Source organism: Arvicola amphibius, chromosome 9 (genome assembly GCF_903992535.2).
Source record: "Arvicola amphibius chromosome 9, mArvAmp1.2, whole genome shotgun sequence".
In the NCBI taxonomy this organism is placed as follows: domain Eukaryota; kingdom Metazoa; phylum Chordata; class Mammalia; order Rodentia; family Cricetidae; genus Arvicola; species Arvicola amphibius.
In genome coordinates this window covers 17,208,884-17,311,158 of record NC_052055.2, presented here as the reverse complement: position 1 = coordinate 17,311,158, position 102,275 = coordinate 17,208,884, and the positions used below count along the sequence as shown (strand labels likewise).

The 102,275-nt window shown below is 39.9% G+C and overlaps 2 protein-coding genes across 2 annotated transcripts; one reads left to right on the top strand and one right to left on the bottom strand.

The window, feature by feature from the left end:
* Positions 1-5,228: 5,228 nt before the first annotated feature.
* LOC119823405 (MDM2 binding protein) lies at positions 5,229-71,683 on the bottom strand. The gene is made up of 22 exons (XM_038343394.1): positions 71,390-71,683; positions 70,550-70,630; positions 66,288-66,361; positions 65,881-66,032; positions 64,213-64,271; positions 62,547-62,691; positions 61,490-61,607; positions 59,688-59,822; positions 57,950-58,044; positions 56,418-56,490; positions 52,068-52,185; positions 41,838-42,011; positions 39,329-39,436; positions 32,642-32,803; positions 27,265-27,382; positions 23,465-23,620; positions 19,290-19,385; positions 12,836-13,102; positions 10,930-11,164; positions 10,168-10,281; positions 6,044-6,109; positions 5,229-5,359 (listed from the first exon to the last, which is right to left on the bottom strand). The coding sequence occupies exons 1-22, from the start codon at positions 71,505-71,507 to the stop codon at positions 5,324-5,326; spliced, it is 2,700 nt and encodes an 899-aa protein (XP_038199322.1). The 5' UTR covers positions 71,508-71,683; the 3' UTR covers positions 5,229-5,323.
* Positions 71,684-71,766: 83 nt separating this feature from the next.
* Mrpl13 (mitochondrial ribosomal protein L13) lies at positions 71,767-97,858 on the top strand. The gene is made up of 7 exons (XM_038343393.2): positions 71,767-71,871; positions 73,736-73,859; positions 83,369-83,462; positions 86,389-86,449; positions 89,104-89,190; positions 90,130-90,251; positions 97,617-97,858. Exons 1-7 carry the CDS (start codon positions 71,845-71,847, stop codon positions 97,636-97,638), a joined length of 537 nt encoding a protein of 178 aa, XP_038199321.1. The 5' UTR covers positions 71,767-71,844; the 3' UTR covers positions 97,639-97,858.
* The last annotated feature ends 4,417 nt before the right edge of the window (positions 97,859-102,275 follow it).

Below are 102,275 nucleotides of genomic sequence, written 5' to 3'. Positions count from 1 at the left end.
AAACCACCAATGAAGAGAGCAAGAATCTTACTGGCTGGATCCTTACTGGCAGCTTGATATGGCCCAACCTAACTCAATAGAAAACACAAACTGCATTGAAACAAGGGTTTCTGGGAATACAAGATAGAAATTTTCTAAAGGCAATGGTGCTAAGAATGGAAATCAAGGCAGACTGACTGACTTTCCTGAGCTAAATCCTTAGACAATACTTAAAGCCCACACAGCATCTATAAGAAAATGCTATGCTGCTTAACAGCAAGAGATAGGTTCCGCTGGGTGACTTAATCATTACTCAAACACTGTGTATTTACACAATTATTACAATGCCACTCAAGGACAGAATCTTACGGGACCATTACCGCACATGTCCACCATTATAGGGCATATGACTAATAGCTTGCTGAGCTCCATTTGGTCAATGTATAGACCAGTGTCACCATCGCAGCCAGGACCTAGAACACTTACATCATTGTTCCCAGTCAATCACTCCAACATCTGGGACCAGAAAACTACTTTGTTTTCTGTGATCCATTTTGGCCATTTTCATAATTTCATGTTTTTGGCATTTTCTTTTCAGATTATTCCTTTTGGAATAATTCATTTTGCAGGAGTTCATTCCTTTACATTATGGAGTGGTATTTCACTGTAGAAACTTTTCGCAAAGTTGACTTACCAATACTTCCCATTCGGGATTACTGAGAACCAAATGGGTCTGAGTATCCTAACTCAGTTCCTTGTATTCACATCTTAATTTTTCTTGGGTTTAAAGGATTGCTGGTTTCTATGATTACCATAAACTTAGCTTCACAGGAAGTCGTCAATGATTTTCCATTCCTACCAACAGCATGAAGATGCCCAACTGTGACACACAGTCACAAGGTTGAATGGTTGGTGTGAAATTTTCTCTCTTAGTGGGTATTTACAACTTTAATTTGTATCTGATTAATGGTGCTAAACATCTTTACATGGCTGATCTCCATTCTGATGTCTTGTAAAATGTTTGTCTCAAAATTTTTGCACATTTAAAAAACTGGGTTATATCTTATTATTAAGCCCTAAGAGTTTCTTGTGCATTGTATACAAATTCTCCCTGATCGTATTCTCAAGACAAGAGCTGAAATATGTTTTATTCTAATTTATTAAAGTGTACACATTTTGTGTCTTTTCTACGGAAGCCTTGTTTTATCCAAAGGTGAAGGGTTTTATTTTCTTCTGTGTATTTTGTGGTTTTAAATAAGGACTATGATCCAGATTGCTAATATTTGCATAAGGTGTGAGGTCATTCACACAGTTTATCATTTATATTCCCATATGGACAGATATACAGATCAAGAGAATATTTGCATATGGTGTGAGGTCACTCATGTTTCTGTAAGGACAGGAATACATTTGTTCAAGGTCTGTGTTTCTGAAGAAGTCTTTTTCAAAGAAAAGTTTGGTGTGTGGTGTGCCTTTAAGCAAGATGTCTTTAATCACCATGGCAAGACTTGAGATACTAAATCCATCTTTGTGGTTGTTGATAAAAAAAATATTTGCCTATAACAAGCACTTTTAATAAGTAATTAATTCAACTCACTATTGTTTATGCATTTGTCTTTTACTGGTCAGATTGACATAATTTATACTTGCCAAATTTCAAATAGCACTACAAAAGTTATTCAAAATCCTGAAACTCTACATATATCCACTTAAAAGAAATATTAAGTCATATCAACTTACAGCTTTTACTCAAATTTGAATGTATATTTAAAATATTTATATTACCATTAATACATAAGCTTATTTTTAATTTTAATTTAATTTTAAATTTACTTATTGGCATATATTCATTATATATGTTGGCCTCATATAATCTTATTAAGAATGATAGAAAACCAGGAGCCAAAAAAGAAAACAAAATGCTGTGTATGTCAACTTGAGAGATTGGATAAATTGTGATTCAAAGAATTGAAGTTGCCTTTGGCTTTGTAACTTCTGAGCTATGAGACACTGTACTTCAGCTTAATGTCCTTCAATTTCTAATCCTTAAGAGCGAATATCCATCTCATATGTCAGCAGTGGGACACATGAGAACATTTAGAAGCATATTTGGTACATAATTAGTCCACAATAAATGTTGATTAGCATCACCCTCCATGATGTCCAGGAAGTTGGCACTATTTTCTGCTTTCAGATTAGGAAACAGACCATAAAAGTTTTCATTTCTATAGCTATTATTGTTTCTAGATAAATCTTTCCAGATTGCCTCTGTTAATCTACTGTTCAGTGAAGCTATCTAGTCCCTTTTACATTATAAGTGTCTATTAGTCTGATTAATACATGTACACTAGAAAAGCCTATTGCTATAAAGTATTTCAAAAGACAAATTTGCTGATCAAAGAGAATCTTTAAAATATTCCCTCATTCCTTGTAATATTCTATGATGTAAAAGCTTATATAAAAGGGAAGAATTTCCAATCAGTAGCTTCAAGGACACCTTTTGAAAGCCTTAGTTTCACATGAGCAAACAGAGCACACACACATTAGGCAAACTTCAAGAAGTGGAAGAGACTACAAAGGGAAAAATGGCAACTTACTCTATAAGAGCTAAAGATTTCTGAGCACCAAGCACGAGTAAAACAGGCCAACACCCTCAATACGTAAAATTTCCTCTCAACCAGCAAGCAAAAAAGTCAGTGTTCAAAATGAAAATGGGCAAAAGGCAGGAATGAACAATATAAATTTTGCTAACGTGTTTCCAAAATGTCACTTGCAGCTATTTCAACTTCACAGAAAGCAAAGGGGGATTCTACCGGGAGGAGTGCAGACACTTCCATAAGCCGTCTGCAGATGTATGGAAAAGCTTAAAGCCCAGAAAGTTTACTTCCTAGAAAATGTGATTCAGTAATAACCATCAGTGACATACTGGGAAGAGCTCCAAAAACTTTAATTATAGAAAAACTTTAATAATGAAGGATTAAACTCTGGCTCACCTGGATTACATCACTGTTAAAGTAATATCCTATAGTATTATATTCATAGCAAATGTAGTGAATATGAAAAATACGCCGAACACATTTTTCCAAGAGGCCAGTGGATAGCATCAATCCTTACGTATGCTGTGGTCTTTTCCTGTGCAAACGTAACAACTTTTCCAACTTCGCTAAGCACGCAATTACTTCGATCCTAACTTTTACAAAATGCAACAACAAAACCTGCATTTCTTTCTTTTTTACATATAGGTTTGTTCTCAGCGCAAAATCTGCATCTCTCCCTTTTTCTTTACATACAAGAGGTTTGTTTCCAGCACAGATCTTGGCAACCTTAGAGCCTTTTGTCTTTTCTGCCCCATTAAGATGCCTTTTACCTTTCCACTGAAAGAAAGCGTACCCCGACTTCTCTGACGTAGCCAGACTACTAGCATCACACTGCTTTGGGGCTCTGTAGCCTCTGCAAGCAAACCACAGCTGACCAGACACAGCACTGGTACCCAGCAGCCAGTCTGAGAAACAAGAGCTACTAAATGAGAGATGGATGGGTAGAATGGACAGTGTAGGACTGCTGCCCAAAAGTGACTGGTGTCTTGGGAAGGATGAAGGCAAGATGACACACGACGTCAGCACATAGAACAACACACTATGTACAATTCAAGTACTGTCTTTCATTTTCAACTTTGACTACAGTAGATCAAAGTCAACTGAGACCCCAGAAAACAAAACTACAGACAAGAGGCTGCCTGTACTGCTGGGTGAAAAGCAGGCTACAAACTGACACATGAATACACACAATCATATGCTTTCTGATTGAAACTTCAAAGTATTTTAAAACAATAACACATGCATACTGGAAAATATTAGTATTTAGAAAATGGTGTGGGAAATCCTTCTGTATATGTGTTGCTTTTATTGGTTAATGACTAAAGAAGCTGCTTCTGGCCAATGGCTTAACAGAATATAACCAGGCTGGAAAAGATATATAGGGAGTAGGTGGAGTCAGGGAGAAGCCATGTAGCTGCTGCCAGAGGCAAACACACTGGGATCTTGCCAGTAAGCCACAATCACTTGGAGATACACAGATTAATAGAAATGGGTTAGCCAAAGATATAAGAGCTAGCTAGCAATATGTTTAAGTGATTGGCCAAGCAGTGATTTAAATAATATAGTTTCTGAGTGATTCTTTCATGGTCTGAGAAGCTGGGAACAAACAAGTGGCCTCCACCTACAAGAAAATGGGATGTTGGTACTTTAAAAATCATTTCTATATTCCCTGCATTTTCCAGACTTTCTAAAAAAAAACATTTAGGTTTATTTCATATGCATGTGTTTAGTCTGCATGTATATCAGGGCACCACAATGTACGGTGCCTGTGGAAGCCAGGAGACATCAGATCCCTTGGAACTGGAGTTACAGATGGCTATAACCTACCATATGGGTGCTGTAAACTGAACCTGGATGCTCTAGAAGAACACACAGTGCTCTTAAGTACAAAGCCATCTCTCTGTGTCTCTCCCAAACTTTCTACCATGGAAATATACATTAAAGAATAAGCCTTATTTTTTTACTATTACTGTCATTTTTTTCCCACTTTTGATCCCAAATAAACAATACTTCTGAAAATAGTGGCCTTAGTAGAACTAGCATTTCTAAGTTGGGAGCAGACTGAGCTTTGCTGTTTGAAATACATAGGAAGGGTAGTGTCTTAGTTAATTTCTTCTTGCTATGATAAAACAGAAGGACCAAGACAACTTATAGAAGAAAGAATTTGTTTGGGCTTATGGATCCAGAGGGTTAGAGTCCATGATGGTGGAGCAGAGGAGGCAGGCAGCAGGTTTGGCAAGCAGAACAGAAGCCGAGAGCTCACAGTTTGAATTGCAATCAGAAAGCAGAGGATACAGTAGGAATAGTGTAAAGCTCTGAAGTATCAAAGCCCATCTACAGTGACACACTTCTTCCAGCAAGGCTGCACCTCCTGGCTCTCCCCAAACAGTACAACCATCCAGGGACTAAGCATTCCAATGCCAGAGCCTGAAAGGAACATTCTCATTCAAACTACCACAGGCAGAAACTTAATAGACCTAATAATAAGGATACACAACCCAGTAAGTAAAGAATTATTACTGTTTATTGAACAATTAAATAACCAAGAGTTAAAACATTTAAAATATATAAAAATAACAGATTAAAATACTGTGAAGCTGCAAAAGAAGTGCATTAATTACAAATACGTTAACAGAGCGTCACTAAAACCACATAAATACAGGACACTAGGGTCCTCTTTACACGTGTACCATCTATTCTCTAAGTTCACACGTGCGCAGTCTCCATAGGAACAGAAGAACAACAGTTTATCTCTTGCTCTTTTCCAACACCCATTCGATCACCTGGGGAAGAAAACAGAGACGTGACTGTGGAACCACCCTCTGCAAAATACCCACAGTCAAGCAATTCCACACAGCGTCTAAATGCTCTCTGGGTGTGTCTTTCCTTCCTGACCACCTCTTTCTCTTGCCCTCCTGTGTAAGTCAACAGTAAAATATCTTTATTAATCTGCAACTCTGTTTTTTTTTTAAAAAAGAAAAACTCTGTGTTCAAAAAAAAAAAACTGTAAAGCAAAAAGGCAACATTCAACATTTATATTTAAAGATATTTTATTTTCCAAATAAATGGCATGTTGATGTCCACGTCCAGAGCTGAGCCCAGTGACTGTCCTCAGTGGACCAGGTGATGACTCAACCTACTTTCTTATCTTTATGTCAAAATACGTCTAGAAAGGGCATTCAAAAGAGTTAAACCAAACCTTGAAAACAGCTAATCAAAATGTATTTTTTCCCTAGCTCTTTTGATTATTTTTTCATTTTTCTCTTTTAATATCTTCTAGAGAAAATCTTTTTTGATGAAGCTATTACATACTCTGCCCGAGTCACTGCTAGGTATCAAGGACATTTCAGAAGGATGCTGTTGAAAAGACCATCTCTGTTTTTACTGTAAATGTAACAGCAGTACAGCAACCCTGAGACAAAATACCGATTAAACTGAACGTGGCTTCTTGAAAATCACTTATTTACCTGCATCACATTGCTGTTGGCCGTTTTCTTCATTTCTTCAAAGAGACCCCTTGATGTTTTAAGATCCTAGACATTAATAAAGCACAGCATTTGGAGCCTTGTTCAATTACATTACTTCAGATCACCCTAAATAATTCTAGAAGAGCCACTGCAATTAGTGAAGTATTCCCAGAATGAATGTAACAAGGTAGCCTCAACCTACATAGAGTATAGAAACACTCTAAGAAAACACACACAAACATACACATACACACACACACACACACACACACACACACACACACACACACCCTGTATCCTGTGTTTCTAACAGTGCCGTCCCATGCTCACCCTAACCATTCTGCTGTTGATGCTTTAGAATCTGGAAAGTGAACATGTAGTTTCTACGAACTGTTCAGATAAGCACGCACTTTTCCTTCTTTAGCTATTTCACTCCACTGCGAAGAGGAACACAACTGTAGTCTTACTTTCTAAAATATCATGATAAGGCTGGAGACTTGACTCAATGTGTGTACCATGTACAAAGTCTTGGGTTCAATTCCCAGCAAGGGGGGGAGAGAGGGGAAGAACATATCAAATTAAAACATAAAATAATAAAGAAAACCCTAACTGTACAAAAAAAAAAAAAAAAAAAACGAAGAAAAAAATAGAGTCCTCTAGCAAGCACATTCCATCTCACCGAGGCAGCCACTTTGAATTCTTGTAGCAATTCCTCCTGCCTGTCCCTTCATGTTTCCACCTGTCATGCTTTGCTGGTCCTTGATGATTTAGCAATTTCAGAATGACTACAAATAGCATGGAAGGCTAATGGGCAGATCTAGGCCAATGCACAACACCTTCAATTCCTCCCCTGCACAGCTGCATCACAGTGGGGTCCATAACTGGCTCGTGTTTGCATTATTACACCAAAGCAAAGGCTGTGACGTCACCAGGCGATTCATGTGCTGTGGCTATGTCTCTTGCACTTCCTGGAGTGAGACTTCCTGGTTACTGGGGATTTTCCCCCACTGACAGCGTTCCACGTACATAATTCTGCTATTTTCCCCTCCCTCACAATGGATTGACTAAACGTATAACAAAGCTTCCTAAAACAGTGTCTCACTGTGGACAATCTCTTCCTGGTTTTCTGTGGAGTTTGACTTCCGACATTATTATTCTCTCTTTACCACTGGTCTCCCCACAGCCTGCCCCAGCTGTCCAGCTTCTCCCGAGGCCAGTCCATTTGGGACTTGTTTTCCTCATTCTAGGTCAATTGTTGTTTTACTTAATTTAGCCTTTTATGAGCTCAACTTCATTTTCTAGCAGATTCCATAAAAGATATATTTTAAACCTCTTCCAAGTTTGGAAGTGCCTTTATTGAGTTTTCACATCTGAATGGACTAGACCAGATAGGTCACTCTGGATCAATACCAGATAGGTCACTCTGGATCAATACCAGATAGGCTGCTCTGGATTATAGACCAAATAGGTCACTCTGGATTAATATCAGATAAATTACTCTAGATTATAGACTAGATAGGTCACTCTGGATCAATACCAGATAGGCCACTCTGGATTATAGACCAGATAGGTCACTCTGGATTAATACTGGATAGGTGACCTTCCCTCAAAATCTTTCTTCCAATGCCTGCCATGGAATCCTTCCTTCCCCTACTCTCTTGTAAATTTAGGGTGCTTTTTACTGGTTCTAGTGTACTAAGATACCATGGAGAACTGTAATACCATTTAATTCTCGATCCTTTCAATATGCAACTGCCCTTTCTCTTGGGAAAACCAAGAAAATGTTCTGGATGCTTAGAAGTTGTGATACTCCAATGGCTTGCTGACACTTTCACTCATTGACTTCGGTAAGCAGTGTCTTTTCCAGCAAGAAGCCCAAGTTCCTTGGTTCTGGGAACATTATTATTATTATTATTTGTTGCGATTATAGTATAATTACATCATTTCCCCCTTCCATGTAACCCCTACCCAGCTCTCTTCTAAATTTATGGCTTCCTTTTTTTTTTCTTTAATTGTTATGTGTGTGAGTGAGAGAGCTCCCCCCCGCCTGTGTGTGTGTGTGTGTACAGCATGTATAGGCAGCCATGCTGCTGAGATTCATCATCAAAATTAAACTAAGAAGAGAACAACCTAAACAGACTTACGACAATTGAGAAGATTAAAATAGTAATAAAAATATTCCTACCAAAAAAAAAAAAACCCCAAAAAACAAAGCCCTGGGGCAGATGGGCAGCAGGACAGCAAAATTATACCAGGTGAGAACACAACAAAGAAAACTACAGGTAATATCCCTGATGAATATAGATTCAAAATTATCCAGCAAAATACCTGCAACCCAAATACAGACACAGATCAAAAATATTATCCACCAGGGATAAAGCTGGTTTTATCCCTGAGATGTAGGGATGGTTAAACATAAATGGACTTAAAGACAAAAGATGCAGAAAAACCTTTGACAAAATCCAACATGCTTTCATGATAAAAGTTCTAGGGAGTAGGGTAGAGGGAGCATTACCCCATATGATAAAAGCTACATAAGAGAAACCTACAGCTCTCTCGACCAAGCATCCAGTTTTCCCTTCTTTCTAGAGTTCTTCTCATTTGGCTCTTACTTTTGATAAAATCCCCAGCCCAGCTGTCAGCCGGTCTATTAGAAGGCCCTTCTACTGACTTCTCACCCCTCTAACCAAAAGGAGTCTTTGTAGTCTGTGCATGGTTTTGGTAATAGCATGTAGTTCTGGCTTTATGGTTTCTTCTGGGTAATTAGAGATTCTCTAACTTTCCCCACTTTCTACTTCTTAAGAGTTCTTTTTAGTTTACATTTTAGCCTCACTTGAGTCAGAAGCTATCCACAGAAGTTGGCTAGTCCTTGGCCGTCCTCCTCGATTTAAAAGAGAGACACTGAAAATATGGGAGCCCTGAGCTTCACATGACAGGGAAGAGATGTCCAGCTGGCTGCTCACTGCACCCCAATATTTTCTTTGCACTGGAGACTTTACTGCCACAGAGGTGTGGGCACAGAACCATTTAAAGACCCATAATCACCACTGTGGCAGAAGGTCATTCACTCAGTGGTTTTATTTAGTTCCTCCACCTTCCTCTTTCCAGCATCTGCCAAGACCGAGAATCTCAGAATCTGCTGGTTGAAGCATCGTGAGTCTCATTGGTATTTCTAGCAGAAATGAGGTAGGCTTCTTAGAGCTACATTTATTCGGCATATGCTTTCATGTGCTTTTGAAAATATCCAACAAGGTATTTTTCTACAGTTTTTTTTCTTACCTCTTTCTTCACTTGATTTTTCTAGGAATACTGCATTTCTTGAGAAGATTTAAATGGAAGAATTGAGTACATGTGTCACTCTGTAATCTTAGCCAAATACCTACCTATCCTTGCTGGTTACATCTAAGGCAGAGAAGATAAACCGACACCCAACTGTCACCCAGTGGCTGGAAGACAGCTCAGTGGAAAAGGATGCTTATGTGTAAGGACGGGACCTGAGGTCAAATCCTCAGCACCGAAGTAAAAGCCAAACATGGATGGGTATTTCTCTAACTCCAGAATTAGAAGGTGGAGACAGGAGGATCCTGGGAGCTCACTGTCTAGCCATGAAAGCCAAAATGACATGACTCCAGTTCAGTAAGAGACCTTGCCTCTCTGTCCTTCTTTGGCCTCTAAATGCACATACAATAAAAACACAAAACCACATGATTTAACAGAAAAATAAATAAAAACTATCACCCGAGGAAGCTCCCTTCCCCCAAACTCTTTACATCTGGCCAGTAAGGGTCACTTCTTATTACTTTCTGTAATAAAGTAATATACTTGCCTTTCGGCTTCATAAAGCTTTATCATAAAATAAATACCAATTAATGCTTAGGCTCCAACTTAGTAAAAGGCCTGTAGGAACACCACTAAGGCCTCTGGCTGAAGCAGCTTTCCATACACAAAGGCCATCGCCAAACAAATCAAATGTGGAGCAGTTTCACTCCAGTAGGTTGTGCCCATTTAAAAGCAGCCTGGCAGCAAGCACACAGTCACAGTACAAGAGCTACCTGCACACTCACGTCTGACAGAAACACCACAACGCAGACGAAAGCCCCCCACGAGCAGAGGAGACACCGCACCTTTAGGTAGAACTTGGAGATGTCGAACAGCCTCTGGCTGCAGGCGGCGAAGCACTCGTGGGCCTCGGAGATGCGCTGCTGCTTAAGCGTGTCCTTCACCACCTCCTTCAGCATCTGCAATGGAAAGAAACACGCGGCCGACATGACTCAAAACGGCTGTCACTGTTTCAACAGGGTCTGATCATAAATGAACCGTGAATCATAGCGCCATGTGCCTGCACTTAAGAGAAATGCGGCTGTTTTGACAAAACGGTTGAGAAAGATGCTGTGACATCTACACGGTCATCCCTGTCACAGGACTCACGTTCAGCGGGAAATGCCTAGAGTCACTGGTGAGAAGGACTGACATCACGACCCATGACCTGAAACCCGAATGTCAGTTATACACAGCTGAGAAATGTATACATGGCAGGGAAATTTTCTTTGTAAGAAAAATTTCAAACATGAAAAAATAGAGAGGAAGCTTTTATAATGTTCCCGTTTGGATGCGCTGGCATGCCAGCTTTTATAACAGATAATCAATTTCTGCCTAATGTGTGTCACTGACACCCCGCCCCGCTTTCTCATCATCTACCGTTCTTCCTGGCCGCACAGGAAACTGGACTTAGGGCTTCACACAGGCAAGGCAAGTGCTCCAGGGCTGAGCTCCAGCCTTCTTCATCTTTCTTGCATTGGATTATTATAAACTCTGGATGTTGTTTTATTCTTCAGCTAGGCGTATGTTTTTAAAGATTCACATAATGGAAAGCGGGAAGTCTTTACCCGTGTGTGTTTCTGTGAGCGCGATTCCTTAACTTGCTTTGGTGGTTTTGATGCGCACGCGCTCTTCTGTCCTGCACTGGTCTTTGCCGTAACTTTGGAAGCCTCGCGACGAGGAGCTGGAAGCACTGACACAGAGGCTGCGTGAGGCTTTCGCGATGTTCCCACGTGACGGTAATGATTACTACTGCAACTTGTCTGAGAAAGCAGACAATCAGAACTTTCTGATTTCGTAAGTCTGTAAGGGGGGGCAAAGTAAAAATGAAAGGAATCAACAATGGAGTCTACTTTTTGCTTGAAATGTTACAAATATTTTCATGCAAGGACAAAGTTGAGAAAATCTCTTGCTAGTTTGCACTAAATAACTGACACCAAACAATGAAGCTGTTCCTTCAGTTCTGCAAATTAGTCACTGTGATAGTGTCGTCAACTTGATAGACTCTCGACTTGCCTGAGAGATGGCCTGCGGGTGGTTATCACGACTGCCCTGACTTCTGTGGACAGACTCATCTTAATGTGGGGTAGAGGGGCACTCCCTTCCCAGGGGATGCTGGACTGCATCAGGAAGCTGAGCAGCACAGTGCGTTCATTGCTCTCTGCTTCCGGTTGTGGATGTGATACATGCAATCGCTTCAAGCTTACCACTGTGACTTCCCCTGCCAGGAAGGACTGTAGACCTCAGCAATGAGCTGGGATAAGCTTTCCCTCCCTTACTTTGCTTTCTCGGGGTACTTTACCAAAGTAACAGAGAAATAACTACAGCAGTAATTAAAACAAAAGGCAAGTGAGAACTAGCTCTGTAGCCAACATGGGAAGCAACCGGAGGACACCCTTCCATTTACTCACTTTACACCCCATTATGCACTCATATTTTCATTAAGGAATTTTAAAAAACTACAAAGCTCTGTGTTATAATATCTCAGCAACTATCTGTGCAAAATAGGTAATGAAAACAAATACAAGTAGAATAAAAAAAATGGTTCTTATTTCAGTTTTTCTAAAACACTTCTATTTGCTTTTGCGATGACTGAGAAATGTTTTCCTTTTCCAAAACAGGCAGCGGAGCCATTCCTTCTCTTCTCTCGGCCACGGTATACTTTTCTCTCTGAGGATAAATCTCTTAAAAGTTTTGCTTTGCAACTTAATCGGACATAAAAAATGCCACGAGCTAACAAAGTTCTCATAAAAATCATTTAGCTATTTCATACCAGGAGATAGTATTCTCATATTTCTGCCTGTTCAAAAAGACTTGAAAGCTATATTTCTACATATTTTATAGTTAGTTTTAAATGTTTAAATATAGCTAGAACTTACAGCATATTTTATTTCAAGGGTCTAAATCTGACACATGGTCTAAAGACCTATAAATTCAGTATTTATTTTTAATCAACATCAAATTCTAATATATTTAAACTATTTAGCTAGCAAAAAAAAAGTATCTTGAAAAGTTCCATAAAATATACTATGTGGGCTTTAAAGCCTTACTTACATGTAACAAGTGGTTTTTGAAATGGGGACCCGTGGAGCCCCTTGCTTGAGGGCCAATGCAAGCAGGAGGCAGTGAGGGCACAGAGAGAGAGTCAAGAAATTCTACCTTCAAATACCACCTTCAACAGTGCCGCTGAGCCCTCTTTCCCCTTCTGGTCTTGATTTAACCATTGTGCTCATGGACTGTGCATTGGCATAGAAAGTAACAGAGTTCTCTTTTTCCAAGTCATTTCTTTTTATACCTTACAAGCAAAACCAGCTAACCACTCAAATAAACAAACTTCCTAGTATAAAGGAAGGAATCTAAAAACCTATGCAGAGGGAAGCATTAAAAAAAAAAAAAATGAGGCCAATGCGAAAAGCGATCCTCCAGAGAATACACTTCTCCGGAGACGCCGCTTCTGCAGACTTGACACGTCACCTTTTCTGGGGGTAGTGGCAACTCGGATCTTTAGATCTCCTTTTCAAACCAGAAACTTCAGTTCGGAGCTCGCTTTGTAGTGCTTCTCCGTCGGGGACACTCCGTGGCTCTGACAGAACTGCGGGGGACGGAAGGGGGCTCAGCACAGTGGGGACGGGAAAACTGTCTCTGGTGCAGGTGGTCTGAGTCTCATAACGAATAAGACGAGACTGCAGTTCGGAAAATCCCCCATCTCTTTCTAAAGCTTTCTGGTCATCCAAGCAGTATCTAAAATGAGGAGAGAGCATTCAAGTCAAACATCCAGGAGAACAATAGAACTTTTTTCCCCCCTTTCTAACAGAAAACAGCAAGACAGTGACTTAAAAGTCCTTAGTTTCCTAAGAATTTTTGGAAGTTTGGCTGAATGGCCCACGTGCTCTGCAGCTCATCTTTTTCCGAGTCTGCTACACGACAGAAAGGTCCACAAATGTGAAGCCATCTGAGTCCTCTGGACTGGGCTTCTGTGGCAACAGATTAAGTTCATCCTTTGGATGATTTCCAAACTAGCACGGCTGCGGTTTTAATGCCTCTCAAAATTCCAGCCACCCCCTAACTTCTCCGCATGACTCCAGTGTAGCAGTGGGAAACGGACTCCTGCTGGAAAGGGCAAGTTTATTTTCAACACAAAGATTTATAGGCATGAAAAAATTCAACACGGCCTCGCCTCACAGCTCAGAACACTTCAAGGTTTTTTTTTTTTTTTTTTGTTTTTGTTTTTCTGCAATTCACTCCTCACCTGATGGGCACACTTTCTTTCAAGCACGTTGGTTGCCTGTATATCTGGTTTCTGGTTAAACCTAATCCGGTGAATCAATGACGAATTAGCTGTGCAAAAGCTTCTGAACTCAATCTCCCGCGCTGAGCACAACAGATAAACACACAGGGAGAGCATCGATGACCTTGCAAAGCTCTCCACTTCCTCCCCTCTCCTAACTGCATCATGGAGCACAAATGGCCTCACCCAGGAGACTGACGAAGTAGAAACCATTTCTCTGCCGCCTGCCCTCTCCACCTGAAGAGTTCTAACGTGGTGCCTAACGCCAGAATTTGCCTCTCACAGAACTCATCACTCCTCAGACGCCTGACAGCCCAATGAGGATTTCAGAACGTCAATTTTCAATCAGGACACATATTTGATTTCAAAGACTATAGATCATAGATTTATATGGATTTAAAACCTGGTTCCTTTACCCATTAGCTATATCATTGGCTAAATTATTTTAAGCTGCTGTTCCCTGGTCTGCAGCAAAATGTGATTTGTAGTACTTACCGAAGGAGGCGCTATCAGGATTATTTGAGAGGTGTAACTGGGTCAGATTCTGAAGCATGCCAAATGTACAAGGCCCCCCATCATCATCAAATTTATTTTCTAGCACAGAGAGTCTTACAACACACCAGTCACGTGTAGCCTAAGTAGCAGAATCAGAACTTACACTCACTTGGTGACTGCGGAGCCTAACTGTAACCACTCGGTATAGTATCTCTAGTCAATGCATGGTTGCATCTGACAATCACACCCAGACTAGCATGGTCACTGACTCTTTGACAAAGGGTTTAAAGGCGACTCTAAAAGAAAGAATACACAGACAGCGGAACAGAGGTCATGGTTAGGAGATGGGGCAGTGCTGTCAGTCCAAGGGTCCAAAATGGCAGAGTTCTGTGGGATGATCTAATGTAGAGAATGAGGACGACAATATGTGTTCTGTTCTGAACATTTGCTAACATTAGACTTTAAATGCTTCTTACACCTGAAAAAAGAGCTAACTGTGTGGGATGCTGGCTACGTTAACGTGACTGTAGTAACCATTGCACTCTGTACATAACATGTGTGTGTAGCAACACTGTATTACATATCCTATATATAGTTGAAATACAAAGCTGCTTAAGTGATCCTAAAGTGTGGTGCAGACTGGAGGAACTCTGGGTTAAACTACCTAAAAACAGTTCTGAACCCAGAGGACTGACTGGTGGGAGAGCTAGGCTAGATCACAGATCTCCAGGCTTGATTGTTTCTCTAGTCTGTGCCTAACTTATTTTTGAGTGATCAGCGGGAACCCTGAAGTTACTGACACTATCCTGGGATGGAAATAAAACGTACAGGAAAGTTAAGAACTGTGAGTTTGTGCGAAGGCTCTGGAGAAGAAGCACCATGTTAGCAGATTAGCTTGTGTATAGAACTGCATGGAGAGAAACAGATCCTTTGACTCTAAGGATATTTTTGTACTACAGTGTTCTAGTTCTAAGATGTGGACTTTTAACTGTCTCAAAATCCCAGGTGCTCCCAATGCCCTTCAACTGAATTATGAACGTTGCATATGCTCCCTGCACTGCCATTAAAATGCCCTTTAAGACACTATGACTTAGCGACTTGGTAAAAGGAGAGACACAGAATACAATATCTGACATTAGGGAAATATTTATGGTTGGAAAAATGATTAATAGTTTCATATTTTCTATAAAAGAACAGCTAAATGTTTTATGGGTCCTGTGCTGGCTAGTTTTATGTCCACTTGAAATAAGCTAAATCCCTCCACAAGATGGAGCTGTAGGTAAACCTGATGCAGGAGGGACCAGACCATTGTGTGTAGGGCCACCCCTTGGTTGACTGCCCTCTCTAAGAAACCAGGGTGAACAAGCCATGAGAAGCAAGCCTGCTAAGTCCTAGCATCAGCTTCTGTCTCCAGGTGCCTGCCCTGTTTTAGTTCCCGACGTCCTTCAGTGATGGAGTATGGATGTGGAAGCATAAGTCAAATAAACTACTTCGTCCCCAGCTTGCTTTTGGTCATGGTGTTTCATCAGAGCAATAGTAACCCAAACTAAGCCAGGTCTTAACAGAAAAAAAAAATACCCATAAGCTTTTTTGTTTTGTGATTTACACAAAAATACATCTAGACAATGGAGAAAAGTTTCTCTGTAGTTTTAAACCACTCTGAAGCTTATTGCTGTGCCATTATCTCTACTGAGTACCAGTATGTGTCCTTCCCCTATAAACTCAAGTGTAAGGTTGTTAATGAAAATCCCAGAGTCAGGTATAGGGTACTTCCCTATGAACCACTGGTTATGGAAGCGTCATAATGGGGAAGTGAAAAGTAAATAGTATAAAGATACATTGTACGCATAAATATACACTGTAGGCACGCATGAAATTATCAAAGAGTAAATAAAAAAAGAAAGAATTAAAGAAAGAAAAAGATACAACAACATAACAAACCCATGTTTCTGACTAAGGGAGGCCCTCTTTCACAGAATGGTTCCTTCTGTCTCAATGTTCCCATCTTAATAAGCACAAATTTATAGTAGAGAAAAAGAACATAGCTCGATTTGTCAATAGACTAGGGAGATTACAGAGGGAAACTACTCTGTAATGAATGTGCTTCATGATACTGTAAATAAAAGGCCAAGAGGGTTTGGGCATTAATGCACAAATAGTCATTTAATAGTCTAATAAATGAACAGGAATAATAACATTGTTTACAAATTCAGATGCACCATTAATCTTTTTCCTATATTAAATTAAAACAACAGGGACAAGAGAGAGCTGAAGCACAAGATAAACAAAACTGTATTACGGCACTTGTGGGGCAATGATCTACAACGCTCTCATACGAGAGATACTCCAGCCAGCTACTCGGGTGAAACTATGATTGTGTACTCAAAGCAGTGCTTCCGTGAGCTCATGAGGCCAAGGAAGCCAAAACCACCTGTGTCCTGGGATATTCTGTCGGTGTAGCAAGGAAGATGTTACTAGCACAGCTTTTCCTCAGCAGGGATACTTTGTGAGAATACAAAGAGAGCTTACTGCTTTCAACTCTCAGATGTGAATTGCATGCAAAATATCTAGAACTCTTATTTCTCTTTAATAGATTAGGATTATTGCATATGCATGAATGAATATTAAATAAAATGTTAAAATAGAGTAGAAGGCTCTAAACCTATCAATCTGTATGAGAGAGAGAAAGAGAAAGAGAGACAGAGAGAGAGAGAGAGAGAGAGAGAGAGAGAGAGAGAGAGAGAGAGAGAGAGAGAGAAAGAGAGAGAATTCAATGGGCATAGTGTAAGGAACAGGATTAAATACAGATTTGAATACCTGGGGTCAGATGTGGTGGCACACACTTTTAAACCCAGAACAAAAGAGGCAGAGGCAGGTGGATCTCTAAGTTCAGGATCAGCCTTGTCTACTTAGCAAACAAGACCAGTCAGCCCTATATAGTGAGACCTTGTCTCAAAACAAACAATAGCAGTTGGGGAGATAATTCAGTGGGCAAAAGTACCTGCTATGCATTCGTAAGGACCTGAGTTCAGATTCCCAGCACACAATGTAAGAAGCTAAGTATGGCATTGTTTTAATTAGGGTTTCAATTGCTGTGACAAGACACTATGACCAAGGCAACTGTTACAAAGCCTGCCCTAACAGTGACACACTTCCTCTAACAAGGCAACACCCACTCCAAAAAAGCCACAGCTCCAAATAGTGCCACTCCCTATGAGAATATGAAAGCTAGTCACATTCAAACTACCACAGGCAGTGTATGCCTGTAACCCCAACTCCAGATGGGATGAAAACAAAAAACAAACAAACAAACAAACAAACAAAAAAAAACCAGGATTGCTTGGGCATGGGAATGGCCATCAGCTTACGTGAAAATCACTGACTCTTGGTTCAGTTAAAGACCCTGAAGGTAATAAGGCAGAGAGCAATAGAGGAAGAGATTTTATATCCTCAGACATTTTATATCTTCTACATATGCATCCACAGTTACACAACTGCACGCACACACGTGCATAAACACACACACACACACACTGAATAAATAAATGAAATGTAAATTAAATAAATAGCCACAAAACCAATGAGAAAAGGAGAGCTAAATCCTCATTTTTCATAGCAGAGAGTCAGTTTTGTATGGAGACATTAAAAACAATATTGCCAGAAGGTATTCTCTAGGAGTAAAGAAGGAAACACTAAGAAAAACTGAAGTCAAATAAAACCAAGACTGTGTTTCTGAAAGAGCAGGACTGGAAGTAGCACCCACACAGAAAAGACCGTGACGTGAAAGCTGGGGCAGTGATCTCGGGCGTGGCAAGGTGTAAGTCAGGATGGGGGAGAAGGCACAGAGAAGCAAAGAGGTAGGGCTGCTGCTAACCAAACTCGGGATGGCTGAAAAAACCATATAAAAACCCATGGCTTTGTAATTTAAAAAGACTTTGAATGGGAAGTACCTTGCATGGGTGGATGCTGCTGCTTCCAGAAGACAAGGTTATTAATGAAAATCCCAGAGCCAGATATAAGGCACCTCCCTATGAACCCTGGTTAGGGAGCTTCAGAAAGGGGAAGTAAAATGTAGATGTTTATGAATATATATTGTATGTATGCATGAAATTATCAAAGAATAAATTAAAAGAAAAATACCATAGATACCAGAAGGAAGCCACTACTGTGGTTTTGCCAAATATCTGTGCTGTCGAACTGCCTTCTAAAGGCTTATGTTTATACCCACAGATTAGTGCTGCTGCCAGCCCTGCTCAGAGAGGCCTCTGTCTGCTGTGGGCAGTGTTTAATACAGATTCTAACTGGTCAAGTGCTGAGAGAAACCAACTGATGAGTTCTCAGCCCCGAACTGCACCTTGATTGCATACCCAGAACATCATGAAAATGGAGGCAGGAAGAATACAAAAGCTGGAGCTTGGGAGAAGAGCTGTGAACTGGGTCTTCTAGAGACAACATGGCCATTTGGGATTTACCAAGCCACAAAGCTGTGGGCCCTGGCACGAGAGTTGCATAAGATCAGACCTAGCAACATCCCACCATGGTCCCACCCTCCCTGAGGAGCCACTGGCAAATAATGGTTCCTGGGGGTGTGAGGTCATTTTCTTCAGTGGTGTAGCCATTGGTAAGGTCTCAAATAGCTGTTACAAATGCTTCTGTAAGCAACACTAATTAAACTTAGTGGTAAGAAAACACACAGAAAGGGAAGAGAGGGGCAGGGGCCGTGGGAAGGGAGTTTGCTGAGGAGAAGGGATTAGAGGGAGCAAGAAAGAGATAAGAAGTGGGGAAAGGGAGGTGAATGCAATCAAACTACATTACACACAAGCATTAAATAGTCAAGTAATAAGCAAAAAGCCAACTGAAATGTTATAATGATGTACACATAATTAATATGTTTAGATTCAGAGTTCATCTCACTTACTAGTTTCTAAGCAATCACAGTACAATTAGTGACCAGGGAACATTAATGTGACCCACAGAGAAAATACATATTAATAATGTATGGAACACAGAAATCTTGATAAAAATACCAAGTAACTAAAAAGACGTTGGTCTCTATCGATTTATGCCATTTTAGTTCACCTACACTGCACACTCAAGTCAAAAAGGCTGTAACAACAAAACACCAAAGTGTAAACAAACACTTACTCAATCCCGTGGTAATGGCATTCGGAAGCTTTTTCAAAAGGCAAGACCTGAAGTTTCCGAGGACTAAGTTCTGGTGTCAAAACGAAAGTTTTTTCCCTGAAATACAAAGGGTTTCATTTGTAGTTAAGGTTTCCTACATGAGAGAGAAAGGTAAAATTCCTAAGGAGGCAAACATGACTACCTCCCCCAAATATGAGTGTTTTTATGGTGTCCTGAGCAGTTTCCGTCAACTTGTCATGAGCTAGAGTCATCTGGGAAAAGGATGACTTTACTCAAGTGGTAAAGTATCTCCATCAGATGGGGCATTTTCCTGGGTAAGGACTGATGCGGGAGGGTCCAGCTTACTGTCGGCAGTACCACCTGCATTGGGTCCCATGTTAAGAATGCAGGCTGAGCAATCCATGGGGAACACGCCAGCTGGGAGCACTCCATGGTTTCTGCTTCAAGAGCCCGCCCTGAGTTCCTTCACGATGTACTGTGATACAGAAGGGCAAGCCAAATAAACCCTTTCCTCCCAAAGTTGCTTTCAGGCAGTAATTTATCCCAGCAACAGAAACCCTAACGAAGACATAAAGCATTAACGTTTAGGTAGCTGGAGGCAGTGGTATGAGGACCTCCACGAGTTTGAGCCCAGCCTAGGCACAAATTCTGTAGTGAGTTCAAGGCCAGTCTCGATAAAGAATGAGATCCTGCTAGGTGGGAGGGGTTAAGGTATACCAGAAAGCCTAAGAAGGAAATGAAACAGGCTGGGGCTGTGTCCTTTGCCCATCTGTTTTCTGGGCCTCCATTTTAAAAATTACAATGGTACTCACTGAACAAATTTTTATGAGAATGAGCAAATCAAAAAAGGAAAATGTTTTGTCATGTAAATTCAGGAAGCAACATTATCCCTAAAATGTATCACCCGGCCCTTGGTGAAGGGATTTGTATTCAGTTAAAACACTGTGAGAGAGGAATAAGGTTAGTGTGAATCTTTGCTAACAAGTGCTTACTTCTTACTGTAACTCAGAGTGTAGTCAGCCTGCCACTGATGTTGAGAATCAGCGACTTTACAAGGATCAGAAGATCTAGAGACTTAAGTGACGAATTCGGTTCTTCTGAAGTATGCTTCAACCAGCATACTATCATAAAATATTAATGCTCGAGTCCTTCCACACGCAAACCTGTAGGACCACAGTGACTGTGGAGAAGAAGAGGCTGCTGCAATCAGAGTAAGATCTCTGCTTATCCTGACCCGGGCCTCCCTTCCCTGATAAGTTAGGTCTAGTGGCCTCAGTCACAGTCCTGAAACTCGAATCAAGCTCAGATCTAGCTACATGGAAACGGGGAAAGTCGGAAGCAGCAGCGCTGGGTCTTCACATAGTGAAGCGCACAGTGAAACCGAGGCTTGGATACAGAGGTGGAAACAGGTGCACTAATGGAAAGGCAGGCAAATCCAGAGAACCAGACAATACACCTGCCCGCCCCACCCCACTCCTGACCTTGTAAGAAGAGCTGCCCTTCTGCCACCAAAGATTACATTCAGAACTACATTATTACATTTAAATGTCAAACACGTGCCAATTAATGAATAAAAAAAAACCCTCATATGCGAATACCTCTAAGGTGCTCCACAAAAAGTATCATTAGTAAATTGCAGTGGCCTCATTATTTTGATGAGGGACCCTTCGAATGAACAGTCTGTAAAACAGGACTCGAGTACTTAGCGCTTTACTCTTCTGTTCATCATTTCTTATTTCAGTCCTTCCCAGTGCACTATTTATATTTAATTATCACTCATCTCAGTGTTTCAAAAAGAAACGTGATGAATATGTTTTTGTTAATGTTCTTATTTCCTTGGTTTATGTGAGGAGCAGGGCTTTCCTTTGGGTAATGGAAACAGTAACTGGGTGGTGCCTTGACAGGCAAGCCAGGTCAGCTCAGCTCTCCACGTTCATATTAAGTCAGCGGTTCTCAACCTTCTTAACGCCTTGACCCTTTAATACAGTTCCTCATGCTGTGCTGACCCCAACTATAAAATTATTTGTGTTGCTACCTCATAACTGTACTTTAGCTCCTGTTCTGGGTTTTCTGATGGTCTCAGGTGACCCCTGTGAAAGGCTTCAGAGGGGTCGTGACCCACAGGTTGAGAACCACTATGTTAAGTGAAGCCGCAGTAAAAACGATGCCCTTCTTTCCTAATGTCAAAGAACCATTCAATTTTCTAAGAGCTAGGCTAAGTGGCATGTGCCTCTAACCTCAGTATTTGGGGGGCAGAGGCAGGAGGATTGCAAAACCAAGGTCAAGTTTGACCATATTGTGAGTTTGTGGTCAGCCTAAGTTACAGAATGAGGTAATGTCAAAATGAAAACATGTAAATTTCACAGAGAATTTTAAGTTAGCAACATCTCTCCTACTCTGTAATTGAAAGCCACTTTTGCAGTCGAAGGGCATGGCTGAGGTAGGTCACCAGGGCCGGATCAGTACATTGATCTCTGTCATTGGGACTAATTATCTGAAAGGACTGCTGATTCCACCAATGAGAGTAAAGACCATTGCCCAAATTCTCTGGTCAAATTACACACGCTTTATTTTCTGTCAGACAGGGCCATCCCCCTGAAGCAGGGTGAGAAAACATCTCTGAACATAGGAGACAGTAAGACTTACATAGCCCCCAAAACTGCAAGGCCAGGGAGTTTCCAAGGGGTTTTGGTGATGTAGGAACTTGGCAGAACATTTCCAAATTATTTGACAAAATATCTTATCAGGAACATGTCAAATTCCAGAAAATGGGTCAAGACCTGTTCAAATCCAAGTTTTACAATAAACAGGAATGAACTTCTTCTGACCCTGTAATAAGATGGCTTCTAATCTTAAAATGGAGTCTGGCTGGTCCATCAAGGACCACAGTGCGATGACCAGAGAGGAGATGGGCAGCTGTGTGGGGCTCTGCTTCCGGAGTTCACACTAAAGGGGTTCTCAACCTCTCAAAGCCACGAGAAAGTAAAGGACCCAAAGTTACGCCATTTTATGTCACTGGGAGCATTAGGTCGCATGACCCCACTCATGCAGCCCTCCGCTGTCAGCAATGCCCTGCCCTTTCTCTCCAGTAACATGCACAGACGACAACAATTCTCTGACTATTTCTGAAATAACAGAAACCCGTTCCAAAATTTACCTTTAAGATAAATATTTATCACAGTGCATTCAAAACTAGCTTGGCAGAAGGGATTGGAGTAAGATAACGGGCCTTTATGGTCCTTTGAAGGTTTTTAAATGATGGGTTAACAATGAAAAAGAAATCTGGAGCGTAAGCAAATTATGAAAGCATCACAAGAAATTGATGCTACAATTTTATTTACCTGTAGCCAATGCCAGCAGCAGCCAGCATTTGCTAATTAGCAACTGAGTGAGCACTGTCTCAGAAGTCAATTGAGTATAAATTATTTCTGCAGATGCTGAGTTCGTACTTGGTAATGTCATAGCTTCCTCACCTCCTTCAGTAGGAAGGATATGACTTTGGCCATTAGTAGTCATAACTGACAAGCATCATGCCAAGTGGTGGCAAAATCAAAACTAAACAGCAATGCAGAAGAGAGAAATTTAAATAAAAAAAAAAAAAAGAAACATTTGCAAATCACAGCCTAACTTCTTACAATGAATTTCCAGGCCTGCAAGACAGGTTGGCAGGTAAAGGCACTAGCAAAGCAACCCGACATCACCTGAGCTCAGCACCCGGGACTCACGCAAAGGTGGCAGGAGGGAACTGACTCCAAAAAGTTGTCTTCTGAGCTGCACGTGCCCTCTGTGGCACACCTGTGATCCCCCTACACACACACACACACACACACACACACACACACACATTACACACACTCAGAATAAGGATAAATGAAACAAAGACCAGAAAAAAACTAAATGTATTTCCCCACACGGAGTAGAAGCCCCTGCCCCTGACTTCTACGGGAGCTGTACTGAGCAGCCTTCATCATCTTTGTTTTCGTCAAATTCAAGGTCACACAAAGGACATTTGGTGACTGAAGAAGTGCGGCTGTTAAGGCGCGTGACAAACAGTGCGGGCAAACCTGGGGATTCTGCCTCAGCTCAGAGCATCGATTAACTACATGCAGAAAAACACAATGTTATTTTTAAATGACTTTTAGAAATTAGATGCAAATTATAGGTCTATAACTCACCCCTTTTGAATCTGTAATGGCTGTAGATCTCCAACTGGTAATCCATCCGAGGTGAAATATTTCAGCAGTTCCTTAGCATCCAATAATGTGATTGAGTCCCGGGGACCCTCTTTATGGCCCAGCAACTGTTCAGATGAACGAGGTAATGAACCAGTTCTGGGAAAATAATTTGTATAGTTTTATTAAAGGTACATTCAAATCCACCATAGGCAGGAAACGATGAGAGCAAAATCCATTATAAATACAAAAAGAAAAGTCAGGAACTACACATCTACAGAAAACTAATTACAGACTCTTTAATTGTGAACTAGATTTTAAATAATCTGCAGGTCACACGGAAACTTGCAGCTTCAGTTTTAATCATCCTACTACAGAAACTATCAGGATTATATTCTTTATTAAAAATAGCACATTAACTATTCAGTAGTACACAGTTTCCAATTCTATAAAATTTAAATTTAAACTGAAAACCCATAATATAAATTTTGGAGGCCAAGAATTGAATGTTCCAATTTTCTCTAAATTTAAAAGATTACTTAAAGCGTGGCCATGAAATGAGACTGTAATGGAAATTCTCTCCAAGGTCTCCTCGAGTCATGCTTACAACATCATGAGTACACACTGAATTATTATTCCATCTGAAAGACATGCAGGACTTTGCATTTTAGAAACGATTTTTTTTTTTTTTACCTACAATATGTTCTTAATCTTCACAAATTTCCTTGGGAAAAAAATGGAATAGGTCTTATAGCAAAACAAAGTAACGCCTAACAAGTACTTTATAAAATGCAGCCAGCAACCATGCCTAAAAAGAGCCATTGTTCCTGTTCTTTCAGGTAGCGACTGCGACACACCATCAGTTACACCGCAGTTACACAGAGGACAAAATAGCTCAAAACTGAGACTGACCCCAGTAAGGGCCACCTCTGTCTTTGTCACTCCGTAAACCAGAAAACCACACAGCAAGTCATTAAATAAATAAGTAAATAAATAGATAAATAAGTAAATGGATGAACATGCTCTCATCTCAGGAACTAGGAACCGCTTCATTAGGTTCTGAACCGCTCACTGCTCTACCGCCATAGCATAAATAAAAATCACTATGTCACCATGAATTTAATCACTCAACTCCAAAGCAATTTAAAATGTTAACTTTTTTATATTCATTGATTGTGTGTGCGCGCGTGTGTGTGTGTGTGTGTGTATGTATGTATGTGTGTGTGTGTGTATGTATGTGTGTGTGTGTGCGTGTGTGTGTGTGTGTGCGTGTGTGTGTGTGTGTGCGTGTGTGTGTGTGTGTGCGTGTGTGTGTGCGTGTGTGCGTGTGTGTGTGCGTGTGTGTGTGTATGTGTGTGTGTGTGTATGTAAGTCCAAGGATAACCTGTGGAAGTCAGTGCTCTCCTCCCACGTGGGCTGTGGAAATTGAATTCAATCCCTCAGGCTATACAACAAATACCTTTCTTTGTCCCCTGAGCCACTGTGCCAGCCCAAGTTGATTATATTTTACATATTACACAAATTACATCAACATTTTTATGAATAACTCTATGATTAAAATACTGGCATTAAGTTTTAGACCTGTGTCTCTTACACTAAGGACCACCACACGCAGGCAGATCCATTTCCCATGTCTAGTCCTATTATTGTTAAATGGGATAGAAGTCTAATAAAAATAGTCTAGCAAGAGAACACGTGAACATTTTCTCAGAATTTCATACTCTGGGTGGGCAGGAACTGCACTGTGGGTTTAATTTAATTTCTATGGAGCTTCTTTAATAGTATCTTACAATGTTCCTTAATCAGTACTAATCACAACTGCATTACAGCCTGGATGCAATGGGAAATGTATGATTTGCATTTATATAGAATCCAAACACAAGCATTTCAAAGCAGCTTTTAAAAGCCCAATTTGTGATGAATTGCTCTACCAAGATCCGTCTCAGCTTAGAAAATAACACTGGCAACTAAGCTTTAAACTTCTGCATGCATTCTGTCATAACATTTCCACAACTTTAAAATAAAACTAGGATCTCATTCCCACTCTGATGTGGTGGCGAATGCCATGGCACAGGTTGCTGAGTGATTCTAAGACTGAATTGTTGTGCCCTCTGACTTTAACCATAAGATGACTCCCTACTTAAAGCCACTTTAACACTAACAAAATTCTGAAAACATACAATGTAGCTTTTGCTCTGACACAGAAATCTGATGTGGTTTCCTACTGAAGCACCTGCAGTCCTTACTGACGACTGTAATATAGTGAACAGGGCTCACTCTGACTTGCGAACCCACAATCACGGCTCACAGTTTACTACACAGGTCTGACTCCCAGCAGAAGCCAGGACGTAAGGGTGGAAGGAGATACAGAAAACACATTTTACAGAAGCCATAACATGGCCCTTAGTGATTAGAAAAGGAACATAACACCGAGCTGTAGCATTTATAAAGGACTCAAGAAAGAAAGGCAATGCTTGACTCAAACTTTGAGTGTTTAACACACTTCTGGTTCAGGGCAAACCAAGCACACACATTAAACTCTCTGCTCAAACTCAAATCACAGAGCTGAAGTTCCTGAGAGTAAACCCACAGTAGGGTTAAGAACAAGAAGAATAGAATAGGGGCGCAGAGGTCAGGGAATTTCAAGAGAAGGTAAGCTACAGCAAGCACTTCAATGTCAACGAGGGAGAAACCTCACCGAGAGACTATGTCTGTTTCCCTTTCCTGGAAGCCACAGGTTTGGGGTCAGAGTGGCCATGCGCACAAATCGAGAGTGATAAAGAGCACCAATACAAATACTACCTGCTTACAGCCCACCTTCCCTGTGCTACCTGCTTACAGCCCACCTTCCCTGTGCTAGTCACCCATCCTGAAGATTCGGGAGCCGGGCCACTGTTTACAAGTCTGGGTACTTGTTTTCTTTTGATTATCTCTCCAAAAAAATCAAAGAGAGACGACAGGGAGCTTGTACTCCACTACCCTGCAGTTACACATTGAGTGACCACTATGCACCAAAGCCAAAGACCAAAGGGTACCCACTTCTGTCTCTGAGAGTACCTACTTCCTATGTGGACAAACATGGCTAAAAACAAGTGACTCCACTTCATTTTACACGCCCCTGTATGGTTCACCTTAGATATTCACATGTGTGTGCTGGTGAACTTTTTGTTAACTTTGCACAAGCTAGGCTCCTGTGGGAAGAGGAGGCCTCACCTGAAAAACTCGCTCCATCAGACTGGCCTGCAGGTAAACCTGTGGGCCATTTTCTTGATTAACGATTGCCGCGAGACGGCCCCACCCACTCTGGGCAGGTGGTTCTGGGCTATGTAAGAAAGCAAGCTGAGCAAGCAAGGGAAACACGCCACAGAAGGAGCATCCTCCATGGCCCCTTTCCACTCTTGACTCCAGGTTCCTGCGCTGCTTGAGTTTCTGTTTTGACTTCCCTCAGTGATGAATTGTGTTTGGGATATGTAAGTCAAATAAACACTTTGTTCCCCAAGTTGTTTTTAGCCAGTGTTTTATCACAGCAATAAAAAAGGAAAGTAAGCATGTATGTTGATGGAAGATGTCTATAAAGCTAGACAGACGTTACTCACGAGTTAGGCACACTTGGAAGCTACCAAGATAATGAAAAGGAAGACATCTTTCCCTCTTAATCAATACACTACTGATTACCTACTTATTAAAAAAAGCACCTGTTTTTTATTTGCAATGAAATTACAAGCTACTGAAATATTAATTAAAATATTAAGTGTATTCATTTGAAAATACTGAACATGCATTTTTAAAAACTCCAATATTACCTCATTTTTTGTTTAGCTTTTTCAAAAGTTTCTAAGTTCTGAAGAACATGTCTTTCTGGCCATTCCAGAGGATTGGTTTCCATTAGACTTGAAGAATAAGGTTCCGCTGTTCTGGCATCTAAAGAAAGCAAAATGTACATCAGCAATGAAAAACACTAACACAATGAATACTCTATGTAACATAACAGTAAAGCTTACTTAGGGTGTCCTTGGTGATACCCATCTGGAATTCTAGCATTAGGGAGGCTGGGGCAGGAAGATCAGAATTGGTGGCTAGCATAGGCTATAGTTTGAGTTCAAGGCCTAGCTGGGCTATGTAGTCAGACTGGCTAAGGATGGATGGATGGATGGATGGATGGATGGATGGATGGATGGATGGATAGACGGACGGGTGGATGGATGGGTGGGTGGATTGATAAATGAATGAATGAACAGATAAATAAATGGTGATAGATGGATAGATGTATACAATCTGTGCGTGTGTGTGTGTGTGTGTGTGTGTGTGTGTGTGTAAAGGCTAAGGACTCAACTGAGACATTTATTAAAGACTAATGAACTGTATAAAATATCACTGAGAAGATTATTGGAAATGAAAATAAAACATCTTCTTCAAATAAACTGTATGAGTTACCACTAATAAAATACAATGAATCTATCTATTAAGGCTCACATGGATGAAAGAACAAGTTAGCTATTCTTAACAAAAGTAGTCCAAATGAAAAGGAAGCCGCTCTATAATGAACACACAAGTATGCTGTGACTTCCATACTAGAAACAGAATTATAGGTAAAATGAAAAGCCTTATTCTTAAAAAAAGGATTACCTCAGTCTCAAAAGTATAATAACTGACTAATACATGCTCATAATGTTCTCAAGGTTGCTTCCGAAGTAATCCTTCCTTATCTGTTAATCGGAGATGCCCTCAACTCACTAAAACTCAGGATCACTGACTCTAGCCATAGCAGAGGTGAGGGCCGTCTCGCTGTTACTATGCTGTACTGAGTTACCCCAAGTCTGTCCGGAACCCTCGAACCTAAAGAGACCTAAAGGCACAGCTTCCATTCTCATTAGCAAGTATGGTTTAAACAAACAATGGTAAAATTACTAACTGCACTTTTTTTTTAATTTTAAACTTACCTTGTCTTAAGAATGACTTTAAACAATTTATACAGCATTCTAATAAATGAACCAAAATTGCTGGACTTTCACTACTTGGAAGTCACTGCTGACAGAATCTGTTCTGTTTCTAAACTATAATAAAAATTGGAGCGACCTTCTCTTATTTTCTCTCTACTTAGTAAACTATTCAACCTTGATTACTCTGAAGTATCTTCTAATACCTACACTTGGATGTCCTCAACGAACACCCTCAAAACACACCATTTCCCATTTCTTATTAACAGTGGTGAAACCCATTTGATAGGGTAATGAGCTTTACAGCAAAGCAGTGTGCTTCTTAATGGAGACATGGCTTGGTAATAAAAATATACAGAAAATAATCAATACCAGTTCTGCACTGCTGCACACTCCTGAGTTCATAAGATGATTCAAGTTATCATTTAAAAAGCAAACAATAAATTTCCCTGAATATTACAATAAAATTTAATTATTAACTGAGTATATAACATATATAGATGAGATGACATAGTCTAATATTTAAGAAAAGCAAACAAATATTAACAAATGTCAGGTCTTTGGGGTAATAACTAAACATAATTCTTACAGTAAAATAAAATAGAATTTTTATTTTCTTCTCTAGATACTATACCATGCCCCAAACAAAATGGAACAAAAGGCTCCCTGAGAGACCAAGAAAATTATTTTTTGTAATATCTTATTTTACAAGAAAAAGAAATAGAACAAATACAACTAGAAAAACAGGGAAAGTGACCTTCACATCACAAATTCCAGCAAACAGGAAGGTAGTATTATTAGTTCATGAGGCTAATGAGAATAAGCCATTAAGATCTTACAAACCAAAATAAGAATAAATCACAATGAAAAAGTGACATTGTCGTTGGTTTAATCTATTTCACAAAGCAACATAATAGTAAATATTTGAAATAATAAAAGGGATTACAGCCTGCCTAACAAACTCATTTACACAACCTCGCTATGTGCCCAGAAGTGCCAAGCAGACACTCCGCGTGCCTTACACAACAGGCACCACATCCCCGAGGAGTCTTCAGAGACTTCGGCAGTGAGTCGATAAAATGGCTACATTTCGGCATCTCATACATTGTGACCTGTTACTTGTTATACTTGCTGGTGTTTCCACACAGGTAGAACCAGTACACATCATCCTAGATTGCTAATAAGTACAACTGTGCCAGGGTATGAAATTGATTGGCCTTACTAGTTTTACATGCAGTTCAATTTACATGTAGATGTATTTATTCAAATCAGTGCTACAAGAATGTTAACAGTCAAAACCATATTCATAGGAGTCACACTCAAATGTACAGCCTGACAATTTTCAGGTCAGGTTCTAAAAGTCTTCATTTGTTTAGTGAGTATTTTGGGGAGATCATCCTCCTATAACCTATATCCTCCAGGCTCCATGCCAGGCCCTACAGATGTGAAGATACCAGGTTAAGTGTGTCTGTACCTTCAAACAGCATAGTGTGCAGAGAAGACAAATCTCAGTAACAACCAGATAGGTCATGCGTCACATAAAATGAGAAAACTGGTGAGTACTAGTATGGGCAAAACAGTTTAAACTGGCCAAGGCCTGGGAAAGCTTTGGAAAAAACATCTGAACATCCAGAAAGCAGCTCTAGACAGTCAGGTAAGAGCTGAGAGAAAAGGACTCTAGACCAACGACATGCGTATGGAAAGCCATGGAGAAGAGTGGACTCGCCCTAGGACTATGCTGACTATTGTTACAACGAAACTGAAATGTGACATTTGGAAAACCAGACTGAGCACAAGGCCAGGTGCCTGTTTGGAATATTCCTTTACACGGTGTGAAAATGTGTCACTGTGGTTGGTTTAATAAAGAACTTAATGGCCAATACCTAGGCAGGAAGAGGTAAGGTGGAACTACTGGGGACAGAGAGGACTCTGGGAATAAGAAAGGTGGAGTTGTCAGCCAGACACAAAAAAGAAACAGAGGACACAAGATGGAAGAGGGATAATACCACATGAAAGAATGTAGATGAATATAAACGGGTTAATTTAAGTTATGAGAGCTAGTGGGACTAGTCTAAGCTAACGGCTTTTATAAACAATAAGAAATCTCCATGTCATTATTTGTGAGCTAGCAGCCAACAAAAAAGCATGTTACAGGTGTCAGCTAAGGTTTGTATAAACCGCAGTGAGGATGACACAGTCTGTGCAAATGGAAGCAATCCACACTGCTTGAGCAGAAAGAATAACAAAATCGCCCCAGAGGCAAAGCAGACATCTACAGGTCAAGGCTAAGAGCTGGGCTTGCTTGCCCAGGTCATTGTCCTCTTTACTGGGTTTGAAAACACCTAAAAAGCACAAGATTGTATATGCTGTGGGTTTAACTAGGGAGGGAGGATTCACCTTGAACGTGGAAAGGCTCTAAGCCATGGGTTGCGATCCTGGACTAGGCAGAAAGAATAAATTGAGCAAGCTGCACAACAGTATCCATCTCTTTCTATTTTCTGAGTAAGAACACAGTGGACTAGCCACCACCTCATGTCTCTACTGTCCTTCCCACCACAATGGACTGCTCTCCCAGCGGGAGTAGAGAGAGTTCTTCTTTAAATACCTTCTGCCAGCATTGTATCAAAGAGATGAGAAAAGTAACTAACCAAGACCCCAGTTAACAAGGGCCCCAAGTGGGACTTGAACAGGTGTTTGTGCTCAAGCAGGACATAGCCCATTGTTTCCACACACTGCTTCACAAGCAATGTAATCTGGCTGAAAGTCAAGGACCATGATCTAATGCAACCTAAATCAGTCTTGTTAAATAAAAACCAGAGTCAGATATTAGGGGGTGGGCTGGAGAGATGGCTCAGAGGTTAAGAGCATTGCCTCCTCTTCCAAAGGTCCTGAGTTCAATTCCCAGCAACCACATGGTGGCTCACAACCATCTGTAATGGGGTCTGCTGCCCTCTTCTGGCCTGCAGGCATACACATCGACAGAATATTGTATACATAATAAATAAATAAATAAATAAATAAATAAATAAATAAATAAATATTTTTTAAAAAAAAACAGATATTAGGGGGTGAAAGGTGAGAGATCAGAGAAGCAGAGCAGCAGTCACTAGAGTTCTTACCTCTCCAAATGCTCAGACCAGATAGGCACGATCCTATCTTTAGGAATCAGACAGAATCCCTGAGCTCCTTTCTCCTCCCTCTTTATATTTCTCCCTTTCTGCCCAGCCATATCCCTTCCTGTCTCTACCTCCCTAGTGCTGGGATTAAAGGCGTGTGACTCCCAAGTACTGGAATTAAAGGTGTGAACCATCACCACTTGGCTCTGTTTCTCTTTTAGACTGGATCAATCTCCTGTAGCCCAGGTTGGCCTTGAACTCACAGAGATCCACCTGCTTCTGCCTCCAGAGTGCTGGGGTTAAAGGTGTGCGCCACCACTGTCTGGCTTCTAGGGCTAATCAGCGGTTTAGCACTGCACTCTGATCTTCAGGCAAGCTTTATCTGTTAGATCACAAACAAAATATCACCACACTATGATGTTCAATTTTTATGAATAGCCACAGTATCACAGAAAGACATATAAATAAACACCCTCGCTAAGCTGATTCTGTGATTAGTTTTCTTTAGCCTATAAAATAAAAATGCTTCCTGTAAAATAAAAACAAAAATTTGCACTGTTTCAAGAGAGCCCCAAACACATTCTTGCTAGACCCCTGCAACTCCCCTTTATTCAAATTCACTACCTCAGACTCCAGAGAGGAGCAGAGGCTCAGTGAATGAAGCAGTGATTCCATGATCCTTCTGAGAAGTATGGCGACCTCGGGCCCCCAGCAAGTGGCAGCTGGGAAGGGTCGTGGCACATGGTTCTGCCTGTATCCAACTCACTGCATACATGTCACTTTCTTCACTTTTTGAGATCTAGCCATTCTAGCAGCTTAGCAAGATGAATAAGACCACAGAGTGCTCCCTCCTGTGCTAAAGAACAGTTAAACTAAACATGCTTGATAAAAGGTGTTAGCAAAAAAGTCTGTCATACTTAAGTCAGTCAAGTTCAGATATACACGTGTTAAAAAATACATATCATTCTTTAAATGTGTGACACATATTTGACTTGGCCAATATAGCTTATAAAATTTAATAAAAATGCTACACACACACACACACACACACACACACACACACACACACCCCACCACCACCACCACCACTACCACCACCAAAATTTAAAGGAATAAAAAAAACTTACCATTTACCATACCAGCAGATTTCATTTTGTCTGTTTGTGTTAAAACTGCTTTAGGGGCGAGGGCATCAAATTGACCTAGGAAGCGTTCCCTTGTCAACACCAACAGACTTTTGAGTTCATCAGCAGAAACTGCTTCAGGCTGACTGGCAGCCTTTCTTCTTTCTGCACAACAGACACAATTAACCACTTTAACATTTCTGAGCACCTGCAGTGGTAGCTCCTCTGTCTACAACTTTTGTCAAATATATTTTGAAAGTTAAACAAATATCTACATTCCTGTGTAGCCACATTTCCATCTTGATCTTATTTATAGGTAATGGCATAATTCTGAGATACTGTGTGAGATGAGGGAAAAGGGAGTACTTGGTTAACAGAGCGGACGGACAGGAAAGGCCAGCTACAAGTCTTCAGAGATATAGCAGAGCATTAAAAGTGGTCTTTCATATATATGTATGATATGATGGCTCTTCTTGGTTGACAACTTGACTCCATCTGGAATTAGCTAAAATCCAAAAATGGAGGGCACACCAGTGAGGGATTTTTGCTTAATTGGAAGTAGAAAGATCCACTTCTAATCCTGATCTTGAAGCGGGAAGACACATGCCTTTAATCTGGGCCACACCTTCTGCTGGAAGCCTATAGAGGGAAGCGCTTGCTCTTTGCCTGTTTGTTGTTGTCTTGCTAGAACATCCATTCCTTCATTGGCATGGAAATCTGCTTCTTCGGGATTCCACCATATACCGAAGACAAGCTAAGACACCAGCCTCGGGGACTGAGCAACTACTGGATTCTTGGCCTTTTCACTGAGTCAGCCAACGTTGTATTAGCTGGACGGAGGCTTTAAGTTAGTCAATAAATTCTGTTACTCTGGAGAACCCTGACTAATAGAGTATATAACATTAAAACCCATAAAACTTTCTTTAAATATAATAGCATAGACATTCCTGTTTCTTCCTTCTCTAATTTGAAAGTCAGAAGTGAAAAATTAAACAATGGTAACAAGAAAAAACTAACACAGCAACCCTTCTGAACAAGCTGTGGAAGACAGAAATAAGTGGTAAACTTGAGCCAGCAGAAGAGAGGAGGGATCACTTTTGGTGCCTGCAGACAGCACTACCGGGCAGTGTGGGGAAATGTAGTGAAGTTCTGGCCTCAAACCAGACCGGACATGACCGCTTAGGCAGAGCTTGAGATCGGCCTCAGAGAGAGGCAGGCACAGCTGCTTCCAATTGGGTTTTATTTTGATAGTTCCAAACTATGGAACTTCAGGCATGTAGAAAGGTCATGCTAAAGATGGGGTTAAACTTAAGTCCAACAAAAGCCCTATGGTTCTAGACATCAGATCCCAAGTCCTACCACCAAAATACCAGTGGCTACAATGCCTCACTGAAAGGATTCGAGTCCCAGAGATGTATTCAACTTTGTGACACTGTGACGCATGACTGTCACCTATGAAATTTATGAGTCTATATTGGGCCACAGTCACAGCTATCCTTGGCCATACGTGGCCACTGGGCCACAAAGGATTCTAAGAACAAAACATAAAACTGAACACCCAGAGAGAGAAGAGCCCCAGGTGCTGGTACTAAGATCAGGGTAGAGGCAGGCTTAAGTAAGAATACGAAATCCTTCCCCTTCCACACTCCAGTGACTTTTGCCAGGTATTATATACTAGAGGCTGGAAGTAAAAGCTGCAGTAGAAAACAGATGGATGGAAACCAACCACAAGTCTTGGAAAGGGCTGAGGAGAAAGGGCTCTGCATTTCTTTTGCTACTATTACCCAGGAAGACTTGCAGCTCCTTTTTGCTCCACCCACTTACTGGGCTGGACATGACCAAGCAGGCTTTGACTAACCCTTCCTCTTTTTGCTAACACAGCCAGAAGTCTTTGGGTAGCCTCTCTGCAGGATGTCCTGGAACCTTCTCTATATGGTTGGTCTGTAGTTGCCCAGTTCTGGCAGATTCCCAATAGCTAAATTCAAGACTTAGTATGTGGATGAGAAAGCCAGCTGAGTCATAATCTAAAATATCATACCATTTCACCTATAATTTATCTGTACATTTCTTCCTAATTAGCTTGTTCCTAAATTGGCTGCAACTTTGGGAGAAGAGGTATTATTGGTTTCTTAAAGCAAAAAGAAAAAAAGGAAGGAAGGAAAGAAGGAAGGAAGGAAGCAAAGAAGGAAGGAAGGAAGGAAGGAAGGAAGGAAGGAAGAGAGGGAGGGAGGAAGCCAAATCAGGGTAAAAAAGAGAAGAAAAAGCAATGAAAAAGGATTCAAAAGAAAAAAAAAACATTGTAGAAACAAGAGAAAATGTGACAGAATTAATATTTTCCTAAAGTAAAGAAGATACTAGAATAAGTATAGGCTGGTTTGATAAAAGAACAATCGAGGAACAACAACGACAACAACAAAAGGACCCCTCACCAGGTGTGGATGAGTCAGGTTGTAATCTTAGCATATTGGAAGTGGTGCTAGAAAGGAAAGATGCAAGAGTCAAAGGAGCTCAGCTCCATATCTACTTCAAGACCCTCATGAGACCCTCAAAAACCAATCAGAGAAGTTTTCTGTCCTGAAACATGAATATCTAACTCTATAAGAGGTATAGGAAGAAGAGAAGTGGGGAAGGATTACTAAAGGTCTAAGAAAAATTGACGATATTCTATTAAAATGGCCTATCATATATACGGCTCAGAAAATGGGGTATGGATTGGAGGTGAGGGGCATACTCTCATTCAGAGTCAGGCTTCCGGAGACAACACCTTCAGGAGCTGGTCAAACCAGTAAAACACAAGAGCACTGCAGTGGACAGAAGTGGGGCTAGAGTACTAAGCGTAGAGCAAGCAGACAGCACTGTTTTATAACACGGCCCACAGCTCGACAGAAAACTTGTCTCTGCTGTGACAATGTTAGCCAACCCACGCCTTCACTGTTCAGGGTCACTAAGAAGGGAAGATGACTTAGAGACATTCTTTATTCGCCACAGTTAGATGCTAAGAAAATAAACTGGATACATATAATTTCACAGTATCTAAAAACAAGAAGAAAGGCCTGAACTAACTAGAGGGCTGAGGAGAGCCGCTGCAGACACAGGCAGAAAGATGGGGACAGCTGCTTGCGGACACAGAGACAAAGTTGAGCTAGGCGCCTGTGGTCACAGGCAGAGATGAAGACTGGTCTGAGAGGCAGAAAGATAGGGGGCAGTGTGGGGGAGTCTGAGAGTCATTGCTGTTCTGCATTCGAAGTTTCTGAGTATCATCTGAATTTTCACACTGTATCTGTGTATTACTTCAATACAAAACATTTCTTTTAAAAACCCTTCTAGACCAATCACATTTTTCTTCTACAATAAACCCACTATCCCAGAAACTGACAGGAATTCCACAGACATTGAGAACTTACTGCCTGCAAAGCACCATCCCAGGCCCCAGACTCAGGATTCAGGTGTATGACATTACACTCAGGGCAGCCTGGTGTACACGAATGCTGCCAGGCAGCTAGGGGAAGGCAGCGACCACTCCGCCTTTAGAACATCAGCTTTGTGACACTGGCCCCGGAACACCCTACCTCACTGACATGGGTATTTTTGGGGTCCTTGCAGATTTAGCCCAAGGTAGGAAACAAAAGCTTCCTGTGACCGAAAATATTAACAGCACACTCACAGAGCTGTGATCATCTGTTTCTGTAAGGAAATCAGTAGCCTTGGTGTATTTCCTTTCTGTACAGTCAGCTGGGAGTCCTTCTAACTCAATGGCTTGCTTTCCCATGGAAGATACACAATAAGCAACGTGCTTCAGGAATCAGTCCCTCATTTTATTAACTAAAACTCCACTGGAGCTGGCCTCGACTTATGGAGACGGCCAATTACACCACAGTTTGGAAAGCAGAGTAAGAAAGCACCCTGACCTTAATAGCTGAGAACAAGGGAGGAGATGAGGCTTAACACAGTGGTGGACTGCATATTTACCAGAAGTTTAAAACACAACTCTACAAATAAGCTTGCACAGAAGTGAGATATATAAGCACTCAGGAGAAAACTTAAAACTCTGAAATGGGTCAGTGAAGGAATGCTATATTCTTTATTAAATAGCTGTAATGAGAAATCATTACTGAGAAATCTGAAATACATAAAAGCCATCAGCTGAATATGAATCAGGACTTTAGTGGGTTCGATGAATTTTTAGAAGGTGTGAAGATACTGCTGTAGAGTGCAATGCTGGAAACAACACTGGTTTATTACATTTATTACATCACACTCAAGTCTTTAAAAACTTGCCAGTGTTCAAAAACTTTTCCTTGAAGAAACTACTCAGGTAAGGAATTTTTAACAGTCTTTCCAAGTATAAAAGATATAAATTACAAAACTAAAGAATATTAAGTTACAGTCACATTTTATATTTCATTACTCTAATATAAGAGATCAGATAATTTTTTAAAATAAACTGAACATAAACTTATTTGGAAAGTTAAACTCCAACAAGCTTTATTTGATAGTCATGTCATTTTAAAAGATAGTATATCTCAATAGTATCTAATTAGTATATTTCTTTATTAGTTAGTACAGTTCTTTATTACTTGAAACTGGTCAGGGAAACCTTGGAAGAACTGGACAGTTTATCCCATTTCATTGGTGAGGACATCTTTGTGAAGAAGTGTCTTATGCAAAGAGGCTTTTTATCAATGTCAGAGCTTTTAGAAGATCTTTTTGTTTAAATTCTTTTGCTTTTACATCATACAATTGTGCGTAAAAACACTTCACACCTGGCTATGGAAAATCACTGAAGAACATACTCAGACATGCATGCACTGGACACTCTTTGACCCCACTTTCCTCTGCCTCTTGAAATACAAAACTGTACGGATGCATTTTAGCTACCAAAGTTTTAATTCAGTCTGGGAATGGGTGTGATCTGTTCAGCGAGGATTATCATCATAAATGGATCCACTGGATCATTAGGAGCCAAGATTTAATGCTTCAGACTGCCAACTGTACACTTGTATATACATGTTTATGTGATGTATGCACATGAGTGTTAAGTACACATGTATATATATATATATATATGAAGGTCAAGGTATCGTTCACCACATTCTTGTAACATTTAATTATTTTGTGTCTTGGCGGATAGAGTACAAGTACAGGCCAGAGGACAATTTGGAGATGTGAGTTCATTCCTTCTAATATGAGGTCCCAGGATAGAACTAAAGTCATCATGCAGCAAGTCATGCAGCAAGTGCCTTGATACACTAAGACATTTCACCAGCCTATTCTCTGACTTGGTTCTTGAGGTAGGGTCTCTTCTGAATCTGCAGCTCATCTATTGGCTGGGCTGGCTGGCCAATGAATGCCAGAGTCAACGCCCCTCAAATGCTCCAGGTGCACACCACCACCCTCAACTTCTGCCCGTATGCGGAGGATCTGAAATCAGGTCTCCAATGCTTGTATGGTGGGCACTTTACCAACTGAGTCATTGTGTCCACAGCCACACACATACTACCATTTAAAACTTTTTTTCTTGCTCATCCTTATTGGTGCGTGTATGTTTGTGTGTGTGTGTGTGTGTGTGTGTGTGTGTGTGTGTGTATACAAGCCTTGCACAAGCCACAGTGCTAATGAGAAGGTTGGAGTCATTTCTCTCCTTCTACTATGTGAGTTGTGGAGACAGGTCCCTAGGCCTGTTGGTAGCACGGCTACCCAGTGAAACATCGCAATTCCATTGAAACTTACTTTCCTTTCTAACAAAACTTTCCTCGAACAAACACCACAAATTAACACACAATTACCTTGGTTTTATACACATGAAAAAACTTTGCAGGGCTTACATGAGTAATTGACTAATGAATGTTTTTCTAAATATTCTAAATTAATTCTAAAATTATTTCCTACTGAGTAAACAGACCACTGAATTCAATATAGTTTGAAAGGCTTTTGAATAAAAGAGTATAGTTTTTCTTTTTAATAAATATTTCAAAATATTTCCTTCTTCATGTAACTAAGGTAGTATCATAAATTTAAGGAGTTTCTTAGCAATTATATATCATTGATTTAAAACATATTGATAGTAGGCAACAATGCATGTTTAATATTTATAAAAATTCAGACTGATAACCAATTTAATATTAATGATGGAAGAAAAACATCTGATCCCTTTTATGAAAGTGGTAAGCCTCCCAGCTAAGGAAAGCCATGATGCTAACTTCAGTATGTGAACGACGCTCGGTTACCATCAGTTATTAGTGATGGCTCGGTTACCATCAGTTATTAGTGACGGTTAAACTGAAGAATCAATGCACTAGTTACCATACTAATTTCTCTAGACTTGCACTTTCTTCCGTTTTCAGTCTCTACCTTCCTTGTAACAAAACTACATTGTATGCAGTAAGTAGAGTAACAAACTTCTATGTCTTTTCTAGATATGGTTCAGAGTATACAAATTTGAAACACAAAATTTCCCTGGCAAAATATGTTTTTAAAGTATTTCCAATGATATGCTGACAATCGGGATGGTCCGAATCCATCAAAAGTAACATTGCAGACTTCATCTACCCAGCTCCCTATGCACACGCAGCTCTACGCACCATCCTAAAAGACAACACGGATGGGAACAAGATGTAAACACAGGAGGCTCATATGAAACACACCAACGTTGTTATAGTAAAATCAAATGCCCGAACTGGTAGTACTTACTCAGGCATTCTTTCAAAGCCAGAAGCTGAACGCTGGCTAACTGTTTCTCTCTTTGCAAAACCTGCTCCTCAGAAAAACTCGGGAGTGATGAGAAATCAAAAGGAAAACCTGAGAAGAAAGAAAAAGTCAACATTAATGATATTCTACAGGAACAATTAAAACTCAGTTGCCAGGAAATGTGTTAGGACATGACTGGAGACATAACCGCCAACCACTCATCTCTCTTGATCTTACGTACTTCAAAGTAACAATTAAACACGGGGAAACGAGCATACTAAATTGTTCTGTATTTTAATCTTTGATCTGATTCCTTTGTTTTTTTTAAATTAATTTTACATACCAACCACAGTTCCTCCTCCCTCCCCACTCCATTCACTCCTCAGAGTAAGGCTTCCCATGGGGAGTCAACAAAGTCTGGCATATCAAGTTGAGGCAGGACCAAGCCCCACCCTCCTGCACCAAGGTCGTGAGCATGGTATCCCACCAGTTTCCCTATGGGCTCCAAAAAGTCAGCTCCTGGACCTCAGATAAATCCTGTTCCCACTGCCAGAGGGCTCACAAAAAGACCAAGTCTCACAACTATCACCCAAATTCAGAGGGGCTAGTTTGGTCCCATGCAGGTTTCCCAGCTGTCAGTCCAGAGTCTATGAGCTTCCACTAGCTCAGGTCAGCTGTCTCTGTGGGTGTCCCCATCATAATCTTCTCACACACACACACACACACACACACACACACACACACACACACCCCACTCATATAATCCCTCCTCCTGCTCTTAGACTGGACTCCAGGAGCTTGGCCCAGTGCTTTGCTGTGGATCTCTGCATTTGCTCTGATTCTTAATTCCTTGCAGGGAATATGGACACCAGAGTAGACTTCACTACATGATATTGTCTTCTACCTACTTAGAAAACAAAGACAGAATGTTTCTCATTTCTAAGTATAGGTTCCCATAACCCACATACCAAAACACAGGCCCACCTGACCTCCTGTTTACTTCTTCGCATAATGAATCTAGTCTAAAACTATGCAACAGTCCCAGGACTGACTTGGCTAACCCAGGCTCATCCTCTTTTCTTCTTGCATGTAGGTCTCAGATAATCAGAACTAAAGGCAGAAATGCATACCTTTAATCCCAGAAGAGGCAGGTGGATCTCTGAGTTTGAGGCCAGCCTGGTCTACAGAGCAAGATTCAGGGCAGGCTCCAAAGCTACACAGAGAACCCTCTCTCAGAAAAACCAAACCAAAACAAAACAACAACAACAAAAAAAAAAAAAAAAAGAAAAGAAAAAATGTACAGGAAATACACTGTCAGAAGACACAAAGGGAAGCTTGGGGTTTGCTCCTCTCTCACCTTCAAGGGAAGGCTACTCATGTTTAGGGAGTCATGTGACATCTGAAGCATGCAACCCAGAGAAGGATGCCCTCAAGTGTCCTCAACTTGCTATAAGTAGGACACAAGGAGTCAAGACTCCATGTGCACCATATAGTTAAGTCTTGGGAGGCTGGCTTGTGATGGATCCTGGGCTGTCCCTGTCCCTCTGCTCTCTGTGAGTAATACACCTACTGGCATAGCTAATACATACACAAATACACACACACACACACACACACACACACACACACACATCTACACACATATACACACACATATATAACCTAATGTAGAACTTAATATAGAATCAAATTTAACCAAAATATAGAACTTGAGAGAAAAAAGGAAAACAAAATAGATGAAGTAAAAGAGGCTTGAGAGAAAATAAGTGGGAATTTTAAAAATTGTTTTTAGTGTTGAAAGCAAATTTGGTATTTGAAATTGAAAGCTAAGAGCTAATCTTTACTTTGTATATTATAAAGGAACTAATTCTCTTCATTTATATAAATTATAAATTATATAAAAAGGTCATATTAGAATTCCAGCATGGAGACAGGGAAGTGGACACAAAGTGCCACCCCTAAACAAAGAAGTTATTGGCAATCGACACCTGCCTGGAAGAGGAAAAACAGTTTTTCTCTGGTGGAGCGTCAACTGGGTATATCAACCATACTGCAGGGCGGGCCCATGTCAGGAGTAGATTGCCGAAACAAAATGGACTCCATGTTTCTTTGTGTGTTTTTTGTTTTTGCTTGGCTTTTTTTTTTTTTTTGCCTTACTGATTTTTGTTAGTTTTGATTTTCTATTTTGGGAGGGGGGCTATTTTCCTTTGTTTTGTTTTTTTAGAGCCTGGGAGGGAAAGAACATGAACTTGGAGTGGGTAGGGAGGTACAGAATACCTGAGAGAAGTTGGAGGAGGGGACAGCATAGAACCAAAATATTTTATATATATATATATATATATATATATATATATATATATATATATATATATATAAATGTTGCGCTAAAAAATAGGTCAACTAATGGCAAACATGGAGTTTCATTATTATTCCTTCCACCTGAAACCATGTAAATTAACTGCAATACAAATAAGCGTGGGAGTGGGTCTCTTCTAGCTAAGTTAATACGTACTCAACGAGGCTTCTTCCGTCTTTGTTTTCATCTTCCCATGGATGAAACTGAGCGCAAAGGAGCCATTGATCTGGCTGGCCGAGTGGAGCAATGTGGCTGTGCACCGTCTCTTGCCGCTGCCTTGCACCAGGAGACAGTAGCTGGACTGCTCTCCTTTCACAGCAACAGCTGGAGCTGAAGAAGAATGACCTGGGTAAGACGGGGAACGCTGTTCATCACCTGACAACTGTCTGATCCCTGGGAGACAATGCCTGGACATTCCCAAGGTATTTTATGATACAAATAGCTGTCACTGGATACATTTGGGACTATTTGGTTGACCATTTAGTTGAAACCTGTTGAAGCAGAAAGTCAAAAAAGCAATAAAACGTATGAACTTTTTGTTCTAATAATCCAATAAAAAATGGGGTACAGACCTAAACAGAGAACCTTCAACAGAGGAATCTGTAAAAGTGGCTGAAAGACACTTAAGGAAATGCTCAACATCCTTAGCCATCAGAGAAATGCAAATCAAAACAACTCTGAGATTCCATCTTACACCTGTAAGAATGGCCAAAATCAAAAACACTGATGACAACTTATGCTGGAGAGGTGGTGGGGAAAAGGGAACACTTCTGCATTGCTGGTGGGAATGCAAGCTGGTACAACCCCTTTGGATGTCAGTGTGGCGATTCCTCAGAAAATTAGGAAACAACCTTCCTCAAAACCCAACAATATATGTGTGTGTGTGTGTGTGTGTGTGTGTGTGTGTGTGTGTATGCATGTATGTGGGGTATGTGTATTCATGTGGTGTGTACATCTATGTACAATGGGTGTATATATGTACACATGTGTAGCATATGTGTGGCAGCAAAGTCACTCCCCACATGATTTTGAGGCAGTCTCTCTCACTGAACCTGGAGCTCACCAATCAGCTAAGCTGGCTGGTCAGCTAGCTCCAGGGTCTGCCTGTCTCAACATACCCTCCATTTTGTCGAAGCGGAATAAACTGCCACTTACAAGCACACACAACTCATCTGGTGAAAGGAGAAGAGAACAGAAAAACGACCTTCCCCTGGCTCTGCTTCTCTGAATTCAACTACAGAGAGAAAATATTGGAGGGAAAACACATGTTCATTTAAATGTGCAAAAACTTCTTTCTTATTTACACAGCAGCTGCATTAAACAAGACATCAGCGGTAACCCAGCAATGCCTTACAGTGTTCAAGACAGAAAGTTCATTCTCTAAAAGGAGAATCCGTGCCTGGGCAATACAAGGCAGCAGAAGTGGAGAAGATCACTGACTCTCAAAGAGTGCTTAGATGCTGGGGAACAATCTTTGTACATTGTAAACATGTATTACCCTTATGGGTTAACAAAGAGCTGACTAATCTATAGCTGGGCAGGAAGAGATTGGGTGAGAAAGCCAGACTAAGACCATGCTGGGAAGAGGGGCGGAGTCTCGGAAGTCACCATCAAACACAGAGGAAGCAGAAGGATGTATAGGAAATGAGGTAGCAAGCTGTGAGTCATCCCGGGGTAACCATGTATATTTCTTCCCCTGCACAATTTCCAGAATTTTGGAAGTGAGATACCATAACTGAACTTTTCTTTGTTTAAATGTATACGGGCGTTTGGCATGAATGCACGTTTGTACACTGCGTGAGTGCCTCGTGCCTATGGAGGTCAGAGACGTGGGATCCCCTGGCCCTAGAGTTACAGATGTTTATGTTGGTGTTGGGAATAGAACCCAGGTCCTGTGGAAGAGCAGTCAGGGCTCTTTTCTCCAGTCCCTAGCTGACTGTTTACAGCAGAAAACCACACACCTCAAGAGAGGGTCTTGAACATAGTATATATATTATACTGATGTACATCCACATATGCAAAAAATACACTGACATAAAATCACTACAATAATTTTATCAAAAAAATCAAATCCCACACATATGATCTGTAAGTGCTTACTCCTAAACAAGATATGTATCAAATAATTTTTGCAATTAGATTACAACAAAGACACCATTTCTATCCATAAACAGTTCTTCTAGAAATGAACTTACATTAAGGTAATTAGAAAAGAAACACAAGATTGTACCAAAAGACAGAGTGACATTAAAATTCATGGTTCATGCTAGAACTAACGGTTCAAGCTGCATGTGTCTCTCGCCTACATTCTGTGTTTGTATGGAACTTTGCTAGCCCGGTAAACACTGAATTCTGCAATGACAGCAACTTAACTTTCCTCCAAAGAAAAATATTGACTTTAACAACTCCAAGCACAACAACTACAGTCACTAAAAACATGCTGTCTCAGACTGTTGGCAGGTGCTAATTGGAGACTTATTTAATAACTCTCACGTAAACTCCACAGGAAGCACCAGACTTACAATTAGCAGTTATTTAGTTCTGATCACTCTTCCTAAAGAAGAGAGGGGAATGTGCTATAAAAAAAAATCTCTATTTCTGAAGGCTGTATTTGCACAATCAATGAAACAATGTTTGGTTTGCACACTCCTTCACCAAGACATAAAAGTATTTTCGATATGTGATACAGATAAAATGGAAAAAGAAGAAACTACCAACTGTCAATTGTATCAAATTTTAAAAATTAATATAAACCATAGTGAAGGTATATTCTATGATTAGAAATTCATTAGCAAAAAAAATTACCATTTTCCCGGTGCTAGAGTTCAAACCCAGGCCTAGTAGTGCTAGGAAATCGCTCTACCACTGAGCTCCATTCTCAGATTTCTACTGCAATGAAATGAAGCCACCATCTTATATGAACAAGTTTCTTGGTGGGTCTTAAAACCTCCAAACACTCACATTTTGTTCAAAGTTCAACAACTCAAAAATAAAATTAATCCAATGTAAAGGAAAAACAATATTTCTTATGAATATAAGCAAAAATAAAAACATCTCAGACAACTGGGTAGGACATACTGACAAACTAACATATCCTGACATACTAACATATGTATGTTAGTATAACATGTTAGTAACATATAATATAACTAAAGATAATATATAGTTACCTTATATATTATCTTTAAGAAAGGAAAAATAATAAAAACAGTTCCTTTAATAATCATGCCAAGTTCAAGACCAGCCTGATCTACAAAGTGTATTCCAGGATGACCAGGGCCACACAGAGAAACTGTGTCAAAAAATAAAATAAAATAAAATAATCATCATGCTAAGTAAATATCAACATACAATCTAGACTTCATTGTATGCATCTTAGGACGTTATACTCTTTATAACAATGATATCATTGCTTTGTTATAAAATCAAATTTGAAATAGTTCATAGGACCAAGTAGAGGGCCACAAATACATGCCTGAGATCACTTATACACACACACACACAAAAGGAAAAAAAGAAAACTACTAACTTTACATTCTTAAAGCACCTTCCAATCCCATACAGCCAAGACTGATCCCTCACTGTACCCCACCCCACACTAAGCTTTGAACAAGTTAGCAAACACTTTAGCTGTTAATAAGACTGTTCAAGAAAATACCAGTGGCTCAGTTATAGAAAGAATCTTACCTGATAGCTGTATTTACAACTGTATGCAGCCTCCTACTGTGGAGATTACAAAACAATGATTTACAAATTCTATCAGCCATTTCAAATAAGTAACATCAGGTTCATAACCTAAATACTTTTTCTTTCCACTACAACATACGATTTGAAAGGAACAATAAATAGAAAATGTATTCAGAGGTATCCCAGGGCCTCCAATTACGAACAATGACTTCCTTATTGTTGATTAGGCACAGGAAACATGTTAGCTACAGCAAAACAGCAAAAGGATATTGCAGAGCTTACAAAGTGTTTATCCTCAATCCCTGTGAGACTTAAGTTTGAGACCTATTTACTACTCTGGAGTTGTTATCTTTCTCCAGGTAAAGGCTGAAGTCCTGAAACTCAACTTCTCCATTCTCTCTCTGTCTGAACACTTGAGTGATTCTCTTCAGTAACTGACTCTCCAGCTAGGGCTGAAGTGTGCAACATGGGGAAGACATATGTAACATGGGGAGACGTATGCAACATGGGAGAGACGTATGTAACATGGGGAGATGTGTGCAACATGGTGGAGACATATGTAACATAGGGAGATGTGTGCAACATGGGGAAGACGTATGTAACATGGGGAGATGTATGCAACATGGGTGAGACGTATGTAACATGGGGAGATGTATGCAACATGGGTGAGACGTATGTAACATGGGGAGATGTGTGCAACATGGGGAAGACGTATGTAACATGGGGAGATGTGTGCAACATGGGGAAGACGTATGTAATATGGGGAGATGTATGCAACATGGGGAAGACGTATTTAACATGGGGAGATATGTGCAACATGGGGAGATGTGTGCAAAATGGGGGTGATGTATGTAACATGGGGAGATGTATGCAACATGGAGAAACATGTAACATACGGGAGACGTATGCCACATGGGGGAGGTGTATGTGAATCAGCCCAGGTGCTTCCACTAGCACACCTGTCCACTGGATTGTTCTGGGGTGTAGCTGGTGCTAAGAATCACTGAACTACAGAGAAGAACAAAGCCCTACGTTTACTTCTAAGGGGACTCAGTGAGCCTTACAAATAAGCAAACAACAAAAGCCTTCTAAGCGTGGTGATAGCAGGTGCTGGTAATCTGGATCTCCTCCTCTCCCATCCACCACCTCTTCCCTACTAATCTCTTCTCCATATTTGATGGATTTTTTTGTTTTGTTTTTTTGTCTCTCTGGGTTTGGCCAGAGTCACCTGTAAGACCTAGAAATTAGAACAATTCACTGGAACCTGATGAGTTTACACAGCTGCAGGCAGTGGCTCCCCATCTCCCAGAGTCCATCAGCAGCCAAAGTTCGTCAGCGAGGGTAGGGTGCAATCATCCTGCCTCCCCACACACGACTGAATGTTTAGGGCTTGTCTTGTGCAAGCCAAGCACACTCACAAACTGCTGTGAGTTTGTGGCCACACAAGTTGCGCTGGGTCTACAGGCTTCCTCTGCCTTTCTATCTTCCAGCTCTAAATTCTCTTTTTTTCCATGATTTTCCCTACCACGGCAAGGGCAGTAAGTGGATCAATTAGGGCTAAGTCCTTACCCATTACTGGTTCTTTTAGGCAGCCAGGTGTTCTGCATTAAGCCCTGATCACTGAAAACAGATGCTTCTCTAAGGCTGAGAGTAGTCTTTGTCTACGTCTCTTTTTATATATATATCATTTCCTCACAAATCTTACGTGAAAATATATACCCATTTCTCCTTGGTAGATAGCTAGGAACGGAATGATTGGATTGTATGATTAAGTATAAGTTTAATCTCAAAATGTTCTATTTAGCATCTCCCTCCCCAGCAAAAATATGTGAGATTTGCTTCATCCTTAACACGGGATACTCGCGGGTTTCAGTAACAGGCATCCTAATGAGTGTCCTCTAACATCCCATTCTGTTGTCATTTGCACGTCTCAGAAGAGTAAGGATGCCGAGCAGCCTTTCATGGGCTTTCGCAGCCATCCACACATCTTCCGCACTGGTACATTATCTGAGACTTAGCCGCTTGCTCACTGGGCCGTCTTTCTGAGTAGCAAGGATCTGTCCTGGCTCAGACATGGTTGGAGTTACTTTCTCTTCGTGCACGCTTATTTTTTAAAATTCTTAAATGTTTTTCAAAACATACAGACTTTGAATTTTGGTACATTCTAACTGAGAGATTTATTTTTCTATTTTAGGCAATCCGTTTTTAGGCAAAGTGTGTATAAATATTACAGTTTAAATTCTTAAATTTGGATGTTATCCATTTTAAGATAATTTTTACTTAAAGTAAATGTCTATGAACTCAGGTCGTATAAGATTTTTACTTATTTATTTATTGAGTGTGTGTTGGGGGTGTGTGTGTGCATGTGTGTACAGGTGTGTGAAGGCAAAAGGTTGACATCAGGTCTTTCTTGATTGATCTCCACTTTATATATTATATTGAGACATGGTCTCTTACCAAGCCTGCAGCTTGCCACGTACATATACTGACGTAGACATAGATACATAATTACAAACACAGGTTTAAAAAAAAAAACTATTTTCTAATTTCCTTAACCCTTAAGGTCCTTAGGAACACGTTTACTTCCAAATGCTTCAGGGAGTCCTCAGATTGTTGTTGCTGGTTTCTAACTTAATTCCACTGACTCAAGAGCACACCAGATACTAATTCAACCTTCAAATTTACCACTCACTTCATTATGCAGCATATATCATGACCCATCCCGAAGAAGGCTCCTGACTGAGAGAATATCTTGTCTCTTCCACTACAATTTATTTAAAATTTACTGTTTCTCATGATGGAAAAGATTTATTATAAGTCAGTTATGTGCTGTCATTTTGACCTTATCCCTTTGAGTCCACTACCTTGAAGCATGTTTATCATGTGACATAAGTGTGAGGAAGGCACATGTGTCCCCACTTGAAGGCGTGTCACCGGTCTCTATTAGTCTACCACCTTTAAAAGGCTACTAGGCTTTTCAGTAATAAAAAGACTTTTTTATGCAAAGTATTTATTGTCTTTTCCCTTTCAAAAGAATTCCAGCTTTGCATAAATGAAGCAACACAAATTTATAATTATTGAAATTATCAGACATCTCAAATTCTAAAATAATCAGACACTATTTTATTTTGCTAGCTAAGAATGAATGATTTCCATAAATGTCAAGTAAGAAATACAAAAGGCCACATTGTAAAAGTTCCTTTCAGCAGAATCTCTGGCAAAGGAGACTGTGGAGGCTTTTAGACAAGCTTCATGATTTCTAGATTTCTAAGTTCTGTCATTGCAACAAAGATAGATGTTCTCTTAAAAAATAATCACTTTCCAATATTCCAAAAATCAAAGATAATAAATGCAATGTACATAACACAGAGTAGGTCTCTAACACTGACAGATAACAAATTTTTATCTCATCTCTATGACAAGATGGTGATCACTGGATTTTTTTAAACAATTTTATAACATGCCTCCCTGAAAATCTGAGTACTTTTCATTACCCAGCTGCCCTTTCATGTGACTTGTAGACAAAGAAACTTCTTCCCAGACACACAGGGTTGACAAGTCTCCTTAGTTTGTAGAAGTCCTTCCCAGTTTTCTCCATGGCATGGTTTTCGAGCTCTTTGCTTACTATCTTTTAGAAGCATTTTTGCTACTAGACTTTAAAGCGCATTCCAAACTGAGTTTGAAATCCTGGTTCCCACCACAGGGATCTGCCGCGACTTAAGTGAGAACTTTTCATCTATAGAAGCAACTGCATCTGTAGTTCAAATAAAAACACGCACGTGCTTTACAAGGAAAGAAACCTGAGGAACTGGTAGCAACTGAGACACGGACGTTGACTCATGGTTCATGGGTGAGTCCGGGTTCATTTTGTCACTGTTGAGACAGCAGTTATTACTATCTGGAAATACATAACCCACTTACAATCTAACAAATATCCCTAAGTACCGTGTGTATCAACCAGAGACAAGTTTACAGTATTCAACAGCGGGAAGCAGCAAGCAGAACCCACACCGCTGCAAAGACCAGTAGTTCAAGAGTCTGCCGGCAGTGTCGGTGCGATGGCAGAACTGGTCCTGACTGGGAAAACAGCTTAGGAGGAAAGGCCTGAAAACAGTAAGACACTTAGCTATGGGACAATCTGGGGTTAAGAAGTAGGGGTCTTGTCTCCTCTACAACATGAACTTCAAGACTTTGTCTAATGGGGGTCAAGCATGTAAACAGTCCTAGATTAAGATGTCTGTTGAAAACTTGAACAATGCATACACAAATGTGTATAAATGATGAACGCACACATTGAGGGGTTCTTTTTAGCATGAATAATGTCTAATCAATGCACACCCTGCTTTTTTCACGCAGTGTCCTCAGGATTGTCCCAGGCAACTCTTACTAAATACAAAGCTATACTAGGACTTAGAGTTACTGCTCAACACTTCTTTCCTCGCAGCAGCATGAAAACAGTGAGTGGAAGATAAAGTGTATCTCCTTCAGCAGCCCCCAAATACTGTACTGTGTCTGGTGGACACTATCCATTCCTTGTCTAAGTAAATGAACCAAAGAACGTTTAACTGACTGGATGGATGGATGGATGGATGAATTAATTAATTAAAACGACTGACAAAGTCACAAAGAAATATAACCAGGAAGTTGTTTTGGGAAACAGGATAAGCTTTAATCTAGAGCCTTCTAGAACAATGATGAAGAAACACAGTTATGGTTTGGGGATGGCCTGAAGTGTTAACGTGGGCCGTTGAGAGAAGCCACTGTTAGTGATGTAAGTGCAGGGATAAAGTTCCTGGATCCAGGAGTTACTGAAATAATCAAAAGTTGCTTCCCCCTCCCCCCACAAAACTTGGCTTCTCTGCTTTGTCAGTATCATAAGTAACAAGTGTCCCCTTCAGAAAGGGTCATACTAGGAAAGACTTTAATTAGCTATCCTCTTAGATTTTGTTCTGTTTCTTAGATTGAAAGAAAAACTCCTGCAAGGAGCAAGTTTAATCAGTGCTAATGACCTGGACTAATCAGTAATCACCAACTTGCAAAACAGTATCCTGGGCTCTATGTCATATGATTATTCAGAAGCTTCCACTGTTCATCCCTAATCTCAAGAGGCAGTGATTCTAAAACCTGAAATCAAACTACAAGGTATTTCCTTAGTTATAATAAAAATCACGTGGAAAACAAACAAACAAACACGTGTCAATTCTCAGGCACCAACCGACCTTAGAATTAGGACTTTCAACTTAGGGGCTTCTTAAAGTTGTACAAAGTTATTTAACAAGGCAAAGACAAGCGGTGATGAGCTGCCCAGGACACACTCAGTTTATTTAAGGGCTGCAAATGCTATATGTATTACTAGTTACAGACACCACGGTGCTGAGAAATGCAGTGTGCAGCATGAGGGAAACTTGACTCTCCGCTGCTCTGTAAACCTGCTCTGTAAATGCACAGCTGTATCCATTCCCCATGAGCAGTTGAGACGGTTAAACCCACACTTACTCATGCCCTAGCACTGTGCAATAGGCTCTACTAATAACGTGAACCATGGAGGTCTCCAGAAACACCACGGCCAGCAGAATAACAGGCCAGCAGACTAAGGAGCCGTGAAGACAAGAAGGAAGTCCGGTTCTGCATGACTCAGTAGTTGGAGTTGGTTCAGACTTCTACGGTTTGACACTTGGCCATTTCTTTTAGGTATATTTATGTATAGCACAATTTGGAAAATAGTTTCCTGCTGATAATTAACTCAGTCCCATGAACACAATAAAGCTTAAAGCATGATTACAGAAACTCCTTGTAAAGTGTATTGTGACCACTTCCAGAAAGATGGGTTCTGTAGATTGACTATATGTGACCTCTTAAGGGTCTGGGGGAAGATCTGGTGTGGTCTCAGTCATACAGATAGCACAGAGGTCACCAGACTATTAACCACCTCTGCTCCCAGCCCTCTGGGTGGGAAACAGATATACATCTCCTTCTATAAAGAGACAACCCTGTAACATTCCTGGTTTTCCTAGTGCTTATCTGTGAGCACAGGGACCTCTGTGCCCCCTACATTGAACATCCTAGATTACTAGAGGTGAAAGTGCTTTGGGGGAAGCCCCAGAACAAGTGATAGGCAGAGACAGAACTCACAACAAGGCTCTCTAAGTTTTCTAAGTCCCGACATCCTTATCTGTAACATGAAACATGTACATAACCAATGTACAGAATTATTATAAAAGTCATATTACTTGGGCTGAAGAGTTGGCTCAGATATACAGCACTGGCTATTCTCCCAGAGGTCAAGAGTTCAATGCCCAGCAACTACATGGCAGCTTACTACTGAATATGAGATCTGATGCCCTCTTCTGGCATGTAGGCATGAGTGCAGACAGAACACTATATACATAATAAATCTTTTCTTTAAAAAGTCATATTGCTAAAACATCTAGGATGCTGTGTGGTCTAAGTAACCTGTTAAATAATTAAGTTCTAGTGTCTTCAGAAAATTATAATACAGGCTCATAAAATAAATGAACCATTTTATTTTCACCTATTGTGTCTAAGAATCCAATATTCAATGTAAGTAGCTACCCAATTAACCCGAGTTCTCCTTTAGAATACTGACCTTCTTAATGGGACATGGTTCGAGGTATTAAACACTAACTTCCAATAAAGATATTATGTACCAATAAAACATCTGAAAGATGTAGTACTTACCACTGATTGTTTTGGGCTTCTTAGCTATGTACTCCTTCCACTTTCTTGAAGTCAGTTGGTTGGGAGGTGGGATCAGTCCGTTACTAACCGTACATGGCAACACAAAAAGAGCACCGACCTGAAGAAAGAGCACAGTACCTATTGATTGACTGCAGACTAAAATCCACCATTAACAAATGCCACGGGAAAGTAACATTTCACACATTTAACAATTACTGAGTATGGCTCTTTCGAGGACGTCGCTGCAAAATCTAAGACCCCCCAGGTCCTTCTCCCACAAAAGAGTGAAGCAAATAAGCAAAATAGAAAGACAGACTCAAAATTATATTATCTTCTCTTTTCTACTAAGGTCATAATTTCTGAAAACTCTGATGGGCAGGGTTGACTGACAACTTGACAAGATTTAGACATGCAGAAGAAGCAAGCCTCCCTTGGGGCACACCTGTAGGAAGCTATTTGGATTAGGCTAGCAGCATGCCTGTGAGGGACTATCTTAATTAGGTTAAAGAAGTGGAAAAACCTTCCCTAAAAGTGGGTGGCATCCCTTGGGTCCAGGACTGCATGCAGTGGGCAAGCACTCTGAGCACGAGCAATCAATTCTTCTCTAGTGTCTTACTCTAGATGTAGCATGACCTGGTGCCTCAAGCTTCCCATCATGATAGACTGTCTCCTTAAATTGTGAGCTGAACCCTTCCTCAAGGTGTGTTTGCAAGGGTATTTACCATAGCAACAGGAAATGTAACTAAGACATTTTGTTATTCCTATTTTCGGAACGTTTAGGTTGTTGGTATGATGTCTTTGTTCATCTACAAAACCATGAGGAACTAACTGTGAAACCTAGTACCAAAACTGTGGTGCCATAAATTTAGAAACGTTAACTGTATTGATTATTTTTGTGGCTTAAAAATCACAATACATCCAAGGGCAAAAAAGAAGCTTTCATTCCCAGAAATAAGAGATTTAATGCTAGCAGGTAAGATGCAGTGGTAACAAATTAGACCCTCTCCCAAAACACACAGCAGCTTCCAACTGATTTATAAGCAAATTCAACTTCATATTTGTATTCTCAAGGCTAAGCATCCAGATGTTTATTAAATATTTGCTCAAAAGAATTAACTATAATGTATTTATCTAAATTCTCAGTTTGATTAAGGACTAAATAAAACAAATTACAACTTGGAAGTTATATCGCCCATTTTAGAAATGTAGTTACATCAACCAGCACATTCCAATAAAGGACATTAATTTTAAAAAAACTCCAGAGAAATTTAGGCAACGCATTAGTCAAATATCTTAAACCTAATGAAAATCTGTTTTTAATTGCCCGATGTAAATGGATTAGTTTCATGAATACGTCACAAGGAATTAGCATCTTACAATGTTAGTTCTGTTGCTATTTATTATTTTTACTTATGCATTCTTAATTACAGATAAAAAAATTAAGGAAAAATGTTTTCACTATTATAGAAAAAGTTTTTCTAAAAGTTGGGTCTATTATGCAAATATTAGCAATTAGAAGTACAGCTATTTAGCAACAGAAAATAATCATAAATATAAAAGACAAATCTAATTCTCTAAATATTAGAACTTAATTCTTCCATAAATAAGACATCATTGTGCAAAATGCAGACTACAGGAGAAGAGTCACCACAGCTGGAAGGTGGGAAAGGTGAACATGCCAGGGAAGTTCTCCCTCACAGCTAGCTGCCTACCGATGCTTCTGGATATAACATATATACTGCATCATGACCTGCTGCTGTGGCCCCATTTTTGAGGCAGTCTAATTGTGATTAAACATTTGCTACAAATATTTAAAACAAAGATGAAAACATATATCTCTGAATCTCCCAAGTTTTAATTTTCTATAATAAACATGTCAGTTGCTTACACTGGATCCTAACAGACCTGGATCTGATCATTTATTCTCACCCACACGCTAACCCTCAGACGACTTCCTGAGACTTGAGCTGGGCTCCCTTGTGACTCACAAAGGCTAGAAGCACATTTCAAACTTCACTTTCAAATCTTGATCCGATCTTTGCACCAGGTCCTCTTCAACGAGCGATCACTACTGAAATCAGACTTCAAACTTTGTAAACTCTCTTAAAAACAGGATTTCCTAACCATGGAGTTACATTAGATTTCCTAATAGCCTTGTGTACTCCACGAAGAAAGGCTTCCCTGCAAGGTCTGCTAATCAGGGAGAGAGACAGACAGATGAGAGACTAAACCAAGATCTTTTCTGATGTTCACACAGATTACTAGAACACACCGAGGAAGGGTCTTGTCTACCTGCTGTCTTCAATATCTGAACAAGCATCTGACTCACTGTAGGACAAAGATTTTTTTGATAAACAACAACAAAACAAACAAGAGTCCAATAACAACAAAGTATAACCACACACAATATGAAAATGTCATAATAAAATCCATTTCTTATACACTAAACAAAAGCGTTTTAGTAAAATTAATTTTTAAAAAAGTGTTACATATATAGCAGTCAACTTCAAGGAAGAAGTACCTCTTCATTACTTTTTTTTTTTTTTTTTTGGTTTTTCGAGACAGGGTTTCTCTGCAGCTTTTTTAGAGCCTATCCTGGAGCTAGCTCTTGTAGACCAGGCTGGCCTCGAACTCACAGAGATCCGCCTGCCTCTGCCTCCCGAGTGCTGGGATTAAAGGCGTGCGCCACCGCCACCCGGCTCTTCATTACTTTTTTTTAAAAAAAAAAAAAAAAGTAAAGAAAATTCATAACCCAATAAATAGCTTCAAATTCAGAGCTTTGTTGTGTAAGTCACAGGACACCTGTGCTAGCTAGTTTTATGTCAACTCGACACAAATTGGAGTCATCAGAGAGGAGGGAGTCTTAATTGAGAAAATGCCTCCATGAGATCCGGCTATAAGACCTTTTCTTAGCGACCAGTGGAGAAGGGTCCAGCCCATGGTGAGTGGTGCCATCCCTGGGCTGGTAGTCCTGGGTTCTACGTGAAAGCAGGCTGGAGCAGGAGGCCATGGGGAAGCAAGCCCATAAGCATCACCCCTCCATGGCCTCTGCAGCAGCTCCTGCCTCCTTTCCTGCCCTGTCTGTGTTCCCGTCCTGACTTCTTTCAGTGATGGATGAAAGCCTGACGCAGATAAACCCCTTCCCTCCCCAACTTGACTTTGGTCACGGTGTTTGATGACATTGACAGCACCCCTAATGAGGACAGCACCCACTGCTGCATACAGAGGAAAGCCTCGAAGGCCTCACACACGCCTCACCTGTGCACCACATGCTGACGTTTTACAGTCATGCAGTCATGGCTGCACATGAGATACTAGATTAATTCATTCCCTCTGGCTTAAGCGTGACCTTCGATAACTAGATAGACTCGGGATTATTTCATATCTGCACTAAACAAATCACAGTCACATGTGTAACTGTAGCTTGACATCATGAAAGGCTGGGTCATCAAAAACACTCTGTCACACGATCCAAACACTATTAAATGTACAGGGAAATGGGACTGAAATCTCAAAATCCTCAGGGATCATATAGGAAGGCATCTTACAACCCAAATCTCATTTACTTTACAGTATGTGTCAGTTTTCTAAGGGAATTCCAACCAAGGTCTGACTATAACACCATGTGGGGAAAACTGCTAAAATTATATTAATCACCATTTCCTCTTAGGAGCATCTGCTAACAGGCTGGTCCTACAGGAGTAAGAAATGTGCCGTAAAGACAGTCAGTATTTTATGCTTTAAAACTCGTTCCTATACAAATGCAACAGTTGACAAAATTTCTAGAAGGAAATAAAAACTTTTGTGTTTTTCTTCTTTAAAATGATACAGGACTTTAGATATAGGGTTCTACTTAAGATTCTGTATTTTTACAGTCTTTAAAAAATGTTCAAAAGGCATCAAATGTATCATATGATATACACATGTAACTATTAAAATAGATACAAATCTCTTCGGCAGAACTGGAATATGGAGGTAATTTTTAACAATATAACCACCCAATGATGTTTTAAGTCGTTTCACCTCAACCTCTGCTATGAAAGGACCACACGGGCGTACAAATACCGTCCCAAAGCTGGAATGAGATATCACCAAAGAGGAAATTAATGATGCATTCTAATATTTGAAATAACTCTTGAAATCATTGCTCATAAGGTTTATTTCTGAAAGTCTCCTATAAAATCAAATGTCACTTTGTCTACAAAACACTTGAGCAATATCTTAACAGGACTTACTGCCAAAGGCATGTTATGCTATGTTAAAGAAACCTTTGAGCAAGAGTTAGAGTTACTTTTTTCTTTATCATGTCCTTAAGGATTAAGAAACAAATTCAAAAAAAATCTTGTATACCTTGCCACACAGAGAAGAGAGCTGTTCCAATAGCAGCGTGGAATTCTGCTTCCCGCAGTTTCCGGTCACCTCTCTGTACTAGGGAGTTAAAGAACAAGAGAACAGTAGCCGGGAAATAACTCAAGGAAAAACAAGCTTGATCATTTCACTCTCCCGTAATTCACTGGAAACCATTCATTAAGCTTAAATATAAGAATTACCAATTAGTCTTTCCCTTGCACATTATTTTCTTGATTATTAGCCCTGATTATCATTACTATAAACTATAAAAACAAGAAATAAGTAAAAATCATGCATTAAAAAAATTCAAGAATGCTATGTCAGTGCTCTGCTTCAAACCAGCAATTATATAATATAAAATTATATAATATAAAACGTCTACCCTGGGCTGGTCAAGTGGCTCTAAGGGGTACAGGAGCCCGTGCCTTTCACAACTCTGACCGACACACAAGTGCTCCACTCCCAAAACATATTTTGAATATTCCAGATACATATGATGGCATTTCTATTTACTCATGTACAAAAAGATGTTATCATCCAACTGGTGTTCATACATCAATCATACAGATGCCAAGAGAGTCGTCTGAGCAAGTCAGAAGGTGTAGAAATTACTCTGGATTTCCCACATAGCCTAACATTCTCCTCTGACACTCATAAGCAACAAGGATCCAAACTGGGGGAAGCCTTGTGCCTATTCTAGAAGCATTAACATAGTACTTGAGGCATGGGGAACGGGTAGGGAGATAAATTATCAAACTTTTCTTAAAAACCATGACCAGGAAAAACATACTGAACTATCTTAGGGCATGATCCTACATCTAAATGCAGATCATAGAAATGGCTTAATGTGTGCTTTTCTGTCTTTTTTTTTTTTTTTTTTTTTGACAAGTAGATTCTTGCAAGTGAGATCTTGTAGAAACCCAACTTTGGAATTGGGAGAAAAGTGTGGCTCTCACTGAAGCAGGAGAAGCCAAAAGTCATGGCTACACACCATAATCCTTCTTTAGTTCTGCTCTGTTCTGCATCAAGAAAATAACACAAGTCACTGAGAGACATCCTGGACTCCAGAAAAAGTAAAGTTATTTATAAAAGACATTTAAAACAAAATAAAAGAACAATAAAGAAAACAAGACAGAAGACCAATAAAATATACATGTGGGTGTATCAAGAAAGTGATGGGAAAGACAGATTCAACTAAAGCCATACTGTGTGTGGCCTGTGCTCAAGCACAAGAAGCCTGTTAGGTCACCTCTGTGTTACTTCCTCAATCCTGCCCACAACAAGCAATGAAAGAAAAGCCAATTGCCTAAGGAGAAAGATTTCTGAGAGAAGGAAGAGAGAGTAGGAACTCCCTCCCCCAGGAAACCCATGGGGAGGAATTTCCACTTGGGCGTGAGAATTAACACATGAATACAAGGGGATGAAAACAAATGCAAAACCTCCGTGTTTACCTGCTGGTACCAAGGCATTATACTGGACCCTACTGGACCCAGCAAAAGTAAAATAAAACGAATGCGGCAGCAAAAGGATACAACTCGAATTCGATGTCAGACATGTAACAGGAGGGAAGGTCTGATAATTTTATCATCTGCACAAACTCTAAAGCAGGACCATAATAATGAAAAACCTGGAAAAGGAATTCAAATTGTATAATACGTTAAACCCAGTAAATGAAATGAAAGCAAATAAATTAGCGATTTTTAATTTAAAAGCCTCACAGGAAGCATAAAGAAAGCACATCCAAAGGAAAAACAATTTTAGTTTTCCCACCCCATCTCTTTCTCCCCACCCCCTATGCATGCATGTAATGATTTGAATAAGATGTCCCCTAAAGTCTGGGCATTTGAAGACTTGGTCCCCAGTTGCTGGCGCTGTTTGGGGAGGCTTAAGAGGTGGAGCTTGTTGGATGAGGTGTTTCACTAGAGAAGGGCTTTTTCTTTGCTCTCTTTGCTTCATGCTTGCAGTTGAAGATGAGAAAGCCCTTGACTTCCTGCTCCCACTGCCATGCCTTTGCTTCCTAGCCCTCTGGAACCGTAAGCCCAAATAAACTGTTTCTTCAATAAGATGCCTTGGTCATGTGTTTTATCACAACAATAGGAAAGTAGCTAATACAGCATAGGAATATTTATCCTAATTAATTTTACTTAAATTCATTGAAAAGGCTGGACCTGAACATTATTCTCTATAGACGTGAAGAAAAAGAATGTTTAAAGATAGATTATTATATTTGAACATTACAATGCCAAAGAAGAGACTCTGAAGTCACTAAGTCTTCTAAGTATAAGGTTTAGAAAAGAAATGAAAACGCCACGAAAGACAGACGTGGTAAGTTGCTTACAGTAATTGCAAACAATAATGGGAAATGAATTCACAGCAGAAATGACATCCTTTGTTCTATTGCTCTTTCATCAGAAAATATTAAGCATCATCTGACATCCTATCATTCCTTTATATTTTACACACTTAAGTTGGGTATTTTCAAATGGATTTCGCAAGTGCTCGTAAAGGACCTCCTTGTATGCTTGTTTTACAATATTAAAAAAACAACTAGCTGCATTCTTCTAATTATTATGTCTTATAATTGCTTGCATTTAAAGCATAAATCTATAAAGATATGAGAAGAGAACACGTTAAGCCTATGCCAGGTCGGCATCAGATGCTAATCTTGGTATCACCGCATTTCATTTCCATAGTAACTTTGCAAGGTGGCATCGCTCTCATCCCACAGACGAGCTGTCAATCTAGCCAAGGGCGTATCTAATCTCCAGCAGGTGACAGAGTCCAGTTCCAAACCCAGGCCTCTCTAACTTCAACCTTCATCTAACTTTCAGCATTTAGCCATCTGGCTTTTTGTTGATCTTAAAGGGGTCAGAGAACAAACTCCAATTCCAGTACAATTCAAGCTTATACTGACTTAAATTACCCCATTTAAAAAAAGAAGAGCCGGGCAGTGGTGGCGCACGCCTTTAATCCCAGCACTCGGGAGGCAGAGGCAGGCGGATCTCTGAGTTCGAGACCAGCCTGGTCTACAAGAGCTAGTTCCAGGACAGGCTCTAGAAACTACAGGGAAACCCTGTCTCGAAAAACCAAAAAAAAAAAAAAAAAAAAAAGAACGCAGTACTCATCACACAAAGCACTCAATTGTATGAGCCATACCAGTGAAAACACATGCGTATTATTCAAATAGATCATAAGATTCAAATGTGTTTTATAAAACAGAACTGCACAAAAGGATGATAGCAGGTAAAAATTAAATGTATATACACATACCTTAGGCAGAATATTCTTATCTTTTGATGGCGCTATCTTTTTGGCAAGAAAGCAGGTATTTAAATTATGCATACTAACACTCGTAGGTGTAACTCCCTTTAAACAAAATTCGGGAAAACCAATTTCAAATCCAAACTGAAAAGAAAGCAAGAGAACTCAGTTACAGGTGTTATCTGTAAAGACTGATATATTGTATTAGAAGAAACTGACCTTACTCTAAATATAAACTATACGAATAGGAACTTTTTTTGATACATAGGCTTCAAGGGTAGTTCTTCCTATTGGTACATATCATTCTATTAACTTGATATCAACTTTTCATAAAAAACCTTGCGGTGATCCTCGCTTAGTCAGCAGCAGGATGCTAGCTGTTTCATCAGCCCGCAGGACCAAGCACCCTCCCTGGTAACATTCACAGCCTGGCGGCCCACTAGTCTGTCGATTACAGCCAGACAGAAGCTGCCCGTGTCGTTAGTGCAGTGCCTCACAGCGTTTACCTCCTCTGTATGTGGGGGATGAGAAATGCTGTTACCACACAAGTCGTGACAGTAAAGACGGGACAACACGGACTTCCTGTGTCAGTCTTGCACCCTAAATAATATAACTCAAATAAACCCTATGAATTATTACTATCACCCTGTCTTTGAGAAAAACACAACTATGGCACCGAGGTGTCACTCAAAACTGGAACCAAGGCAGGATTTAAATGCAGGTACTGTCACTCTAGAGTCCCCGGGAATGACTGCTGGCGGAGAGCTATGGAGCGACACCAGGTTTTGTGGGTTAATGAGTGCTTAATTTCATACTAAAGGAATGAGTCAGTGAGAACTCCGGCATGGTCTGCTACACGCAAGCACATGACTTCAGAAAACGAAAACGAAAGCAACGCTCCTGCTCGCATGGCCAACGCTTCCACTCTGGCTGAATGCTGCTTTATTTATTTATTTACTCCTAATAACACCATTTGCAAGATGATTTCCCTAAAAACTGAATCTTCCCAAAACAAGGAGGGCCACTATGTTAATCTAGACAGGCTAGGCACATTATTCCTATTGTTTAATTGGATGTTTCTTTAAGTCAATACAAAAGATAAATGGGGAGAAAAAGTACAAAAAAATAAAACAAAAGACCAATGGGAATGCAAGAGCCCATTCATGATGGCACACTAAATTAAGAAACTGTCTTAACTTTCCTATCTAAAAAACTGACATATATTAATATGAACACATTAGTATAAACAAAATAAAAATAACCTAGAAAAACCACCAACACTCACCTCAGAAATTTAGAACTAAAGAAATCTAAGCGGCAATTTCATCACAGAGTTGATATATCCAGAGTCTAGTAAAACTTTTACAATAGCCGGTTTGTACATGGCAGGGACCACCTAAGAATACTACTATAGGTGACTGCTCCCAATACTTTTTCTGGTGGATAACATCGGCAAAAAAATTAAAGGACTTGGTTTAACAATATGAACTTAGCTAGTGCCCAATACTGTTTTCAAAAAGCCACACTATAGAACAGTAATGCCTAAAACATAATCACAGTGACAGCTGATACTATAATTAAAATCAAATAAAATTGAAGATTCAGTTAAGGGTAGAACAAGTCACAGATAATATGCAGCTTATGGGCCACCGCCAGGAGCAGATGCGCCATTTCGATCATTGTAGAAAACTCCACTTGGCGTCAATCTAGAACACCTTCCCGAGGGACACTGGTGATGACGTCAGTTGTACTGGAAACAAAGTCAAAAGGCCTACTTTGCTGTATGCAGTGAAAGCCAGAAGCCTGTTTACCTTTCTTTCCCGTATCTGAATCTCTCCCCTCCACAGTTCCCTTGAGTCAATGGCATTTCTGAACTCCTCGAAAGGTACAACCTTAGCTGAAAGGTAGTCTGCAATTTTCTGACAATTACTGTTAAAAAACAAATAAAAAACCAATTTGACAATTAAACAATGGTAATTCCACTTTTCTTATTTTTAATGGTTACATTTTCGCTACAGTCTTAAGAGGGGTAAATGCAATTTTATACTAATATGAATTACCCAATAAGTCAGTCTCTGAGGAAGGGCTGCCATATTCCCACAAATTTAGAGCCATCATCCCTACTATATAAACAGAAACCTTCCTGCTACTGCCGGCTTAACTGTGTAACACACAGACTTGATGTCAGTCTCTCGGATTCAAATGCAGAACTGCAGAATGCTCCTCCATGGGCTTTATGAACTCCAGGGCAGCACTTGATCACAGGCGATGTTGACTGTTAGCAGTGATACTCTGCCTGTACTTCCACGCGGAAGCTAGTGTGTTCTCACTTTCTTAACTCAGCAGCCATCAACCGCTCTGCCTAGCTTAGTCAGAATTCTATTAAGTGCTTGATTTGTGAAATTAAAAAAAAATCATGAGGTCCATAAATTCAGTCTGAGTACTAACTTTGGAATCAAAACCGGAATGCATAATTGACCTCTACTAATGTGTCATACATACAACTGTGTGTACTTATTTCTACCTTGGCATATACCACAGAAAGCAGACAGAACAGGGAAAATCCAGCGTAACAGTCACCCTGGTGCTCACTGGGTATCGAAAACCCGCTTGAAGGTACACAGTGAATTTGGAGAACCAATGCTCAGTACTGACTATATATCAGCACTGATAGGATTTATCAAATATGTAAACATTAGGAGATACGAAAGGAGGAAAATCTAGGTTCCAGAAAAGGTACAATTCTCTAATCACGGTGCCACAGAAAACATTACCTCATCACATTAAAGTAGTTTTCAAAGACTCAATCTATTGAAAACCTGGCAGCAGATCTGAGCAGAACAATGACATATGACCACAGGCGCTTACGTCTCATAGTGATCTCCTGCTACGGTAACCTTCGCTGCATGCCATTCCTTCAGATGCTTCAGTGCCCCTACAGCAGGCAAGCACTCTCTTAATTTAGGAGGCTCTTTGTCAGAAGGCAATAATATTATGTCTATCATTGCTCTGCCTAGAGAAAAGAAAATCAGAATTTTTCAAAGATGTTAGATCTAAAGTGGCTTAGACGATGCTCTGAACAACTGAATTTTAAGCTTATTCAGAAGCTAAAGGAGTATTTCAAAACAATACACATCTTCAGGAGCTCCAAATTTCTAAGCACGCATCATCTGAGTTCATGCCATATTATCTGGAAATAGCTAGCACATGGTAGAAAACAATAAACGATATCGTGATTGCTTGCCGATTCTCCAGCAGTAGTTAATTATATGCATTGCTCTGAAGATCATCAATGCTATTGTACTCAACAGGGGAAAAAAACCTGTGCAATTTCATTATATTTTCCTACATTTAATTTTGTTATCCAAAAGGGAATGAATGAGTATAGAATTGCAATGCTCGAATAAATCATTTCTCTTAGAGGACAATAAAACATTGCGTATAACCAATTATACTAGCATCATTAGATTCTAAGGTTTACTTCATACCAGTTTAAATGACACAAAGTTACAGATTTATTGAAGGATCAGAAAAATTAAAATGAAAGGGAAACCAAATGAAAATTTGATCATCAAAAGCGCTTGACAAAAACAGCAACTATATAATCTTTTAGTACATATTTTAAATCTGACAAAAAAATCTGATAGGTTGGGGAGTAGTTTAGCATGCACAAGGCTCTGGGTTTAATCCCTGAGTGAAAAAGTTACAAAAATGTTTATTTGTGAATATATTCTGTTGTTTTCTTTCTAAAGTATGTGTATGTTTGCCTGTATGAATGTGGATGACGGGCGCATGTAGAAGGGGGCGCTGGATTTCCTGGAACCAGAGTTATGGATGGCTATGAGTTTCCACGAGGGTGCTGGGAACTGAACCCAGGTCTTCTACAAAGCAGCCTGTGCCCTTAACCACTGAGCCATCTCAACAAACCCTAAGTTATTTTCCATCTAGGACTCTGCAGTAAAAAATTGGCTTTCAATACCAGCTCCTTGAAGATAAATAAGACTTTTCCTGTGTGTAAGCTCTGAGATCCTTTATAATTATCTACTTTTTACACCACTGTATCGTCAGTCCCTAGGACAAAGTATGACATACTTCACAGACATCAAACATATGGTCAATAAATGATATTCAACAATAAAAACATTCATAAAATAACTGCAAAAGTATTCGTGAATACCAACTGTGCTAAATTTTACCAATGACTATTTGAGTAATACAAAGAAAACTATATTAGGACAAAAAAGAGTTTTAAGGATAATTATCATGTAGTATTAAATAAAATATGCTTTCCATTTTAGGAATAAAAATTGGTTCCTATAAAAAAAATGCTGATCAAGAAGCTTTGTTCTACTGCACAACATTCCATTTGGTGATGTGTATGCTAACTGCACCATAAAGAATGTTATCCAAACTACCCAGGTTAAAGAGCTATTTTCCCGGAATTTACAGGATTAATGTTCCATAGAATACACTAAATTCATCACTCATCCCCATAAAGCAGAAAACACAAGTGATCAAACAGTTATTTCATTACCAGGAGCTGGAAGCTTGTCTGATAACTGATGTAAACTTTCTGCCGATTCTTCATATAGGCTACAATAAAAGGAGAAATTTAGAGACAAATACCCTACACAGATATGTATATATGTATGTATATATATATATATATATATATATATATATATATGTATAAACACACACACACACACACACACACAAACCACATTATCAAAACAGGCAATAACGACCTGTGTCCCACACGGTCACATACAGTGGCCACATCACCTTCTTTTAGTCTGCTAACAAACCCATGTACCATTAAGATTAGTATTTTTCCTTTAACCAAGTGTCCTAAAGTCATGTAACTGTGTGTGCGAAAGCTAGAATTCAGCCTGCAAGTACAGTTCTTACCCATACCCAAAAACCAAACAGAACCAATGATAACAATAACGGGAACAAAGTCCTAATTTGTATTTTATATACTCAACATAAATAATAGACCAAGCACTTTTCTAATCTCCTAAGTAAGCCAGCATTAGGTTTTAATAAAGGACACTGCTTTTCTCTAAGTTACTTCTAAGCCTTCACCAAGAATAGGAAATTTTGGTCACATTCCAGAAGCATATAAATTATATGCATATGGTGAAATTTTGTTTTCAGAATAACTTATTATACCAGATTAGAGTATTTAAAACCTTTTTTATGAGGTGATATTGTCTAAAACAAAAACCTTAAAGCATCCTGTGCTAAACTATAGTTTTCAGGCTCCCTCTTGTGGAAATAAGGCCACATGCAAAACTACCGGACAGTTTTTTCATTGGTAAAATATGAATTGATAAGATCTTTTTAAGGATCAATGGTGCCATCTTAGAAAGCACCTATGAGAACTTCCACATTTGATGAATGAGTAAACAAAGAACCAGATGAGCTAAATCCCCACCTTTGCCTCACATAACCAGAGTACTTTCCTAAGTCCTGCTAATCCACAGTTCTTCCCTCTTCTGCACTGCCTTCACTAACAGTGAATGAACGCTACAACTGGAAGTCAGGAAGAAGGAAGGAATTAGCTATGCAAGTTATAGGTGTGTTATGAATACTAAAATAAAGCCAAAGCATTTCCTGTCAAAGGCTGAACTGAAAGGGCTTAATAATGAGTCAAAAATGGAATATCTTAGGAAGAGATTATCGTAACTTAGCACCTGGACTGCTTTCACATTCTAACAAGAGTCCAGAAGCTTACAAGTGAAGTCAGTCACACTGACACTCCTCAGAAATTCTGTGGATCACAAACAGTATCAGAAATGTCGAAGAGGCATATAAATTTGGGGGAGAGGGAGGTCCTACATTTCAGCCACAGAGAACAAAAGAACAATGTGTTTCGGTCTAAGCGCTAGCTGTTAGCACTAATTAATTCCTCTAGTCCAGCCACCACAGGAGCAGGCAGGATTGAGCTTCAAGAAAAGCCTATGCCAGTGCAAACAGCACCCTAACGGCTGCGCAAATGAAAACGACATTTTCAGATACTGAGTAGATGACAGGGTTAAACTGCCCAGTGCCTTCCAAAGATGAAGTATGAAAGTTTGCAGTTGATTAAAGTTCCCCTACTATGATGGCTAAAACATTCCATCTTTTCTCTTCTATCTGAAAATGACCGGCCAGGGCTAAATAACTATCTGAAAGCAGCGTAAGCACTGAAGCATACTCAGCCAGGGACAGGGATTCCCTGCTGTTGCTGTCGTCCTCTTCCAAGCACTCGACGGCACTCTGACATTCTTCTATGTTTGCCTGAAGAACATCTTCTATCTTATCTCTTTCCGCATCGAAATGTATCTCTTGCCAGTCAGAACTGCAAAACTAACAGAAGATGGTGATTAAGTAGAGGAGTCGAGGAATCATTTATAGCATAGGCTATACAAATAACTAATACAATATTATACATCATTGTACAGCACAGGCTATACAAATAACTATTACAATATATTATACAATATTGTACAACACAGGTTATACAATAACTATTACAAAATCAACAAATCAAAAGGTGGCATTCAACAAAGTAGATTCATGGAACTCTTTCCTGTAGGAAAGGCATTCTCTAACAGCCATTACCTGGTAAAACCCGCATATGGCTTGCACTGCAAAGAACCACTTCCTGGGATGAGGTGTGCCACCCACTGAACAAGCTGAAAAGAAATCACACTTATTAGAAGAAGAGCAGACATAAAAAAGCAGTCGTTGTAATAAATCACTGCTTAGAGAATTACACAATTCTGAAGCATAATCTATACTTTTTCAAATTATGTACTTTTTAACATATATGTCTTTTTGAAATCTCTGGTAAAAATTCAATCTTTCAATCTCTTTAAAGAACAAAATTGCAAGTTTGCATTAATTCATCATAATACAAAACCCACATTACTTGATCATCATTTAAAATCTACTACAATGTTAAAAAAAAATACAACTACTTGATTATGGCTGGGTCACACAAAACCAGGTAGGCTACTAAGTACAAACAAATCCTTCTTCAAAGACCACGCAGGCTTAGTTCTATCTTGGGAAATGCAATAGTATAAAAATAATAATAAAATAAAACAAACAACAACTAAAACAACAAAAACCACCTCAAAGGTCACCCTGGAGCATACCTCAGAGGAACCAAAGGGAATCGAGAGCTCTGTAGAGAAAGCACATTTAAGGCTGGGAGGGGAAAGTGAAGCGTGCGCTTAGCTTGTGGGAGCGAGGAGATGCACGAATGTCAGACGCAACTTTCCTCCGGACAGCTCGGCAGAATACTGTTCTCCTCACTGGAAGCCATCTAGCACTAAGTCCTCACAGGACATAGACCACTCTGCTCACCCCGCTTTTAGGTCTTCCTTCACTCCTTCCTGCCAAAATGCAGGAGGCACAACCTTCCCGTACAAGGTTAGCCCTCCAAATAATCCAGCCCAGGCACTCCAAGCCATTGCCCTCACCACTGAAAACCACAGCACTGTTTCTCAAAGTGGCACTTCCCGGTGGAGTCCCCGCGGCCCGTGTCCAGCGACTGCTGCCTGCTGTGTCCCTTTCTTCGCTTTCCTCGCAAACTCCCTGAAAACGCTGCCTGTCCCTGCCACCTCTTCAAAGGCAGTGAAGCGGGCTTCTGTTTCTAAAATGCCACTGATGCTGTGCTCAGAGTCACCAATAGCTGACTCTTTTAAATTCTTAATTCTCAGATATTTAATTTCTCGGCATACGAGCGAGAGAGAGAGAGAGAGAGAGAGAGAGAGAGAGAGAGAGAGAGAGAGAGAGAGAGGGAGAGGGAGAGAGAGAGAGAGATTCAAAGGTGACTCCTATGACTACGTTCCCTAAATCACTTGGATCTGTCGCACTGTTTTTCTGGCTCCTCCTTCACAGCCTCTTAAAGTTGGTGTTCTCTGGATCCTGGGAATCTTTGGAGTTTCTCTGTCTTGCCATCAGCTACAAACCTCATTTATCTCAGGGCTTCCATCTACATGTGGATGATCAGATATCTACACCTCCAGCACTACTCTCCTGCAGTTCGAGATACAGGCATATCTGTTCAACTTTTACACAAAATCTGACTAGGCAACTATCCACATACTCTAAACAAGTTATCACACTTACGAATATGTTTCCATCTTAGTAAATGCCACCAACACATTTATTCCAGACTTCTAATGTCATTTATGACTTCTTTCTCCTAACCTAAGCCAACTCAACATTAAGTCAGGTGGTCTCCCTCCAATGCCCTTCAGATCTACCCACCTCCCACACACTGTCTGCCTCCCCTCACCCTCCTGCTGGTCTGCTATAACTCCAATAGCTGTAACTTTCTCTACTGTGTCCACGACAGCTAGACCACTTTGGAAGCAGATATGGAGGTTGGGCTCACAGAGAAAGCATGTGCCATGCAACTGGGAGGACTGTGCAGCTCAGACCCCGCCACCCCAGAACCCACAGAAAAGCCTGCCAGGCAGGTGTGGCACACACCTATAATCCCAACCCTTGAGAGGTAGAGAAAGAAGATCCTTAGGTCACATACACATGAGAACAAGCACACACACAGACACACAGACACACACAGACACACACACACACACACACGTATACCCTATACCCACATCTATTAAAAGAAGGAAGATGATGATGATGATCTCATCTTCCCTGAATTAAAACCTTTAATGGCTGCTGACTACAATTAGGAAGAAGTCCAAATACACTGATATTATTTACAAAGATGTCTGCATAATTCCACCAACCCAGCTTGTCAGTACACAAACCATTATCAAACAAAAATGTGTACCCTGCCAGTGACTGATCACGTTACCACTTTCACAGTCTCCCAACTTGTCACTGAACATTACCATTCAATTTATACAGAGACAGCGCAAGGATTCTAAGTTCTGTTTCCTCCTGGTCTCCTGCTGTAAAGCCATGTGGTCTTTTTCAATGGCTAGCTAGAAAAGGTAAGTAATGAGAAAGATAAAGTACAGCAAGAAACCGTAATTGCTAGCGCTGAAAGAGCTACTGAAATCTATATAAGTAGAGTTCTAGTCAGGCAGTGGTGGTGGTGGTGGTGCAGGCCTTTAATCCCAGCTCTTGGGAGGCGGAGGCAGGCAGAGCTCTGTGAGTTCAAGGCCAGCCTGGTCTACAGAGTGAGTTCCAGGACAGCCAGGGATACACAGAGAAACCCTGTCTCAAGAAACAAAACAACTAAACAAAACAAAACTAGAGCTCTAGATCAGTTACTGTGACAAGTGTGATAAAAAGGATAAGGATGTCTGTCCCCAGGAAGATGATGCCAGCAAAACCCTTCACATTAATGGGAGGGGGGGGGGGGGGAATATCTCACAACACTGGGAGCTGATGCTGGGGTGTGAGTCACCAAAGCCCTGGAAAGATGTTAAATCCGTGTAAGTTATACAATGAGAAAATGGAAAGCGCTGACCGGCTGTCTTCAATAAAGTTTTTACAAAGAAATAAAAGCTTTAACTGTAGTGCGTCTCATGTCTTAGCTTACGCCGCACGGAGTAAAGACTACCTTCACTACTTCACTTCCTTAAATATTTAAAAGCAATCAGTGTTTTAATTTTTTTTTTAAATTACATTGTGCGTGTATAGACACGTGGGTCACAGATCTGTGTGGAGATAAGGGAACAATTGGCAGTCGGCTCTCTCCTCCATGGTTCCTGGGGAGCAAACTCAAGTCATCAAGCACATCGGCAAGCAACTCTACCCTCCGAGCCGTCACAAAGGCCCCCAACAGAGTTTTTATTAGCTTTGATAGAGAGGATTACAAGTCATTAAACAACTGTAATATCTAATTGGGTACTGTATTAAGATGGTCATGTATGACTTCAGCTTGAGTCACTTGCAGAGTTCTCCATTACTATGGAAAAGGAGAGTCTTATAAGAAACTCTGCCTGTACAAGCAGAGGGAATACTTTTATGAGACCGTCTAGAATGCTCCCAAGATCTCTTTTACATATACCTCTGAAGCACGAATGGGGGAAACCTTTCCTGCTATAATAGTAGCACTGTCTACACTCTACCAGCTGAAGAAATTAGAACTTGGACAACATGCTAGAGCCGCACATACTAGAAAGCATTCCTCAGTGGTGAGAGCTGTCCCCAGAGACTGGAGGTTCTCTAATTAGGAAAGAAAAAGAGCAGATCACAGCTATCAATGAGGATATTCTTCCTGGCATCTACAGACATTTACTTCAGCTTTTAGGATTTGGTCTATTCTCATATTTCCATTTGCTGAGCCTTTGAGGGCCATTATCAGAGAGAGAAGATGAAAAAGAAAAGAAAATCATCAAAGCAAATACATGTGTTTGTAAAATACCAGTAGAGTTAAAGGAAAGATTCTTTCAAAAAGAATTCTTTCAAAAAACTGAAATAATTTCAAAAAGACAAAGCAATGAGATCTGAGAAGAGCACTATCTTTAGCAAATACACACTTGTTTTGTCTTTTAGAGAATCAGTAAAAAAGGACAGGAAAAAAAAACCCACAAATAAGTGGTAAAGGCAGAATGGGAGCTTTAATAATGTGTCTTCACTCAAGGCAAGAACTTCTTCACAATGCCACAACCCTATACTATATATACCTAAAGATGGGGGGAGGATCATGAAAAAAGCAAAACTCAAGTTGGGAATCCACAGTAACACTTGTAACAACTTACAACATTCAAATATCAGGAAGAAATGGTAAGGTGTTTGAGTATTTCCTTAAGATTGCTCCATATCCCTGTGCCTTATTCAAAGTTAACAAGTATTATACTCCTAAATTATCAGACTAACTGATTTCCAATAAAATGCTGTGCCAGATTGGGGGAGGGAAGCATTTGTAATACTGTTATACTTACCAGGAAATGTACTATCTTCTGGATGAATGGAATCACTGATGCTTCTCTTCAAGAGGTGATAAATACTGGATGTTGTCAAGTCTGTAAAAGCAAGGGCCTAACTCAGTCACCTAACTCAAGAGTTAGCAATAACCTAGGCCTGTTTCAATTTCAGTATCAGAGAATCTGAAGGCTAGTATGTTGGATACAGAATACATGTGGATCAAGATGCTACTCAAGTGCAGATAAAATAAATTCGAGCAAGCTGAGAAAATAGTAAAAGCTCCTGATTTGTTACAAGGCTAGTCGTTAACAAGAAATCAAAACTTTCTTCCAAAAGAACCGGAAACATTTCTTCCTCAAAATGTCTGCTTGATCAAAACAAGGAAAATGCAACAGAGACTAAACAGAGATATCAAAAGACAAATGCAATAGAAAGCAGCTAAAATCGTTTAATTTGTCATTTAAAAAAAAAAGTGTGACGTGTCTTCTCTGTAAAATGTAACCGACATCTGCAGAGTCTATCGGGTTGTTTTGGTTTTTTTTTTCTGTATTCTCTTCAAGATGGAACACTGAGGCTTACCTTTCCAGAAATCAGAAATTCGATTACAATACCAGCAGGGGATTCAACCAGGTAAACATTCAACGTGCCAAGCCCTGGGGGCACTGAGCTCCAATACCCACAATTTTATATATTTTCTATTTAGATAAGACTGTTAGGTTCTTACTAAAACTTCTTCAGAGAGTTGTATCTTCCTGGGACCTTTTGACCTAAGCTCCTCCCCGCAGGACCTCACCAGAAACTCAAGTCCCTTCGCCTGCCCGCGGGTCTTTCCCGCCTCTTCTCAGCCCAAAGCTTACGAGGCTGTTTCTCGCTGCTCTCCAGCGACGCCGCCTCAGTCCCGGGTTGGCTCTCCCCACCGGCCACCGATCGAAACTTTCCTTCCCTCCAGGTGACGAGCAGAAAGTACCGATCCATTTTCTTCGCGCTCAGACTCAAGTTTTAGCTCTCAAAAGAGCCGCGCGCAACGCGCACTTCCGGTTTCCTGCCGCTTAGCTTGGCCGGGAATAATGTCCTAGATCGGTTTTTCAGCCAATCATTTTCGGAAATGATTCTCTTAGTAGCCACACTGTTTGCTCCTTTCGTAAGGACACGGCTACTGGAGGTCCGGGACCGGAGCGTTGCGGAGAAGCAGATGAGTACTCGCCGGCGTTAGGAACCATTGTGTTCAGTATTGTATGTTTCCGGCCGGACTGTTGGTTCTGTGGTCCCTTTTGGGGGAGTGGAAACTAAAAGACGCCGGAAGTCGCGAAGCATGTCCAGCTTCTCTAGGGCGCCTCAGGTGAGTTCGTGCGCTTCTGGCGTGATAGTGGGGTCGTCACGCTGGCGAAAATGAAGGGCGGTGGTTCGCGGGGATTTAGTGCAGAAGCTGAGCCGTCAGGGAAGCTGACACGCGTGGTCAAGAAATGCCTTAGGGAGTCACGTTCCAGGGGTTGTGACTCAGGCCGCGCTTTGGTATCTTTGGGCACTTCTTTCTTCAGCCTGCGCGTTTCGTGTCTTCTGTTCTCCGCCGAGAATCCTCGGAGAGAATTTCAGTGAGATAATGAGTTGAATGACATGGAGCAGTGAAAACCCTTTAAAGATGTTTATTTTGTTTAGTGCAGTGGAGTCTGGCGGGGAAGGGGAAAGGATGGAGCTGTAGCCGATTTAGTACAGTGCGTATTTAGCATGCAGGAAGCCCTGGGTTCCATCCCCAGCACCGCGTAAACCTGGCGTTATGGTGCACGCGTGTTATTCCAGCACTTGGGAAGTGGAGGCAGAAAGATCGGAAGTTAAAGGCCAACCTTCTCCGGTTCACAGCGATCTTGAAGTCAGCCTACTCTTCTTGAAACTGTTTCAAAAGAAGAAAAGAATGAGGACTTCTTGGAGGGCTTTGACCAGAAGTCTTAGGTATTAAAAGGACCAAGCGCCCAGGCTGCCAGGGGGAAGATAAAATGTGCACAAACGGGGCTCTGTGAAGGACAAAAGGGGAAAATTCATTCGGATTGCTGTTATTCTAGTATACCGCGCAAGATACTCATGCACAAGTCAGGCTAAAACACAGGAATGCTGAGAAGCCCACAGTATGCATTAAAGGATTGAATGCGGGTGAAAGAAGAAACGATTACGTTGGAAAATTCTGGTTCGGGCAACTGGAAGGCTGTGGTATAGGGAATACTGAAACTGAAGCAGGTTTTAGGTAGAAGAGAGTTAGTGTTCGGTGTGTTAAACCAAAATGATGCCTCGCCTAATGCCACTTAAAGTATAACAGCTGTAAGTGTAGCTGTTACCTGTCTGTAATGAGGTAAACCTGGGATGTGAGGGTAAACATTTTAAAGCTTTGACAGAAGTTGGCATTGCCCCAGCATTTGTGTTGCGTATCAAGCTTTTACGCGTTAGTCTGCTTGGAATGGGGGAAACTTGTCTTCGCATATGCATGGGCTAGTTTCAAGTGTAGGATAACTCGTATGAAACTCCAAGCTGAATTGTATTTTTTCTAGCATACAACCTCTTCGTCTATGCATAATCAGACTACCTAGTCAAAATCTTTCTGGAATAGAGATAATTTTCTTAGCTTGGAAATTTTGAAGAGCGTGATTTTTCTCGCATGATATAAAGATGTCTGTTGAAGACAAGCCTGTAATACCAGATACTTCGGAGGATGGAGTGGGAGGTTTATAAGTTCAAGCCTTTGCAGGCTACAGAGTGAGTTCAAGGTCAAACTGGGTAACTAGTGAAACTCTGACTCAAAGGCATCAAAAGGGGGGCTAGGGATGTGTCACGGTGGTGGAGTGCTTGCCTAGTAGCTCCAGTGTCACACACACAAAGGAATGTTACATTTCAGCTATGCTTTTCTGATTGCGCAGTTGTATTTGATTGCACAATTGTATTTATCTGTTCTAGAACTGAGGTCTTTAGTTATCTTCAGTTGCCAATTAGCCACCCAGCTTTCTGTATAATATACTTACTATCTCAGTACAATAGTGAGAAAAGACTTTAGTGCTGATAGTGAAAACAAATGCACACACATACAAATTTTAGTCATGGTCTGTTTTTCAAAGTAATTGTTGCTATTAATTATAGAATACATATGATGGCATTTGAAAATGCATTTAATTATTTCCATTCTAAATAGACTTTTCTTCACCTTTTTTGTTATTTTCAAGCAATGGGCCACGTTTGCTCGAATGTGGTATCTCTTAGATGGCAAAATGCAGCCCCCTGGCAAACTTGCGGCTATAGCGTCACAAAGGCTCCAAGGATTACATAAACCAGTGTACCATCAACTGAGTGAGTATTGTCTAGATGCATCATTAGTAACCATAGTTTTGATTCCAGAAGGGGAACCTTGTGAAGTGTGGCTGGACTGTGTTTAAGAGCTCCTTTCTGGGCGTATATGAGGATTCTGTATTCTAGTCCTGACAGTGCTTGTCTGGTGCTAAATTGAATATAACTTGTTATAGAAAAAACATAAGGGCAGTTCTATTTTGCACTATTACCAAACAGAAAATCACCAGTAGCCCTTATTTCCACTCTCACAGTGTCCTGATTTGTACTGTAAATTGGGTTTTCCCTTCTTACACATATCTTCTCAGGTGACTTCTTTGAGTAGAGAGTTTTTAACATGAGTCCAGCCACTTTTATAAAAATCCTTCCCTAGAAACATAGAGCTAGCTAAATGTGATAGGTTGCCTTTCACTCTTGAATGAAAGATTTGCTTTCTGTATGCTATTTCTAAAACAATAAGACTGTTTTCATTTTACAAGAGTTAGACTTGTAAGCATTTTGGGCTAACTTTGTTTACAACGGCCTTTTCCTGTCACATCCCATTTTCCTCTACCTAAAAAAGTGCGTGTATCCTGTAGCCCAGCCCAGGACTGCTTCTCATTCATTGACTGATTTCTGTCTCAGAGCTCTAAAAACTATGTATGTGAATCCTTCCAAATGCCCGTCTCTAGTTAAGGCCTGTATGCTACACTCACGTGTCCAGTTTCTGCTCAGCATGTCCTCTTGGGTACCCTGTAGTCATCTTCAGTAAATTGCCCAACTAGGGACGTCTTTCTTACTCCTGGATTTTCCCTACCCAAACCAGCCTGTCCTCTTTGGTTTCCCCATCTTAATTGATAGTATCTGTGTACTCTTGGATGTTCTGGTTTGAAGCCTTCTCTACTTCTGAGTTCTGTGACTGTTCTGAGTCCCCACACTCTGCATAAGTATACCTAGTTTAAAACTTAGGAAGCAGTAGTCCTGCAGTCTGGCAGTCTCTCTCTTGTTGGGAGCAGTGAGACCCCAGATCCTGAATTTCTTGTAATCCCCTGATCTGAGTGCCTACAGCTGCTCTGAGCACGAGACCTTCAGGAGTTCCTGATGGCAGGAGAGTGGTTTCTGGTGGGTTTGGCTGGGGCGTGCCTATCTCTATATAATTAGCCCCTGAACACAATAAAGGGGGCATTCTTGGGGAATTCAAGGATGACCCGTGTCGCTGTCTCTCTGTCTGTGTGTGTTTGTGTATTTTAACCTCCTGTCCCTTGCCCAAAGCTCACGAACTGGGTAAAAGCGCATCGAACGCAGCCACGGGGGCACGGTGCACTGCTCTCTCTCTCTCTCTCTCTCTCTCTCTCTCTCTCTCTCTCTCTCTCTCTCTCTGTTCTTCTTTTAACTGTTGTTCTCTCCACTGTCTTGCTGATATATAGTTGCTGCACAGACTAGGCTCAGTTATCTTCCAGAACTTCAGAATAAAAAGCAAAACTTTCCCATGAATGTGGCTTCTGAACCTCTAACATCATTTCCATCTGTCCTCTGAACAATCCTCTGAGGCCTGCTGCTGTCTCCTCTCTTGGACTAGCAAGCATAGTTTTGCTTGGGTCCCTTCTATACTCTTTTCTCTGTCTGCATGTTCTTTCCCAGTTCTGCAGGGTTCATGCCTTCATATCTTGTTGTGTTCATATCTATTTGTATTCAGGCCAGTGATTCCTGTCCTGAACAAGGCCTTCCTTAAGCCCTCTGCCCATTTACCCTTTGAACCCTACTTTGCTGTTTTTTAAAAAATAATATTTATGTATTACTTGACATGAACATATTTGCTGTCCACCTTTCTTCGCTAAACTTGAATTTAAAAAACTAGCAAGAATTCTAAGTACCCATAATAGTGGAGTGTAAGAAATGCTTGTTGCATGAATATTTGCATTTATAAATACTAGTTTAAAAAAATTTAAAAAAAAAAACTTTCATCTAGGGCCTTGGCATTTGAGCAACTAGATTTTGAGATCCATGGAGCTGGAGCAAGAAAGAAGTATTTTAAATGATTGGATTTAGCTAAGAGCAAGCCTTTACAATTTTCTAATTTGTTAAACCTCTTGATCTTCCTTCTGTTATAAACTTTCAGTAGAGTATTGGAATACCCTATATTCTGAATTCTGTGTGTAGAATATGAATCTAAGGATTTGGCCATGTTCAAGCACCTCGTGCAGTATGTGGCCTCTACCAAATACTCATCAGAAGTAGCTTGTACATCACACTTTCAGTCAGATTCTTTATAAGTAAGTCACCTCTTTTCTTCGTGGGAGTTTGGTTCTGTAGTCACCATAACAACTGGATTGCTGAATATTGCACAGCATTTCAAGGGGAGTTTCTGTTGTCCACTCAAAATCTAACCTTGTTTGTGTGGATTTCTGTAAAGCCTTTTATACATATTTTTTAACACTGGAACACTGGATTTTTAACCCACAGCATTATAACTTATAACTCAGCTGTGAACTAAGTTCATCTAATACACCTTATCTCTCAGAGCATATAGCACAGTCCTCCTGTGTGCAGGAATATTACACAGTATTCCAGTACCAGAGTCGAGGGGCACTTTAAATAGTGAAGGCACTTAACAGAAAATGCAAACACAGAAACTAGAACACTCAGTAGACCTCCAAAAAAACAGCACTGTTTGCATTTGAGAGAAGAAATAGAGCATTGCTGTCCATAGCCACAGTTGTCGAGGTGTGTGTCAGGCAACTCACGTTCTAGCAACTAAGGGAATTTATAAATATGAAGTCATAAATAATGAGAGCAACTGAATTTTGAAAGAAATAACAAGCAGCATTTGTGCTTTTGTTAAAAGTAAATGGCTATTTTTTTTTAAAGTATTTGGCAAACAAGAATATTTATGCATATTTATAGAATTACAAATGTGTACAATTTCTTATGACGTCAGATGTTTTACCTCCCGAGAGGTAGTTGAAAAACGGAAGGAAAAGCAAGGTGACATCCTCATTGACCTTCAGCTTCGTCATAGTATAGTTGAGACAGAAACTTGGGCTCCTGCTTCCTCACATAGGAGATTCCCAGTTGTCTTCTGTGTGGTTGTTAGTTAGCACTTACACTATTTGCTGTTCATATATTTGTAATCAGTAATAGTAAACAGCTTCACTGAGACTGTCATTGTAGAAACCACAGTGATAAGAAAGATAATTGAAAGTAAACTCAAACAAGTCATAGCCACTTCATTTCTGTCCCCAAAGACAACAGACACCATCCTCCTCAGTCAGTTCTTCCTTAAAAGGGAGTCATCATTCCTTAGGTATTCTTTAAATGCTGCAAGTACACATTCTGCTGAGATACCAGAAGAGCTGCCATGACTACCTGTAGGTCATCCTTCCTTAAGAATAGAGTGTAGCTTTTTTATGAAGTTGGAAACTTGACTTTTTAAAGATTATACTTCTATTTGCCTCACTGTGTTGAACATGGTTACTACATCAGCAAAGCTTCTCATGACCACAAGATGTCACTAGAGTCAAGTTCCTAAATCAGTGGTTGAGAAATGCATTGTCTTTTAACAGTTCATCTCCAACATTTAGCAGTGAAACCATCAGTTAGCTAAGTGTTGGGTATTCATAATCACTGTACACATTTTTGGGGGGGAAATGAGTAACAAATGGTCAAACATCTAGGAATGGCTATAAAGTTGACACTTGTGGGAGTATAATGTAAATATTTGAACTGCTTGGTTTGTCGAGTGGACCTTGGAAGGTGTTATGAGAAACAGACAAACAGACTTGCCATTTAGAAATTATTTTGTTTTATTCTGCCCCCACCCCATGTGTGTCTTTCGTGGGGGAGGGGGTGTATTGTACCTGAGTCTGAAATATGCTAGGTTAGTACTCTGAGATTTGATTTTTATAGATGTAGGTCAGGGAGCAGATGACAGGGACTCATCAGCATGTTTTTACAGTCTTCACAGTCAGCCACTGTTTATGGCCACACAATGACCTGTGCCTACACACAGGCTCTGATGCCACAAATAATGTTCACCGGAGTTTTTCCATATTTGACCATAGAACATTGGAAGTAAGCATAATGGCCAGTACCAGGTTTTATTGTTTATTATTTACTTTGAATAGCAATTTTTAAATATTTTTTTATCCCAAGTCTTACCATATATAAAAACAATGCTGTACTGGTTGAAGGAAAGAGTCAGGCCTTAGCCTCTTCACCCTGTGTCACCATCTAAGGACTCTTAGGTTCAGCTTAAAACACAGTGTGTTCAAGTAGGGCTTGTGAGGGGGTAAAACAAGTCACAGTTAACAAAGGACTTGTACTAGACTACATAAAGAACTGAAACAGCACTAAAGATACATGACCTAATTAGAAAATGTGCAGGGTCCATGACCAGAGGCAGCTCCATGAAAGTTCAGTACCAGCCAGTAGGGGGCGTGCAGATTAAAACCACGGTGAGCCTTAAAAAAAAGTGACAATGAGTGAGAAAATGGAGAAATCGTATTACTCATGTCTTATTGGTGAAAAGAAATAACACAGTCTTAAAAAATGATGCAGGAATTCTGAGTTATTTACATTTGATACATGGTAAGAAACTAGGTTTTTTAATCTAAAAGTTTAAGATTGTGCCAGTGAGTGGCACGGTGACTGAAAGTGCTTGCTGCACACTCCTGGCAACCTCCCTTCAGTCCCTGGGACCCACAGAAAGGTGGAAGGAGAGAACCACCTCCAGAGCGTTGCCCTCTGACCTCTGTGTGAACTTCGTGGCACACATGTACCTGCTTTCACACACGCAAAGTAACAACTTCTTAAAATTTTAAATGACAATGATACATGTATTTCATTAACAGAAGCTTAGACACAGGCAGCGATACTATCATCAAGGCTGTAGTCTTCTCCACCGGTGGGTTTGTTGTATTAATCTGTAGTTCACTAAAACACAGGTACTTAGTTGTGGATCAGTTTTAATTTCAAGTTGTAGAAAGGTTTTAAAGAGAAAGAGGTTTGACATAACTTACTATGTTTTCATCCTATTTATGGTGCTTTAATTAATGCCCAGCCTTTTTGATTTTTGTAAATATTTTAAGTGACTGGATGTTTTGTACATATTTGAAGCTTTTTAAAAAGGTTATCACAGTATCCCAGCTGAGCCTGACTCGGCAACTTCGTGAGAGCATCAGCAAACCCCTAACCGTGAACGACCTGAGCTGCTGTTCCATCTGCTGAGGACATTTTCTCATCCTCCTTAGCTGAACTCCGGGCTCCCGGTCCATCTGCTTTAGTGGCTGTCACTCGTCACTCTTAGGAGCTTTTGATACAGTCAGACTTCCCTTCAAGCCTGTCAGTCGAGGGCTTTCCAGTTCCCTCTTTAGCCTCTTACCCTGTAGATGGAACAGCGGGGCTGCATCCCGCCACCTTGCTAGCTTTACCTGAAATAATTACACGGAAACTGTATTCTTTTAAACACTGCCTGGCCCATTAGTTTTAGCCTCTTATTAGTTAATTCTCATATCTTGCTTTAACCCATATTTAGTAATGTGTATAGCACCACTAGGTGATCGCTTACCAGGAGAGATCTTAACCTGCATCTGTCTTGGAGAGGAGAAGCATGGTGACTGCTTATGGCGACTGCCTGAAGCGTCTGCCTCACTTCCCTCTTCCCAGCATTCTGTTCTGTCTACTCCACCCACCTATGTTCTAACCCATCGGGCCAACCAGTTTCTTTATTAATTAACCAATGAAATCATCAGATAGATAGAAGACACACCTACATCATTTCCCCTTTTTCTGTTTAAACAAAAAGGAAGGCTTCAACTTTAACATAGCAAAATTACATATAACAAAACAGTTATCAAGCAAGAATTACAGTTACAATATTTAGATCTATTTTATCTCTTATCATAACTAAGGAAAGCTATAACTCTATTTATTCTTCACCTCCATCAAAGACTCCAGAAGGATTTAATACTACCTAAGTAAACAAGAAATATGCAACTTTCAAACTCTAGAAATGACAGAGACAACTCATTGCCTGGACAGTCACCCAAAGTTCCTCTGTACCGTTGGGGCATCCATCTTCGGCCTTCAGGCCCATAGTGTCCAGCAGACCTTTCCATGAAGCGGGAAATTCCAAAGACAATTCAGTCACTTTGTGCTGTGTCCTGCAGAACGTCTCGCAGACTCTTTCACGAATCAGGAACACCGAAAGACCATCTCACCTTTAGGCAAGTTCAGCAGTCCTCTCTCTGCGGGTTCTTTGTGTCCAGTTTATGCAACAGTCCAGGCAAGAGCAGTTTCTTGCCCAAATGGCTATCAAACTCCATAAGGAGCCTCTTCGATGCCCATCTTCCTCTTGAAGTAGATTGGTGCTGCCAGGAGCAGACATGTCTCGTTGTCATGAAAAGCCCTAAGTTATTAAAACATTAAATGCCATATTCTACAGTCTTTGAAAGATATGAAGAATGTCTATCTAACTGAAATATATCTCTATATATCTAGAAAATCTAACTAACATGACTACAAGCTTGACTATTATTGATGATTATCCATTAACCTATATTTCCTAATTATACATTACATTTGTAAAATGAACTACACAATCACAATAGCTTAATCAAGATCAGAAATACATATACATATAACAAAATTGACCTTAAAATCCATACCAATGCAAATTATTCATCTCTATATCATATCCCCCTTTATATGTAACAGAACATTTATAAACAATATTTGGGAATATGGGCGCAGTTATTTCTCTCCAGACTGCTTCCTGCTGAATGGGGGCACTGTTAATCAGATCTTTCATGGTATAACCTGTGTGCCAGGTTCATCTCAGTCGGCAGTTGAGTGAAGTAATATTTTGAGGGTGTTCACAGCAACCTTTCAGGAGGGCGTGGTCTATCATACCATATTGGGATAGGAGCAATCCACAGAGTCTCATCCTCTGTGAAAACAAAAGAAGACCCTCTTTTCCAAAGCATCATGTTCTTAGATCCAAATTCTGAAGTCATACCGTTAAGATGTCCATTCTGGTCTAGCCTGGCAGCCCATATAATGAAATGTCTCTCTCTATTTAGCTCCTTTACAGTCAAAAATTTCAAAGAAAACACAATAAAATACATAATCCAGACTCTCTGTGAATTTTCCATTTTTACGTGGCTTATTTTTACTCTACCACTTTACTTTATTCTGTCTCTTTAAAGACTTTACCCTTTTTTTTTTCCTCATGGTTTATTTTTTTTATATTTAAAAATTTCCATCTCCTTCCCTCCTCCTCCCCCTCCCTCCGCTCCTCCTTCCCCTTCCCGCCCCTCCTTCTCCCCCTTCCCTCCCCCTTTTTTAAGGCATTAACTTTATTCTCTATATCCTTTTTCTTCTCTCTCCCAAGCCTAAGTACACTCATCCAACATTGTGACCCATTTAAAAGTCTTTTATGTCTGAATCTGTCCTATTGTGAATCTGTAATTTTTTTACTATCCAGGAGCATTTCTTAAAATGCTAAGCACTTCTTAAAAACTTAAGTCGCACCATGTAGGGGTAATACGGTACCGCCTGTGTCATGCCCAGTCTAAACCTTAACTGTGCTGTTATTATGGTAATTACAATAGATCCTGTCTGAGATCAGCACTGTTCAGCATGGCGGAGCAGAGCCAGAGCCGCTCCTTTCGGAGCTGCTCCTTTCTGTCATTTGGTGCCCCTGAGCTGCACACAGTTCCAGGCACACAGCAGTCCACATTGGAGCCACACTCAGCAGTTTAATTCTGAAACTGAGCGTGCAGCACAGAAACTCTTTTCATCCAAGTTACAGCCAAATCTGAAGCACAGAGCACCTGGAAATATCTCTCTGTATGGCGGCAGAAATCCGCCATGCTCTTCCGCCTGACCAAGTCTAATTCCGCCGACTGCCCAGGCAGGAAGAGCTGAGCCAAGGGCATGGTCTCAGCTGCTTTCCTCCCGATCCCGAGCAGGAACACAAACATCCAGTCCTATAAAAACTATTGAAATGCTTTAAAGCCAGAGTTTACATTGGCGGCACAGCACCAGGAAGCCGCGTTTTAAAATGACTCAGCTTTTTCTCTGCCACTATTGCCAAAACAGGAAATCTCTCTACGGCACATCCGAGCAAACAACAAAAAGCTGTGTTAAACTCTCTCTCTCCTTTTTTTTTAAGCTTTTTCAGGGTTTTAAGTGGATTTAGTCTATCACGTTGGAAGAAACTGCCTCGGCCCTTTAATAGGACAGAAAATTAGGTAGGCGGAGTAAACAGAACAGAATGCTGGGAAGAGGGAAGTGAGGCAGACGCTTCAGGCAGTCGCCATCGTGAGTCGCCATGCCTCTCCTCTCCGAGATGGACGCAGGTTAAGATCTCTCCTGGTAAGCGACCACCTCGTGGTGCTACACAGATTACTAAATATGGGTTAAAGCAAGATGTGAGAATTAAATACGAGGCTGAAACTAATGGGCCAAGCAGTGTTTAAAAGAATATAGTTTCCATGTAATTATTTAGGGTGTAAGGCTAGCCAGGTGGCGGGACGCAGCCCCTGGCGCTCCTCTACATTACCCCTTTTGCTCTGGCAGTGCAAACCATGGCTTTATCGCCTTTCCTTCACCCTCAGTCCTAAAACACAAACCTGTGGTCAAATTTGTTCTTTGGTTAGAATCTTTTCATGTGATTTGTGGAGTTTATAGTAGTACACTAATTTATGCTTATTATTTTTAGTGGCATTTTAAAATATGGTTCTCGAATCTTTTGAAGTGTGTTGTTTCTTCTAAGTAATAGAATGGTGATTTAACGTTCCAGATTAGAGTGGTTCACGTGGAAACGTGCATATTGACGTTTCTGTTTTCAGAACAAAAACTTGAAGGTCTTTTTCATGAGGAAATTCACACAGTACATGTATTTAGGTTTTCGAATCATCTGTTCTGTCCATATGTTTGCAGTCATTGCTGACAGTGCCATTTTAGGTTTAACTAAATGTGGTTGGAAAACACCTCTAGGGTAGTTAAAGCATAAAGCCACAGTGTTCTATTGTTCTCTAAAATTGAAAAGAATAACAATCAGTTGTAATGTCTCACATTTGTTTCTAATTTGCCTATTGGTTAAGTACACTTTGTATTTTTATGTACATATTGTTTTCATTTTCTTTGCTATTTTTAAGGAAAAAATTCTATCATCTGCTTAAAGGTAACATAATAGAAATGTTTAAACTAAAGCATTTTATCCGGAGAGTTATCAGTGGGAGGAGCAAGAAGAGTTTCCGCTAAAGAATGTGTTGTCGTTATTGTCATCTTTTAAAGTTTTTCTTTTACTTTTCTACCAGTGTTGAGATTTTCCAAATGGCCTGCCAGCTCTTTCTCTGCTTTCATGGTCTATCAGATGAAACAAATGTGTTAACGGATTGTGATGCTGCACTGTGATTTTTACTTTTGAATGTGGTGTTTGTACTGTGGTAACTAAATAATCAAGCAGTTTTTTAAGGCTTTGATGTTTTCACTCAGAGTCTTTCTGCCTTGTTTCTTTTGAAATCCAGGTGACTGTGGCGATCATGTTGTCATAATAAACACAAGACACATTGCGTTTTCTGGAAACAAATGGGAGCAGAAAGTGTACTCCTCACACACTGGGTAAGAAAAGACCATTGTAAGGGATATGGTGCAGACGTGTGGCTTTAATGGCGCTATCGCCCTCTCTCCTGTAATTCCTCTCTCTGTCTGCAGCGCTGTCTGCACAGGAAACTCTGACACGAAGGGTGAAGGATGAGCTCTCCTAGCTCCCATCCTCCCTGTCACCAGCTCTTCGGGAAATGGACTTACTGGGTGTGCAGAGGCTTCCCAAGGAGGACAGTTTCCTCCCATCTTTCCAGCAAGGCCATCTTTTTCTGTAAACTAAATTTTCTTCAAGGCCGTATCAGTATTATGGTTCATAACATTACTGTCATCCAAAACTCCTGTTTCTTCCCATGCCCTTGTTAAATTCTTCTTTTTGTATGTTTTATTTGTGTTAATCCAGTGCTAAGAGATTAGCTTTGTTCCATTTTAGATTTTATCTCCACCATTTTATTTTGAGATCCTGATTTTGCTGTCTGTATTGAGTTAATCCATAGTTTCTGGTGAAGGGGAAATTTACTTAAACTAACCTGTACTCTCATCCAAGTTATGGTTATAAATGTTGATCTTTTATGTGTGTGAATGTTTTACCTGCATGTGTGTACATGGAGCACTTGGGTACAGTGCACAAAGAGGCCAGAAGGGGGCATCTGAACCTCTGGACCTGCACTTCCCCAGAGCTGTCAGCTGCCATGTGGGTGAAGGACCCAGACTGCGCTTGACCACTCAGCCCCATCTCCAGCCCTGATCGTCCACTCTCCATCATAATTCGTCTTCCGTTTCTGACTGCACCTTCACCTTTGACGTCATAGTCTGTTCTTTTCCTTTCTTGCCCAAGCTCATCTTAAATGCATAATTTATTTGTTTGGGGTTCTCTGAGACAGACGTTGATGAAGCCCAGGCCTGTCTTGTGCTTCTGTGACTGAATCTGGCCTTAAACTCCTGATCCTCCTGTCTCTGCTGCAAGTGCTGGGTGTATAGGAGTGTGCTGCGCGCCCAGCTTCCTTATCACTGCTTATGTGCTTTTAATCTGTTAGGAATATTAGTCTATTTTTAAATTTTTGTTTCTTACAAACTTAATGGTGCTCTTTACTGCTACTTAATTTTTATGACTTAATCTGGCTTTTCTTTTGAAATTCTTCTGACTTGTCTCAGAAAGTTCTTCCTCAACAAATAATTTATGAACATTGACTTCTCATTTTTTTCTAGTGTTGATACTTTGTCTAAATTCATTGAAATGTTTTAACAAGACTGACCAAGTCACCACTCTCTTCAGAACAGGGTCCTGTCTTATGTGCTGTGCACCCCTCATGCACAGAAAAGGAAACACGTGGAAAGTGTGTGTTGCGTTAATTTATGTGGGAAACTCATGGCTGTCATATCGATCAATTTTCTCTGACTCCCTCCGGGGCATTTCAGTAAAGGAAGAAACGTGGATGTTTTTCACCTGTGAGAAGCAGTTGCATATCACATTACTCAGGCCGTCCCCTGCGTGTCGGAATCCACATTAGCTCTCCAGGTCCTTCAGGAGAAAGTCCAAGTCTTGAAATATAGCATAAGTGGTATTATGGTTTAGAATTTGCCAGCCCAGTGGTAAAAATAGAAAGAAAATCTTTAGCATAGACATTACAAAGTAGTTTTCCATAGGAATAGACGTCTAGACGGGTGTTTCTTCTTCTAAAACTGAAATTCCATGAAACAGATAGGTCGTAGCAGTTTGGAAATGGCCCATCTTTCTCAGCAGACATTTAATATGTTTGTTTTAGGTTGCAGTCCTAATGTATGGCTTACTCAGTCATCTTAAAATGCTTTCGGAAATTCTTGAAAGTAATTTAAATTTGGGTAATCCTAAATTTTTCTCTTAGAATCCACTGGCTGTCTTCTTTTCCTCTTTTTGTGTCTTCTTTTTGTAAAAACTTTTAATTTTTTTTTTCATTTATTTAGGGTGATAAGCCCTCATAGCTATAAATGGTCAGTTTCTTACACTTTCGAAAATACAATTTTCTCTGTTGACTCAGAATTTTGTAAAATTAAGTGGGGCAATTAACAGTTTTTATTAGCTCCCATACAAATATAAAACTAGTGTCTCAGCATTGTACTGGGAGCCACTGGCAGAATCTGGTTTCTAGGTCCGGATCTAATGCTGCGCTGATTCCAGATTGTCCATTTAAGTCTGTTATTTGGTCTGAGCACTATGGAATAGGTAATTCATTACCTGGAGCCGACACATAATTCTTAATGAATTTACTGCCTATTAGAACAGGGTCGTTGCCTGTGAACTTCCAGATTGTTGATACCCACCTGTAGTCTCAGTATTTGGAAAACAGGATAGATGAGGAGTTGAGCCTCCTCAGCTGTGTGAAGAGGTAGAGGCCAGCCTGAGCCGTGAGGCCATGTCTCAGTGTCAGAAGAGGGAGAGTGAACTTTACTGCAAGACCAAGTGTTCTGCCAGCACGTGCCCAGGTTCTCATAACTGGATTATGCAGTTAGTCTAACTGGGCAGGGGCCATAAATTATCCTGGCTCATTGCTGTTTCTTTTTTTAAATAGTGGTGATCTAGATAGAATGAATAGGTAAGAAAATGAATAAATGACTAACAAAATTCATATGAAAATAATTATACTAAGAAAATTTTCTGAGATAACTACCTGTGAAATAGTGATAGTCACTTAAGAGAATATTTCAAACAGCATAGCTTACTTATTTAATTTATTTTTAACGTGTGTGTGTGTGTGTGTGTACATGCATGCTTACAAGTATGTGTGTGCATACACGTTTGTGTGGAGGCCAGAGCACAACTTATATATGTGTGTATGTGTATACATATATATACACACATGCATATTAATTTTAACAGTTTCAAGAAGCAAAGTATAATTTGTTAGAATCATTTTGCCGTTATAAAAGGATGATCACCTTAAGAACATGTTTCTTCCTTTAACAGCTACCCAGGTGGGTTTAGACAAGTAACAGCTGCACAGCTGCACCTGAAGGACCCAGTGGCGGTAAGCTTATTGCTTGTTTGGTCACCTGGGCAAGACTGGTTCCGACTGTTTTTACCATGTCCCTTCTAATATAGGCACCATTCAGGGCAATACCTGCTTCATCGTATTACACAAAGTTTTATTAATGCCATGTTCACTATCATTCAGTTCTGTTTCCTAATTGCTATCATAGTTACAGCAGCTCAAAGAATTTAGATACTTTGGTGTGGGAGGTCCTTCTGTATATGTGTTGCTTTTATTGGTTAATGAATAAAAAAGCTGCTTTTGGCCACTGGATAGTACTTTATTTTTTGGCCCATCTGTCATTGTCTAGAATATGGTAAGTTGCTGCAGATACTTTGGGAGAAAGTCAAAAGAATATTATGTTTGCTTAGTATATTTTAATCTTACCAACTTAGTTTGCATATTATCTGATTGAAGGGTTTGTTAATTACTAAAATCTAAGGTATAGGTTTATTTATTTCTATATAGATCTGTCAGTTGGGAGTTGTATATTTTGAAGATTTAGTGTTAGATGAATATATGGGATTATAATCTTAAAGAATAAATAGATTAATATCAGTGTGTTTGGGCTTTTTCTCCAGTAATGCTTCTTACCTTGAGCTCTGTTTTTTTTCCTACTTTGAATATAACTGAATCAGTCTCCTTTTGATTTGCATTTACCTGGGTTATAATTTTCTATAGTTTAAACTTTCTAACCCCTTCTAACATACACTATCTCTCCCAGTACTTCACAGAGGAGGAAAGATCCTAGAAGAAAAGCAGGGAACACCGATTATAAACAAATCAGAAAAAAGGAAAACACATACCCCAACAAAAAAACAAAGCAACACAACAGAAGTCAAATGATATCAGGATAAATAACAAGAATATTGAATTGGAAGGGCTAAGAAAATATAGAAAAGTTGTGTTTATTAGAAATTAAACCCAGAGTTTAGCTTGTGCTAGGCAACCACCCTATACCACTAAATTGCATCTGTAACCCAAAATTAATATATATCACTGTTAGAATAATGAATGTTTATTAATAATCAGTGTTAATGTTTAGTAATAAACTATTATTTGAATGATATATTCAACAGAATTCTAAGCCAAATGTTTGTCCAACTACTGCTAAAACATTAGGTCTCCTTTTGCTGTTTTACAACTTATTTTTCCTGTCTTTGAGCTCTACTCACAGAAAAAACAGCCCTTTCCCCTTTGGTGACAACTAGCTTTTTTCTTAAGTGCATTTGTAAGTGAACAAGATATTACTCCGAAAATACTCCTTATTTTCAAAAAAAAAAAAAAAAAAAAGGTTGAGGGGTGGATAAGTTGTCATGCTGCGACCACTGGTTTACAGCACCTAAGGTTTTCCTGATGAAAGGTAGGGGAGGAGTGTTCTGTAGTACTAAGACCTGGCAGCCATTGCGTCTGAATCACGCGTGCTCAGACATCTCTTCTTAGGAAGTAGTTCTGTTCTGTTTGATAGCTGGTGAGTTTTACAGTGTCACAGCTCACCGTATTGTGTTCCATGTATTTGTTATGGCCTATACAGAGAAGTATTAAGGCTGGCTGGGTGATGCTCCCAAACATAGCTATTACAACAAATTGTAGTTTTAATGATAAGTATTTTAAAAGTTACAAAAGTTTGTTTCATTTGGGTATATTAACTGTACACTAGGAGGCAATATAATTCAACTTTTTAATATTGGCACTTGTAAAAAATGTTTTTTAACATTTTTTACTTTTTAAGTTACCATGCAACAAATGGGTTTAATTATGGCAGTTTTATACACATCTTTCTACTGTGTTCTAATTATAGTTTTGATGAACCAAAATTGAAACATAAAATGTTTGATGAAGGCTTAAGAAATATTTAAATGTATTTGCATTATTATCTCACTAGATCTTAATTTGTTAACATTTTATTTATTAACTGTTTTTCTGTGTATGAGTGTTTTACTTGCATGTTTGTGTGTGCAGTGTCCCCAGAGGCCTGTGTCATCCTACTAGGTTATGGAGAGAAGTGTATTTTGGGTGTGATTCCATATACTGTCTTAATGTTCCTGGGAGTAAAACCATTTAATTTGAAAGCCAGTACAGCAATTTGGTAGGTAGATGAAATTATCCACAGTCAGTTGTCCCTGCTGCTAGGTAAGGCTGATTATAACCCTTACTCCACGGCATCATAAATATGTTGTTAAAATGTGACACACTGATGACTATATAACCAGGAAAATGTTGGTGAACATTGGCTGTAGGAGTTGCTGCCAACTTGTGTCTTAAACACTGTAACCATACTCAGATTGGTTTATGAATTCAGTCTCACTGGTCTCCCTCCTGGAGGAAATGGGATTCAGGTCCCACCTGTTCATATGTAAACTTGGAAATGACCTGTGTTAAAAATTAGCACATGCAAGGATTATGTCTAGTCCTTTTCATTTGCTCTGTTTCTCCATAAACAATAATCAGGTAACACCTCTAGAAAACAGTAATGTAGAAAGTAATGAAAGTTCCTCTCTGGTGTTCCCGTGTAATTTACTTCGGTCTATTTATTTACTGTGTTCGTGTGGAACCCTAACCGTTCTTTTCACTACCATCTCTAAAGGTATTTGTTTTCAGTCCATCCTGAGTCTCATTTCTATTAAGTCCTCGGTGTCTCTGTTTTTCAGATTGTGAAATTAGCTACCTATGGCATGCTACCTAAAAACCTGCACAGAAGAACAATGATGCAGAGGTTGCATCTCTTTCCAGATGAGGTCAGCGCGCAGCACCGCGGACAGTGCTTTTCCTTAGTGCTCAAGGAAGCCTCATTTCCTGCTTCCCAACAATCGCCATAGGTTTATTGTCAGTGATTGCATCTCAACGTCCAGCATATTTACTGGGTTTTGAAGTGAACACAAGGCATACACGTATGAACACATGCACACATACTCAGTGGAAACTATTCCTGCATTAAACCATTACATGACATGAAAATAAAAATCAGAAGATTTAGAAGTTCTGTTTGCATGTCAGTCACTTCTTTCTTACTAATGGGAACTGTTATGAGTGCCCAGTGAAATGGGGGTCCTCAATAATAGTTTCAGCAACTGTGAAAAATAATTGATTCATTTTATGTGATAAATTGTAAGCTTTCTGTGAATCACAGATTAATATCTCTGGTTGCTCATTGTTGCCCATGACTTAACAAGGATGCTTTAAATTACGATTTGTACAGGCTAGGTCACTATCTGCATAACCAAACTAAATTCCAAGAAAGAAAAGTGAAGTTTACAAAGTAGTAGCACTGGACACAGCAACCTGATACTTCCCTCAATCAGGTACAGTGTGAGCCTGAGCTGAGACAAGCAGACAAGAAGGGATAAGTTAATTACGACTTTCAAAATCAAATTGCCAGGGTAGCTCACATCTGTATTCAGCACTTGGGAGGCCGAGGTAGGATGATCACAAGTTCAAAGCCAGCCTGGGCTATTAGAGCATTTTATGGCCAACCTGGGTAAAATCTTGTCCCAAGGAGAAAGGAAGGGAAGGACCAATTACAAAATGCATCACTGGTGTGTTGTACTTTTCAGGGTTTTATACAAACTATTAAAAATACGGTGTTTTTCTCATTCCTTTTGCTAGTTTTTAATACTGTTGTTTATTAATAGGAAATACATTTTAAGAATTCTAACTGCCAAATATGTTTAATGTAGGATATTCCAGAAGATATTCTTAAGAATTTAGTGGAAGAGCTTCCTCGGCCACGGAAAGTGCCTAAACGGCTGGATGAGTACAGCCAAGAAGAGAGAGAGGCTTTCCCAAGAGTGTGGGCTCCGTAAGTGTGCCTTCCCTTCTGCCTTCCCGCTCTTCTGTTTCTCAAGCTGAACTTGGAAAAATAGTACAATCCTTACATGTGGTCATTATCCCCTTTGAAACTCGGCAGCTATTAACTACAAATAATTCACCGGAGAGGTTGGGCCCAAAGGTCGTTAAAGCCCTGTGACCACACTAAGTAAGCGCAGGATGTTGTTGAATACTTCACTTGAGGTGACCTTATTAGAGTGAATATCTCTGTAAATGGTAAATCCACTGTCATTAACCTAAAGCAGTGAGTCTGGATTTTCTGATTGTTTCATAAGACAAGAATGTCACCTAATGAAAAGTCCATTGGCTCTGGAATTTGAGTTTTGATCCTAGAAGAAGAAAAATAAAAGGTTTTCCTCTCTTCCATACACATTTCCTGTATCTATGACCGTAATGACAAGCTATCTTCTAACTATCTCTAGGCTTCTTTGACTTGGAGTTGCAATGCAGCGTGTACCTGCACTTTCTCAGGCAGTGCACCTCCTGCAGTCCTCAGCTGGCTTGGGCTTCTATGTAGGCTGTCATCCTGTTCTTTCCTTTTCACTCCTAGTGCAGTTGAGCTATGTGTATTGTTTGTCTGTTTAGTGTCTTGTTTGCTCACTATTTTCACAAGAAGACTTCATCCTTGTCTTGCTTAGTACTAAGGCATAGTACTCAGAGTCCTGCTAAGTGAGGTAATTAAGACACTTGATCTTCTTCATTGGCATTTATAAGTGAGGTTCTAAAAAATGTTTAGGGAAAAGTGAAACAAAAATCTTTTATTTTTAGATTTTACAAACATTTATTACAACCAATAATAATTTAATTTATAACTTTTATTATTCATCTTATATTAATAACAGTAAAAATAGGAAGAAAGGAAGTATTTGCAGTACTTTACATGTAGTTATAGCTACTTACCCTCTGAGCAAACTAGTAAGTTATTATAGCTGATAGCACTTTTTTATAAATTGGAAAATATAGACAGAGAAAGGTGTGGAATGATCACTAAAATCACATGATTATAAGTGGTGGACTAGCAACTGAGCAGATGACCAGCTCGTAGGTCATCCTCCCAACTGCAGCACTGGTGTGTGTGCCCCATTGCCTTGTGCATCTGTGCTGTGCCAAACTGTAAACGTGCCAGCTACTACTGACTGCCTGTGGGTATACCCCAACTCATGGAGCTGGTACTTGGCACATGTTCTCCAGGGCTCAGTGAGTGTTTCTGAAAATGAAAAAATGAATCATTTCCTCAAAATTAATCTGGACAACTCCCATACTTAGGTTTGGATTTTGTTTCTGTATAACCTAATGTCTTTACCCCTAAGAAAGTGTTTCCTCATCTAAACTTACATAGTACTGGCATGCTTGCTAACATAGCATTGTTATATAAAAGTATATTGTAGAAAGAATCCCAGATACTCACTTTTGACAAAATTGCATTCTAAAAAAATAGTCTGTTCTATAAAGACTATCAAATTGCCTCCTGTAACAACCACCCATAAATGTAGATATTCCATGTCAGATAGTCTCATAGAATCAGAAGTTTATTGTCCTGACCAGGAGAATCATAGTAGCATTTTTTAAACAGATCTACCATGGGTGTAATTTAACCAAATGTCACAAAAATCATTTTATGAACTTGAAGTTACTATATATTCTAACGACCAAAAAAGTGTGGTAATATACTAACATTCAAAACTAAATCTATTTAATATTGTTACATCAAACAATACTGGCCACACTGCTTATTATAACTTGAGTGTCTCCACTAAGTAAGTAGACTTAGAAAGGGCTTTCTGTGGTTATTTTTAAGGAGATTCTCAGTGGAACTTGGAGCCACTTGGTTTAGTTTTGAGTTACTACTGTGGGGATGGATGCTCCTGCCCTTTCATTCCATAGTCCCCTGTAGCAGGGATATGCATTAGACACCAGGCTTTTCTTTATGGGTCATTAAAGCTGTGGTCTTTTCTCCTAAGTTATACAACACATGGTAGTTTCTATTGCCAAAATAATGATATACATTTACTGAAATTTTATCATGTGTAGGTAAATTAATCATTTAGCATAAACCGTTCAAAATTAGTTTTCTCTGTATATTAGAGCTGCCGCCAGATTCAGGTAGTTTTTAGTGCATGAAATGCATATGGCCAGGAACAGCTTCATAAGACAGCTGGCTCTGCCCAGCTGCAGGACTAACCCCTGCACTGTCGTTACTGCGACAAGGAATAGACTTGAGTTAGATGTAATCTTAATAAGCTTAAGTTTCAGTAATCACAAGTAACTGCCCTTGCTGGCCTATACCATTGATCTTTTAGCCCTTTGTAAATTCTGTATAGTTTGAGGCAAATTGAAGTATCACAAATACCATTCAGGTGAGTGCACTGAAAGTAGAATTTCTTATTTTTGAATGTTCACCTTTATGAGATGAACATTTCTCATCTTTTGGAAGAACTTACTTCAAATAAACTTTTATTCCACTAAAAATAGCTAAACCAAGAATATAGTCTTACTTTGGAATGTAATCATTAGAAATGATTCAGGATCCATCTGACGGTGCATCTGCAGAGACATGACTGAAGCAGTTGTCACTGAATAATAGCATCCTTTGGGTTTCTTTTTTAATTCCTGGTAATGAAACTTATATGGGGACTTTTTGTTGGCTTTTGATAATAGAGAAACTTATAAAAAAATTTTTTTCAAAGCTATAGCTTTTAAACAACAGTAGTGATTGTCAACCTGAACACTAAACCAGCAGGTAATAAGTTTGATTTCATCTTTATTAAAAACTATCAATTGGGATTTTATTTAAATCAGTGATTCTCAGTCTGTGGGTCACAACCCCTTTGGGAGTCAAATGACCCTTTCACAAAGGTCATCTAAGATCATTGGAATACACCGATATTTACATTACTGTTATTAACAGTAGCAAAATTACAGTCATGAAGTAGCAACAAAAATAATTTTATCTTTGGGGGGTCACCACAACATGGTGTTCTGTATTTAAAGGGTCATAGCATTAGGAAAGTTGAGAACCACTAATATAAATTGTTGTAGTGCTCACAAAGGTTGTGTTCTTTCCACCCTGCTCTCAACACACGCTAATGCACTTTTCCTAGTTATTCGTTAGTCATTTTTAAATAGTGGTAGGAGATAAGAGATAAAAGCTATTGATAATAAAAACCATAGCTTTTTACTTAGAATTTCTCCTTATTTATGAGAAGAAATTAACTATTAGCAGGACTATTCTTTACACTTTAGTTGCCTGGGATTTTAGCTGTCAAGTGGACAATTATTTTAATACTTTCAGTAATTATTTCCATAATTGTTGCAGTTTTGCCAGCATATTACACAACTCCAATAATTATATACTCTGCGGTACTCTTGTTAAAATGGAAATTTTTTATTGTGTAGGCTAAAAATAAAACTTGGATCATTGTAGACTTTAGTTTTGAGTTTTACATAGTTCTGTAGGAGCTTTTATTTGGAAAGACTGCTTTGCCTTTTAATCCCTCACTTGTTAGTGGTGCTTTATATTAAAATTCACCTTTATAGAGAAACTGAGTGGAAAGTTTGAGCATCTTTTGTAACAAGTCTTTGTCTGGCCAGCCACCTCCCGAATAATGACATGCAGACTTATTAATTATGGAAGCTAGGACCATAGCTTAGCTTGTCCCCTTTGCTTTTATGACTTAAAGTAACCCAGTTATATTAATGTACTTTTTACATCATGGCTTTATACCTTTCTTTCATCTTGCACCTCCTGATTCTTCTCCCTCGCTGGGTGGTGACTCTGCTCCTTCTCAGAGTTCTCTCTCTCTGCTTGGAAGTCCTACCTGTACCTCCTCCTTCCTAGCTATTGACCATTTAACTCTCTATTAAACACTTATAGTGACACATCTTTACAGTGTACAAAATATCCCACAATATTTCCCCGTTTGTCTGAATAAAAAGGAAAGGTTTTGACTCAAATTCAATAAAATTATATACAATAAGAAAAATTATATAAGAGTTACATTCACGTCAAGGAGTGGTTTCACACACCTTTAATCCCAGCTCTTGAGAGGCAGAGGCCAGCCTGGGCTATAAAGTGAGTTCTAGAACAGGCTCCAAAAAGCTACAGAGAAACCGTGCATTGAAAAACAAAAAAGTTACATTCACAATGTCCAGTTGGTTTGCATTTGGCAAATTCAGAGAAAATACTCCATTATCTAGCCTATCTTGGTAAGTCCAAAGTTTTATTCCTAATTTACTTTCTATCCTAACTTGTATTACCAACCCAAAACTATCTTTTTAGACCTCAAAACATTTTCTTAGATAAACACTGTAAGCTTTTATGTTTCTAAACCTTATGTACTTTGTAAAGATATGTAATTTTCTTTTGTGAATTTGGTAAGAAGGAAAACTGTAAAACTATAACGATTTATTCTTTAACTTCATCAGAGACCCGAGAAGAAAATATTACTTGAGTAAACAGGAAGTACATAGCAGGCAACTTCCAAAACTATAGAAATGAAAGAAACATCTGGTTGCATGGGCAGTCAGCCATGGTTTCTCTCCAACGTTGAGACATCCATCTTTAGCATACAGGCTAAAGAATATCACTTTGGGGCTGGAGAGATGGCTCAGAGGTTAAGAGCACTGCCTACTCTTCCAAAGGTCCTGAGTTCAATTCCCAGCAAACACATGGTGGCTGACAACCATCTATAATGGGGTATGGTGCCCTCTTCTGGCCTGCAGGCATACACACAGAATATTATATACATAATAAATAAATAAATATTTTTTAAAAAAAGATTATCACTTTGAAGGACTGTCCAACCTTGTCTTGCAAAGTTTGGTAGTCTCTTTTGTGTCTTGCTTGTCCAATTTGGATAGCATAATGTCTCCAGTTGAGGGAAGGGTACTTTTTTATCTGGTAGCTAATTTTGCCACAATGAACACAAACTCCATATGAAGGTTCTTTATCATCCTTTTTTTGAAGTAAATTGGTGATGCCAGGAACAGACAGGTCTCACTGTCATGAAAAGCTATTAAAAAACCTTAAATGCCATGTTCTGTAGGTCTCTGAAGTGTTTAAAGACTACCTCTCTATCTAAAATATATCTCTGTTTAACCTGGAAAACATCTAGCATTACTACGTTTGATTATTATAGATGAATAACTACTAACCTGTATTTCTTAATTATACATTTTTAAATGAACTACATAGGTATACCATAAACAAGAGTAGAAACACATACAGTATATTAAAAGCAAAAATAACCTTAAATTTGTTTCAGTATACAAAAATCCATACTAATGTAAAATATTTGAGATTAGTAAGTTTTTTTTAGTTTGAAAGTAGATTCAATAATCTACCCTTTTATCCTATCATTTCTATATCCTCCTTTTTTATCTTTTTGGAAAAAGATCCCTAAATTTAATCTTCTTTGCTTAATTTTTTTATCTGACCATGACAAGTAACAACTAACCCCCCTAAACAATGACAAAAATCCATAACCCACTGAATGACATTAAAACAATCCATTCCACCTCTTGGGAATGAGGTTTTCTATGTCTGGACCTGGGTTTACTAAGCACCTGCAGCATTCTCTGAGTGTGTGAGACAAATCTTAAACTCTGTCAGCTACCACGCAGCTCAGCTTAACACATGGCACTGGCTGCTGGCTCCCACCCACAGACAGCAATCAGGAGCTGCATCTGTGTACACTACAGCCTGCCTAAGTGACCACATGACTAAGAAGCTATGTCTGGCTCTGTGTTGTGTGTTTGGAACTTTTCTTTTTAAACTTTCTCAGGTCCTATGTGGAAATATGTGCCCCCATGTTGGACACCATATTTAACGAGTCTTTCTCTGTCCTACAGCCAGCTCCCAAATGACACAGAGACTTTTTAATTGTGAAAGCTAGGGCCTTAGCATGGGCGTGTCCCATTAGCTCTTATAACTTAACCCATTTACATTAATCTATGCTTTGCCTTGTGGCCTTTTACCTTCCTTTTATCATGCACCTCCTGTTTCCTCTTCCTCTCTGGCTGGCAACTCCATCCCTTCTTACCATAGTCTCTGTCTCTGTCTCTCTCTCTCTCTCTCTCTCTCTCTCTCTCTCTCTCTCTCTCTCTCTCTCTCTCTCTCTCTCTCTCTCTCTCTCTCTCTCTCTCTCTCTCTCTCTCTCTCTCTCTCTCCCTCCCTCCCTCTCCAGAAATCATGTCTATGCCTCCTCCTGCTTAGCTATTGGGAATTCAGCTCTTTATTAAACCAACCACAGTGACACATCTTCAAACAGGGTACAAATATCCTACAGCAGTCAGTGGTACTTGAAAAATTATAGAAACTTCATATTCCCCATGTAACACAGCTACCAAGTGTGATATTAGAAACACGCCTGATGAGAGGGGCGGAGACAACCAGGAGTGTTGAAGGAGGCTGCTTGTTGGTTCCCAGCTGCTCAGCCCTGAAATAACCACACAGAAACTATATTAATTAAATCACTGCTTAGACTATTAGCTCTAACTTCTTAGCTAACTCTTATATCTTAATTTAACCCATTTCTAGTAATCTGTGTATGGCCATGTGGCTGTGGCTTACCTGGTAAAGTTTCCAGCGTCTATCTTGGTGTGGCTACATGGCTTCTTTCCGACTTCACCTTCTTCCCAGTATTCAGTTTAGTTTTCCCCGCCTAGCTCTATTCTACCCTATCAGGCCAAGCCAGTTTTCTTTATTCATTAATGGTAATCACAGCATACAGAGGGGAATCCCACATCACAGGAGTGGCCTTGGAATTATCTTTCCACAGAGTGGGGTCAAGTTTAGTGGTTGAGTAATCCACATGATGCTAGAAAAGCAAAGCGGGGCTTCAGGTGCTGAGAGCAGTGCACCAGGAAACACCCAAAGGAGCAGCCTGTTTAGGCTGCAGCTCCTGAGGGGAGAAAGCTTTAAGTGTGTGACCTCTGACATGAAAGCCATTCCTCCTAATAATGATTGTCAGTTTATTTTAAGTAATATTAAGACAAGAGTTTTACCCATGGCCTTATAAAATGTACATTAGCTCTTAAACTTGAAGATATTGAAGAAAGGTTTTACCTTTGTTGATGGGGTTTCTGTCCTGCCCTGTTCCTGTAATCGTTAAGTCCCAAAGACGTCACACAGAGGTCTAAATTGATTGGCCCATTAACTCTTATAACTTATATTAGCCTATTATTCTTGTCTATGTTAGCCACATGTCTTGGTACCTTTTTTCAGTGAGTCAGTCACATCTTGCTTCTTCTGTGGTGGCTCACAACTGCAGAGGAATGGGCAGCCAGGAGAAAAATAATGATTCATGAAGAAATACACACTGTTTTTGTCTTTCAGACCTGAAGATTATCGACTGTAGGAAAATGGAAATGGTCAAAAACAACAGCAAGTAACTGAATAGTTCATGAGGAATTTCCATGACCGAGGACAAAGAAAACAGCGCTTGATCTTGCTGTGCAGACACTCGAAGACAGGCCTCAGCAGGAGATTGCAGTAGAACATATTACATTACAGAAGTGTCTCATAGAACCTGGTTTAAATGGTGTAAATGTTAATAAAACTGCTTACTTAGTTATCTACTCAATATGTCACAGCTTACTGAAAACAGCCCCTGTACAACATGCAGTTTAAGGAGCCAAACATCCCCATTTATGTGTTTTCTCACCAAACAGACTACTGTTCTTGTACCCGTGAACAAGGCCCATCCTCCGTGTTCCTTTCTTTACCTCTTATATCTTACCTCCTATTCTGCAAAACTCATCATTCTGGCTTAGTGCAGTAGTGTTTACTCTAACGAGTATATGCTGCTGTCATTTTCTCCTGTGTCCTACATAGCCAGTCCTGTTCTTTATGGTCTGAGGAGATGCTAGAGGGTCTAGGAGGTGGGGGCCAACTCAAGATGAGATTCCTCTGGTGTGCCTTTCATGAAACATCCCCCATGCTGCATTTGGAGTTTTTGGTAACTCACCCATGCTTCCGTGAGCAGCTCCAGTGAGCACATTGGTTCTGCAAGCCATGCTCAGGTGAAATTGTTTTGGTTTGTTGACCTATTAGGTTAGTCAGTCTTACGGAATCTTCAACATAGCTGTGGCTCTTTTTTTTCGGGAACTTCTGTATACAGTTCCCCTGTTGGCCAAGCATCATTTTGTACATGTGGGAGCCAGTGTTCTTTTATGTCCCATGGTGCTAGGAGTGCTGGGTATTAGGCTCTGGTAAAGATGAGGCTGAGTGGGCAGGAATGCAGTCTTTAGGAGAAGGAAACAGTGAAGCCAGTGGGAAAAGACACCCTTGATAATATTCTCAGCCATCATTCGCTGGGTCTGCATCTTATTCCATACTACATGTGTCATAACATTTATGTGAACACATACCGGACATCTCACAGCTAAGTAGCGAGAGTCATGAGTATGATTAATGAGAAGACATACTATCTCGTTTGTAGTTTCATTGAACTAGGCTCAGCATTTTTTCAGTCATTTAGGAAAATATACCATGGCAAACACTAAAATTCTCAGACAATTTTTTTTTTTTTTTTTTTTTTTTTTTTTTTTTTTTTTTTTTTTTTTTTTTTTTTTTTGGTTTTTCGAGACAGGGTTTCTCTGCAGCTTTTTTAGAGCCTGTCCTGGAACTAGCTCTTGTAGACCAGGCTGGCCTCCAACTCACAGAGATCCGCCTGCCTCTGCCTCCCGAGTGCTGGGATTAAAGGCGTGCGCCACCACCGCCCGGCTTTCAGACAATTTTTAAAGGATTAAATATATAACAATTTAAGAAATGTATGAGTAAGAGAAGGAATGTCAAAAGGGTTTGGTTTTAGTTACCTGGTGTGTACTCACTCAGTTGCTGATGTAGTTGAAGGTGAGTGTTGGCCAGTTCGGAAGTCTGCATGGATATGTGCTCAGAAGGAGCTAGCTCAGTTTGAGGGAAGATCGATGAATCCCAGAGTCTGTCTTGTTAAGGCTGTAGCGCAAGAGGCCCCTAGAAGCACCTACAAGGGTCTTTGCATCCAGGCTGAAGGAACTCTCCATTGATACCTTCTCCATTGATAACAGCACCTGGTTTTATCTTTCATTCATTTAGTTCATTGCCCAGAAAGTCACTGTGGAAAGACTAGCCTATTCTGAATTGCACAGTCATTTGTATGATTGTGTAATCCTGTGTAGTGCCATTTTATAGCAGAGAGAACTCGGCTCTTCCCCCAGCCATCGTTTTATAAGGTGATAACTCATTTCTCCCCTCTCCCCGCCCCCGAATAGATCCTAGATTAGAACTAATGAGAATGTATTTGGATGAGAAAGCCAAGGGCTTTAGTCACTTATATAACTGATTTTTTTTTTTTTTTTTTTTTTTTTTGGTTTTCCGAGACGGTTTCCCTGTAGTTTCTAGAGCCTGTCCTGGAACTAGCTCTTGTAGACCAGGCTGGCCTCGAACTCAGAGATCCACCTGCCTCTGCCTCCCGAGTGCTGGGATTAAAGGCGTGCGCCACCACCGCACGGCCTACAACTGATTTTTTATAGTTCCATTTGTTTATTAATCCTTAACCCAGAAGATTGACAATCATAATCACAAGGAAAATTCTGCAACAAAGTCAAATTTTACAAAAAGATTTAAGATGACTTTTACATCACTGTAATTTAGCAAAAATGCTAAAAGAATGGAAAATCATCCAACAGAAATTTCCCTGTTAGAACAGTGACTTTCTGGCAGTCGCAGCCAAACCATGAGAATTGGAAAGATATAATGCATCAAGATAAGCATTATCAACACTCAGGAATATACCAAGTGGAGACCAAATATAAACGTTTCAAATACCTTTAAGAAACACAGTGTAAGAAATTCTAAGTTACTCATCCGGGTAGTCCGTGGAGATGGTCATCGCCGGCATCTTGAGAGTCCATTGCTGTGTTCTCAGGTGAGGCTGAGGCTTGCACGTGTTCGCTGTGAGAAATGTGACTCTGAGGTGAACTCTGAGGTTCACCTCCACTTCCACAGAGCAGGAGCGGGTGGGAGTCCCTGAGCAGAGTACTTTTCCTCCATCAGCATAGTCTGCCATGTACTATCCTTTTCCTTTAATTGATGAAACCATCAGGCTTTCTTTATCAAGGTAAACTACCTAATTCTGAGTGTTTAGTTATCATATTTGAAAGACCTTTTTAATGGATCCATTTTCCTTTAATGAAGATGGCTTAGATACTTACCTCTTTGGATGCCAAGTACTTATTTATAAGGAGATAGTGGATGTTTTCCAAGGAGTAAATCTTAGAAGAAAGAGCTTTAGCTGTCCATATATTAAATAGATATAAATATTTATCCATTAAAATTAGTTCCATTATCATTATTTAATTTGGTAAGAATGTTCCAAGTAGAAAAAAATTTTTCTTTAGAACATTATACCTAATGTTAAGGCAATGGGTTTTGCTTAATGAAAAACACATATAAGATGTGTAGAAACCTAATTAAAAGTTTTAAATGTCTCATTTAGTAAAAGGAAAACATGCTTGTTTTTCTAAGCCATTTTTAAAACATCACTAAGTATCAGTTTTTTTAAAAAAAAATTTATTCTAAACAGAATCAAGCAGTTTTATCTCAAGATACAGAATATTGGCCTTAAAATTTTTTAATAACTTGTATTATAAACAGTTTATCAGTTATAATCCTGCCCATTTCTCTTGTTTACTACTCACAGTCTATAGCATTTTGTTCCTCTAACATTTGCATTCAGCTCCATTTTGGTAGTTTCTCTTAGCATCTACAGTCTCTTTTACAATCAGAAGCATTTTCCCTTTCTTCATCCTTTTCCAAAGCTATATTGCATACTTCTAAACTTTATATCTTTTTTTACTTAGTTTTCTCTTTATCATTATTATTGCTACTTTTATAGAATTTAGAAGACATTTTAAAGATAATTTTAAATAAAAATTTACGTGAAATAAAATTCTAATTTATATATTTTTTTTTAACTTAGAACCTGTTTTGGAAGGGAATCCTTATCAAGATGTATAACCAAAAAAAAAAAAACAAACAAAAAAAAAAAACAAAAAAAAAAAAAAAGCCGGGCGGTGGTGGCGCACGCCTTTAATCCCAGCACTCGGGAGGCAGAGGAAGGCGGATCTCTGTGAGTTCGAGACCAGCCTGGTCTACAAGATCTAGTTCCAGGACAGGCTCTAAAGCTGCAGAGAAACCCTGTCTCAAAAAAAAAAAAAAAAAAAAAAAAAAAAAAAAAAAAAAAAAAAAAAAAGATGTATAACATTATCTGTCATTGTTTAGTGAAACGTTTATCTTATTACTCTGATGATCCTGCTATTACCTGTATACTTGTTGGACAAAAACTGGGTCAAAACTTGATTGAGGTTTCCCGAGTTAACCCGGACCCTATTGAATTTATTAAATAGATTCAAAGTACTTTATGTACAAAGCACTATTTATGACTTTGTTTAGAAATGTCTACTTGTAAGAGTATTACCCTCTCTGCCAGTTCCTAAAACTGAAAAAGAGTTTGGAGAGATGGACCAGCAGTTAAGAGCACTTTTTGCTCTAGACTGGAATCCGAGTCCCAGCACCCAAGCCAGTTCCTGCAAGAGTCACAACTTACCCAGCCCCAACAGGCTCAGCCACCTGAAAGATGCTGGATAAACCTGGGTTGGAGCGAGTACCTCACTATAGTGCCTCCCAAATGAGCATGGTGACACTGCTGTCAGCTAGTCACCCATCATCTTGGGTTCAATCAAGACTTAGCAGGGAAATCCAGAAAAGGCCCCATGACAAAGCAGGCACTTATATATCTTGTGGCCATACTTTAAACTTTGCTTATTCTAGTTCTTCCACTAACTAAATAACTATAGCTGGAGAGACTGAGGAGTAACCTTTCCTGGTCTAGGTGAGCTGTACCACATGGTGGCCTGCAGGATGCTAGTAATCAAGGAATGCTTCTTCAAAGGCAATTGGAGAGTAGAGTTGGGTGTTTGTTTTTGTAAGATATAACAGATACACTAGGTTTAA

Coding starts and splice junctions, on each gene's coding strand:
- LOC119823405 (XM_038343394.1), bottom strand. CDS start 71,507: ATGGATCGGTACTTTCTGCTCGTCACCTGGAGGGAAGGAAAGTTTCGA. Junction 56,491..57,949: donor TCTGACATCGAATTCGAGTT/GTATCCTTTTGC, acceptor TCCCTAGTACAG/AGAGGTGACCGGAAACTGCG. Junction 10,282..10,929: donor GCTCACAGAAACACACACGG/GTAAAGACTTCC, acceptor TTTCCATTGCAG/ATGCTGAAGGAGGTGGTGAA.
- Mrpl13 (XM_038343393.2), top strand. CDS start 71,845: ATGTCCAGCTTCTCTAGGGCGCCTCAG. Junction 73,860..83,368: donor ACCAGTGTACCATCAACTGA/GTGAGTATTGTC, acceptor TTTGAAATCCAG/GTGACTGTGGCGATCATGTT. Junction 90,252..97,616: donor TTCCCAAGAGTGTGGGCTCC/GTAAGTGTGCCT, acceptor TTTGTCTTTCAG/ACCTGAAGATTATCGACTGT.